The sequence below is a fragment of the Colias philodice genome, chromosome 21 (genome assembly GCF_061535455.1).
Source record: "Colias philodice isolate Cphi_HAF_F1 chromosome 21, ilColPhil1 Martin Lab GWU primary, whole genome shotgun sequence".
NCBI classification, from domain to species: Eukaryota; Metazoa; Arthropoda; class Insecta; order Lepidoptera; family Pieridae; genus Colias; species Colias philodice.
In genome coordinates, this window is record NC_143106.1 from 10,091,099 (window position 1) to 10,212,994 (window position 121,896).

The following is a 121,896-nucleotide window of genomic DNA, read 5'->3' on the forward strand; positions in this document are numbered from 1 at the left end:
AATAAAGAAGTTTTGAAATTTCTTCATTAATGGAGCCTGCAATTTTGCACTAATTAAGACTATTTTTTCATTAGATTCAGAACACAATTTATTATTTGAAAAACGACTATTTAATAACATTTTCTAGTTATTATAAAACAAATTTAAGTATGTTTTGTGTTGATTTAATTAAGTAATATTATTCGAAATATAATAATTAGTTTGGATAAAGCACTAAGATAACAAATAAGTCGTGCAGTCTGCAGAGTTGTATTTTATAGACTTTCTTAGATCACATTACACGTGGAGTTTATCAAAGAAATATAAATAAATTTCTACATAATCCGATCATAATAATTTAATTAGCATAGTCACGGTGAATATCGCAATGCTTTTTTTTAGTATATCAAACAAACTTGTATGTAATACTGGTTTTCTTTTCCTCTGCTCCTATACATTTCCTATCCCTTTTCCAACCCCCAAAGTTACTACAAACAAAAGCTTAGGTATACATATTAGTTACTAGCTTTCCGCCCGCGGCTTCGCCCGCATTTTCAAAGATAAACCCGCATAGTTCCCGTTCCCGTGGGATTTCCGGGATAAAACCTATCCTATGTGTTAATCCAAGTTACCCTCTATATGTGTGCTAAAATTCATTGTAATCGGTTCAATAGTTTTTGCGTAAAAGAGTAACAAACATCCATACAAACTTTCACATTTATAATATTAATAATTACCTATTCTCACCAGCTTAATAAAAAAATCTGTTTAAACATACTTAACATTAAAATAGAGTAACTCTGCAATTATAATATTTGCTTCATGTTTAAAAGAATCTTACAAATATTTAAAGTGAATGGACGTATGTTTATTTTTATCGGGTCGTGAAATTTTGGAAAAACCACCCACTTTGGGGTACCGCTTAAGAGGGCGTATAAAGCCAGATAATTCTACGATTAAGCCTCGCCCATTACGCGCCATGCCGCGCGCCCTCACAATACCCTCATACACCCGGCTCATCCAACGTACGTAAAGTTCATCGCACGCTAAATTATACACAATATTCTTCGCTCGTTCAACGCGTATTTTCGGTAGTTAGTAGGTATGTTGTCTAAAATAATTGTATAAAACAGTGAAGTTGAAATCATCACAAATTATGTAATATGTCTTTTTATTATTATTTGTTTATAATTATTAATGATAATCTATACATATTATAAAACAATAAAAAAACTGTCTGTATGTAATATATAAAAAAAAAACAATATTAGGGAAACAGTATAGAGCACGAATCCGTAAAAAAAGTCTGTCGAAATAGCGAGTATAGATACTATTTTTAAATAAACATACGCAGTCGACGACACACATTCCTCCAGAACTTTATTTTGATTAATTTGGTTATAGTCCATTGAATGAGTCCCTCCAAGGGGGGTCTAGAGTGCGTGAGTTAGTAACGTAAGATGTTTCTTCGGAAACATGTCAAGAGTCCCTAGGTAATAAACATACTAAAACCCCGGGCCACTAGGAGGAGCCCCGGAGTGGGGGGAGGGGGGAAATGGGTCCATTTTTTCATTTTTCGCTTAAATCTCAAAAACGGTACATGTTAGAGAAAAACTTTCAAGGAAAAATTGAAAGGCCATAAAATTATCTACAAGTTGTACCTGAATCATTTTTTCCTATATCCTACCGTTTCTGAGTTATACGCAGTAAAACATGATTTTGGCTCAAACAATTTCAACATCAATCGATCAAAAAATATTTCTTTCTTCCAAAAAACTCAAATGTGCAACTTGTGACCAGTACTGATAGATTGCTCTTAATTAGGTCTATAATTGGTAAAATAAACACATTCCTCCATGGAAGCCTTTAGGAGGAATCGATTGTCAAAATATTATATTAGGGCAGTTTGAGTTACTGAACTTGATCTTTTTATTTTTTTCTTCCAAAAAACTCAAAAGTGCAACTTGTGACCGGTACAGATAGATTGCTCATAATTAGGTCTATCATTGCTAAAAATACCAGATTCCACCACGGAGGCGTTTACGGGGAATTGAATTTTATCAGGGTAGTTACGATACATGAACTTTTTATTTTTTTTCTTCCAAAAAGCTCAAAAGTGCAACTTGTGACCGGTACAGATAGATTGCTCATAATTAGGTCTATCATTGATAAAAATACCAGATTCCACCATGGAGGCGTTTACGGGGAATTGAATTTTATTAGGGTAGTTAGTTAAAAAGTTCATGTATCGTAACTACCCTAATAAAATTCAATACCTCCTAAAGGCCTCCATGGTGGAATCTGGTATTTTTATCAATGATAGACCCAATTATGAGCAATCTATCTGTACCGGTCACAAGTTGCACTTATGAGTTTTTTGGAAGAAAAAAATAAAAAGATCAAGTTCAGTAACTCAAACTACCATAATATAATATTTTGACAATCGATTCCTCCTAAAGGCTTCCATGGAGGAATGTGTTTATTTTACCAATTATAGACCTAATTAAGAGCAATCTATCAGTACCGGTCACAAGTTGCACTTTTGAGTTTTTTGGAAGAAAGAAATATTTTTTGATCGATTGATGTGGAAATTGTTTGAGCCAAAATCATGTTTTACTGCGTATAACTCAGAAACGGTAGGATATAGGAAAAAATGATTCAGGTACAACTTGTAGATAATTTTATGGCCTTTCAACTTTTCCTTGAAAGTTTTTCTCTAACATGTACCGTTTTTGAGATTTAAGCGAAAAATGAAAAAATGGACCCATTTTCCCCCTCCCCCCACTCCGGGGCTCCTCCTAGTGGCCCGGGGTTTTAGTATGTTTATTACCTAGGGACTCTGGACATGTTTCCGAAGAAACATCTTACGTTACTAACTCACGCACTCTAGAACTTTTTATTCAATGGACTATTAGATTGTACGACATTTTTCGACTCAGCAATTATTCTAAAAATAAAAATAAAAATTATCCTTTATAAAATATTACAAAGTTCTTCGAAATTTACGTATTATTTTATCGAGAGCTGGTAACTTTAGCAGGTACCTTTCTGGAGTATTTTTTTCTGCGCGGCAATAGTCAGTAGACACAGGTTGAGAGTGAGGGTCCACATTTTCCAAATTTAAAATTGTTCTGTGAAATTAGACTGAATCATCAGACTGAAAAATTTTTGTAAAACGTCATTCTTATAAATGTGTAGCTGGGCTCTTATGGGTCTATATCAGATGTTCCAGATCTTTGATTTTTTTAATCAACAGAAAATTTCCATCAGACGCAACAATTTTTGTTGACGTCACTCCTATAAATGTTAGAGTGTGATCTCAGGGTCCCTCATCATACATTCTAGATCTTCGAATTTGTATATTTATATTGCCCAGATAATACCTACACAACAAAATAACTTTCATTCAAAGCCGTCCAATAGTTCCGGAGATTGGCGTGTACAAACAAACAGACACATAGAGTTTTTTTAGGATTTACGGGAACAAACCTATCCAATGTCCTTTCTCAGGTCTCAAGCTAAAAGTCTCTATCAAAGTTAGAGCTTAGAGAGCCAGACATACATACAGACAAACAGACAAAAATTCTATAAACTATGTACCTATATTTTTGGCTCCTATATCGATTGAAAATCACGCCCCAAGTATCCGTAAAAATATTCAATGTACAGTTTTGACTTTCGTACAATTTTTTTTTATACCTATGTGATTGTAATATTATTATCTAATACAGATTGTAAATATATATAATGTGTAGTTACTATTCACAACTTGTATTGGTTATTTACTGGAGCAAACATAGCAAACATAGCAAACATACAATATTATATATATATATATATATATATATATATATATATATATATATATATATATATATATATATATATATATATATATATATATATATATATATATATATATATATATATATATTATAGTATATATATAATAATATTATAAAACATTCCCGATTTGATTGATTGCATTTGCAAGGCGACCGTAGGAATTAGGTACCTACATAACTAAGTATAAAAAGTGTCTTTGTAAATTGTAGGTACCCACTATGAATGTAGGTATCTATAAATATCGTCGCATGAATACTCAATTCGCGGAAACGAATTTACAGAATTTACACAAATAATAATATCCAAACTCGCCTGGATAAACTTTCTCAAATGAATCTATAGTTTAGGTGGTCTGTTGCGGTTCTGCATCAGGTGTTTCAGTTTTCAAAATAAATTATTATTTTATATTTCCCGGATAATATAATAGTACCTACACAACAAAAAACTAATAACTAACTAAATAACAAACAGACAAACACAGACAGTTTTTTTTATTTACGGGATAAAACTCATCCTATGACCTTTCTCAGGTCTCAAGCTATATCTGCACCAAAATTAGAGCCCAGACATACATACAGACAGACATACAAAAATTCTAAAAACTATATTTATGTATAGATATGTACTACATATTACTATGTAATACAGATTATGAATATATTATATATACATATATACATATACATATGTATATTATAAAAAAATACCTATTCAATGTAAGTACAGTTTTGACTTTCGTACGAATTTGTTATACCTATGTATAGATGTTATGTATGATTATCTAATACAGATTGTAAATATAATATAATATATGTACTATTCACAACCGGTTTACATATTATTTATATTATTATTTACTGGAGCGAACATAGGATCTGCCTATAGTAATAATAATATTATAAATCTTTCTTGACTTGATTGATTGCACCGCGACTGTAAGAATAAGGTACCACTATGAATTTTATTTACCTATCTATAGTTGCTGCTGCTATCGCGTCAATACTCAGCCCGCGGAAATTATTTTACAGAAACTAAACTTTCTCAAATAGGTAAATCAAGACTTATCTTTTTATATTATAATTATTATTTATTAATATTATAACAATACTATTATAACCTTCGACATTTAGTTATCTTTTCAATTTGAATCTTCTTTAGTTCTCGTTTCTTAAGTCTTTTCATTTTGTTGTTTACCATTTTCAACAAATCAATATTCGGCGTAATTATAAAACACGGCGCAGCAATTTTAGCGTGGTCTACTCGTCTCAACGGAGCGATAGCGTCTGATGTATGAAATAGAATTATGTTTTTAGCTCCCGGAACGTGCGATGGAAGATGATTTCTTGCGTAATTAAAAATATAGTAAGCGCCAAAAGTGTTTTATCGTGATTAAACCAAAACTAAAAGTAATTACACAAAATGCTCTGACAAATATCTTGCAAATGTTTTAATATAATTGTTTATGAAAAAAAAATCATAATAAGTATTACCATGTCCAGTAAAAAACGTAAAAGTGTGAAATTTAGAGGTAACTTCGTGAATTTTTTCTATCGAGTCAATTTCAATATTTTATGTTTTTGATCTGACAATATAATCGAAAATATCATCAAGTTTTACATATATTTTATTTTTTATATTTGGTCTTGAATATTACACGTATCAACTAAAAGTTGATTGGTGATTTGACTTTATACGCGCCCTTAAGTAACACCGCGGTTTCTAGCTAAACTTTAATATTTATGGTATGTCAATTGAATTCGGTTTAAACAGTTCAAAAAGCGTTTAAACGGTGTGACAATGATCGGGTTATCAACAGATTGATAGTGTAACAATCGACCGCACCTTACCGGACCTTGGTCGTCAAGGTTACAATGAAACTTTCATTCAGCACTTCCTACATTTTTTCAAAATGAATTAATTATTTAGATAACATTATAAGGTCACGTGATTAGGGGTCAAGAACATATGGTTTGTGACACATACGGTCAAATATATGTGTAAGATAATTTATAGCAAGTACGAATATGAATTTAAATAATGTGTTGAAATTTTTGTTTTTATTTTTATAGTGCATCTATTACATATAGTTAATATTGATTTGTCTGTTTGTTTTGTCAAAGATATTCATATGAAAGTAAGCTGATGATATCCAGACATACCTATTAGTACGTAATAAATTCATATAAAACATTTGACTCGGAAGTAAGTCCCTGGAGCAATTAGTTTTAAATTATATTTTCGTTGTATATTCCCAAAGGGTTCCCAAATCGCCAATTAAAATAATTAAAAAGCATGAATGGTTTTTCAAAAGCTGATTAAATTACAACCTCATTATTGCGAGGCAGACATTTGCAAAATCATTCATTAATTACGCCATTTTGTTTTTCAAATATAGGATTATAAAAATGTGATTTTTATAAATGCCGATGCGTGGGTTTACCGGAAAACTTATTTAGGTTGAATTATTGCGAATTTATAGCCCGGAAAATAGCTCTACCATAGATAATGTAATGCTATACTAGTAAGTAAATAACAAGATTGTTTTCTGTATTTTATATTTTATATTATTATTGAAATTTTTAGAAGTCTTGTAATTCAGAGATGTCCACAAATAATTAGAGAAAAAAGGTTTAATTCATTAAAACCGAATTGATTGAATGACAAAACAAAAACTAATGAAAATTTTGCTTTTCGAACAAAAAATATATCAAAAGAAAAAACTATGTCGCTTTATTATAACAGGCAAATCTAAATAAACCATCATCATCACCAAATTTGTTATTATGTTGAAAGTGTGAGTTGAGCATGCTTCATGCATGAAAAGTGATGAGCATGAAAAGTGGGAGTCGAGCATGCTTCGGCACGAACTGGGCCACGCTCGCACCGGGGAGGTACCTACCACACCCTCACACCCCTCACAGAATATCGGCGCCATAGTGACAGTTTACTGTCGCGTTCCGTACGGTGAGTGAGGGGTCCGGAGGCCCACATCCCTTCCTATCCCCTACCCATCCTCTCCTCCCCTATCCTTAATCCCTCCCATCCTCGCCCCTTTCTCCCTAATTCCTTCCAAATCCCTTAATCCTTCTGGTAGGCAACAACCATAACCTCTGTTATGGTCTATGGGCGACGCAACCTGCTTACCACCAGGCAGTGCGTCCGCTCGTTTGCCTCCCTATAACATAACATAAAAAAAATATATATAAGATTTAGATTATAATATTACATATCTACTACGATTTTATGGCGCTACAAAGTGCACGTAGGCAGATTGCACATGTTTACAAACTTGTGATTCTTGATCATTTTCCCACGATTTTTTCCTTCACCAATAAGATGTGTTGTGTTATGTGTAAGTGTAAATCATGCACTGTAATCACATATTGTGATCATAAGCTGAACATTTTGTTTGAATGCGCTCCGGAACTACTCGACCGATTTCGAAAATTATTTCAATGCTCGATATATATACGTGATCTCTGAGTGAGTGAGAGCTATATAATATACTAGGTTTCCGCCCGCGGCTTCGCCCGCGCAGTCAAAGAAAAACCCGCATAGCGTTCCCGTGGGATTTCCGGGATTGCGTCATTTTCCCGGGATAAAAAGTAGCCTATGTCCTTTCTCGGGTATCAAAATATCTCCATACCAAATTTCATGAAAATTAGTTCAGTAGTTTAGGCGTGATTGAGTAACAGACAGACAGACAGAGTTACTTTCGCATAAATTATAATATTAGTATGGATGAATCACGTTCGAAGCCAAAGTACTACTAGTAGTAGCAAGGTAAGTAGTACTACAAATGCTATTTCAAATGTATATTTATAAAAAAACTAGCTGTACTCCGCGGTTTTACCCACAGTGCTCAGCTCGTGTTGGTCTTAGCGAAATGATATATAGCTAATAGCTTTCCTCGGTAAATGGGCTATCTAACACTAAAAGAATTTTTCAAATCGGACCAGTAGTTCTCGAGATTAGCGCGTTCAAACAAACAAACAAACTCTTCAGCTTTATAATATTAGTATACATAGATATCGATCCCATAGAGCGTGTTAAAATATCGTTGAACACGAGTTTATTCAATGTTTTGTGTTCACTTCACGCCTCAATAGCTCTCAACGGATATATTAAAACCTAAACACGACTTCAATAACTTCCAGAAACAGCTCGCGTGTGCTTTTTTCTGTTTGAGTGAACTTTTTCTGAAGCCCCTACTACGGTTGTCGATCTCACTAAATAGGTATCGAGTTTCGAGATTCGAGAAAATATGGTTGCGTTATTATGCAGTGTAAATAGCGGGTTATTTAAATTCTTTATTTGCATAAAACATGGTGTGGAGATGTTACAATTTTATACAGGAAGTCCATACATGTTATGCCATATAAATATTAGCATGCAAAATTTTGTATTTATGAATTCAAATTCAAAATATTTGCTGACTGTATGATCAGCAATGTTAAAATAACGTTGAATTTATTTAAATATTACATATTGTTATGCTTAAAAATTATCGTATCGAAGGCAAATGATAAAATTTGATTTATTTCAAAACGATAAGTAAACACGGATATGTTTTTGTTTATTTATCTCTACGATTATTTTCATCTAAGATTTTCACCAATGAACGCGGGCATGGCAAGGGCGCATCTAGTCATAGGTACTAATATTATAAATACGTAAGTTTGTATGTTTTTTATACCTTCAATAATCAATTGCTCATTGCTCATCACCGATTTCATGAAATTTGGCAAAGACAGAAAGAAGTTGGATTAAAACACAGGATAGTTTTTATCCCGAAAATCCCAGGGAAACGGGAACAATGAAAGGAACAAAGAAAGAAACCATTTATTCAAACACACACAACACACTTAAAAAATAGCATTGTAAATTATAAATCATAGGTAATAGAAAACATAAATTTAAGTGTGGTTGCATGCGCTAAAAAAGGAAGCCACTCAGGATAAAAGTGAAGTCCCGTATCCCCGTAGTGGGGTAAGGGGCAGATGCATACATCTGTTTCACTGATCGATTTTCTTTAGGGACAAGTTGGTGATCAGCCTTCTGTGTCCTGCCAGACCGAGACATTTTTTTTTTCGTCTCCACCGGGAATCGAACCCAGGACCCTCGGTTCTACGCTCACGCGTCAACCACTGTACCAAGGAGGCGGTCCTCAGGCACTCAGGATACCTGAGGCATAATACCTCAGCACTGATTTTCAGTGACCCCCTTACGACATCCAGATTGTCAGCTGCTTTACTGGATAATAATAATAAATAAGAACAAAGCAATAAATAAATATAATTCGTGGAGTACACAAATAAGATACCATAAAAATAACTACGCTAAAAATAACAATTCGGGTTTTCCTCCTCTCCTCCTCCTCGAGCGAAGCAGTGGGCGTAAAGCTAGTATTGTATAATTACTATTGGCTAATGACTGTGTTAATGGCATCAGTTTTTACAGCAATCGGAAGGCAATTAGCTTTATATATAAGTTTTTAGACTTAGGGCGTCTGTGCTAAGCTTCCGTTTCCTAATAACATGACCTAGAACAATGACAATATCACTTGTTACACAAATCATTGCTATTGCTTTGAGGAAACATGTCGTAAATGGATTTATTCAAAACGGACGTTGATATCGTGAAGGTACAATGGGAGCAAGGATGTTGGTAACAAAGAATATGTTTAAATAATTATAAGTTTTATGTGGTTGTTTCGCTATCCTAAAGTTTTTAAGGGCGTGACATCGACGAACTTATTATTAGGAACATTTATTATATAATTTTTAGGACTAGGTACTTAATTTAAGTAGTGTTATATTGCATGCTATTTATATTAAAAACATCCTACCTGTTTTATTTCTAACTGTTCTCCTTTACAGAATATTTCCTGAAAGAAATTGCTTATAATAAAGCCTCCTGCTTTGCAGGTTCTTGGCACGCTTAATGAACAAATAGGTACCTACCTATTCCACTAGTTTTGTAGCCATTTCGGTGACATTGAATTTTTCCTAATACCATAAAATTGTTGCTATCTAATTATCTATATTTACACTAACAATGAGAGGATAATGTGTTTTTGTCAAAAAGTAATCTACTGATTTAACTATTATTAATAAAAGTCCTTAACCTAGCATTTGGACTGTATTTTGATCTCGGGTCAACACGGGCGCAGTCGCTGTAAGTAGCTAGTATCTCTACAGAAGAGGGATGAAATAATGAGCATATGGATTGAAGATTGTATTCCATCACCAAGAATAAAAAAACAAATGCTTTTTAAGGTAACATACAAAATTGGCTAATGCAACTAATTTCGTCGCGCCAAATTCCAAAGATCTTAAAACATCACAACCACAAAATACATTGAAATCTACTCGTATATATAAGTAAAAACCCTACAATTCTCTACCTACAACCATAACACATTGAACTTAATAAAAAACACATAATTCATTTTAATTGGACGCTAATCGGCAAAAACTGTAACACACGTACGGGATAAAAATATCGACACGGCTATATACATCAAAATAGACGATAATTGGCGTTTACAAGGATAAGACATAACCAATGTAGAACCAATTAAAGTATTATATTATCTTAGGTATAACCAAGTATAGAGACAGCCTCTCGTAAATCTTTTAGCGGAAGTTCATACAATCCACAGACCGATAACAATTAAGCTATTAAGAGAGGTGATAATATTTGTTATTGGTTCTAATTACAGAATTCTCGAGACCTTCCATGTAATATAAACTACTGGGATACACGTGGCTTCACTCGAGTATATTTATTCTTCCTATTTGAAAGTTGAAGCTTTCATGTCTCAAAAGGGCCTGTATCTTTTCCATAGCATAATTTTCTATAATTCATTAAAATCAGCTTAACTGGTTTATGGGTAAAGAATAGCGTAATAGATCTACAGACAGACAGACAGAAGTTACGTTTCGTAGAGGTAAAGTATTTAGAAACCGGAATATAACACATTCCTATACTTAGTTAATAGTTCATTAGATTGCTATCTTTAAATAAATGTTCACCAATTATGCGAGTTACTTAGAAAAACATTGCAGAAATTAAATTATCAACGCCTATGATATGATAATCTTGTTTAACAACACTTTGGATAATTTCTGCGTGTTATTTTATCGAAACCATGAGACGATTGCAAATCTACAGGTTATGAGTTTGCTGAAACTAAACTATTAAATTATTTCTGTTAACACTTTTTTACCTGTGGAACACATCTTAATCTTAATACAATTATAAAGGCGAAAGATTGTATGGATGTTTGTTACTCTTTCACGTAAAAACTACTGAACCGATTACAATGAAATTTAGCACACATATAGAGGGTAACTTGGATTAACACATAGGATAGGTTTTATCCCGGAAATCCCACGGGAACGGGAACTATGCGGGTTTTCCTTTGAAAACGCGGGCGAAGCCGCGGGCGGAAATCTAGTTATACATATTTAATCTGTATTTCTTATCTAACATAATTATCCATTTTACTTAAAATAATTTAAACAATGCATATTACCTATTTTTATGTCAATAAAGTTTTTCATGTCAATAATCGAAACTAATTGGAAGTTTGTTACGTTTTAACTCTTAACTAATCCACGAATTTTAATAATTATTTTACCATTAAAAAGATTTTTGTTTAGCGAATGACATAATTATAGGTTATTTTTTGTTCCAGGTCAACCCGGGCGGTCCAGGATTAGCAGCTACATAATACATATCTGTGGTATTTGGTACGTACCACTTAAGTGCAAAATGGTGATTTTTGAGTATGAGCGTTTGAAAGTTTTCACGGTTGCTACCCTGTTGCTACAGATCGGAATAAACTCTTGAGTAAAACAAATTTATGATATTTAAATGTCTATTATGTTCAAGTTTTGAACACTTACAAAAAAAATAAAAAAAATGTTCTAGTTCAAGAGTAATTGTTACTTAACATGTTTGTACCAAAAGAAAAAAATGTGAAAATGATGTGAAAATGTCTAAAACGTGTGTACTTAAGTGGATTAGAGCATATTTATTTGTACTCTTAATTAGTATTTATTCCTATTTTTACCTTAATTGAAAGGATTTTTCATTTTTTTTTTCGACGGAGACATAAACAGACATTAAAAAACAAATATTATGGGGAAACGTCTTCCATACAAATAGATTTAAACCATATATAAAAACAAAAACGAATAGGAATGTGATTTGCCACAAATAAGTACTCATAAAAAAGCCAGGAAATATTGTGATTTTCGTGCAATATGCAATTCTCTGATACTCTCTCTACAAAGTAAAATCCTAAAAGTAGTGTGTCTGTGTGTGTGTGTGGTTCAGAAGTAACGGTAGTTCGCTTGCCTGCCGTGCTAGATGCTGCGGGATCGATCCCATCAACCGACATGTACCAATGTGTCTTTTTCGGATGCATAAGTAGATTCTCTAATAACCAGAGATACATCTTCTATAACAAGAAAACAACATCATTTCTAATTACGTCATGAAAACATCGTAATGGCAACCGGGATTTTGGTCTGAAATCACCAACCAGCAGTGAGCAAGCGTGGTGATTACTGCTCATGCCTTCTCCTTGTGAGAAGATTACCCTGCAAATAGTTACGAGCTGGATCAAGTCAAATAAAATTTGTTTGTAAAACGTACCACTACAACATTCATTCATAGTCGTCATCACTGTCACTGAAAGTCATAAGATTGTTTCTAGTCGGACCATGAGACAATGATTTGAAATAATCATCATAAATTGGATCACTTATTAGCAGGAGATCTAAGAGATCTTTGAATTTCAGAGCATCGATATGGATAGGCTCATTAGAGGCCAATGGCAAAGCCACTTCGGAGACTTCTCTCTTTTCTCAGTTCTCTTAAACCAGAAATACAGAAACTCTTCATTTTCACTCAAAGAGTATTTAAAATCTACGTGCTGTTTCTTTTTTGAATGAATCTTTCAATATCTGCTTAACAGGCAAGATATTATACCGTTTTTGACCTGGACAACACTGAATATAAAATAAGCTACTCTACTTCTTCTGCCATACCGTTAATAAAATGCCATAAGCATGATGCGATTTCATCCGCACCTCTTTGAGCTATTCCTTCATACATAACATAATGGAATGTTCGTTTAGTAGTAATTCTGCGGATTTTTAAATTAAAAGTCCAAAGTTTCTTTTATAAAAGGCTACAGATGCAGTTAAATTTGGAATCTGTAAACAAACAGCTTTTATCTTTTAGTTTCATAGTGAAATGTTGCCTTATGCTCCGATTTTTCTAAATCTATTCTAATCTGACACGAAAGAATGAATTTGAAGAGACAAAGAATCAAACCTTGTGCATGTAGGTATCGTTACTTGGCTTTTTAAACGTATACCAATCTTTAAATCGATTTAAAGATTGGTAAACGTTTCTGAACACACTAAGTCTAAGAGATCTTGCATCACATGCATGTTTCTTTATAGATAATAGGCTTCAGACCTAATGTCTGAAGATTTAAATTATGTTCCAAATAACGTTATATTTAAGTAAGGGGAAGACCTGTTAAGTTCACAAATAATTTTATTTGATTTGGTACAAATAAGTTAAGTGATGATAATAATTATTCAAGTTTGGTCTAATTATGTTAAGTGCTCTTACGTTGTAAATGGCCGTTCGTTGATTGAGTATTCGTTTTACAAGTCTATGTTAAGTTATATTAATATATTTGTATCAAATAAAAATATATTTTTTTGTACTTAAGGGGTTTTGATACAACCTATTTAAGGTATTTCTACTATCAGTAGGCTTATGTGACATAGACCAAACGAAAGAGGACGTTTTTATCAGTATAGATGGCTAGAAAACAAAAAATGGCCATTTTTGCACTTACGAGGTATATACCAAACACCACAGATATGTAATCTACAACGATAATTTGGAAGTTGGAAATAGTCAGCTTTAAATTTTTTAAAGGTTTATTATATACATGTAAAAAATCCTGTGTATTATAGACCGATATAGGTACTAGGTAGTAGGGTTCGATAAGTCTCGTTTCAGCGTGACACAGAAACCTCATATTATTTATCATTATGTTCTTGGCCCTTCACCCAAATTATTTTAAAATTTCACAAACATCATGAATTTAACATTTCTTATAAAAAATCATATATATGTATTTCCTCATTATAAGTTATAACTGCGCATTCAAATTGGGCGAAATTAAGAAATTTTCCGGCCACGGTAGGTACTTCATATCGTCGCGGAAAAGCCTTTTACAAATTTAAACCAACCTTTATATCACCCCCTTTTATTTTTAAGCTTTTCGAAAAATTCGTATATGGCTAAGGGCCGATTTTTCAATGCTTGGATAAAACTTATTCGTCGAATAATGTATAAAACTACCATTTTAAAAACGTATTCTAATTGCCCGTATTTGACAGTTTACGTGACATTTTAATATTATCGTGTAATACTTTATTGGACGGATAAGTTTTATCCAAGCATTGAAAAATCGGCCATTAATCTAAAATGCCTTGTGTGCCTATAGAGGCATAGAGGTTCAATTCCATCAAAATCGAATAGAAAGTATTAGAGCTTATAATTATTAAGTTTGAACACCACACAAACTCTCCAACATACCTTATTCTATCCAATTCGTTTATAAAAACGTTACAATACAAAGAGTTAAAACAATTAATAAACGTTTAACTCTAGTAACTATATAAAATAACCTCTGACAATACATTGTCATGCAAAACTACAGAGGTCTACCTTCAGTACCTGTCACACGACTTATGGAAGGTCGCGAATAAAAAATCTAACAATTGATTTATTACTATAAGTATTACTTTACTAAATTGCTATGTATGAAAAGGAAATATTAAATCCATACTATAATATTATAAATGCGAAAGTAACTCTGTCTGTCTGTCTGTTACTCAATCACGACTAAGCTACTGAACCAATTTTCATGAAATTTGGTATGGAGATATTTTGATACCCGAGAAAGGACATAGGCTACTTTTTATCCCGGGAAAATGACGCAATCCCGGAAATCCCACGGGAACGGGAACTATGCGGGTTTTTCTTTGACTGCGCGGGCGAAGCCGCGGGCGGAAACCTAGTATGATATAAGGACCTTTGACTTGAGTGCTATAGAATTAATCAATGAATTCAAACTATTTTAAAATCTCAATAAGGTAATTAGGATAATCATCCAAGTCTATTGTAGTTTGAAATTGGCGACGGTATGGTTGGACGGTACGGTTGGGATGTATTCAGAGAGAAAGTTTTCTAGGGATCGGTTCAGAAGTTTAACAGGTGAAATCTGTATTTATATATTTGAGAGCGTCTATTAATATTAAATTGTTTATATCTCAAAGCTTTCAGACAAAATTCAAAAGCTCAACATACAAAAATGACTTAAGCATTTTCCGCTACTCATACCAAACGAAACAAAAACCAAGTACCAATCCGTTGCAGTAAAAGCAATGAATAAGAAGACTGAATACACAAGAACCACGTTGAATATAATATTTGGTCTATCGCACTGCGGGGTCGCGCGCGTCATTAGGTAATAACTAATAAATTCCCAGCCGTGTGAATTACCCGGTTAACTGCCCTCTATGAGTTAATAAAACCAACAAACAGATATACGCACTTTTCTTTATACACATTTTGTTTTTAGTGAATAAGAAACACGAGTAGACAGAGTACAATAAGGTATTTAGGAGGAAGATAATCAATTTCATCAATTTCATCATCAGCCCAGTATGTCCCATCTGGTGATAAACTACCACGCTTCACCACTACCACGGTCAAGTCCAGGTTGGCAGAGGTCACATTTCAAACTTTTTGATTCTTCGACATGCCGCGCCGGTTACCTCACGATGTTTTCCTTCACCGTTCAAGAAGTGGTGATGTTATAAACAAAGGCGTACATTGATAAATCAATTTGTATCCTGCACTCCCGCCTGGTCTCGAACCCCTGACTTATCGATTTGTCCGAGGTCCTCACCACTGAGTTACCACTGCTTTTCTATTGCGAGCGTTTAGCTACTATTATGTATTCTGTGCTATTGCGAAAAATTCTATGATCACCAATAAATATTTATTAAAGCGCCTGCTACATTTATTAGAGCAAAATATATTATCCATGTCATGTCGCGCTAAAAACTGAACGTTTCAATAATCGTGTATTATAGTTTGAACTAATTATAATATGACAAGGAGGAAAGATTTTGTCGCTGCAACGATTTGATTTTTTGTTTGTTAGAAAATAATTCAGAAACAACTTGATAATTACAATTAAGTAACATTTAAAGACTATTTTAGCTCGGATGAAGCCGGGCCAATCTACAACAATAATTATTATTTATCATAAAAATGAATCGCAAAATGTGTTGGTAAGCGCATAACTCGAGAACGGCTGAACCGATTTCGATAATTCTTTTTTTTTATTATATTCCTTGAAGTACGAGGATGGTTTTTATGTAGAGAAAACGTAAACATATACCACGGGCGAAGCCGGGGCGGACCGCTAGTACTATTATAAAGGCGAAAGTTTGTAAGTATGGATGTATGGATGTTTGTTACTCTTTTACGTAAAAACTACTGAACCGATTACAATGAAATTTAGCACACATATAGAGGGTAACTTGGATTAACACATAGGATAGGTTTTATCCCGGAAATCCCACGGGAACGGGAACTATGCGGGTTTTCCTTTGAAAACGCGGGCGAAGCCGCGGGCGGAAATCTAGTTAGTATATAAGTAGATATACCTAATAAGTGCTACTACAAAAAGCATATAGTACATGTTTTTTTGTAGTTTCATATGGAATAAATGTTCCCGTAATATTTAACCCACTGGCCCACTTGGCTATATCATATACTCTCATACTCTGGTACTGAGAGAGTTTATTCTATTCTGGCAAACTAGGTAGGTCTTTGTTAAACAAACGTTGAAGAACATTTCCCACAAATCATTGCAAAAATTAAAAAAGCGTGTTTGCCGAACACACGTGTCAGAAGAATCACTTCAAAGATAAGAAAATCGTCGCCTTACTCTATGACGTGACGGTATTGCCATGACGCGATCTTAAAATTTTACTCTCAACGCACTTAAAGAAGTTTAACTTCAAAATGTAATCACTATAAATATACCTACATAAAATTTTGGTTTGCACTCTGGTTACGCCCATGTGTGTTCGTCTGCTTTTCTATCTGTATGATAACAGCGTATCACGACGAAACTTGAATTCATACATATTAAACTCAAGGTTCTATGTTCATAATATTCTTCCAATTTATTCACTTTAAAATAAAAGAGGCGCAAAATAAAATTTTTGTTTGAATTTTTTTTTTAATATACATATGTTAACGGAAATGTATGTAATCCGTCATTGTATAAAATTCCTAGGAATTGTATGTAATTGCTAAAATCGCACGGAAATGTGTGAAATAAATTATTTTATACACATTGCCTAGGAAATCTATACATTTCCTAAATAGCAATTGGAAATGTAAAACATCTCAGATATTGGAAGGTACGCGGGAAGAGGGGGGGGGGAGGGCCGAAAATTCGTAATCAGAAATTTTTGGTTTGGATAAGGGGGTGGGTTAGGTTAGGTTCGTGTTTTTTAAAACTACATAGAAATAGGAGTCCCACGAGTGGGGCTCCGTCGGCTCGCGACCGTCTTTTTGTAGAATTTTGGAAAAAGACGAATTTCGGTATATTACAAAATGCCGGCCGTTTGTAATACGGCGCATTATATAGGGTGTCCCAACAAGAACGCAAGATTTAAATTTGGCGCCATTCGAAGTGTCATTGTTTGACATATCAACAAGTGTTATTTTTTTTTAGTAGAAGGTATAAGGTTAGTGAAAATGGAACGCTAAACGAAGGATCAACGCATTCTCATAGTAAAATTTGTTTTACCAAAATAGTGAAAGTTTTGCGGATACAGTACGCAAATTGCGATCAAAGAAATTGCGATCAGTAAAAGAGATTAATGGAAAAATTTGCTGAAACTGGGTCTGTTAGTGATGTAAAGACAACAACGCGCCTTCGACCTGGTCGATCAACCGAAAATATCGCGCTGTATGTGATGATATCGCTCAAACTCCATCCATCTCAATTCAACACTAAGCTCCAAAAATTGGTGGTTCCGAATCCACTATGCAGCGAATTTTGACAAAAGATTTGCGTCTTGCATGCTGGAGGGGATGTGGTTTCAACAAGACTTCGCCACATGTCATACAGCCAGAGAAACAATACAATTGCTGCATCAGTCATTTCTCGGTCATGTTACTTCACGCTTTGGGGACCATAATTGGCCACCTAGATCATGCGATTTAGGGTTTTTTTTGAAATCGATGGTTTATGCGATTAAGCCGACGATGACTCAAGCCTTAAAAGACGAAATTGGACGCTGTATTAATGAAATACCACAGCATTTATGTAAAACGGTCATTGAAAATTTCATTAAAGATCGCGTATGTGCCAGCAAAGCCGCGGTGGCCATCTCCCTGATGTGTTGTTCCAAACAAAACCTCATCTTGTCTACTTTACGATATAATATAGTTTTCACAATTTTATTTTTAATATCTGCGTTTTATGTCAAATTTAAATCTTGCGTTCTTGTTGGGACAGCCTATACAATCCGACTGGGACGTGTACACGGGGACAGCGGGACGAGGGGACTGATGATTACTTACCAAATGAAATTTTGATTTGATTGAACATATTATTATTATTTTACGGTAAGACTGTTACCCGATACAGTGTTTTATTACAGAACTTTATACATTTCCTATTACGATATTGGAATTATATACAATTCCGAGGAAGATTATACATTTATAGGATATCTATGCAATAAATAGTTTATTAAACAATACATATTTTATACATTTCCTAAATGGTATCGGAATTGTACACATTTCCTAGGATTTGTATACAATTCCTTGATTTCATACATTTCCGGTAACATAATATTATATACTCCAATTTGAATTATAAATTCAAATTCGAATTATTAGTTCAGGATCCATCGCCCATTTTTGCAAGTGATTAGCTACTATCAAGTTAATTTTCCGTGAGTAGCTTTATTTTGATCAGACGCCCAATAATTTCCTCTTTCTTTGATTTGATGGTTCTCAAATATTTGATCCTGGACTATATATTCATTTGCAAGAAAATAGTCAGATACGTTTAAAGGTGTTATTAGATATCATAATATCATATATTCTATCCATTATTTGGGTGTGTAATTAATATTTAGAATCGAAACGAAAGACCTACATATAAAGTGAAAATATAAGAATTAAAAAATCGAAATATCGATGTAGTTCAATGAAAAATTTGACAGATGGACTCTACGAAAGATATGACAAAAATTCTGAAGTTTTCGTTTATTCATCCGTTACTAATATTTAAATAATAAATAGGTTCCTAGTTAAAGTAAAAAAGACGCTGTTAATTTAAAACTAATATAATTAATAAATATAGTCCTACTAATATTATAAATGCGAAAGTTTGTGAGGATGTGTGTGTGTGTGTGTTACGGTTATGGTTTTTAGTTAGTTCGTGTTTTATACTATAAAGATGGTTTGCGTTTGAAAATAAAAGTTTATTGTATTTTAGATTGATTCTATGAGGAACCGCTGCCTTTTACAATGATTTGATAATATGGCCAGAAAAAAATAAATTTTGAGATCGTTAATTAAAACCTTTTATGAAAATTGTTTAATTTAAAACTTTTGATATTTCCTTTCTCCGATTAATAACTCGGGCTAACAATTTCGTAGAATTTTAATTCAAAGTCTTTATTGTATTATCACTACATAGTACAAAACAAAGTCGCTTTCTCTGTCCCTATGTCACTTTGTACGCTTAAATCTTTGAAACTACGCAACGGATTTTGATGCGGGGTTTTTTAACAGATAGAGTGATTCAAGAGGAAGGTTTATATGTATAATAACATCCATTAAATAGTGGAGAAGTACTGTTATTTTTGAGGTTTCTAATGTGATGTCGTAAATAATTACATTTTTTCCGCTTACATTGCAAACGCAGGCTGAACCCTTGCTGAACCCTACGAGTTTTATCAAAATAATGTACTTAGTATTGTACACATTGAAAAGGTCTACAGAAAAGTCCGCGATGGTATATGTCTATCTCTTATGGATAACCCACAATAACTTTTTTTTGTCATTTACTTTTTACGACAAATAATGGTTAATTTCCGAAGCGATTTTAACCAATACAGCATTAATCCTTAACCAATTAAATACCTTGAATACATTGTTCATTTAATATAGATCTATATGGCCTTTACACCGTATGATTTAAGTGAATATTTTCGAAGATATTACAGATTTAAAAATTTTGTTGTTTTCGTTTGCGGCGGTACCGGCCGGCCGCCATTGCACCCGTGCGAAGCCGGGGCGGGTCGCTAGTAATGAAGATACTTACAAAGGACATTAAACATTACATATACTGCAAAAGTATATCGAGGGGTGTTCCCCAGGGATCAATATTGGGACCTCTATTATTTATCCTGTACAGTGCCGATGTAGTATCACGCATAAAACATTGCAATTACCAGATGTACGCTGACGATATGCAACTGTACATATCTTGCTATCCTAATGAGACACAAAATGCCATAAACCAAATTAATTCTGATTTAAATAGTGTATTTACATGGTCCGTAGGTAATTCTTTATTTTTAAATTTATCGAAAACCAAATTTATGCTTCTAGGAAGCCCTAAGATGGTAAAAGCGATTGAGCAATTTGATCCCAAAATAGTAGTTGATAATAATTTAATCGAGCGTGTACACGAGGCAAGGAATTTAGGCTTATTATTTGACGAGAATTTGAGATTCGAAAAACATATTAATAATACCATTTCTAATTCTTTTTATAGGTTAAAAATTTTTTATAAAATAAGAAAATATATAAATTTAAATTTACGTATCCGTCTATGTGATTCTCTTGTATTGTCGAAATTTAACTTTTCGGATACTGTATATGGCCCTAGACTGCTTAGCCGTACTAGAACAGCAATACAACGCGTCCAGAATGCCTGTGCACGATATTGCTGGAACGTTCCACCTAGAAGCCACATCAGTCCCTATCTTAAAGACGCCAATATTTTAAATATGGATGGACGTAGGAAATTGCATTTTGCTACTTTGGTATTTGGTTTAATGCACAAAAAAATACCATTATATCTATATAAAAAATTAGCTTGGTTAGGTCAACGAAGCGACCTAAAATACAAAACTAGATTTGCCAGCATAAAGCTATCAATACCCATGCACTACACTGCATCATTTAGAGGCGGTTTCACATACAGCGCCACTAAGTGCTGGAACAACCTTCCACCACCCCTGTCTGAAGTAAAAAGTATTACAAACTTTCGATTTAAATATAAAAAACATTTATTAAATACGCTGTACCAGCCTTAGTGCCGTTGGTGTGTCCCGCTGTATGTGTATGGGTATCCCTATTCTCTTCGTATATAATATCATACTTCTTAATGTAGTTATTTATTATTCTTAATTTATTATTTTTTTCTATACATATATTTTTATTACACATATATTTCTTATATTATATAAGTAGTAAGTACAAATATTTAATAAATATAATATATCACACTTATCACTATTTCATCGTATATAGTTATATATTATCTATTAATATTATCTTTTTTTAAAAAAAAAAAAAAAAAAAAAAAAAAAAAAAAAAAGCTGTAACTCCAACCGTCGCAACCGATAGGGGCTCCTGAAAATCAGTGCTGTTAGTGTTCCTATGGGGGCACTACAGCTTATAGCTGAGTAGTCCCTTTTGATGATGGACATTACCACACAGTTCTTTGTTGTTGTTTTTAGTTATATTTTTTTTTAAGTTTAGTTATAAGGTTTTTTATATTATTTTATTTGTTATGTCTGTAAGTTTTATTAGTTGTAGTTTGTAGCTGTTTTAAGTCTGTAAGTTTTATTAGTTTTTAAGTTTTATTGGTTTTTTGCTTTCTTTTTTAAATATGTTTGTTTTTTGTATCTGTGTGGTGTGTTTTGTTGTCAATAAATGTTTTTATTATTATTATTATTATGTTTTTTTAGGTCATAAATACCTCGCCCATTACTGGGGAATTAAACCAAGGTTGCGGGCTTTTGGCCAAACAACTATGGTTACCTTATAATTAGTCAATTGACAGGAACTTCCTAACAATCCTACAGGTGTTTAATATAACAGCTTTTTGTAGAAGTATAAAAGTGAGTGGGTGTAAATTTAAGATTTTAAGACTAGCGTGGAGTGTTTTCGGTATGACGCCTGTGCTAGAAATTATAATTGGAATTGTCTTGACTGTATTTACCTGCCACTGAGATTTAAGTTCTATAGTAAGGTCTGTATATTTTGTCAGTTTGCTAGTATGAGTGGTGTTAAGATTGTGCGTGTTGGGGATTGCTACATCTATTAAATATACGGTTTTATTTTTCTTGTCGTGAAGTGTGATATCTGGTCGATTGTGGTGAATGGTTTTGTCAGTAAGTATTGTTCTATCCCAGTAAATTTTGAAATCTGCGGTGTCTAAAATTATTTGTGGTGTATATTTGTAGTAGGGTACTTTTTCCGTTATTAGTTGGTATTTGTAGGCGAGTGTTTGGTGAATGATGGCTGCTACCTGGTCGTGCCTGTGTTTATAATCAGTTTGAGTGATTGATGAACATGCGCCAGTTATGTGTTGAATCGTTTCCGGTTGCTTGTGGCAGTGTCGACAGTGGTCACTTCTGGAGCTGCTATCGCGAATAATGTACTTCCTGTAATTTTTAGTGTCTATAATCTGATCCTGAATTGCTAACATAAAGCCTTCTGTTTCGGGAAACAGTTCACCCCTCTTTAACCAAGCGTTTGACGCTATCTTGTCTACTATTGGATTGGTCAAGTCCAGGCGGTGTCGGCCATGGAGAGATTTTTGGGTCCATAAGTCTATCTTTTGTTGTTTGGTAATTATGTTTATTTGTTTGTTGAAGTCGGAGAGTGTAAGTGGAGTGAATGTATCTACCTGACATATAACTTGGTGTAAACGTGATTGGTGTGAGCGATTATGAAAAAAGGCCCTAAGTAGTGTGATCTGTTTATTGTGGAGGTTTGTTATATCTATGATTCCTCTACCGCCCTCAATTTTAGGTAGGGTTAATCTTTGGATACAGGCTCTAGGGTGATGTTTTCTGTGTTTTGTCATTGTAGTATTTATTATTCTTTGTAGCGTAGCAAGTTCCGATTTTGTCCAGCGTATGATCCCAAACGAGTATGTTAAAACGGGGATAGCAAAAGTGTTGATGGCTTTAATAGTATTTTTAGCATTGAGGTGAGTGTGTAATATTTTATGTAGTCGTTGTCTGAAATTATCTTGAAGTAGTTTTTTAGTGTCCTTGTGGTGAATTTCTTGTGACTGGTAGTAGCCCAAATATTTGTACCCTTCAGCGGGGTCCACCGTTTCTATGGTATCATGATTCGCTAATTGGTACACATTATGTTCTATCACCCCTCTATTGATTGATTGGATTTTGCATTTATCGATTCCGAATTCCATGCATACATCTTTTGAAAATATCTGCGTAATATCGACAAGGGTATGAATTTCGTTTAGCGTGCCTGCAAAAAGTTTTATATCATCCATATACATGAGATGTGAAAGGGTTATGTTTTCTGTATTGTGTGTTATTTTGAATCCTATGTTATTTTTATTAAGCATGTGGGATAACGGGTTAAGGGCAAGGCAAAACCATAAGGGGCTTAAGGCATCTCCTTGGAAAATACCTCTTCTTATGGGGATGAAATCGGTTTCAGTAGTTTTATCAAAATTGCATATTTTTAATTTTGTATACCAGTTAAGCATAATGTTTTTTAGAAAATGAATAATTATCGGATTAATTTTGTAGTGTTTTAATATGTATAGTAGCCAAGAGTGTGGAATTGAATCAAAAGCCTTTTTATAATCTATATACATAGTGTAAATGCTACGTTTTTGTTTGAGTGCTAGCTTTGATACTACAGCGTCAATAGTAAGTTGTTCTTTGCATCCCTGACTGTTTTTTCGGCATCCTTTTTGTTCCTCTGATAAAATGTTATGTTCTTGTATATGTCTATGTATTGTTTCACTTAAAGCTGATGTGATGATCTTATATATATTTTGTAAACAGGTGATCGGGCGATATTTTGCAGGGTTCGATGTATCTGATGGATCTTTTGGTATCATGTATGTAATACCTTGTGTGATATATTGTGGCATGGTGTCGGGTGAGCTAATGAATGTATTAATGTGTTTGAGTAGTAATTCATGGGTGGATGTAAGTTTTTTATACCAAAAATTGTGTATGTTGTCGGTTCCAGTAGCTTTCCAGTTATGAGTTTTTGCTATTACATTTTTAAAAAGGTCTAAATGAATTTGTTCAAATTTCATTTCAGGTGTATCCTTTAATCTTTCCTTATCTTCTTCTATCCAGTGATTGTGTTGGTGTTCAATTTGATTAGACCAGATATTTGACCAAAATGCTTTAAGGGATTCAGGGGTAGGCACAGTTGCGCTATTTTCTTGTTGATTTTGATGTTGTGTGAGTTTCCTGTAAAAGAGTTTTTCACTATTGCAGAATTGTTTATTTTGTGTTTTTCTAAGAGTTGTTAGTTTATATCTTTTTAATCGGTTTGCTAAGGCGTTTAATTTTTGTTTCAGTGTGTCAAGGAAGTGTGCTATGTCAGTGTTTTGAGTTTCATGTTGAGTGTGTATTCTGTATTTTTGTTTTATCTTAGACAGATGCTTTTCTAAAGCTGGTGACCTAATACCTCTAGCATATTCAGTTAGCCTCCCAATATTTGCTCTAAGATCGCTTATCCTATCTTCTAATCGTCTTTGCCACCAAGGTGCTTGTGGTTTTATGGTATTTAGGCTGATGTCTCTAATTCGGGCCCCATTAAATTTAGCTGAAGTGTATGCCGCACAATAAATAGAGGTTTGTATTACATTGAAGCTAGTGTCAGGTGTAAATATGTTTGGGAGAGTTACGTTATTCAGATGGTTAATTATGGATGATAGCTTTTTAGATGATTTTAGTTTGGGTATATAAGGCCGGGTTGTTGGGTTCGAATCTTTAAATTTATTATAAGTTTCTGCATACATGTCCTCTAATTGTTGTGCGAGTTCCAGAGTTAAACTTGGCGGGTCGTCTGTTATTTGCATTGGATTTGTGATATCATCGTTTGTGGTGGTTTGTGTTGATTGCAAAGTTTGGTGTTCGTTGTGTATTTGTGATGGGTGAATTGTAGAAACTGAAATATTTTCATCTATATGTTGTGATTGTAAAGCTGAGGTATTTAATTCGTTTCTTACTTCTTCTCTAATTCTATTTAATCTATCATTGGACAAGAGGTGATTATTGACAATAGATCTGCGTTGGTCAGCTATTCTTTGTACTGAAAGGTGAGCTATTGAAGGGCATTTAGTAATTATATCCTGATGAAGTAAAGGTCTATAAGTAGTTAAATCGGTTTCAAGGTTTGTGAGTCGGTAGTAACTTCTCATTATGGTTTCGTTAAGATTATCTGACCATCTGATCCTACCCTGTTGGGTGTGATCTGTAGTCGCGTTCACTTCTGCGGGTGTAGGGTTTTGTAGTAGAATTCTAATTTCTTCCTTGATATTATTAATTTCTTGTTTTGTAAGGAAGTTGCGTTGAACAATAGCACGACGTTGATCTCCTATTCTTTGTTTTCCTACGTTCATTTCAGGGTATTCCGCAGTAAAACGTGCATGTAATGGTGTCAGGTACGTTCTTGTGTTTGATTCTAAGTTTGTGAGGATGAAATAGTGGCGCATGATGAAAATGTTCATTTCTTTGGTCCACGTTTTACGTGTGCGCCTTCCATCTGGGGCGGGTGCAGTAACTTTAGCTGAAGTAGCCTCCTGCACAACATCCCCAATGGATTGTAATGAAGATGAAGGTGATACATTGGATGAGCTTGATTCTTGATAATGGAGCAATGAGAGTGGTGATGATGGTATTGATGAAAACAATGACGAAGGTGAAGAACATGATATTGATTCTACAGATTGGGCTGTCGCGGTTGGACAAGAGACAATTGGCGATACGGTGCCCCCCCCAGAATACGAGGGGCAGCCCGAGCTCGTCGGCTCGGGGCGGGATTCTCCATCGCGGTTAGCTTTGGTACCCGCCTGGGGTAATACTCTATTTCTAAGGCGCATCGCATATTATCTAACGAGATAATTAATGTGGTATGGGTAAGAGAAGAATAGTGAATTATGACATTAGAAGGAACAAGTAAAGAGAGAAAGTAAATTAATAAAGTGAAAGAAAAGAGTATGGGAAGAGTGGTGAAATAACAGGAAGAAGGAAGGGAAAGGAGAAGTGAGAAAAGACCATATTTTTAGCATGTGACCGGGCTAAAAACATTGGTTGTACCTCTTTTAGTCTGACCTCTCCCCCTAGACCTTTCCAGCATGAGTAGCTCTACTGGCATAGCTCTAGTGCTCATTGAGGCACACAAGCCCCTCCACGACGGCAACGTAGAGATACGTCGGGGGGTTATTATTATTATTATTATATAAAAATATTGTTCTGCTGTTAAGAAAACGAATATTATGACTTCGAAGAATAGTCGACATGAAGGCAAAACTGGAATTTTAGATACTCATACATTATTAATGTAAATGATCTTTTGTAGAATAATTTTATTCACGTTATACATTAAAATATGGAAAATTTTAAGGCGAGAGTTGGTATAAAAACATAATACAGGTTGTTTCTTAAAAAATAACTTGTTTAGCATCTTTTACATTCAAACGATTTTACATAATCGCTCAAATAATTAATTAAAGAACGTAGAGGTTCAAATAACCTAGCTTTTAATGCTCTAAGACCTAGCTTATCTTACTAATATTATAATTAAATGCGAAAGTTTGTGAGGATGTGTGTGTGCGTGTATGTGTTTGTTACTCTTTCACGCAAATACTACTGAACCAATTACAATGAAATTTAGCACACATGTAGAGAGTAACTTGGATAAACACGTAGGTTTTATCCCGGAAATCCCACGGGATCGGGAACTATGCGGGTTTCTATTTGAAAACGCGGGGGAAGCCGCGGGCGGAAAGCTAGTATGTATTTTATATATTCCTAGCTTTCAGCGGCTTCGCCCGCTTGATCTAACACTTAACAAAAAATTTACTAAATCCTTCCTCGAGAACCACAACCAGAAATTCCCCATCAATATTTGTTGCGTAATTTTAGAGCTAAAGCATATTGATACACAGACATTTGTTTAGTACTATGCCCTATTTAGTGATGATCAACGAATAATATGCGAATGTCCAGAAATCTAGTTGCTACAAAAAACATAGGAACTAAGTATATTAAAAAAGCTTCTCTAAAAAATTTGTGCGGATCAGCTGATCCGTACAGTACAGCGTTTTCGCGCTTTTACATTCGAATACAGTCGAAGGGTGGTATGGTGGTGGTGGTCCAAAGGATTCAGAGATCAGCGCGCTCAAATAAACAAACTTTTAAGTTTTCTTAAGACCGTGCACGCGGTCCGTGCGCTGTTTGGCTCAAATATGTGATTTTTCAAACCAGATTATCCATCAACCACTTATCTTACAAACATGTGAATTATTAATAATTTTAGGAAATGTTATTGTCTATGTAGTTAGTTAAGAGTTTTTTTTCAATTAATAAAGTATTTGTGAATACCATCCAGATAACTGAGCCGACAATTACTTGATTTCACTTCTATAGTGTCAATTTCGAAGTTAAAATTATCTTGTCCCAAACAACAATAAAATAAATTAATAATACTTACTGGTTTTCGCTGCATACATTTATTCTGTATTAAAATATATTCATAAAATAGTTCTTGGAATATCATAAAAAACTAGATTTTTAAATATTATAATGTCATAGTAAAGTGTTTTTGTGTAAGCTTTCAAGCGTCTGCCAGATTTAATAGTCCACGGAACGTGTCTAACGTTCAAACGTTATAACGTTGTTCTCACGTTAAACGTGTCTTTGCTGAATTTACGATATTCGATTACTGCGAATAATATCACCCACTACATACACCCCCTTCTAAAATAAAAAAAAGAATGATTTGCATAATTGACAAAAATTAGCAAACATTAACATTTGGGAGTCACAGTCAACTCAAATTTATATACCTATTACTAGCGTCCCGACTCCCGCCCCGGCTTCGCACGGGTGCAATGCTGATAATAAATACACTACAGAAAAACTGTGAACGTTGTACATATATAAAAAAGCGGCCCGCTCCGGCTTAGCACGGGTATAAAATAATATATAGCCTATAGCCATATAGATCTATATTAAATGAACAATGTATTCAAGGTATTTAATTGGTTAAGGATTAATGCTGTATTGGCTAAAATCGCTTCGAAAATTAGCCATTATTTGTCGTAAAAAGTAAATGACAAAAAAAAGTTATTGTGGGTTATCCATAAGAGATAGACATATATACCATCGCGGACTTTTCTGTAGACCTTTTCAATGTGTACAATACTTAGTACAATATTTTGATAAAACTCGTAGGGTTCAGCCTGCGTTTGCAATCTAAGCGGAAAAAATGTAACTATTTACGACATCACATTAGAAACCTCAAAAATAACAGTACTTCTCCACTATTTAGTGGATGTTATTATACATATAAACCTTCCTCTTGAATCACTCTATCTATTAAAAAAAACCGCATCAAAATCCGTTGCGTAGTTTCAAAGATTTAAGCGTACAAAGGGACATAGGGACAGAGAAAGCGACTTTGTTTTATACTATGTAGTGATGGGTTGTATGGGCGGACAATATCCTTTAAAATGATATCAGACTTTAATATCTTATATAACTTTGCATGCGAACAAATTATGACATGATTTGTAAATAGTTCTGTAAGTTACGAACACTTTTTGATGATTCCCAAAAACAAGAATTTCGTATTAGGTCACTTTCATTCTCAGCGTGCGATATGACTAGACAGTGCATAAAGACGTAACCGAACGAAAGAACACCAGCAACCACCTGCAACCGAGACAGAAAGGTAAACGGGTGACCCTGAAAATTTTCCGGCGATATTTTCACTAAAGGTTTAAAATAGTCGCCGTTCCAAGGGGTGAGGAATTACATATACTGTTAGAGAAGATCGCCGACGCTGCAGTTTCAGCGTATTGTGGATATGACGACGGCTGACCTCAATTCGGCGACTCATGTTATTTTAATTTAATTAAAAATTCATTCTATATTCGATCGTCAAGTAGATTAGAATATTTTTTAGATATAATATTTTATTGTAATTTTTTATTAATTAAAGTAAGTATTAGAAAGTTTTTGGTTTTTTTCCAATCTGTGGCTGTCGCATACTTATTTCACCTCAAAGATATTTTGTTTTATCGTTGTATATGATTATCATTGTTTACATTGGCTTATTTTCGTGTTCTCTCTTAGGGTTTCCTGATACCAGATAACAATCTACTATATAAAAAAAGAAGGATTTTCCTTCCTGACGCTATAACTGCAGAACTCACGAACCGATTTCCACGGTTCTGCATTCGTTGGAAAGGTCTCGGGTTCCGTGAGGCTTAAAGAAAAGAAAAGGTGTCTCTGGTGGCGAAACGGAGTTCGCCCGGTTTGCTAGTTGTAAATAAAAATGTATATATTATGTCAATTTTCCTGTTTGATTAAAAATTCGCATCTATAAACTATTGATATTAGATACAACCTTGAACCTGACGAACTAGTCTTCTTCTTCTAGGTATATAAGTAGACGATATTATGGCCGCTTCGCATTCAGTCGTGAATTGCCTTCAAAATGGCCTATCTCATATTCGCGTTTTTAGTGATTACATTATCATTATGTTATTATTTAATTACAAGGAAGTACGATTATTGGAAAAAACGGAATGTGCCTCATCTCGAGCCAACCACGTTTTTCGGGAATTACAAAGACTACCTCCTATTTAAGACATGGTTGCCAAAAGTAATCGATGATATTTGTAAAAAATTCCCAAATGAGCCGTACGTTGGTGCCTATTTCGGCACGGAACCCGCCCTCATCGTCAAGGATCCTGAATACTTGAAGCTTATTATGACGAAGGACTTCTATTACTTCAACAGCAGAGAGGTCAGAGACTTCACCGACAGTGAAATTATTACACAGAATATATTTTTCGAAAGCGGGGACAAATGGAAGATCCTCAGACAAAACTACACGCCGCTGTTCTCTTCGGCTAAAATGAAGAAAATGTTCTATCTAATAGAAGAATGTGCAACAGTACTCGAAAAAATATTGGACGACGCACCAACTGTACCTAGCACCGAAGCAAGATATCTCATGGCCAGGTTCACCATAGACTGCATTGGATCTTGCGCTTTTGGGCTGAACACAGAATGCTTGACAGCCAACGACCCCAACAACCCCTTCCTTCATATTGGCAAAAAGATTTTCGAGATAAGCAACAACAGAGCTTGGAGAACCATTGGCCGTTCCCTGTGGCCGTCAGTGTTCTACAAGCTAGGTTTTACCGCTTTTCCCTCTGAAATCGGTGATTTCTTCTCAAAGCTGCTAGTGAACGTGTTCGAGCAGCGCAAGTACAAGGATTCGGGCAGACACGACTTCGTGGATCTGATGCTCAACTTGAAGCAAAACAAATATATAACCGGGGACAGTATTGCCAACGTAAAGGGCGATGACAAGAAAACTACCATGAAAGTTGATAACGCTCTCCTGTCTGCCCAGGCGACGGTGTTCTTCGCAGCGGGATACGAAACCTCTTCAGCCACCATGAGTTTCGCACTTTACGAATTAGCAAAGAACCCAGAGATTCAGGAGCGTGCCATTGCTGAAGTTGATGAATACTTTAAGAAAAATAACAAGTTATTCTATGAAAGTATTCATGAAACACCGTATATTCAGGCTACTATAAATGAAACTTTGCGCGTATACCCCATACTTGGTATGCTAACCAGGGAGGTGGTAGAAGACTACACGCTTCCCTCAGGACTCGTGTTGAAGAAAGATCTACGCGTCCACATCCCAGTGCACCACCTGCACAGAGATCCCAATAACTTCCCAGAGCCCGATACATTCCGCCCGGAGAGGTTCTTGGAGCCAGACACCATTAAGCCGTTCACTTATATGCCATTTGGAGAGGGACCTAGAATATGCTTGGGTAAGTGATATTGTACTATTTTTAAGTATTATAAAGAATCATAGATACATATTTGAAAAGGAATGATTCTCATAGATATTTTGTTTACTTTATGGTTGCAAGTTTATTGTTTTATTTATATTGTATACTAGCGGTCCGCCCCGGCTTCGCCCGTGGTACATATGAAAAATAGATGTTGGCCGATTCTCAGACTTACCCGACATGCACAGAAAATTTCATGAGAATCGGTCCACCCGTTTCGGAGGAGTATGCAGACTAACATTGTGACCCGAGAATTTTATATATAAGATTTCAAAATAATTGTTATTAAGAATAGATAGAAAATTACACTATGTTTGAGCTTCCATTAAAAGATAAACAGTAAAAGAACAAAATAAATAATAATAATATAATAGAAGAGAATACTCATTTCATTGAAGTATACTTAACTTAAAGTTTGCTTATTTGTTGTACCTAGATCTAATAAAATGTTCTTTGTTCCAGGTATGAGGTTCGCCAAGATGCAAATGACGGCTGGTCTTCTCACCGTTCTTAAGAAGTGCAGGGTGGAGTTGGCGGATGACATGCCAAAGACACTAGAATTCGACGCTCGTGCCCCCACCACGCAGACAGGTTCAGGCATTTATCTTAAATTCATCCCACGATCATACTAAGTAACTTACGACATAGTGAAAAAATGGTTTAAAAATAATCCAAAGTATCAATTCCTTGCAACCGGATTTAGTTTAATAATATTGGTCTCTTAAAAGCTATAAGTAGCATAAAAATCCTTTCCATTTAAGTATGGATTTTTAAAGTGAAACTTTTATTACATCGTCTCAAACTTTTTGGTCTGTGTAGCGCATGTCGCGTGACGGTCGAACCGTACGATAATTATCGTACAATACGATAATTTTGTGCCTAAGTTTCACTTTTACCGTGGTTTCATAAAACCACACAACATTTTTTTTTATTTACCTATGGCAAGTTTTATAACGTAGTCTTAAGGATATTATAAACATTTGTATAAGTCGTTGTAAGTTTTTTTTTTTTGTAGAAAGTCGTTTAGTATTACCAGAGCGCCGAGACGAACGTCAAAACGCCAAGGATAGAATAGAATACGCTATCGAAAGAAATTGACATAAGCGTACTGATATTGACGATATTTCGCTAAGGATTTGTTCACCCTGCCAACGACGAAGACGACCACAAACAAAATTTTCATCCAGTCGCAATTAAATAAAATTGTGCAAAACACAATTAAAAATGAAATATAAGAATTTCATTCAATTGTCATATTGGTGTTTGGAATTTTTTTTTTGAGTTCAATGGATAAACAAACAGGTCTTAGGAGTACCAGAATGACGGGAGATTTTAATATTGATTTTGAACAAATTTCGGCAAGATTGGAATTTTGGTCGTGGTCGTCTTCGTCGTTGGTAGTGTGACCGAACCATTACCAAAATGTCAGGAGCTTATGTCAATAAATAGCGTTAGCAGTTTCTATTCCATGGCGTTACGTACGTATATATCTGTGGTCATAATTTCATCGCAGGGGCTTAGTTTCCTAACTGTATGTACGTATATATCCGTCAGCTGTGGCGTTATGTACGTTTGTCTTGTTTGTCTTAAGGCCCTGAGGGCATAATAAAGTTGATAATGTAAAATTGTGGAAATGGCACCGTTCACCACTGTTGCTAGTGCCCACAGCACGAACCAACCTTCTTGCGAAAGCACCAGTACGAGCCATCCGCATAATAAATTAAGCGCACGAAAGAGCGGACTTATTTCATTTAATTATCCTATGAGTGAATTCTTGCGAATTCACTCATCAACAGATTAACTGCAATATCACCCGCAATTTTTCTATGTCTATGTTAAGTTATGTAGTTATGTAATTTTAAGTTAGTTAAGTTAATTTTGTAAAATAAAATTGTATCTGTGTCGCATTGGGCATTGTCCTGTAATGACATGTGATGTTTTTGAAGTGAAAACTTCTTTAGCGGCGTTGGGTATTAAATCTTAAACTCGCGTCAGGACACGTGGCCTGATCGAAAAAGCGTAAGACGGATACCATTCCAAAATATCAAACATGCTGAACGTTAATAATCAAGTTTTCACTTCTGCCGGCACTCCTGGAGTGCAACCCGTCTTTTTTTTTAATAAATAAATAAATATTTTAATGCTTTACCCCCCTTACCACCAATGCAAATGCTCTATCGTAGTCGTATACTAGGTAATAGATGTATTTTATATTTTAACTAAATAGTTAATAATATGTAATAATCACTACATAGTATAAAACAAAGTCGCTTTCCCTGTCCCTATGTCCCTATGTCCCTTTGTACGCTTAAATCTTTGAAACTACGCAACGGATTTTGATGCGGTTTTTTTAAATAGATAGATAGTGATTCAAGAGGAAGGTTTATATGTATAATAAGATCCATTAAGTAGTGGAGAAGTACTGTTATTTTTGAGGTTTCTAATGTGATGTCGTAAAAAATTACATTTATTCCGCTTACATTGCAAACGCAGGCTGAACCCTACGAGTTTTATCAAAATAATGTACTAAGTATTATACACATTGAAAAGGTCTACAGAAAAGTCCGCGATGGTATATGTCTAAGTATCTCTTATGGATAACCCACAATAACTTTTTTTTGTCATTTACTTTTTACGACAAATAATGGCTAATTTTCGAAGCGATTTTAACCAATACAGCATTAATCCTTAACCAATTAAATACCATGGATACATTGTTCATTTAATATAGATCTATATGGCCCTTTACACCGTATGATTTAAGTGAATATTTTCGAAGATATTACAGATTTAAAAATTGCAGGACATAGCGTTTGCGGCCGCCCGGCTATGTATTTTATACCCGTGCGATGCCGGATGCCGGAGCGGGCCGCTATATTTTTATACCTATACAACGTTCACAATTTTTCTGTAGTGTATTTAGTATCAGCATTGCACCCGTGCGAAGCCGGGGCGGGTCGCTAGTAAGTAATATACTAATGCAAACACAAGTTCACTCACTTTCAATAAATTGTGTAACGTTTTGTGGATAAATATAAAAATGCAGATATTAATTATAAATACATTCAAAGAAATTGAAGTGATTATGATGGTTCAATACTTCTAAAACACGTTTAGATAAATAAATTTTAATAATGTTCAATCAATTTAACACAACGAAACGTAATTTTCATTTATTATTACCAATTTTTACCGTTCTCTGTAACTTATACTGATGTGGGGACAATTTTACATCGATAAGTTACATAACTATTTTTTTTCCTTACTGTATTTTGCACGCCTCATAAGCGAAGCGTTGAGGTGGGTACTACTGTCACTTCGCGCAAAACATCTGATTTTTCAAACTTAAAATGTCTTTATGTATCATACATTGCACTTGTAAGATAATACATACACACACATATTAAGAAAAAACACTATTTTTAACGTTCATGATATTTTTGATGTCATTTTTGTTATTTAAACTAGTTAAAAAACAGTTTAAAAAAGTTCTGTCTTGGACGTCCGTGTGTCTGTATGTGCGGATCCTTTTTCTTGTTAACACGATAGCGACCGAAATACTTTACTAATCGAGTCTTTTTTTTTCTCTTACGCTTGAGTATGCTCAGGAATAGAACCCTTTCATTTTTCAGGGTCTGATTCGATGTGGTTTAATTGTTATTAAATAAACAAAAATAATAATTAATAAATATTTAAAAAAAAATTATGAGGCGTGCACTTTTGGATTTTCCAAATTATTTATATATGCACTCTAGCACTCGACACGACGTATGCACTCTATCCGACTCGGATGGGCAGCGTTCGGGAAGTTACATAACATCTGTTCATCCAAAATCCCTCAGTGCCTGAAGACAAAAGTCTTCGAGCAATGTGTGTTGCTAGTGATGACATACGGTACAGAAACGTGGTCTCTAACCCTGGGCCTTGTGCACAAGCTCAGCGTCGCTCAACGTGCTATGGAAAGGGCTATGCTCGGAGTTTCCCTACGAGATCGAATCAGAAATGAGGAGATCCGTAGGAGAACCGGTGTCACCGACATAGCTGGGCTGGGCACATAGCTCGCAGAATCGATGGCCGTTGGGGCAGAAAGGTTCTCGAATGGAGACCACGTACCTACTGGGCGACGAAGCGTGGGACGACCACCCACAAGATGGACAGACGACCTGGTCCGAGTGGCAGGGAGCCGCTGGATGCAGGCCGCCGGTGACCGGTCGTGGTGGAAAACCCTGAGGGAGGCCTTTCTCCAGCAGTGGACGTCCCACGGCTGAAACGACGACTCTAGCACTGTGACATATTAACATAAAACAAACTATTCTGTGACAATGGGCAGCGTTGGTCCAACAAACGATGGTCATTGTTTGCCGCCATATCGGCGGTCGGCGATTATGAAAACATCTACAATGACGGCCGATCATCTACCTTAGAGTCTCTCTACACTATCGCGATTACCTCTTCTCGCATAACTTATGAAGAGGTCCCATAAAGGTATTATAAAATAAAATGTCTATGTGATATAAAATTTAAAAAAATTACGGTTACTGTCACTGTTTCATCACAAGTGAATCTTGAATTTGTCATATTTTTTAAACCTATCAAATGTCGTTTCAATGACAAGCAGTGCCCACAATGTACGTTTATATTCCTACACAATATACAGAATATACATACAGTAAGGAAACTTCATACAAAACGTTCAAAATGGCACACGCACACAAGCAAGCGTGTTTACGAGAATCATAAGGGTATTCAGGGGGATCGATAGTATAGCGGGTGACACATCCACAGATTTTGAATGACAAAGATACCTTGTATAGAAAAGTGATGTCAATTACTTCACGTTAAATAAATATCGATTGTTTCAGTTTGTAGCCTAATTATATTTTTGGCTTCGGTATATATTGTCCCAAGTATTCTTTTAAAAAAATATTCAATCTACAGTGTTGACTTTCCTACGATTTTATTATATGTATTATAGATATTAAAATAACCATTACATAAATATGCATTTATTCGAAAAATAATTACAAATTATTTACTGAAAAATACTTTCGTCTACTACGACTAATTCGGAATTTATTGTTAAATTATATAGTGTAAAATATTCTCAATCTTACGAACAGTTTTTTTAAGTAACTGATTATGTTTAATTCCTTGTAAATTATTTCAGCCACTTTACAGTTTATGTGTTCACTTTTAAAGCAGCAACGAAAATGTTATCCATTTTTTCGACATATTGAACAAAATCTGGTGGTATAATTGGTATAGTTGAATTCAAGCAGCCGAATACTGCGCAATTAGTATCTACGTGGCATTTTTAAAATGATCGCCGAAATCAACTTATCTACAAGCACGTGTTCAAATTAAACTGAAATAATATATTTCACGAAAATGTTAAAACATAAATACATAAAAGATAGATAATATTATAATTATTTTTTTTTATCTATACGTGACGTCACCACTTTGTCAAGCACTATTAGCCTGTCAGACTATTTTCTTTTTCATCCTAAAACAAAAAGGTGGATATTCTATGCTCGTATAATAATAATTTTAATTTATTTCTGCTTATTTAACTTATTCAACGCACTTAAAGTTTCACTTCAAAATGTAATCACGTTCGTAGGTACTTGTGCAGATGAACGTGGTATCAAAACAAGCATTGTCATCATTATAAGCTATTTATTATATTATAATGTTAATAAGTGACTGATCACTGATATTCTCAAAGGCGAACAAAAATCTTTTGTTCCTTGGTGCCCATGCATCGAACGCAGTTGATAAAATTTATCGACAAAAGAAATCAATCAAAATAATCAACACTCAATCTGTTACAATATAGGAAAAGATTAGGAAAATTGAAATATCTAATTTTTTAACAGTTATTTAATAATGTAGATAAGTATTGAATGATATATCAAATTGAACGTTTCATATTATATATTAGTATAATTATAGAAGTCTATACTCTATACAAATATTGTATCTATTTTATGTTTTAGGCTTATTCGTCGAATAACGTATTAAACCACCATTTCAAAAATGTATTCTTTGCCCGTCTTTGACAGTTTACGAGTGACATTTTAATATTATCGTGTTCGTAGATCGTGTTACTTTATTGGGCGGATAAGTTTTAACCTTGGATTGAAAAATCGGCCCTTAAAAGTGTATTAATTAAAACTCATTAGCTTATTATTTTCCACACTAGATGTTCTCGATTCGGATTTTTGTAAATCCGTAGACACTAGGTACTCATCATACTGAAAATCTTGTGCTAAGAAGTTATTCCCCAGTCTTTGTTTATATTCATATAAGGGCCGATTTTTCAATGCTTGGATAAAACTTATCCGTCCAATAAAGTACTACACGATAATATTAAAATGTCAAGTAAACTGTCAAATACGGGCAATTATAGTTGGGTCGGCTAAGATCGGACGCATTTGCCGAAAATTTTATACGTACTGTATTTTTATTTTATTTCTCATGATTCGATGTCGTTTTTCTGTTGCGGTCAACTGTAAATTGATGACAAATAAATATTGTTTAACCCCTAATTTTTTGGTTTGCGTAGATGCTATCTATCTAAGCAAATTAAGAGCCTAAAAAGTAGACTTTTTTCGACTTACCATAGTGAAGAAAATAACAGTTCGGCCGAAGATCGGACTATGTAGTATCTTCACTTCTATGCGTTTAATAATAAAGTTCACATTAGGAAAACATCTGGACGTCCATACATTGAGCATCAATTATTGGGTCAGGAAATTCCTCAAAAAATTTGACAAAGAAGTTTTGCCTGGCCGGCCGCAGAGTGAAGAGAGGGGCAGAACAAAATGGCGGATCTAGTAGTGTTGGCAGAAGTAGAGAATATTGCCTAGTTTGCGAGTTATTCCATGCATCCGATCTTATGTCACATCCGATCTTAGGCGACCCAACTTATAATATAAGTTTTTAAAATGGTAGTTTTATACATTATTCGACGAATAAGTTAAACCAAGGATTGAAAAATCTGCCATAAATAAATTATAATTAACTAGAGGTCCGCCCCGGCTTCGCCCGTGGTACATATTTCGCAATAAAAGGTAGCCTATGTCCTTTATTGGGTATCAAAATATCTCCATACCAAATTTCATGCAAATTGGTTCAGTAGTTTAGGCGTGATTGAGTAACAGACAGAGTTACTTTCGCATTTATAATATTAGTATGGATTTAGTTGGGCTCTTGAAGTGGGAAGCTACTGACCACCTCCAACGAACGATCTTCGAATTTTAACGCATTGTTATCTAAGCAAAAAAGCGTCGTTTTTTTCAACCGACTTCTACGAAAAAGAGGAGGTTCTTAATTTGACTGTATTTTTTATTTTTTTACCTCAGAAATTAGAAACTTAGTTTTTTTTATATTTCCTTACTTTCTTATCGTAAGCTAGTCAGAACCTAGCCCTGACTTAATAGATGTATGACAAAAAAGTTTCATTCATCTTTTTTCCTTAACAATTACTTTTGACCCGCCCCTTAAAAGATCAAAATATCTTCAATAAACAGAACCTAAAGATAACCTTTTATGTCATATTTCTCATATTTGTCTGTATCTTGACCGCATATCACGTTATTACTATAGAATGTATTAAAATACAACTAAGCATGATTTGTGTAATATATTTCTAAACACATAATATTATAATTAAATTAAAAGATGCGTTTAATCTTTTATTTTATCGATATTCAGCATGAATACGTAGTGGTCATTTAAAAACTCGTTGTAGATACCTACTTACAACTATTTTACAAAAAAAATATGTACGTTCACTAGTGTACACACGTAAGAAGTGACACTTCTTTATGACCTTATTTTTAAAAAAAATAATTTACCTACTATATATGCAACTTTACAGAAATACGTCGAATCACGCGTGGTAGGGATAAGAAAAAGATGGCGCGTAACGGGAAAGGCAAGAGTGAATAGGGTCTATCTAGGCAGGCATGCCCTTTCATAGACTGCATCACTACTTACCATCAGGTAATGGTGCAGTCAAATGCCTGGCTATTTCTAATAAAAAAAAAAAATATGTCACGCGTAATGTAAAAATGTTACATTAAATTTTTTTCTTAACTAACTACCTCGATAAAGAAATTTCACTTCAAAAATCTAAAAAACATGCTTACATTAGATAAACTTCTAACAGGTGAGTACCTACATTTTGTTCACATATTTTTGTACGGCATTCTTTACCACCGATAGATCCATTAAAAATAATAAAAAAACGCACAGTGCCGTAAAAAAATTATGATCCACTAAGTTGGAATTTATTTTTATTTTCCTACAATTGCCGTTCAATACTGCTTTTAATCCATTATTCCCCAACGCCGTACACAAATCATGGAGACAAGGGGAATAAATATCTACCTGTACTTTCGAATTCTCATCTGCACTCAGGTGGACATGCAGCATACAAGTGACGGCATAGTGCTGAATCTTATTATTTTATGCTCTTATATCGTTCTAGATAGGTCTTCACCTGGTGGTTCAAATGACCCATAACTTTTTCAACATGGGCCTGTAGTGCAATCCACTTCTTTTAAGGACATTGATAAGGTTTTAAAATCGTCAACAAAAATTATTAATGCTTCAAATTGCATCGAAAGTATGACTTTGCTGTTCTGTCTTCGTTTCAAGCACCACTGAGCTGGTTATCGATATGTATATATACTGAGCAAATATATTCATTTACTTATTGAGTATTTTTGTTACTTGCAATCTTTAAATTTAACCTTCAAGGCGATTTATTTTAAGATAACAAGGTGGGGCAGTGGGCGGACTGCACTCTGGTTACGCCCATGTGTGTTCGTCTGCTTTTCTATCTGTATGATAACAGCGTATCACGACGAAACTTGAATTCATACATATTTAACTCAAGGTTCAAAAAATATTTAATTCAAATTCAAAATTTTATTTATTTATTTTGTGAAGTGAGAATATAAGAATGAAAAAATGGAAATTTCGACGTAGTTCAATGAAAAATTTTGAAACCTTCAATAGCTCTACATGAGCTCTACGAAAGATATGTTCGAAAATTCTGAAGTTTGCGTTTATCCATCCGAAACTAATATATAAATAATAAATAGGTACCTACCTACTTATACCTAGTTAATAGTAAAAAGTAAAAAAAGACGCTGTTAATCTATATCCATACTAATATTATAAATGCGAAAGTAACTCTGTCTGTCTGTCTGTTACTCAATCACGCCTTAACTACTGAACCAATTTGCGTGAAATTTGGTATAGAGATATTTTGATACCCGAGAAAGGACATAGGCTATCTTTTTATCCCGGGAAAATGACGCAATCCCGGAAATCCCACGGGAATGGGAACTATGCGGGTTTTTCTTTGACTGCGCGGGCGAAGCCGCGGGCGGAAACCTAGTATATATATAATAGACTACAAGCCCGCATAGGACAAAAATATGGGTCAAATGAACCACCAGGGGACATATCTAGAACGATAGCAGAGCAAAAAATAATAAGATTCATCACTATGCCGTCACTTGTAAGCTGTCCAACTGAGTGCAGATGAGAATTGAAAAGTACAGGTAGACTCGGTAAATTTTGGTCATATATTTTTGTACGGCATTCTTAACCATCGATAGATCCATTAAAAATAATAAGAAACCGCTCAGTGCCGTACAAAAATGTGGGTCCACCAAGTCGGAATTTTTATTTAATTTCCGAGAGTTACCGGGGGTAAATTTGGTCATTTGACCATGTACGGCATCTGTGTCATATTATTGCTATACTGCTTTTAATCCATTATTCCGCAACGCCGTACAAAAATCATGGGGACAAGGGGAAAAAATCGAGAGATGCAATCCCCTCTCTTTCCCCACTCCAGGGGGTCATTTGACTAAGTACGGCTTCGGTTCCAAAACATTATCTAGCACTCAAAAGTACTATTAAAAGCAATGCCGTCAAAAAATAATTGTTCTTTTAAATGTATACCAATAATCATCTTAATTTCATCGAATTCTTGATATAAAGAGCTGTAAGGTCATTTGACCCTGTACGGGAACTTTTTTTTTAACATGATATTGTAAAATTCAATTGTTGTATAGTATTGCCGTTCAAAAGAAACCGTTCTAAAAAAAGTTATAGAGAAATGCAAAACCAGAAATTTTGTTAAAGTTTAAACATCGTAGATTAATGAAATATAATAGTTTTCTACACTTTATCCGTTGTTTTAAATAGTATTTACATAGATAAATTAGGAAAAAACGATGCCGTACATTTTTGTGCAGACCACATCTTTTAGGCTGATGAAAGCGACGAAAGCTACAATTTTAAGAGTGCTTTATGGCCATTTGATACAGTACGGCATTAACATATTTTTACCCAACTACGGCAAAGCAAAAGGAGGGTTATGGTTGTTTACAGGTCATGTATGTATGTTCATCTATTCCCTCGTAACTTCTAAACTACTTATCAGAATTCGACAAATGACATATCATTAGAGGCGTCTGAATTGTTCACTGGATAACCAACGACCAGCTAGCTAAAGGCTATATGGGGTTTCACAAAATCTAATGTGGCGCCCTCTAGCGGACAAAACATACAGAGTAAAAAAATAAAGTTAAGATAAATATGCAGTGTTTGGTATCATTTGAAAGCGCTTTACTTGTACATTTTGAATATGTATATATTACTAGCATTTGCTTGTGACTTTACCTGTATTCATGGACTGATTGCATATAATTCACATCTTTTCGTTCATAGCTTTTTTATTAGTTCATCAATTTAACGGAGTCCATTCCACCTGACTCCGACTTTCCAAGGTGATAATTAACCACCTCGAGCTTCTTAATATTAATGTATATTTATATTTTATTATAAAAATATAAAGCAAATATTTCGTTATATGGATTTTTTTCTTTTTCAGATTTTTCCCCTTTGAACCAACGAAAATGTACGGCACATGAAAAAATATTATCTATGCATAAAATACTTTAAAAATAAATTTATTTCGTGTTGTGTCAAATGACCCCCTGGAGTGGGGAAAGAGAGGGGATTACAACTCTCGATTTTTTCCCCTTGTCCCCATGATTTTTGTACGGCGTTGCGGAATAATGGATTAAAAGCAGTATAGCAATAGTATGACACAGATGCCGTACATGGTCAAATGACCAAATTTACCCCCGGTAACTCTCGGAAATTAAATAAAAATTCCGACTTGGTGGACCACCATTTTTGTACGGCACTGAGCGGTTTCTTATTATTTTTAATGGATCTATCGATGGTTAAGAATGCCGTACAAAAATATATGACCAAAATTTACCGAGTCTACCTGTACTTTTCAATTCTCATCTGCACTCAGTTGGACAGCTTACAAGTGACGGCATAGTGATGAATCTTATTATTTTTTGCTCTGCTATCGTTCTAGATATGTCCCATGGTGGTTCATTTGACCCATATTTTTGTCCTATGCGGGCTTGTAGTCTATAAAGCTCAAAGGTGACTGATATAGTGATCTATCAACGCAAAGCCCAAACCACTGGACGTATCGGGCTGAAATTTGGCATGCAGGTAGATATTAGGACGTAGGCCTCCGCTAAGAAAGGATTTCCCGAAATTCTTGAGGGAACGGGGAAAAACGTTGATGCACGTACAAAGTCGTGGGCGGAAGCTAGTTTAAAATACAGTTAAAAATAAAAACTAACTTCTTATTGTCATCTGATAAGTGAACAAAGTTTGAATTGAATCTGCTTCTTTAAAGTTGGTCAAAATCGATACTAATTTTTTCGGTTACATACAAACACATAAGCATACAAACATACAAGTGAAGCTAATGGAAGCATATTACAATAGTCCTTGAATAAGTACCAATATTTTTCATATGCATGCAAGATATCTTTGCAGGTGGTAATCAACAATTACTTAACTATTAAATGGAAATTATTTCACCACAAAATATACTAATTAATAAAGGTTAAATTTGCATGTGATATTTATCCATACTAATATTATAAATGCGAAAGTAACTCTGTCTGTCTGTCTGTTACTCAATCACGCCTAAACTACTGAACCAATTTGCATGAAATTTAGTATAGAGATATTTTGATACCCGAGAAAGGACATAGGATAGGTTTTATCCCGGAAATTCCACGGGAACGGGAACTATGCGGGTTTTTCTTTGAATGCGCGGGCGATGCCGCGGGTGGAAAGCTAGTGATAAATAAATTATTATACCGCGTAATAAAGTTCAGTGAAAGCTGATAAAAAGATTATGAGTTTAGGTTACTTTTTCTTGTGATAAGAATAATATAAATAAAAAAATGCATAGATTTTTATATGTTTATCTAATCTAATACTATCTTCAGTTTTATTTTCTTTGTTTATATTCGCAAAACATAATGCACAACTTTTTGTAAATGCGTACATGCAAATATACAATCCTATCCTATCCTACTGGTCCTTCCTAATAGGTATATCTATATATATAAAACTCAAAGGTGACTGATATAGTGATCTATCAACGCACAGCCCAAACCACTGGACGTATCGGGCTGAAATTTGGCAAGCAGGTAGATGTCATAACGTAGGCGTCCCCTAAGAAAGGATTTTAGAAAACTCATCCCCTAAAGGGGTAAAATAGGGGATGAAAGTTTATCGTTTCCACGCAAGCGAAGCTGCGGGCAACAGCTAGTAATATTATAAATTATGCGAAAGTTTGTGAGGATGGATGTGTGTATGTTTGTTATTCTTTCACGCAAATGCGACTGAACCGATTACAATGAAATTTAGCATACATATATAGAGGGTAACTTGGATTAATACATACGATAGGTTTCATTCCGGAAATTCTACCAGAACGGGAACTTGATAACTTGGGTTTTTCTTTGAAAATATGGGCGAAGCCGCGGGTGAAAATCTAGTTATGAATATTTCCATAATTATTAAAAATCTGTTTTTCCGCATTACATATTATTATTACAACAAGCCTCTTCAATTGTATAATTATTATCTTAGATAATATAATATAATAAAAGATAAGTTATCAGTTTACATAATACATTCCGACAAGCTGCTTGCTAAAGACGGATTTTCCTGGATCCTTCCTCTTTTGGAGTCGCAAGTTGTGACTTATTTCTTCAATGCTTTTCTTACTTATTACTTAAACTACTTAGCTTTTTTCGAATACTTCTCTTAAAAATTAAAATTCATAACACTCATATTACTTGTTAGTCCGACTATTCCAATAGCCATAATTAAAAGCGTTTTTAAGCTATTGCATAGCTTCTATCGCGGGCCTTGAGCGCGGGGACCGAATCTGATACTGCTTTCCGAATCGGTGGTAAATGTTAAAAATATGTATTGACGTTTCAAAAGTGCTTCTCGAAGAAGTCTAATTGAATAAATAAATGTTTGAGTTTGAGTTTGAATGTATGCAAAGTTCATCTTCTTCACCAAAACCTATGAGTATTTTTTCATATGCATTTTGGCTTTCTGCGCTCCTGCTCATGTTGTCTATAGTGATATTTTTATTCGTCCAAAGCCGTTCGTACCATCTAATCATGGAATACAAATTAATATAACGGCCAATAATTCATTCCCTTGCTAATTATTTTAACTCAATAATGTGCCGAGTCATGCTGTTTTTTACATATGCGAAATATCAAAACATTCAAATAGTTATGTAACTTATTATAATCTCGATGTTTTTAAAATTCAATTCACAACATCATCATGACACAGCAGTTTTATAATCTTTTACGTTTATATTTACAGGTTAATATACACAGGTTTATATATTACTAGCTTTCCACCCGCAGCTTCGCCCGCGCAGTCAAAGAAAAACCCGCATAGTTCCCGTTCCCGTGGGATTTCCGGGATAAAACCTATCCTATTTCCCGGGATAAAAAGTAGTAGTAAAAAGTAGTGTCCTTTCTCGGGTATCAAAATATCTCTATACCAAATTTCATGCAAATTGGTTCAGTAGTTAAGGCGTGATTGAGTAACAGACAGACAGATAGAGTTACTTTCGCATTTATAATATTAGTATGGATGTATACTAATTATTCTTATTAAAGGATCGGTATATTATTACGTGTATTTGGGATTTCTATACTAATGTTAAAAAGAGGTAGAGTTTCGAACTTTTGTTAACGTTTATATATATGGGATCTTGGAAAGCACTGATCCGATTATGAAAATTCTTTCTGATAGAAAGCTAGGTATATTGGCAACAAAGGCTATATATATTTTTCTGGTTCAACTTGGTGAAGGGGAAGCAGTTATTAGTGTGTTTATTACCTGACATTTTATATTTTAAACTTTCTAACAATGGTGATCGCAAACTTAACAGGTTGTAGTAACGTAAACTTAAATTTCAACATACCTAGTATAAGGGCGTTTGTCCACTACAAGGAATTTTACGGTCCGGCATTCCGATTTTTTACGGTCCGGTATGGCACGCCATTAATCTATATACTAGCTTGTGCACTAGACGTAATTTTACTGTCCGACATTTTACTTTTCCCTATTCCGGATGGTTATTTGTGTCTACACTCTACGAGTCGCTGTAGGTATAATTGTTTTCGAATGCCCACTTGCTTGGATTTTACTGTTTTTACTGCATATGCCAATTGAAAGCAAGCTCTTGTTTTTATATTTTCTTTTAGTTGGCAATGAGATTTGAGAAGTCAGTATTGTTATTTTATATACATTGACCAAGCGACGTTATTGACCTATAATTATTATCTAAGTAAGTTTTGGTAAGTTAAAGTTCAAGTGGGAATAGCTTTAGCTCCTCGTCACCGATTAAAATAAATAAGTGAAACACGCATTTTAAATCTCTTACGGAACTTTACTTTTTATTATAACGAAATAATATAATATTTCACCTTCTATATTTTTTACTCGTTTCTTGTAAAATGCAAAAACAATCATTTATGATAGCATTATACCGCCAAACTTCCTTGAACTGTACCGCACTGATCCGAGTAAAGACGGACAGGTGCACAAGCAATTCATCGGTTTTTTCATGCCACACCGGACCGTAAAAAATCGGAATGCCGGACAGTAAAATTCCTTGTAGTGCACAAGCGCCCTAACAAAAAATATATTTTTTACCCTGTGCTCGAATAAGGGTAGTGCTCCGTGTTATATTCTTTTAAAGTTGTAAGATTCGTTGTAATTTGCAAGTATACCTATTTATATAAAAATGATATAAAATAATCGACGGATATAACATAGCAGCTGCTTAAGGTTGATGTTCCGACCGTCCCTCCATACATTTTTGATTACCTCTAAACACTTAACACAGACACTATTTCTTTAAAACTAATCATTTTATCACTTCTCTATAATGAAATGTGTGCGCGTTCGACCTTTTTAATCAATAATTTACAATATTTACTTAGAAAAACAACAGTAAAATACCGGAAAAATTTGACACTTCTACAGTAGTGTGCGTGACTTTTGCCAAGCGAAACACGACATAAAGCACGACATCTAGCGCATAGACTATATACTTATTACAGATCTAGCGCGTCAATGTCTAAACGAAAGGCGATGTTTAGACATTGACGCGCTAGATGTCGTGCATTCGCGTTCGTTATCTTATGCATAATGAGCATAATTCTAATAAATCAAAGTTCTGTGTAAAAATTGAGTAATTTCATTTCCAATCGTTCAAAGAAAATAACAATAAAATAAAATAAAACTAATGACCTTAGAAACTATGTTTTTTTTATTTATTACTCATTATTGTTCGTCCGTCGTAGGTCTGTAAACTGTATTGTACACTGAAGGTAAATGGTACTGTAGGTACTTTAGTTCGGCGTCGTCGCTCGTCGGCTTGATATAAAATTACATTCTTGATTTCATTGACACGCGCTATGATTTGCGCGCGGAATTTCTTGTGTTGTGAATTTATTTTTGTATGCTATGCATTTTAATTGATTCAAATTGCAATGTTTCTCTAGTATGCATTTGAGACTATATTGTAAATTGTAATAATTGATCGTGGGTATAGTAATTAATTATTCTAATAACGCAATTAGTAATATATGTATTTTCGGTGGGATTCAAAACAAAAAATTGGCCCGTGATTTTTATGAAATCTCACCACATTGCAAATCACATCAATCATAGTTCATACACATGTATGACGAAAGTGATTAGTATTGTGGCTAACATTGACTCATCAGTTCATCACTGAAACCAGTGATAAATCAGTACCTATATCATATTGTGTTTGAATATTTTTAAACAATGATATAAGTATACAATTATTATAAATCGGTAAACTATCAAAGTAACCACAAACTTGCAAACATTGGTAAAATGTCCAGTAGTTTATGAGCCTATTCATTACAATCAAACAAACAAACAAAGTTTTCCTCTTTATAATATTAGTGTAGACAAACACTATGAATACGATCACGAATGCAAATTCGGGGATTTTCTAATTATTGCTAAATAATAATTGAATTCGTTTTGAAATACTCTATAATTTTTAGTGTATAAATAGACATTTATAATGTGGTGCTCATTTTTTTTGTACTGCTAACGCTATTGTAGGTACCTATTTTCGTTGTTTTATTTCAAGTGAACACGGCCATACAATTTTGTCACGAGCCGCCTATGATTGTAGGTACTTTTGTTAGGCTCCTTCGTCGTCCGCGTCGGCTCGAAAGTTCTTGATTTCATTGTCACGCGCTATGATTTGCGCGCGGATTTTCTTGTGTTGTGAATTTATTTTTGTATTATTATTATTTTTTATTTATTTTTTTTATTTTATTGATTCAAATAAAATATTTCACTAGTATGCATTTGAGACTATATTGTATTATGTATAATTTATCGTAGGTATAGTTATTCTTATAACGCAGTTATATTTTCGGTGGGACAATTTGACCCGTGATTTTTCTGAAATATCACCACGTTGCAAATCACATCAATCATACACACGTATGACGAAAGTATAGTGGCTATAATTGACTCATCAGTTCATCACTGAAACCAGTGATAAATCAGTACATATATCATATTTTATTGTGTTTGAATATTTTTTAAACAACGATATATACAATATTATTATAAATCGGTAAACTACCAAAGTACTTCCGAATTTTCAGACAGACAAACAAGTAGTTTGAACACGCAGTTTTCTTATACTAGTAGCAAAAATCAAAACCATAATATTATGTTTCCCTACTATATTTTACTAAAAGTCGAGTGCGTCGAAATCGTAAATAATAATATGTTTTTCACCTTCCTGGTTATTTTCCCATAGTAAATAGTGTTTTAGGTTTGTTGTTGTAGGTAGGAATAATAATAATTATTCTTACATGTTGGTTATGAAATGTATATTGAAATAATTTACTTTTACAAATCATTAGTGATATAAGTTTTGAGTGAAAATGCTTGGATCAGCAGGTACTTCAAATACATGTTTTGATAAAAAAAACAATAGTGTAATAAAATAAAACTGCGTTTTATTGTAATCAATGTTGACAATTTTAAATTCCAAAATTATTGATCAATAAAATAGTTTACACCAACAAATATAACTTTTATTTTTATAACAATCGTTCATAATATAAACCGTAGCAGGTGGCGTTTTGAAGTTCTGTCTACTCATACAGAAAAATGGAAAACTTGTTTTTTTTGTAAACAATTTATTACTCATGTTGTTTGGCAACTCGAAGCGTGGTCGTCCGTCGTAGGTACTTTTGTTCGGCGTCGCGTCGTCGTCCGCGTCGGCTTGATATAAAACATTCTTGATTTCATTGACACGCGCTATGATTTGCGCGCGGAATTTCTTGTGTTGTGAATTTATTTTTGTATGCTATGCATTTTAATTGAATCAAATTGCAATATTTCTCTAGTATGCATTTGAGACTATATTGTAATAATTGATCGTGGGTAGGTATAGTAATTAATTATTCTAATAACGCAATTATATTTTCGGTGGGATTCAAAACAAAAAATTGGCCCGTGATTTTTATGAAATTTCACCACATTGCAAATTATATATTATACAATTACAATTACAATTATTATAAATCGGTAAACTATCAAAGTAATTACAAACTTGCAAAATATGCTTTTCCGAATTTTCAGACAGACACACAATTTTATTAGTTTGTTTTAGCAAAGTAGGTACCTATACCTATACGCTTACGTCGCGCGTCGCGTCGTCGAAAACGGTGCGCCCAGAAACAAACATACCTAATTCAGTTACAATCCTTTTTTTGTTCCGTAATTTATTGTATTTATTCTAATACGATTTTTTTTATTCGTCGGCCAGTTCTACTAGGTATAAAAAGATAAAATTGAAATATAATTATTGTAGCGACAGCCATATTATGTTACTATGTTTTCGTAAATATGTTTTTCACCTTCCTGGTTATTTTCACATAATCTTATCTTATATATAAAAATGAATCGCAAAATGTGTTGGTAAGCGCATAACTCGAGAACGGCTGAACCGATTTCGATCATTCTTTTTTTATTATATTCCTTGAAGTACGAGGATGGTTTTTATGTAGAGAAAACGTAAATATTATGTACCACGGGCGAAGCCGGGGCGGACCGCTAGTATATATATATAAATGAATCGCAAAATGTGTTGGTAAGCGCATAACTCGAGAACGGCTGAACCGATTTCGATAATTCTTTTTTTATTATATTCCTTGAAGTACGAGGATGGTTCTTATGTAGAGAAAACGTAAACATGTACCACGGGCGAAGCCGGGGCGGACCGCTAGTCTTATATATAAAAATGAATCGCAAAATGTGTTGGTAAGCGCATAACTCGAGAACGGCTGAACCGATTTCGATAATTCTTTTTTTATTATATCCCTTGAAGTACGAGGATGGTTCTTATAGCTAGAGAGCTAGTTAGTTTAGTTTTAGTGCAGTGGCAGTGTAAATGTTGTTGTTGAGGTTATGTAAATTTAACACTTTAGTTAACTACCAAGATATAAAGAAATGAGGATAGGACACAATAACTATTGGTTGAGGTATTTATAAACTCATAATATACTTTTAAAAAAATCACGTTTTAATAAATTTCTAGAATTAAATTAGAACAGCTGATTCAAAATAGCCTAAAAAATCTTAATAATAATAATTACGCTTCACAGCAAGAAGAAATGTACCATATGTACCCGCACAAAGTCGATATTGTGTTGCCTACCGTTCGACTCAATGGCTAGGGTTGTAACTACCTTTAATAATTATTACCAAACTAATAAACCGAGTGATGCGAAATAACCATAATTCTTTTAGAGTTTGATAAAATGATCAGGCAGGTATTTTCTTTAATCCTCTGAATTCTCGGTTACTAAATTGTATCGTTGAAATTATTCTTAATCGCGTAAATTTAATAAATAATCATATGGAAAACACTTTTCATTTGTTTTTTTACTTTCACGCCCAACTACTATACAATAATTACGTTGTTTCGGTATTTTGACGAGAAAACGCAGGAAACATCCGTTGTATCATTTTAGATAGATTGTATATTTTGTATCTGTAGAATTGAAATCAAAGCTATGTATATGTTGTCTCCATTCTTTTCTTATCGGATTGTTGATCCCAATGCGAATGCGTCACTTAAATTTTATAAAAGACAATTAAGAACATCAAAAATAAAGTGATACGTAAATATTTCACAGTGCAATATATTATGTAATTAATAATAATTATATATTTATGAAAAAATAATTACATCAGATTTAATAATAGCAATTGTTTTGAATGTACATAATATGAATAAATGATTACATCATAATAGTAATAATCACAATTGTTTTATTTCCCATTTGTTGCAACCCTAGCATATTTTCATGTAGCAGCAGAAGTACCTACACTGGCGGCGCGGCCGCGGCATCGTGCGACATCAAAGGCATTGCCTTACTAGGTAAGTTTATAATGACTCATTTCTTTTATTATATAATTTACGTTTTACTTTTACAGAATCCGATTCAATGGATTATGAAGACGAGTCACACAACGCCATACGATAGTGATGATGAATGAACATTTCAATAAATGCATGCGTGTTTTTTTATGTTGTTTTGTAATTATTGTTAATTGTTTCTTAAATAAAGAAATAAACTAAATATTTAAATGATGATTTGTTATTTGCAACACAACTTTATATTTGAGATTCTTTACAAATGTATATTTAGTTTTGTATCATCAAATTTATAAATTTTATTCCATAGTTTTCAAAATTAAATGTAAATGACCATAAAAACATTAATAAAGTAAATCATTGATGTAAGGTCAGGGAACGTAATACATATATACATCTGACCATGTAGAAGCTAAGTCTTGTTGACTGCTGAAGTCTGTAAAGTTTTGTTGTCTGCTGAAGTCTGTACGCAATGAAAATGTCTGCCGTTTCGAAAATAAGTTTTTAAGACCCTAATAAATAAAATATATGAATGGCAGATCTGGTCAAATACTTTCAAAATTGTATTTTTTTCAGCACTTTCATAAGTGTCTGCCAGAATGTTATCCGCGTGATAATGGTCTGCCATTGTTATTTTCCGATAGTAATAATAATCTATTTTCAAATATCAAAATGGCAGACGTGGTCAAATGGTTTCAAAGTTCGCCAAAAATTTCCACCTGTCTTACCTAAGCGCGCGCCCCGTCCACCACTCTGGGCTTAGTGACTCCTCATCTCATGTATAGTAGGTATAGGGGAATCAACACACAAAAATCCAGGTCTGGTCAAATACATACAGGTAGCTTTGCGCTAGCTCTCTAGCTATTACTTCTTATGGAGAGAAAACGTAAACATGTACCACGGGCGAAGCCGGGGCGGACCGCTAGTAAATAATAAAATAATAAATAGTGTATTAGATTTGTTATTGTATCTTGTATACCTACGAATAATTATTCTTACGTCTTGTTGGGAAATGTTCAAATACCTACCTATTGAAATAATTTACTGTTACAAATCATTAGTGTTATTAGTTTTGAGTGAATAGGCATGGATCAGAAATTCAGAATATAATATGCTACTAACTACTCAAATACATACATGTTTACACAACAAACACCACTGACCTCTATAACTATAAGTTATAGAGGTCAGTGACCGTCAGTGACAAACACTATGGATACCTACGCTCGCGAATGCAAATTCGGTGATTTACTAATTATTGATACCTAGTCATTGAATTCGTTTTGAAATAGCCTGTACTTTGTAATTTTTAGTGTTATAGACATTTATAAAATGTGGTGCTCATTTTTTTGTAATAAATCATCCCGAACGCTATTGTATTTTCGTTGTTTTATTTCAAGTGAACACCTATACAATTTTGTCACGAGCCGCCTCTGGCCTCTGGGTGAAATAAACAAGTCAAATGATTTTTGTTCTAATTGTATTTTGGTAGTAGTTTGTTTAGAATTTACATTACCATTGTTTAATTTTTATTTTGTATTTGCAGTAAAATAAAAAGATGAAAAACTTCATTAGGTATATTGTACGACACCTCACTCTGAATCGCGCTAGCGAAATTTTTTCGTTATAGAGCACATATACAACTTTCGGACAATCTTCATTGAGGCCGGCCGGCAAATCGAGTATGTCGAGAAACTTCACTTATTCGATGGAGGTATTCTACCTTCCTTCCTCCACAGTTGTGGGACCCTGACGTGCATTGAACACGCAGCTTTCTGATACTAGTAGCTAATATCAAAACCACAGATATGTCTGTGATCAAAACCATAATAATATTTTTACCTATTATTTTACTAAAAGTCGAGTGCATCGAAATCGTAAATATGTTTTTCACCTTCCTGGTTTTTTTTCCATAGTAAATAGTGTTTTTGATTTGTTGTTGTATGAATAATTATTCTTACTTGTTGGTTATGAAATGTATTTTGAAATAATTTACTTTTACAAATCATTAGTGATATTAGTTTTGAGTGAAAATGCTTGGATCAGCATAATATCATATTTGCTACTTCAAATACATGTTTTGATAAAAAAAAAACAATAGTGTAATGTAGGTAATAAAATAAAACTGCGTTTTATTGTAGGTAATCAATTTTGACATTATTTATTTCCCAAAATTACAATAAAATAGTTTACGCCAACAAATATAACTTTTATTTTTATAACAATCCTACTTCCTACTAATGCGAAAGTTCATACATGTTTCAAAAGAAAAACTTTTACTTTTACTATTATTTCAATTTATCCGGTTTAATTAAGACTTAATATTGATACATATGATCATTATAAATACAAATAGGAATTAACAATATAACGAATACGTGGCACAACTAAAATTTTACCGATACCACCCGTGGTCATTCTCCTTTGTGGGTCATTTGTAACAGGATGGCGGTTCTACAGCGAAACAAGAAAAATGATGGTCAGAACGCTGATACCGGATACCTTAAGATACTGTAATATAAAATATTACTAGATTAGATAAAATATTATAGGTAGTATCTTCACCGTGTGTGACGCGCTTTACATTCACGCCATCTAGAGTTAAATCTTTATCATTTTTGTATACGTCTGTGTGTGTAAACGACCCTGTATGCAATGACAGATGTTAAAACGCATAATTTTACCGAATTGGGTGGATTTTAAGGCAATGATATAACATATTTCAATAAAATATAATATTCAGTAACCGCCATGACTATTCCTAGGTTTGATGACTATTCCAATTACGCAAAAACTCAAATAAACTAGAAATGTAGAATTCAGCGCCATCTAGCGGGATATTGGCTGGGAACAGATCGTTGCAATCACCTTAAGGTAACGGCACCAGTCGTGGACAAGCATCCAGTAATGGACAAAATAAATATTAAATTTAAATATTAAGACCAAAATTAACTTTATATAATTTGGCAATACTTAAAAGTTTGGTTCATAAGCTATCAAAATACGACACTTCATCTTATTCGGCCAAAATGTTTTAAGATGGCAGAACGTTATGTTTAGTTGCTGCGAATCGCTTCGAAGAAATCCGTTTTTACTAAGAAAATCCTTAAGGAAGTGAGGACACAATTTTGGTTATAAGAATACTACTTTCAAAATAAACCAATAGAATATAAGTAGAGTGAACCATTTCTAAAGTTATCTTCTTCGCCTATTAGAAGTTTTCGGTCTGTTAGCTGTCAGTTGCCAGGGGAATAAATATGTTATTTATGTTTAAAATAATCACAACATATAATATTAACACAGGACATTACAACATGAGTAAAATAAAAGTGTTTTCTGGTCGTCTTATAGCTTAATAAATATACTGTTTCTTAGCTGACCGGTTGTCTTGGTTGGTAGTGACCCTGCCTTCCAAGCAATTGGTCGTGGATTCGATTCCCACCCAGGGAAAATATTTGTGTGATGAACATAGATGTTTGCTCTATTTAGTATAGGACCAGATTGTGCCGTGTGTGAAATTTGACCAGAAATATCACTACATAGTATAAAACAAAGTCGCTTTCCCTGTCCCTATGTCCTTATGTCCCTATGTCCCTTTGTACGCTTAAATCTTTGAATCTACGCAACGGATTTTGATGTGGTTTTTTTTAATAGATAGAGTGATTCAAGAGGAAGGTTTATATGTATAATAACATCCATTAAATAGTGGAGAAGTACTGTTATTTTTGAGGTTTCTAATGTGATGTCGTAAAAAATTACATTTTTTCCGCTTACATTGCAAACGCAGGCTGAATCCTACGAGTTTTATCAAAATAATGTACTAAGTATTATACACATTGAAAAGGTCTATAGAAAAGTCCGCGATGGTATATGTCTATCTCTTATAGATAACCCACAATAACTTTTTTTTGTCATTTACTTTTTACGACAAATAATGGCTAATTTTCGATGCGATTTTATCCAATACATCATTAATCCTTAACTAATAAAATACCTTGAATACATTGTTCATTTAATATAGATCTATATGGCCCTTTACACCGTATGATTTAAGTGAATATTTTGGAAGATATTACAGATTTAAAAATTGCGGGACGTAGCGTTTGCGGCGGTACCTACCGGCCGCCCGGCTACAACGTTCACAGGTTTTCTGTAGTGTATTTAGTATATCATAATTGCACCCGTGCGAAGCCGGGGCGGGTCGCTAGTTTATATATATAATAATATATAATATGTATATATCTATACTTTGGAATATTTCGTGTGTCTTATAACAATCACCTCAAAGATACCTATTTTGTTTTATCGTTGTATATAATATGTTGTATATGATTATCATTGTTTACATTGGCTTATTTTCGTGTTCTCTCTTAGGGTTTCCTGATACCAGATAACAATTGTAAATAAAAATTATATCAATTTTCCTGTTTGATTAAAAATTCGCATCTATGACCTATTGATATTAGATACAACCTTGAACCTGACGAACTAGTCAGTAATAACCATGTAATAACTGTTTATTAATTATTGGCATATTGTAAACAATCTCATATACATATAGATATACACTTCGGAGTGTTTTGTAAGTGAATGTTATCTATAATGACTTGAGAAAACTTCACCAACGTCAATCAAACTTAGTTCCCAACGCTCAATTAGGTACATATTCTTCTATATAAGTAGACGATATGACCGCTTCGCATTCAGTCGTGAATTGCCTTCAAAATGGTATATCTCATAATCGCGTTTTTAGTGATTACATTATCATTATGTTATTATTTATTTACAAGGAAGTACGATTATTGGAAAAAACGGAATGTGCCTCATCTCGAGCCTACCACGTTTTTCGGGAATTACAAAGACTACCTCCTTTTGAAAACATATTTGCCAAAAGTAATCGGTGATATTTGTAAAAAATTCCCAAATGAGCCGTACGTTGGTGCTTATTTCGGCACGGAACCCGCCCTCATCGTCAAGGACCCTGAATACCTGAAGCTTATTATGATGAAGGACTTCTATTACTTCAACAGCAGAGAGATCAGAGACTTCACCGACAATGAAATTATTACACAGAATATATTTTCCATAAGTGGGGACAGATGGAAGATCCTCAGACAAAACTTCACGCCGCTGTTCTCTTCGTCTAAAATGAAGAAAATGTTCTATCTAATAGAAGAATGTGCAACAGTACTCGAAAAAATATTGGACGACGCACCAACTGTACCTAGCACCGAAGCAAGATATCTCATGTCCAGGTTCACCATAGACTGCATTGGATCTTGCGTTTTTGGGCTGAACACAGAATGCTTGGCAGCCAACGATCCCAACAACCCCTTTCTTCATATTGGCAAAAAGATTTTCGAGATGAACAACATCAGAGCTTTGAGAACCATTGGCCGTGCCCTGTGGCCGTCAGTGTTCTACAAGCTAGGTTTTACCGCTTTTCCCTCTGAAATCGGGGTTTTCTTCTCAAAGCTGCTAGTGAACGTGTTCGAGCAGCGCAAGTACAAGGACTCGGGCAGACACGACTTCGTGGATCTGATGCTCAGCTTAAAGCAAAACAAATATATAACCGGGGACAGTATTGAGAACATAAAGGGCGTTGACAAGAAAACTACCATGAAAGTTGATAACGCTCTCCTGTCTGCCCAGGCGACGGTGTTCTTCGCAGCTGGATACGAAACCTCTTCAGCCACCATGAGTTTCGCACTTTACGAATTAGCAAAGAACCCAGCAATTCAGGAGCGTGCCATTGCTGAAGTTGACGAATACTTTAAGAAAAATGACAAGTTATCGTACGAGAGTGTTAATGAAACACCGTATCTTCAGGCTATTATGAATGAAACTTTGCGCCTATACCCCGTACTTGGTGTGCTAACCAGGGAGGTAGTAGAAGACTACACGCTTCCCTCAGGACTCGTGTTGAACAAGGATCTGCGCGTCCACATCCCAGTGTACCACCTGCACAGAGATCCCAATAACTTCCCAGAGCCCGATACATTCCGCCCGGAGAGGTTCTTGGAGCCAGACACCATTAAGCCGTTCACTTATATGCCATTTGGAGAGGGACCTAGAATATGCTTGGGTAAGTGCTATTGTACTATTTTTAAGTATTATAAAGAATCAAAGATACATATTTGAAAAGGAATGATTCTCATAGATATTTTGTTTACTTTATAGTTGCAAGTTTATTTTTTTTGAAGTGAAAACTTCTTTAGCGGCGTTGGGTATAAAATCTTAAACTCGCATCAGGACACGTGACCTGATCGAAAAAGCGTAAGACGGATGGATATCAAACATGCTCAACGTTAATAATCAAGTTTTCACTTCTGCCGGCACTCCCGGAGTGCAACCCGTTTTTTTTAGTTATTTATATTGTAAATTTCAAAATAATTGTTATTAAGAATAGATAGAAAATTACACTATGTTTGAGCTTCCATTAAAAGATAAACAGTAAACACTTAAACGTGTATAAAAGAATAAAATAAATAATAATAATATAATAGATAGAGAATACTCATTTCATTAAAGTATACTTAATATATCCTTTTGGTATATTTATCGCTTTAGTTTGCTTATTTGTTGTACCTAGATCTAATAAAATGTTCTTTTTTCAGGTATGAGGTTCGCCAAGATGCAAATGACGGCTGGTCTTCTCACCGTTTTTAAGAAGTGCAGGGTGGAGTTGGCAGATGATATGCCAAAGACACTAGAATTCGACGCTCGTGCCCCCACCACGCAGACAGGTTCAGGCATAAATCTTAAATTCATCCCACGATCACTCTAAGTAACTTACGACATAGTGAAAAAATGCTTTAAAATAATCCAAAGTAACGATAATTAGGCTTCAATTCCTTGCAACCGGACTTAGTTTAATAATATTGGTCTCAAAACCTAAGTAGCATAAAAATCCTTTCCATTTATGCATGGAAATTTTTTATTTACGTATGGCAAGTTTTATAACGTAGCCTTAAGGATAATAAACATTTGTATAAATCGTTGTAAGTTTTTGTATTTGTAGAAAGTCGTTTAGTATTATCAGGAAATAGCCACGAAGCGTTGAATTGTAAGACTTCGTTCGGTCAGACTTTATATTGTAAATATTGTAACTGCGAAAAACAAGATTTTTCCTAATTTCTGAGGGATAAAGTAGATAATGTAAAATTGAAACATGGCTAGTGATTGTTTTAATAAATGTGATTGATATTATAATCAAATCTGTTTATTTTAATGCTATTCCATTCACCTTACCAACAATGCAAATGCTCTTAGGTAATAGATGTATTTTATATTATAATTAAATCCATACTAATATTATAAATGCGAAAGTAACTCTGTCTGTCTGTCTGTTACTCAATCACGCCTGAACTACTGAACCAATTTGCATGAAATTTGGTATAGATATATTTTGATACCCGAGAAAGGACATAGGATAGGTTTTATCCCGGAAATCCTACGGGAACGGGTTTTTCTCTGAAAACGCGGGCGAAGCCGCGGGCGGAAAGCTAGTAGTTAATAATTATAACTTATAAGTAATATACCAATGCAAACACAAGTTCACTCACTTTCAATAAATTGTGTAACGTATTGTGGATAAATATAAAAATGTGTGCGTGTACTAGTGTACACACGTAAGAAGTGAAACTTCTTTTTGACCTTATTTTTCAAAAAATAATTTACTATATGCAACTTTACAGAAATACGTCGAATCACGCGTGGTAGGGATAAGAAAAAGATGGTGCGTAACGGAAAAATGTCACGCGTAACGAAAAAATACACTAAATTTTTTTCCAACCCCGATAAAGTTTCACACTTCAAAAATGCAGATATTAATTATAAATACATTCAAAGAAATTGAAGGTTATTAAAATTTTATTATGAGTTTTTATAGGTACATAATACATTATTATTTTGTGATAAATATAATTAAAAATATGTAGTAGATAAGTAGGGCTTTTTGTTATAATTAAGTCATCGAATTAAGTATCAAATTAACTATGTAAAATGCCAGATAAAATATAATCTGTAAATAAGATAAGGGCAACAATACAGTATTCAAAGTAAATATCGTACCTCGCCCTTTCCCAAGGACTGTTTTGATAAATATAAGATCGCTATAAAATACCCTAAAATTAAAGCAGTATGTAATAAATCACTTTTTTTTAATCTTGCGAGATAGAGTACAATCGAAGGTCATGTATGCCTTTGGTAAATAATATATGTATATAATAATATAAATTTCAGGACAAATTACACACACGGTACGATGATCCCATACTAAGCTTTCGCTTGTGTTATGGAAACTAGATGGCTGATAAACATACATATATAATTTTAAATAAATACTTATATAGATAATTAACTCCCAGACACAGAGCAAACATTTATGTTCATCACACAAAGCCCCGGGTGGGAATCGAACCCACGACCTCTGGCTTGGAAGGCAGGGCCACCAACCAAGCCAACCGGTCAGTCATAGGTATATTATATTAATTATAAATATATTCAAAGAAATTAAAGTAATTATGATGTTTCAATACTTCTAAAACACGTTTAGATAAATAAATAAATTTAATTGTTCATTCAATTTAACACAACGAAATCAATTTTTAGGTACCGTTCTCTGTAACTTATACTGATGTGGGGATAATTTTACATCGATAAGTTACATAACTATTTTTGAAGTGAAACTGCTTTATCGGGGTTAGAAAAAAATTTAGTGTAACATTTTTTCGTTACGCGTGACATTTTTTCGTTACGCGCCATCTTTTTCTAATCCCTACCACGCGTGATTCGACGTATTGCTGTAAAGTTGCATATTATAGTAAATTATTTTTTGAAAAATAAGGTCATAAAGAAGTTTCACTTCTTACATGTGTACACTAGGACACACACATATTTTTTTTTCTTACTGTATTTTTATATATTATGCACTCTACACAGTGACATCTTCTTATACAGGGTGTCCCAAAAAGTAGTGATGAACGGAAGCTGGGAGGTAGAGGACCTAGAGGGCTATCCGAATCACCCCCATGTATGTTATGCGATTTTTTGTATTTTCGGAGTTATGACGTTTTTTTCAATTTTTCACCTATCGCCGAGTACGATGATATTTTCACTCATGGTGACGTCAATTAATGCGCTAGATGCTTGATTTTATTTTGCTTGCTAAGCTGAAAGCCAATTCAGTATGGTAACATTTGCTATCGTTAGATCTTTGAATGGAATAAAAAAAAGAATTAAATGCCAAGAAAGATAAAATTACCCAGTATGTTCACCACTTCAAGGGCCCGTAAAAAAATAAAATCACATAAAAAAGGTTTTCCGTTTAGCTTTTAAAAACTTCCTCTATCTATCATGTAGCTACCATGAAAATTTCATTTTATTATTCAGAAGGCTTCAATCGAAAAATTGAAATCTAAATGTGGTAAGTGCAAAAATTGAATTAATATGATGATTAATAAAAACAAATTAAAACCAATAACATGGTGTTTAATTACCAGAAATTTTTAAAATGACCCCGCTGTTGCTCAGTGCAAGTGCGACATCACCGTAAAAAGTTATCTTTTAAATGACTGAATGCCCTTTTATCATTTTTAATGGTTTCTTTTGCTACTATGAATTTCCGGGTTATTTCGTCCAAATTGTGGCAGTCTCTCGTTTTTGTAGTTATCCCCACGGAAAAAAAATCAATAGGGTTTATGTCCGGGGACCGTGGAGGCCAGGCTAAAGGGCAAAGATACCCTGAAAGATGGATTGGTCGTTGCAGCCTGCGCATGCGCCGGTGACGCCTGCCTTAAAGCCTAGCCTAACGCTGCCCACCATACACTAAAGTGCAGTAACAGCAAAATCACGATTTCGAGTAAAACGCATTTAAAAATAAATAAAATAAAAATTCTTTATTGACAATAGAATACAACATTTTTAAATGCTGAAGTCTCTGACTCCCAAACTAGGTAAAAACCTGTATGTCAGGAGTCAGCGCCCTCTTCCAAAGAATATTCAAGAAATGCCAATAAGAAAATTAAAAAAGAAAAATGTATAACAAACAAAAAATAAAAGTAGAAATTGTTTTTTTCGGCATGCATGTGTGTGTTTTAGTGTTTAGGCCTTGAATGTGTGTGTGTATTTGTGTGTGTGTGACTGTGCGTGTGTGTGTGTGTGTGTATGTGTTTGTGTGTGTGTGTGTGTGTATATGTGTTTGTGTGTTTGTGTGTGTGTGTGTGTGTGTAATTTAAAGTTAAGAATTGATTTTAAAAAATCAACAGAATGATAAGCAAAAAAATTTGAATGCAGAAAGGTTGTAAAGGCATAGGTTCACACGTTAAAGCAATAAAAAAAAATATATCTTAATAACTGAATTTATTATGGCCATTTATTCTTTTTGGTGCCTATTACTGCATAGCCTTTTTTGTAAAAAATACCATTTTAAACTTAGTAAAATGCAGCAAAAAGCCCTATTACTGCGTTTGGATCAGTTATTTTGTCAAGAAACCCAACTAACATGCAGTAAGGTCAAAAAAATACTGCATTTTAGTTAGTTTTTTAAGAAAAAAGTGTTCAATTTACTAGTGCAGTAAGAAAAATAGCTAGTTCACAGTTGCAGTATTTAAAACATTAACTGCACTTTAGCTAGGAATAATCATATCTGTGTCATTATGCTATCCAAACTAATCTGCAGTAATGCTGTATTTTACTGCGTGTTAGTCAGTTTATAATGATAAAAGAATGTTAAGTATTCACAACTAAAATGCGACAAGCTTTGATTTTACTGCATTTTAGTTGGGAGTTCGTGACAATAAATTGTATTTTCTTAATTTGCAGTAAAAATAGCTTGTATGGCGGTAAATTTTACTGCGTATTAATTTTTTTTATAATTTTTTTCCAGAAATATAAAACTATCTAAAGAACTGTAAAATTATATTGCTTACTGCATTTTAGTTATGAAACCTTAAAATTTAATCTGCAGTATAATTTATACTGTATTTTAGTTGGGAAATCACGCCAAATTGTTAATTTTTTTCGTTTGCAGTAAGTGAAAACTGTTAAATAAAAACCATTCTTATAGTCTTAGAAATAAGTAAGTTAATTCAATAGAAAGCTTAAGAAACCCGCTTTCAGAATCACTAATAAAACGAAAAATCACAAAAGGGCTGTTACTGCTCTTTAGTCTCTGGTGGGCAGAACGGTCTCTCGACCTAAACCCTATTGATTTGTTTCAATGGGGATACTAAAAAGACCTCGCTACTTGAGATAATGCCACAATTTGGACGAAATAACCCGGAAATTCATAGTAGCAGAAGAAACCATTAAAAATGATAAAAGGGCATTCAGACATTTAAAAGACAACTTTCTATGGTGATGTCGCACTTACAATCAGCAACAGCGGGGTTATTTTAAAAATTTCTGGTAATTAAACACCTATTTATTGGTTTTAATGATCATCATGTTAATAAAATTTTTGCACTTACCACATTTAGATTTCAATTTTTCGATTGAAGCCTTCTGAATAATAAAATGAAATTTTTAGGGTAGCTACCTGATAGATAGAGCAAGTTTTTAAAAGACAAACGGAAAACTTTTTTTATGTGATTTTATTTTTTTACGGGCCCTTGAAGTGGTGAACATACTGAGTAATTTTATCTTTCTTGGCATTTAATTCTTTTTTTATTCCATTCGAAGATCTAACGATAGTAAATGTTACCATACTGAATTGGCCTATCTTTCAGCTTAGCACACAAAAAAAATCAATCATCTAGCGCAATAATTTACGTCACCATAAATAAAAATCTCATCCTACTCAGCGATAAATGAAAAATTGAAAAAAACGTCATAACTCCGAAAATACGAAAAATCGCATAACATACATGGGGGTGATTCGGATAGCCCTCTAGGTCCTCTACCTCCCAGCTTCCGTTCATCACTACTTTTTGGGACACCCTGTATATAAAAATGAATCGCAAAATGTGTTGGTAAGCGCATAACTCGAGAACGGCTGAACCGATTTCGAAAATTCTTTTTTTATTATATTCCTTGAAGTACGAGGATGGTTCTTATGTAGAGAAAACGTAAACATATACCACGGGCGAAGCCGGGGCGGACCGCTAGTATTAACATAAAACATAATATTATTCTGTGACAATCGGCAGCGTTGGCCCAACAAACGATGGTCATTGTTTGCCGCCATTACGGCGGTCGGCGATTATGAAAACATCTACAATGACGGCCAAACATACACATTTAGGCTCTCTACACTATCGTGATTACCTCTCCTCACTTGTGAAGAGGGCCTATTATAAAGGTAATAACAATAAAATGTCTATACAGTAATACCACAGACTAATAATAATATAGTTACTACGTATACAAGTTATACCAAAAAAAGAAAAAAAATTACGGTTACTGTCACTGTTCCATCACAAGTGAATCTTGAGTTTTTCATATTTTTTAAACCTATTAAATACACCAAAAGAATTTTTCAAATCGGACCAGTAGTTCCTGAGATTAGCGCGTTCAAACAAACATACAAACTCTTCAGCTTTATATGATACTAGCGACCCGCCCCGGCTTCGCACGGGTGCAATGCTGATACTAAATACACTACAGAAAAATTGTGAACGTTGTATAGGTATAAAAATATAGCGGCCCGCTCCGGCCTCCGGCATCGCACGGGTATAAAATACATAGCCGGGCGGCCGCAAACGCTACGTCCTGCAATTTTTAAATCTGTAATATCTTCGAAAATATTCACTTAAATCATACGGTGTAAAGGGCCATATAGATCTATATTAAATGAACAATGTATCCATGGTATTTAATTGGTTAAGGATTAATGCTGTATTGGTTAAAATCGCTTCGAAAATTAGCCATTTTTTGTCGTAAAAAGTAAATGACAAAAAAAAGTTATTGTGGGTTATCCATAAGAGATAGACATATACCATCGCGGACTTTTCTGTAGACCTTTTCAATGTGTATAATACTTAGTACATTATTTTGATAAAACTCGTAGGGTTCAGCCTGCGTTTGCAATGTAAGCGGAATAAATGTAATTTTTTACGACATCACATTAGAAACCTCAAAAATAACAGTACTTCTCCACTACTTAATGGATCTTATTATACATATAAACCTTCCTCTTGAATCACTCTATCTATTAAAAAAAACCGCATCAAAATCCGTTGCGTAGTTTCAAAGATTTAAGCGTACAAAGGGACATAGGGACATAGGGACATAGGGACAGGGAAAGCGACTTTGTTTTATACTATGTAGTGATATGATATAGTTTTGGTTTTTCGAATTAATTTATTTTGTGAAAGAGTTAGTTCTGTAAATTCACTTAGGGGATGTTGATAACATCGCAACAGATATTTTAACAATGTCTTTGCTAATAATAATAATAGTCCTACATCGGCCGCAGACTGCTCAGGGCTGTATCTCTATAGTGCAGTCATGGGCAAACAGTTAAGTTCTCGAAGGGCCTACAAGCCATAGAAGGGATAACAATTACATACTTTAAAACATCACACAATCCATAAAAACTTTTAAGCTTGCTCAAACTTTTAAGTAGTGCAATATTTAAAACCTGAAATATAAAAATCGTCTCTATCTTAATATTTAAACTGTCGTCTCTGCATTTCCAATCACTCACGATGTTGGGTGATTTTTCACGATGAACCTGAACGAGAAATTCGATCATGAAACACATGATTTGAGCCGTGCTATGTAGGTAGAAACTTGGCTATGAACGATTGCTTTTTCTGAAGAAAATGCTTTCTACTTGCTTTGTTAATTATTTATCTGTATCTAATCGACTCAAAAGCACTAAACAAAAACCTAGTTGAAAAGAAATATTTTTGTTATTGTTAAGCTATTGCATAGCTTCTATCGCGGGCCTTGAGCGCGGGGACCGAATCGAGAAATTTCGTAACGAAAAAACCTCACGCTCCCCACTCCGACGGGCTCGGAGGTGTGGCTTGAAGGCATGCTATGCAATAGCTTTACCGCGGCAGTCCCCGAGTGCCACACGTCTTTTTTTTATTAAGAGACTCCCGTAATCTTCTTAATTAATCTTGGTAACGAACGCCTGAAATAAAAGTTCATGTTTCCACCCATAATTATAACGTCTGTCAATATTTTATAGATGACGTTTTTAATGAAAGAAATGGTACATAATTTTTAACTTTATTTATTTAAAACTTCTACTAAGGTTCCCTATTCACTTACCTATACGATGCTATACCTCCTGCCCGATATAAAATTGAGATAAATCGTCATGCATAAACATTAAACAATTAACACATTAATAAACATGAATAAATCATTTTATTTTTTCTCCTTTACTAAGTGTATGTATTTTATTTTCATTGGTGTATTTTCCTACCTCTTTTTCTAGGTGTTGTTGTGTGTACAGAAATTTGTAGATATATATACCTTTGTGTAATATTTAAATTCCTAATGTATAAATTATATTATTATAAAAGAATATCTTCTTATATATAAAATTCTCGTGTCACAATGTTAGTCTGCATACTCCTCCGAAACGGGTGGACCGATTCTCATGAAATTTTCTGTGCATATCGGGTAAGTCTGAGAATCGGCCAACATCTATTTTTCATATGTACCTACCACGGGCGAAGCCGGGGCGGACCGCTAGTCTCATATATAAACATAGTATATTAAGTTACTTTTGATGTTCGCTTTACTGAAGCTTCACTACATAGTATAAAACAAAGTCGCTTTTTCCTTTTGTATGCTTAAATCTTTGAAACTACCCAACGGATTTTGATGCGGTTTTTTTTAATAGATAGAGTGATTCAAGATTTTATTGATTCACGGTTTTAGTAGATATCTACTTCTCTATATCTAATAAATTCTATATATAATTTATTAGGTATTAGACAAAGCGGGCGAAGCCGCGGGCGGTTAGCTAGTTCTGCATATTGTGCCCATTCGGAGGAGTTTCTGAGGACTTCAAACACTGAGTCACTGAACTCCGTTTCGCCACCAGAGACATCTTTTCTTTGATATAAACCTCACGGAACCCGAGACCTTTCCAACGAATGCAAAACCGTGGAAATCGGTTCGTGCGTTCTGGAGTTATAGCACAGTATTACAATATGTTATAGTGTCAGGAAGGAAAACCCGATTTATTTTTATATAGTAGACAAAATTATATAATATGATTTGCCCTTCTATTATATAATTTTGTCAATCGATCGATCGATTCCCGGTTGTCTGGAAGAAATATTAGCTAAGTACACTACGGCCAACGTAACTTGGCGGGCCTGAACTTCGCGCAGAAGGCTGCGCACGAACGTTTTTTAGGAACGAAATGGTGGCATGAGGCGGCGTGCGCGGGGCGGAGATCTAGGCTAGGGATTGACTCTATGTAAACACAATCATCCCTTTATTCGAACGAATATCGCAATCGATTTTTATCGATTTGAAATTTATTGATTTTTGTTTATATGAGATACTGAACGAAATAGCTTTACAAACTTATTGAATTTTGTCGTTAGTAAAAGAGATTTCGAGTTTAATAGCAAAAAAAACTAATAACATTTTATTTTCATGGTTGTAAGACATGATTTAGTTAAATATCATTTATTTATAAACGACCACTACAATAAGGACTGATTGAGAATATTTGAAACCTATTATAAAATTAAATATAAATATATTTCACAATTCAATTTCAATCGATTTGAAAAAAAAATCGATTAATCAATATCCTCAGACACGCATAGTGGACATCCCTTTTTGTTTACGTCGTATAACTTCGTGCATATTCGGCAATTCTCGGTACGCAATTATGTATCTCAGTCACACGTTAACATTGGTGTCGTGTTCGTGTCGCTATCTCTGTCTTGAGTACAGGCGGTTACAAAAGTTTTCGTTGAGTTGATCGTTATTATTTGTTATTATTATATTGTTGAGTGTTAAGTTTAAATTTGTTCGTGTTTAAGTTTGTTTTAGTGATAATTTGGAATATTCTACTTGGAATTTTGTATTATTCGGGAACAAAGATGCCACCAAAGCATAATATGGTTTTAAATCGCCAGGCGAGAAAATTACGAAAATGAAAATTACGATTTAACGCAGTATTTTAAAAAAGAAAAAGAAGAAGGCGTAAAAAATGTTGACAAAGTTTTTTTAAGAGTTGCTGAGTGAATCCTGAATTCATTAGGTTATTTTTATTGCTTTATGTCTCATAGCGTTTTGATATTTATTTTATTTGTACTTGGTCTCTGTATAAGGAAATTTTTATTCGAATTTCAGTTTAAAAGAAATAAATGCCTATAACACTTTTTTTTACGAGTGTACATGCGCAAAAGTTCGTAGAGGCTATGTTCAGGCCCGCCAAGTTACGTTGGTCGTATTGTACCTAAGCCGTTAATAAATATAGGTACCTATAAGAAAACTAAATCTCAGTGTAGTCTGCGTACAGTGAATTACATATAAATAAATGAATGATAATAAAATATATTTTTGGATTTTTATTACTGGAAAAAATTAATAGTAATTTCCAGTATATTTATTCCCGTCGACAATCCTTTTCTTATTTCTAACCCATAAAAAACTGATAAAGGTTTTGTAGAGGCATATGTAACTCACAACGCTTTTGTAGAGGCTCTACGACTACAAATTTTATACATATTTGTCGTAGAGCCTACAAATATTCATAGCTGGTTGTGATCGCTAACCCTCAGGCGGTCTAGTATCTACTAGCTCGAGGACCCGCTCAATCAAATAGGTATACACACTTCGTGATGCCTCACATATTGTTCTTTTAAAATTAAAACTGTTTTTCCTATTACATACATATTTTTTAATATTTCGAGTCTATTTTTTATAACAAGCTCTTCAAAAAAGATTTGCAAAGTGCGCAAAAATTATGGAATAATTCAGATAAAGTTCATACTACAACAGAGAGCTTCACATAGTAGATACCACGTAGGTTCCAACTCACAGATTGATGGCCAGTTATGTGCGTAGTATATCGGTACTATTTCGTGTTTGCCTAGAATAAAAAAATTCATTACCTATGTACATTTTTCCGTTTGATTAAAAATTCGCATCTATGACCTATTGATATCGATTCAACTGATTACCTCTAACCTAACGCTATATTTTAAAAATGTCATGAAATATTGTAAACAATCGCATATACATTTTGAAATGTTTTTGTAAGTGAATGTTATCTGTAATGACTTGAGAAAAATGAATAACGTTTTAATCAAATTGTGTGTTCCGAACGTTCAATTAGGCTCCAAGTTGTCCTATATAAGTAGATGGCATGGCCGCCTCGCATTCAGTCGGTAGCTGCCTTCAAAATGGCCTATCTTATAGTCGCGTCCTTCGTCACTATAATAATAACTTTATGTTACTATTTATTCACAAAAAAATACAATTATTGGAAAAAGCGCAATGTGCCCTATCTCGAGCCGACCACATTTTTTGGGAATTACAAAGATTATCTCCTTTTGAAAACATATTTGCCGCAAGTAATGAGTGATATTTGTAAAAAATTCCCGAAAGAACCGTACGTCGGGACTTACTATGGAACGGAACCCGCCCTCGTCGTCAAGGATCCCGATTACATCAAACTTATTATGTTGAAGGACTTCTACTACTTCAATAGCAGGGAAGTCGGAGAATTCACCGACAACGAAGTTATTACGCGGAACATATTTTTCATTGGCGGAGATAGATGGAAAATACTCAGACAAAATTTCACGCCGCTCTTTTCGTCAGCTAAAATGAAGAAAATGTTCTATCTGATAGAAGAATGTTCCACAACTCTCGAAAAATTATTGGACCAGGCTACATCAGTACCGAGCACTGAAGCCAGGTTAATGATGTCCAGGTACACGATAGACTGCATTGGATCTTGCGCTTTTGGGCTGAACACAAAATGCTTGACAGATTCCAGGAACCCCTTCCTTAGTATTGGCCAAAAGATTTTCGAGATGTCCAGCAGCAGAGCATGGAGAAATATTGGCCGCGCTCTGTGGCCGTCGGTGTTCTACAAGTTAGGTCTGACCGCGTTTCCCGCTGAAATCAGTGACTTCTTCTCAAAGCTACTAGTGGACGTGTTCGAGCAGCGCGACTACAAGGACTCGGGTAGACACGACTTTGTGGATCTCATGCTCAGCTTGAAGCAAAACAAATATATAACCGGGGACAGTATTGCCAATATAAAGGGCGGTGACAAGAAAACTACTGTGGAAGTTGATAACGCTCTCCTGTGTGCTCAAGCCACGGTGTTCTTCGCTGCGGGATATGAAACCTCTTCGGGCACCTTGAGTTATCTGCTTTACGAATTAGCGAAGTATCCAGAAGTTCAAGAGCGTGCTATTGCTGAAGTAGACGAGTACTATAAGAAAAATAACAAGTTATTCTACGAATGTATTCATGAAACGCCATTTCTTCAGGCGTGTATAAACGAAACGCTGCGCCTCTACCCTGTGCTCGGGATGTTAACCAGAGAAGTGGTAGAAGACTACACGCTTCCCTCAGGACTCGTGTTGAACAAAGATATGCGCGTCCACATCCCAGTGTACCACCTGCACAGAGATCCCAACAACTTCCCCGAACCGGACACATTCCGCCCGGAGAGGTTTTTGGACCCAGAGAAGGATAATATTAAACCATTCACCTATATGCCATTTGGAGAAGGACCAAGAATATGTTTGGGTAAGTGACACTGTACTATTTCGTGAGAAGATAAAATCAAATATATAAGTAGCACTTAATATAGCAATAACTATCCTATACTAATCCGTATTAATCATGGCGAATATTGATTGATAAGTAAATTGCAATGAATACATAGTTAAAAAACACATTCCTGTTTTTGTCATTTTATAGCAAATTTCAAAAAACTTATTTTAAATTTCACATAAAAATGACTAACATCTAAACTTCTAAAAAATCGATGCAATAAAATATGTTATATCTTTAACAAATGTTGTCTCAATTTGAACTAGGCTAATTTAGATTTTTTTAACTAGGCAATAGTTTAAGTTTTATCGGTATTATTTTAATTATATATCACTCTAGTAGGTATTTCTTTGTATTTGATTATACGCGAGTATTATACATTTTAAAATTAAAGACTAACGTGACGGAAATTGTGTGAAACATCGGGTCAATAAAATAATGAATAAGTCGTTTTTTAAATCCGTTCAAGTTTTTAATTTCAAAATATTATATCCTCTGTTACATATAACTAAGATACTTGTATTGATTATTGGTTGAAAAACTAATAGAATATTTTTTCAGGAATGAGGTTCGCCAAGATGCAAATGACGGCTGGTCTTCTCACCGTTCTGAAGAAGTGCAGGGTGGAGTTAGCCGACCATACGCCCAAAACCCTGGTATTCGACGCACGCCCCATCACCACACAAACAGCTACGGGCATTCATCTTAAATTTATTCCACGTCAATAAAAATATAATCCAAAATAATTAAGAGCCAATTTTGTGTAACCGAACATTTAAAATGTAAAATTGAAATTATTTTTAAAATGAAAAAAAAATATATTATGTTTAAAATGTGAAATTGAAATTAGAGGTATAAAATACCCTTTCCTAATTTTATTTAGAGCTAGTTTTTAACTTATCATAAGGGTAATGAAAAACACATGTACAAATTATTGTTTTAAGTTTTAATTTTCCCTTAACATTAAGTAGATATAATATTATATACAACCATTTTATTGTAACATGGTGCTTTGGTGTATGTCTGGTAATGTAAAATTAACACATAAGTTTTTGAAATAAATATAAATGCTATTATAATAAATCTGTATATTTTATTACTATACCTACCCCCTCATTTCCCCAATTTAATAATAATATGGATAGGAGATAAAATAAATTAGTAAAACCTTAATGTACAATTTACCGGTCGTTGATAAGTGTACAAAGTTTGAGTCAAATCTGTAAGTTTAAAGCGTATCAAAATCTCATCAAAAAGAGTCGGTTACATATAAACATACAAGTAAACAAAAATTACAGATGAAGCTAAGCAGTATTAAAATAGGCATGTTTAAAGGTGCCGTAGCTTAAATGCGACTTGCTCTTCTACTGAAGTGGCTCTACTATCGAAGATTTTCATAAAACGTCCCTATATGAGTGAATAAATAAAATCTTTAAATCACTCATAAATTACATTCGTTGTTTTTTAACTATTTTTCTTTTAATAAAAGATATATGGTATTGAAACTAATTATAGCGAGAAATTCATGTGAAATGCCAGGGAAAATGTAAATTTGGTGCACAGAAAGAGACCAGACTATGATTCTAAGCTTTTGCTCTCTGTTTAAAGTCGCGTTTAATTAACTTTTAAGGTATTGTGTGATAAAAGAAGTAACAAATATCCATTTTTCCATCCTCACAAACATTTAATATTAGTAGGATTTGAGTTGTTGTACGCTAGGTAGTATATATTATATTTGTTCAATAATTATTATTTATGTAGAAACCTTGGTAGAAACTATTAACCGCACGCAATTTAAACGTCATAAGTCATAATGTACCATGTAGTCCTAATACTAAAAATTTCCATAAATTTAATTTGTCTCTACAAAAAGTAAAACGTTTTGTCTCATCTTATAATCTGTCAAATTGTAAATTGTAGCCCCCATCGCAAATTGGTCAATTATTTGTTACGAGCTGAAAATTTGTAGAGTACTTAGAAAAGCGTATCATTAGGACGTAATCATAATAACATACGTAGTATTGTGACCGTCAGCTTCATCTCTCGGTAGGTTGAACTGTAGTGACCTTCCAAGTACGTACAATACGTTATTACAATTAAGAATTCTATGGTACAGGTACCATCATAAGTTATTGCATTTACATATTCGTGCGATTAGCGAGGTGAATTACGAGCACGCATGTGTAAATAGTGCACTCGATATTCACTTTATGAAATGCACACTTGCACAGTGAAGTGTGTGTGAGTTGTTTTTGACGCGCTTTATAAAAAGCTTTACGTATATTTTTTTATGTATATATGTCGTGGCCATATCGTAGATTTGCTCATTTCATGATATGATCAATCATTTCACGAAATGGTCGTATTTCATGAAATGGCCAACATAGTTTGATCAGATCGTTAAATCGTCAACGTTTCATGATTTGGCCATCCACATTTGGCTAGATCGTATAAAATATAAAGAGTCAATAAAATATTAAAATTCAGAATATTCTAAAAACTTGTTTTATGTCATTTAAGTTAGTGCCGTGGCAGCGGCCGGCGAATGCCAGAAGCGAATCGTTTTTGCAATAAAAAACAGTTAGGTTAGGTTAGGTTAGACTTTGATAAACAACGCACGAGCCGAGCGAGCAAAGCGAGCGTTGCCGCGGCAGCGGCCGGCGAGTGCCTAAGCGGATCGCTTTTTAAAAAACAAACAATTATAATACTATAGTAGAAAGAAAAAATGCGTCTTAAATTATTTTATTTAAGACGCATTTTTTTCTTCAATACATATAAGATATCCACATTTTCCATAGTACTCGAACCGTCGTAAATTCTTTGCTATGACTTTCTTCATATTGTTATTAAACGAATTATGAAGTTTTTAACTGCGAATAAATAAATTTTCGCCAGCGGCCGCCATCTTATCACATAAACACAGAGCTTGCAGCGCCTCTACCAATGATTAATGTAACTATTTTACGATATGATCAAATAATTTTGATCATTTCATGAAAAAACCGCGCGTTTAGTTGGCCATATCGTGAAACGATTTCTTATCATTGATATGCTCAAGCCACATCATGATGTGGCCAAACTAAATGGGCCATTTCACGAAATGCGACCATTTCGTGAAATGGCCAATCATATCATGAAATGAGCAAATTTACGATATGGCCACGACATATAGATAATCATCATCTTTCCTTCACCTTTCGACTCGATTTTGGCTACTTAAAACGGACAAATTTAATTCAAACTATGTATACAGGACACTTATCTAGGATCAGGGACAAAATATACAAGAGATTATTTTATAAAAGTATATTTTTAGTGATTTTTAATATATGCTTTATTTATTCTACTACTAACGAATGCGAGTTCACGCACGCACTTACGTGGTTTGTAACGACATTCGTTTACGAATGTTTCGTCTACTGATGACGCGAATGGCGAATACGAATGTGTAAATGCACCATCAAGTTACAATCATTGCAACTCATTATAAACGAACGCCATTAATTATTTTACGGCGACACACACATTAGGTACACTAGGTAAATATTATTCTATCATCTATGCGATTGAATAATGCTACTGTGTTTCATTAGAAGTAACAAATAATAGGGAAATATCAATTAAGTATATCAGAAATTTCACGAAATCCCTAGGGATAGGTCATAGGTACCACGAAATCACGGAAGATGAGAAATAGTCTTATCTATTACGTCAATTTCTTAAATGTTTAGTGTATATGACAAAAAATTTGGAAAATCCAAAAGTGCACGCCTCATAATTTTTTTTTTAATAATTATTTATTAATATTATTATTTTTGTTTATTTAATAACAATTAAACCACATCGAATCAGACCCTGAAAAATGAAAGGGTTCTATTCCTGAGCATACTCAAGCGTAAGAGAAAAATAGTTTGGAAAATCCAAAAGTGCACGCCTCATAATTTTTTTTAATAATTATTTATTAATTATTATTTTTGTTTATTTAATAACAATTAAACCACATCGAATCAGACCCTGAAAAATGAAAGGGTTCTATTCCTGAGCATACTCAAGCGTAAGAGAAAAAAAAAGACTCGATTAGTAAAGTATTTCGGTCGCTATCGTGTTAACAAGAAAATCCTCCGCACATACAGACACACGGACGTCCAAGACAGAACTTTTTTAAACTGTTTTTTAACTAGTTTAAATAACAAAAATGACATCAAAAATATCATGAATGTTAAAAATAGTGTTTTTTCTTAATATGTGTGTGTATGTATTATCTTACAAGTGCAATGTGCAACATAAAGACATTTTAAGTTTGAAAAATCAGATGTTTTGCGCGAAGTGACAGTAGTACCCACCTCAACGCTTCGCTTATGAGGCGTGCAAAAGCTACATTTAACTTTGTAACATGAAGAATGTAGATGGTTGGTCCCTGCGACATACGGTCTATACATTTATTATTGTGATGTGGGTTTGTAATTCTTCCCCTTAGCACAGAATAATGAGTGGTACCTATAGCAACAGTAATGATCAATAAGCTTGTATTTATAAGTTACTTCTTATTGCGGACTAGCTGGTACCTACCCGCGACTTTGTTCACTTTGCACGCCTACTCTATTTCTTTATAGATAAATCTTTTATATTCTATCTATTGTTATTTTGTCAAGATATTTGTAATGGATAAAATCAAAACCTACTTATCTGATTTAAGCAACCAATAAGTAATGACCTTATTTTTTGCAATATCCCAATATAACCCGAATAAAACTGGAGCTCTAACACGTAGCGTTAGAATTTTAACCTTTGTATATAAACTACCCCTATCGACATACAAATCATAAAAAATCAGTGTAAGTACTTAATAAACAAGAGCAAGTCAAATGTTTACATTCAATACATCCATACTAATATTATAAATGCGAAAGTAACTCTTTCTGTCTGTCTGTTACTCAATCACGCCTAAACTACTGAACCAATAGGCATGAAATTTGGTATGGAGATATTTTGATACCCGAGAAAGGACATAGGATAGGTTTTATCCCGGAAATCCTACGGGAACGGGTTTATCTTTGAAAACACGGGCGAAGCCGCGGGCGGAAAGCTAGTATCAAATAAATTCGATATACTTAGGTATAAAAATATAACCGCCCCATACCCCAGGAGGGGCCAAGGTTTGGCCCTGTCAAGCAGACTTTGTATAGTAATATTTATTGACACGTGTGAGTGCAATTTTAATGCCCCGCTGAGGGCCACGCATGCGCAGAAAGAGTAATGGGTCACCACACGTGCTGTTCTTCTGGGATTTATTAAATAAGTATTTTTTTAATAAAATAACTTTCGCTTGCGTAGTCAAGGAAAAACCATCCTTACTCAAGTTTCAAACTACATCTGTATTGTATCTATATATGTATTTCATGATTCATCCAATATCGATTCACTGGTTCAGATGTGAAGAAGAGACAGGCAGACAGATTTAAATTCACATTAATAAACATAATAAGTAAGTAAGTAATTTCTTTAATTTAAAGTAAACCATTGTGGTACAGAATATTTTAAATCTTAAAAGTTTGATTTACAGACATTTTTATTAACAAACTAGCGGTCCGCCCCGGCTTCGCCCGTGGTACATATTTACGTTTTCTCTACATAAAAACCATCCTCGTACTTCAAGGAATATAATAAAAAAAGAATTATCGAAATCGGTTCAGCCGTTCTCGAGTTATGCGCTTACCAACACATTTTGCGATTCATTTTTATATATAAGAAGAAGAATGAAACAGGTGGGCAATTTAATCTTTAATATTGTATTTAATTTATTACCGCTTTGGTATCATCAATCACCATTATCGCATGCATCAAAATACATGTATGATTACGTTCGTTATTTCACTAAGTATATAACAGATGTTTAAAATCGATATGATTCACATCATGATAAGTCATTTTATTTGTCTGTTATGGACTCTTAAACTACCGAACCGATTTTAATAAAATTTAGTTTTACCAATAAAAAGTCATCTATAAACATCGAGCATATATGTTGAGCAGATATGATGTCTGTAAGAGTCATGTGCTATATTTTTAAATAAATAAAATGAAAGCTGTCCACCACATAGCATGGTCACCCGAAGCTCCAGACGGCTCGAAGCTCAGTGTATCCCCAACCCTGCAGGGCTGCAAACGTATTGATAACATATCTGATATCACAGTGGAAACATATCTAGCTTTCAGTGCTTCTAATGTTAATAAACACAATCTTGTTACCGAAGGTACCTTCTTTGCATTTATACTTATAAAACTTTGTAAGTGACGTTTGCTTATATGACCTTTTGTCCAACCCTAATCTCACTGTGTAAGGACAGATGGATCTTAATCACAGAACATCCTATAATCGCTTTTTCCACTTATTTTCATCTTTTTGTTTATAAGTCAGTAAGTGAAATAGTTACGGCCAAAGACGGGATTGGGAACATAGTATGGGATACGTTTTTTGTGTGTGTGTGTGTGTGAAATGAATAATGGGATAATTGCAATAAATGCATATTCAATTAAACTAAGGGAATGTATAAAAAATAACTGAATTGAATATATTTCATAGTGTATCATTGAGTAAGTATTGATTTTGGACATTCAAGATGAAGAAGATGAAGAGAAATTTGTTATAAAATTAGTAATGAAATATGATGGTTCAAGTTACTCGTATTTACGTATCTCATTAGTCATATTATTTCATATTATATCTAATTAAATTAATTTATTTAATAGGTAGCAAATTATGCCTTATAATTTTTCGTAACTATCTTATTTCGTATTTTCTTCATTATCTATTTAGGTTTATTTTTTATAATTTTTTGTGTGTGATACATACTTACATCAAGGAAAAAGGAAATTGTATGGTTGATAAGTAATTATGATTGATTATAATATAAAGGCATTTAAATGATTAATAATAAAAGAATTACTTAAACAAATGATATTACCGTTTATCTCATTTTTGCTTGCAGTATCATATTGTTATACAATAATTCATCAAAAAAATAGATGATGAACATTAAAATTGTTATCAAAGATTAAAATTATCAGTTTTTACTTAGCAATAGCAGCTTTATGTATGGAATAAATATGGCAATAATCGATCAAGTCCAATAACAACTAAAAGTATATAAACAACTAAAAACCGCCCGCCCTTGCTTGAAGCAAAAATATTTATTGCTGTATCGTGGCTATAAACTTCTACTATACCAGACTTTTTGCGTGCTCATTCGTCCTATTGAAGAATAAATGTAAAACATATTTATATGCATTATACCTACCTTTTAATTTGCTATCGCAAATACTGGTTTCTTACATAGAGCCTCAAAGAATACATCTTACGCGAATATGTCTTTTAAGTTGAACTGGCAACTGTTCCTCTGCTAGGATATACCCTAATCCCTTAAGAAAATAAAAAAAGTTTACGCACTTCTCTCGGATTTAAAAAATCCGTCAAATCTAAGGAATTTGGTTACAAATTTGTGTAAAAGCGTTGATAGATAAGTACTTAAATATTATGTACCATAAACGAACGTAAATAAAAACAAAGATCAAAATCGAATATGATTCTTAAAGACAAGTTCTGTGAATTATCTCAAGTCAAAGCTAGAACTATGCAAGAAGCCGATCAAACGCCGGGAATCTATTGATTATTTGTTATCAAAACTAACTTTCTCCGAAACTACCAAGTTCAATGTCCTATCCCTCACTAATTACATTTCTAAATGCCTAGACGCCTTCGCTAGCTTATTACTGGGAGATTTAAACAGAAACATGGCAATGTTAATATTATATATACCTATAACTATTAATGGTGTCTACACCAACGGATTTATATTATCTATTTGGTGCCATGTTCTTTATAATTCTAATAACTTAATGAAAATTAAAATAATCATCAAGCAATTATTATTTTATTTTAATAATGTCGAAGGGCTAAAGAATAAGCGCGAGAAAGCTTTTTTCTCAAAGAATATAGAAATACTGTTTGACCGGTTGGCTTGGTTGGTAGTGGCTCTGCCTTCCAAGCCAGAGGTCGTGGGTTCGATTCCCACCCGGGGCAAATATTTGTGTGATGAATTGTAGGTATGTTTATCAGCCATCTGGCTTCCATAACACAAGCGAAAGCTTAGTATGGGATCAGATTGCGTCGTGTGTGAAAATTGTCTAAAAAAAAATACTCTACATTCGATTAAATCCGCGAAATGAAGAAGAATTTTAAAATACATATTCAAGTCGCTTTTATGCATAATATTTATTAAATACGCGTAAAAGTCGACTTAACCGCGAATAAAACCAAACGCAACTAGTAGGTATTGGAAAATACAAAATGACAATGCTTTATCACAAAGAGAAGCAACAGTTGGTTCCGCCCCTGAAATGTCAACACCATGGCCGCATGGCTAGGTCAATAGAGCAATTGTTATACCTGTTATATACTAGCTTTTACCCTTTATTTTGTACATAAAATATCTTCTTAGTAAGTAGCTACTAAGGATTTAATTTAACTTCAATTCAAGCATCAGAAAATCATGAATGTATAAACTTAACACTATCATTCCGCCCGCAGCTTCGGCCGCGTTGTTAAATTTCATAAAGTTAAGCCTCACTCGAGAGTTACTTACTCTATAAGGTACCTATTAAACAAACCGTGTCAAAATCCGTTGCGTAGTTTTAAAGATCTAAGCATACATATGGACAGACAGACAAACAGCGATCCGATTGTGCGAATGACATGACATAAAATTACAATTTATTGAAGTGAAACTTCTTTATCGGGGTTGGAAAAAAATTTAGTGTAACATTTTTTCGTTACGCGTGACATTTTTCCGTTACGCGCCATCTTTTTCTTATCCCTACCACGCGTGATTCGACGTATTTCTGTAAGGTTGCATATACCTAATAAATTATTTTTTGAAAAATAATTTTCACTTCTTATAGTCTGACGAGCTAAAAGCAAAAAATATTCCGTTGTTATATTTTGTTTTTATGGAAATATTATTATTGATAAGATTTTAAACTAAGATTAATGGATAACGTTAGTGTCTCTAGCATTAAATTCATGTAAGTACTTACTTACAGATTTCAGAGGATGCAATTGGCTATTATTGTATGTGTACACTATAGGTAGGCGTAGGTAGTCGGATATACTACGGCCTACGGATAATATAAACGACTATATATATAAACTTAACTTATTTGAACACGACCAATCATCAACGAACATATTGGTTATTGGTAGGATAATCAAAATAATATTTCGTATGCAATAATAATACTAAGAATATAACTGTTTTAAAATACTGTTGTATTTCAAAGCTGTTATAAATTGTTAGGCTGGCATATAAATAAAAGACAAAAAGCTTACAGAGAAAAACACGTCCAAAAGTGTATTTTGGACGTGTTTTTCTCTGATATATATTTATAAATTTAGCCAGGTCCTCAGCACGGACCTTGCGTCCGGCGGCGGGGAGGGCGTGGAGGCAGCCCCGTACAGGGCCAGGGCCCATTAGCAAGCTATGAGCGGGCGTAGGTAGTCGGATGGCCGCATGGGCAGCCTACCGGACCTGACGGAACGCACGCGGCACTGCCGGCCCGCCGCGCGCACCGTCTCCGACCCGCACAGGCACCGCACTGTTGTTCCGCAGGTTTGTGCAATAATATAATAGTGTATAATATATCAAAGATGATGAACAAAATAATAGACGAAAGATAGTAATAAACAGACTTTAATACATTTTCGCTCCGGTCTTTTGCATAGGATATAGGAATGACAAAAAAGTACGAACAAGCGAATATTTTCTAATAAATACAGCAGCTTTTTGATGTTGTGGATTTATCTGATCACAATGAACTAGTCAATGACTAATGATTATCAAAACATCTATTATGTATATATATTATGTAAAGATACAAAATATAATCTTTGACATTTTATTAATAGATACGATGATTATTATCTAAATAAATTGATTCTACGACAAATTATAATAATGACTAGTTGAAGTAGATAGCACTAAAAATACGCAGCTGTTGTTTTGTAATAACAACGTTATCTATCACTGCGTTTAAAACAATATTTTTTACAGATACCAGTGAGCACAATTTACAAGAAAGAGTGGCCATGGAGAAAGACCAAAACACAATTAAAAATGCCGGCTGTAAATGCGAACAGACGACGGGAGTCAGCCGCGTCCTCTCTCGGGGCCGCCTCCGTACGCCGCCTCATCACGCGACAACCACAGAAGATACCAAAGCTCATCATCACGCGGTTCACGCTTCTTTGTATAGCCAGCGGACTCTGCTCCACAGCTATACTTCCTTTCACAGCATACGCAGGGGCAGAAGCGGGAGCCATGCCCCTCGCAGTAATGCACACAGTCGCTGCTATAGCGGCTCCGTTCTCTCCATTAATTCTTCAAAAAACCGGCACAAGACACGTGATCACTCTGTCACATGTGCTAGTATGTGTTCTCTTAGTGGCACACACGATCGCCACACCGCTGTCAATTCTGCTGTTCCTATACGCAATTTGTGGCGTGATGTTGTCGCCTATGGAACTGGCTTTAGCAGCATCAGCTACGTCTTTTGCTCAAGCGGCAGGCGATGAGAGTAGACGAAAGATTGCATTGCGCAGAGCGTTGAGAGCTCTGCGAGCAACGCAGGATGTAGGGCTGGTCATTGGATCACTGATGTTGGGTGGAGCATTACTAATTTGGCCTGAAGATCTAATGCCGCTACTACAGTTACCTAACACAATGCAAAACTTTTCAACACCAGGGTGGCCGCCGTCTGAAGATGATTTGGTTGAAGAAGATATAGAGGTAATTAACAACAATTTAATCTAGCTATCTAATAATAAATCTCGAATCATTATCGTAATCATTTCCTTCCCTATTATCTGTTATTATATGTCTAGTATTTATATCTATTTATTTGTTATTATTTTGTCTATAGTTATCAATCTAACACAAAACTTAATTGAAAAATATCATCAGATAAGTGATAAAACAAATATTTCAGGAGCGAACATGTGGGGCATCTGGCTGTCCTGACGTGCAGTCCCTAGTTGGTACAGCACTAAGCGCGGAGGGCCGCAGAGTGGTGGTAGCGGTGTGGGCCGGGCTGGCGCTGGCGGCCGCGTTCCTGGCCCTGTACGGGGCTGCCTCCACGCCCTCCCCGCCGCCGGACGCAAGGTCCGTGCTGAGGGACCCAAGGTCGCTGCTCGGCGCGCCAATGGGCCTCTTCATTGGGTTGCAACAGGGTTTTATTTATACTTCTTATATTAAGGTGGGTATTGGAGAAGTTATACATAATTTTATTTCTTGGCATAGGTAAAAACTAAAACAGTGAAAATACATAGAATATTTTTGAGTGTAACTTTTAATCCTATCTGCCGAGACATATTACTTCTAACTCAATGCAACATGTAGTTAATAACATTTCTTAATATGTTATTAATTAATATGTTCTCAACAATATTTTGTGTGTATTATTACAGTGGTATGGTGTATGTGTCGGCGGGTGGAGTGAAGCATGGCGCGCGTTATGTGGTGCAGGAGCACTGCAAGCGCTTGCAGCGGCCACGCTCAGCATGGCAGCGGCTCGAGGACGGCGCGGGGCCCTTGCTGCGGGTGGTGCTGCAGCGCACGCATCGCTGCTGCTAGCGCTGCTGCGCTGGAGGGCGGCAAGGACAGACTTGGCTCTGCCCACGGTTGCTGCGGCCGCGTGGGGCGCATGTGCTGCCTTGTGGGATGTGTTGCAGGTATAATGTAAATTTTTACTAAGTAGGTAACTATACAATGGTATTGAAAATAATACGTCTTGATTATGGAGTGACTTACTGACCCGAAAGATTATGTCCTGCCTTCGCGCAAATGGTTAAACGTGTGAAGTTTTAATAGCCTAATTTTCTTATTGCACGACTCATGATGCGAAGCATCAGAGAGTGCTTTACGATCGAAAAATTTTTTTCGCCTCATTTTTGCAGCTATTCTTATTATTATAGCCTTGTTAGTTCACGGAATCAAGATATTGCACGCCTCATAAGCGAAGCGTTGAGGTGGGTACTACTGTCACTTCGCGCAAAACATCTGATTTTTCAAACTTAAAATGTCTTTATGTATCATACATTGCACTTGTAAGATAATACATACACACACATATTAAGAAAAAACACTATTTTTAACGTTCATGATATTTTTGATGTCATTTTTGTTATTTAAACTAGTTAAAAAACAGTTTAAAAAAGTTCTGTCTTGGACGTCCGTGTGTCTGTATGTGCGGATCCTTTTTCTTGTTAACACGATAGCGACCGAAATACTTTACTAATCGAGTCTTTTTTTTTTCTCTTACGCTTGAGTATGCTCAGGAATAGAACCCTTTCATTTTTCAGCGTCTGATTCGATGTGGTTTAATTGTTATTAAATAAACAAAAATAATAATTAATAAATATTTATTAAAAAAAAATTATGAGGCGTGCACTTTTGGATTTTCCAAATTATTTTGCATACTATTGTCGAGATAATTTAATGGAGATTAATCCCATACTTTTTAAAAATTGATTTAAGTACTTCAATAGAATTGGAAAAAAACACCGAAATAGGTCAAAAAATTTTCCTGACCGTCATGTGTGAAACCTGAAAACCTCTGAGCTGAAAACACTATAACTTGTGAAAAAATCCATCATTTGAGTTAATTTTTTTTTTAAATATTCTAATCGACGATTGTAGGTCACTGAATGCGAATGATTAATTAATTCAGTGTCGTTTAATTGCAATTAATAAAAAACGAAAACTACAATAAGTTTTTTTTTTTTATATTTCATAATTAAATGAGCATTATGAGTCGTGCACTTTTGGATTTTCCAAACTTTATTTTTATTTTAAACATTGACACAAATTATACTTAGTTACAGTATTTCAATTATTTCTTCTTAAGTAAGAAAGTTTTTTTATATAGTAACTAGCTTTTTTATAATTATTTAAAGTATATCGTGTTATAAAGCATTTTTTTTTTATTCCAGAGCGGCATATGCGTGGGAGGGCCCGGCTGGCGCGGCCCCTGGTCGTTCACGCTCACAGCGCGCCACGCCGGCCTGGCCCTGGCGTGCGGTGCGCGGCAGTTCCTCTGCGTGCGCACACAACTCGCCGTGCTCGCGCTGGCCCTGCTCACCGCGCTGATGTCACACGGGGCGCTAGAGCTGCGACTCAGACGGGACCTCCGGCATAGGTCCTGACGATATGCACATAGCAGCGATAGAGAGGACATCGCGTTCCATGTTATCGCTTGATACACTAAATACTGAACGGTTCAGTAATATTGAAGAGATTACATCGTATTTGTGAGAGATGGAACTTTATTGTAGTGAGATTATTTGATGGATAAACGGGCGGTTATTGTGGATAGTGCACCAAAAACTGTTATATCAAATAGATTAATTCAAGCTGAAGGCTATGTGTAATGTGATGTACATTGTACATATTAAATGTAAAATAATTTTTGAACTATTTCTCCGACTTCTTTTCGAGACTGACTGTGTGGATGTGTAGTAGATATCAGAAAGTGCAAGAAAAAATCAAATAGGAGTGAGCACTATTTTCCATAGAACAAGACCCAATCAACTTAGATCTGAAAGTAATTATTGTACGAGTGTATATTTTTTTAAAAACTTTACTGCTTCATTCTTCCACTTTCTAACATTCCACAGGCAGGACATTGAGATCTATATCATTATTGATTATAGCATTAGTTAAGGCGCGCGTCTATTTGTAATGAAAATGTTGTCAAGTGTATATGCGGCCTTTTATCTCTCTTCTACTCTATGCCCCGAACAGGGTGTACTTCTAAGCGCTGTGAATGTTTAATATTAGATATACACAATCTATGTACTTAATTAAGGTTAAATGTAGGTTTTGTAATACTTTATTCTAACACTTCTACTATCTCAATCATGTTTTTAATTCTATTCTTCAATAGATGTAATATATTGTAAGTTTTTACTGTGAAATTGTTGAAATTATGCATTGAAGTGGATGGTGTTTGTGACCCCTTTCTCAAATTCTGACCCCGTTATAAATATGTCAAATGTTTAGATTGGTACAGAGAATAAATATTGATTGTTGGTTGTTACTTAGATTGTTTTATTTGTTTTTTTTTCGCACATCTATACTAATATTATAAAGCTGAAAGTTTGTTTGTTTGAACGCGCTAATCTCAGGAACTACTGGTCCGATTTGAAAAATTATTTCGATGTAAGATAGTTCATTTATCGAGGAAGGCTAAGCATATATCATAACGCTAAGACCAACAGGAGCGGAGCTATGCGGGTGAAACCGCGAAGCGCGCAAATATACCTTATGCTACCTTGTATATTAAGAGGATAAGTTTAAAATTACTCTTTCCTCCTGTTTCAGCAGATGATACATTTTGTTTGTTTTACTTGGGAAAGGTTTCAAATAAAACAACAGAATCAACATTAACACAATTTTATTCTTACAATACAGCCCTATATTCCAACATTATTGAGTCTTTTGACATAAAGAAGGCACTACTCCTAATATAAAAATGTTAACAAAAAATTATCCGCATACAGGATGACAATCGGATTAAAATAATTTTAAACAGAGAACTGATTACAGATATAGAACAACGAAATTAGGCTTTATAATAATTATAATTAAGTACAATAGGTAACACAAATAAACAGTTCTTTAATCTTGCAATTCCATTTTCCTATCAGAAAAATAAAAGTTATCCTTAGGTTAGTAGTGCCCTCTAGTACAAATATCCGATATTAAAAAATCCATCCAAAATCTCTACCAGGGCGTAATTTAATATACAATAGACTAAGAATATATAAACGGCAATTTAGTTACACAATACAATTTTATTCGGAACGATTATTATGTAGTTTTTTATCGTGTTTCGTTATATTTCATTACATAGGTTAGGAATTAGGGTAGGTATTTAATCTTTAGATGTTGGACAACTTCTAGTATTGTAGGTATCTGTGGTGACAGCGTAGAAAATTTTGCGATAGTTTTAGGACACCTTCTTCATTCAGTCCTGTTTTCAAGTGTCTTTGTTTTGGAAAAGTAGATTGTAGTGTAAGGTTTTCTTTAATACATAACAAAACACGACAAAAACCTAACGCCTAGCGAACTTGCCAACTAATCTTGCCGCTAGATAAATCGATAATGAACATTATTGTCTGCCTACATAGTTACATCTATTCACCTTCAAACTCCTTAAAAAGACGTTATATATTTAAGAACAAGCATTTGTAAACATTACAATTAGGCCATGTTTAGTACATACTATAGCAAATAAGTAGCTCAACAGTTTGGGACTTCATACCCGATGAAATAGCGTGTATTCTATAAGAAAAACAAATATCGGCCAATAAAATGACCAGTCAGAATATGACAAAACGTTGCCATTCACGTCGAATTTCTTAATATACCTAAAAGAGACTTGCTGTAGTTAATAAAATGACTACAGCTTGTGTAAAGTAATTGACCAGGTGATAGCAACACTGCTGATTTCAAATTAACTGAGTTCGCAATACCATAATTTACAAGGTATTTTAAAATAAGTTATGCCTGCATAGATGCATAATATTTGATGTATATTTATCCAATAAGTTGTTTATTTAATGTGAAAACAGTCGCAAAACATAGACTAAAATTATTTTCGATCTTAAATTTACTGCTAAATAGCGTCATAGGGCGTATTCAGAAAGAAAGCTTGAAACTTATAAGCGCTTATCGGTGCTTGTCATGTTCATATATTTTCCTGCGCGGGTTACCAGCACTGACAGGAAAATATATGAACATGACAAGCGCCGATAAGCGCTTATAAGTTTCAAGCTTTCTTTCTGAATACGCCCATAGGCAAGCCAACAATCAACACGCGTCTATGCTTTATATAACACATCTAAATTTAAGCAGATAATAAATATAATGGCAATCTAGGAATTCACAAACAATATAATAGAATTGTTATTGAAAATCTTGCCATTTAATAAAAAGAAGAGTATGAAAAAAAGTAAATCAAACATAATAAAGAAAATTAGGTAAGCTTATGTGAGCAAGACAGCATTGGGTATAAATCTATGAATTATTACGAAATTCTGATTTGTTCATTCTTTAACTTGAATAATATCAATGAAAATCCAATATGTTTATAAAACTTAAATATGTAAATGGTGTGTCTTATTTTTGGACGAAATTTTCATGTTTTTCCAGATACAAGTTTCAAGGCCGGCAACACCTTCACAGACTCTTATGAAGGCTCATGGGCGGTGATTGCTCGTTACCGGGCGACCCGCCAGTTCGTTTGCCCACTTTTTAATAAAAAAAATACCAGTACAACATCATACGCCTGCCATACACATTATTGCCACACAACAAAAAGGAAAAAATAAAGAAAACAAAAAAATATACAACATTTGTCTTTATTAATTGTCTATTCGTAATATCTAAATTAGCATCACAATAATCAGCGCATTAAAATAAACAGCTTAAGCAAATTAAAACGATAAAATGGAAAAATAATTGAAACTAAAATTTATGGCTACGATTGTTAATTCGACTTGAGGTAAAATTAAATTAAATTTACAACATAATTACAAATATAATACAGACAGTAAAATACTTGCGTTATCGGCCTATTTAGGAACTTAATTCATTCGGTACCACGCTTCGAGACCACAGATAATTAAGGTGACAGAAAAAAATATAAAAACATAACGCACTTTTTTACCAAGTGCCTTATATAGATGGAATTAATTCACATAAAAGCGTAGTACCGACTCTTACTCTGTACCGCGATATCCGGGTTTCAAAAACATAATTGAGCATTTTCTAACCCACATAACAAAAAAATAGCACAAAAACACATACTAGCTTACAAGAATAAATTAAGACTTAGGACACAGAAATGCACTCATTAAGTCCCGTATAATCCGTTCAGTTGTACAAATCGCGCCATTTTTGACATTTGACATTCCGCCATGTTGCCACAGACTAAAAACCAACGCGGTGCGTTCCACTAGATGTTCACATAATCTTAATTTATTTTTGCCAATTTTATTGTGATGTTTAAGTAAATGTTAAGCGCAATTGTAGAATAAACATATATGTATAGTTATAAATAAAAATGTATTATACCAAGTAGTGGAACGCATAGTAAATTTAATAATCTCAACGGTAAGATACATTCGCGTTTTATAATCAGCATGAGATTTGGAATTTAGTTTTGTGTGAAAACATATTAGACAATAATTTATAAAACAAAAAACAAACGATTAAATAAACTTAAACATTAATAATTATAATGTCAACTAAAAAGACTTGACAAACATAATTGAGATATAATTCACACCGGTATATTTATATTTAAATTGATTATAATTTAAATAAATATATCACTTCAAAATAATACAAAGTAAATGCTAAAATACAAATAAATTATTCGAAAAGGAGAGAATAAATTAAATAATATGAAACAACAACGAAATTATCTAATAATCGAGAAAAATACATCATAATTATGGATATCGTATTGAATACATCGCCAATAGTGGAGAAAATAAAAACAAAGCGCCGCTGTTCAACAGCGACGAACATTAAATTAAATGTCAAATAAAAAATAAGATTTGGCTCGCGAAACAAAATCAGCGTATACGTATTCAGATTCGAGTGTTGCCAGTTAAAAAAAAACCTACAATCCGATCGAGCAACGGCGGCAATAATATGTACAATACGCGAAACCAACTACCGACGCAATCCAACGCCGTGTGTTTCCAACGCCTTTCACTCCGACGTTAAACCGAACTAAAATGTCATCACCGGCGGGTGCCGCGAGATGGCGCTGAAAACAAACCGAAGCGACGAAACTCCTACGCGGCTACGGCGTAGCGCCTACACGGGCGTGTAGCTGCCGGCGGGCTTGTAGAACGCCTGGCCGGTGAGCACGCGGCGCCCGATCTCCTTGAGCAGCAGCCCCTTCTCCTTCTTGATCTTGCTGAGGAAGCCGCGGTTCTCGTTGGCGCGCCGCGACAGGTACGGCAGCACCTCCAGCACCGGCCCGTACGGCACGTACTTGTACGCAGAGTACCCGGCTTGACCTGTGGGGGAGATTGTAACGGTTATAATAACTTTATTAATATTTAGGATGAAGATACATTCTATTGGATGTGTGGTAGGATAAACTAAAAAACGATTAGAGAAATAAAAAAAGTAAAATTATCCAATATTATTTTTTTTAAGTGGAGAATGTTCTTGCTTGTTATGTCGTCTTCAACAGAGAAACCGACTGCGGTTTGCCACTGAGCAGAGGAGCCATTTCACGCCCGCTTATACCACTTTTTCAAAATATTTTTTTTTATTCACGATCATATTATTATAAATACATACCGAGCGGGAAGGTGATGTGGTCGCACATGCCGAGCAGCTGGCCGAAGCACACGACCCGCTCGTCGGGCGCGATGCCGTGCTGCCGCATCAGCTCGATGGCGAACCGCACCGTGTCCTCGTTGTGCGACGCCACCATTATGCCCAGCTTCTGCTGACGCTCGCCCTGCACACAACAAATATTAAAATATAATTCAATGCTCTCAACATTCAATTCATTCATCTAGTCATTCACCAATCACCATTCATCATTCGTAATTCATCATACATCACTCATGATTGAACATTAGTTTTTAATAATTTGACATAAATCGTTCACCATTCATCGTTCAATAAATTTTATTTGCGACAGAAATGCTATAAAACGAAATATTTGATATTAATCTAATATCACATTGTCCCGTGTTGACAAAATGTAAAAAAAATACAATTTGTCAACAAACAATCGAGTTTATAGTCAGTTAAAAATCATCATATCAAATCTTTGAAAATATATAAAAATGAAAATCCGGCTCGAAGGACCACATGCTTTAACTGTATACTGTATAGCTATTAATTTAAATACATAGATAGTATATCTCACCTTGACTCTGCTAAGGATCTCCTTCAAGCAGCGGTGGAAGGAGTTAGTGGTCGCATCCACACTCTCGCACGTCGGGTCCTCGTAGCCCATCGCCGCAGCTCGCGCTCGCTCCTGCACAACCACATCATTTATGATACAACTTTAGTTCGCAATAACTGTTTACATAAAACATTACAACTTTTTTGTATGATCTATACTATACGTAATTATAGGTCAGAAAAGAAAAATTTTTTAAGTGAAACTTCTTTAGGCGCGGTAAGAGTAAAATTTCAAGGTCATGGAATAACAGATATCAATCTGTTAACACGTTCTGCTCTGCACACACGCTCTTTTTTAATACTTAATCAAATTTTTACTTTCTATTCTTCATTATGATTATGAAAACAAAAACAGTAGCCCATATCACTACCACAAACCTGCTGATTACGATTACACCTACACATAAGTCAAAATCCTCCCAGCAGTTTGGGCTATAGGGCGTCCCAAACATACATACACATACATATACTCGAAAAACATATTTCTTTTTCTTTCACAGACGGGTTTACACACAATTACACATTGTTTCCTCACCTGTTCGATATAAGCGCCCCGCACGAGCTTGGCGCCCCAGTAGAAGTCCTGCCGCTCGGCCTGCTCGAGGTCCGTCACTATTTCATTGTATGTGTTCTTTAAGTAGGTTTGGTAAGTGTTGAATACTACGAACCTTCCCTGTTAAAACATGAAAATGTAATTAATTTATTTTTGTTAATGGAAGAGGCAGAAAACTTAAATCAATAAAAAAGACGTGTGTCACTCGGGGACTGCCGCGGTAAAGCTATTGCATGCCTTCAAGCCACACCTCCGAGCCCGTCGGAGTGGGGAGCGTGAGGTTTTTTCTGAGGAATTTCTCGATTCGGTCCCCGCGCTCAAGGCCCGTGATAGAAGCTATGCAATAGCTTAAAATCTTCAAGGTAAATAAATACATAATATATAGATGATGATGATGATGAACAGGTACATACATAATACATATATAGATGAAAGTTTAAACTATGAAAACGGAGCTTCTAATTGCTTATTTTAATAAACATGTTTTGCTGAGCGACTGCTGCTTTTTCTGAATACACCCAAGAAACTGTTAAATTTATTTACCAACAGGTTTTTTAACTTCCTTCCTTCTAAACTTTTATCAATGCTGTTTTCTTTTTGGTTTAACCAAGTGTCCTAGAAACAACCATGTTTTGACCTACATCACGAACAAATTAACACATTGCCCTATCAAATACCCGCATAATCAAAAAATGTATGCGTGTACTAGAGTACACACATAAGTAGTGAAACTTCTTTATGACCTTAAAAATGTCACGAGTATGGCGTAACGCAAAAATGTCACGCGTACGGCGTAACGCAAAAATGTCACGCGTACGGCGTAACGCAAAAATGTTACACAAAATTTTTGTCCACCCCCGATAAAGAAGTTTCACTTCAATAAATGCCATACCTTATTATACCGCCTCATCATCTCCAAGCAGATCCTGGAGATGGCCGGCTGGAAGTACGTCTGTTCCGCGTCGATCATGATGCGCACATCAGCTTCCGCTGCAACCTGTTTGAATGAAAATTCTTTATTACAACAAAAATAATGTCTTACATGTCCTTTATTTTTATGGTTGCCTGGAAGAGATTGCTTTTAAGCAATGAGGCCGCCTATTGTACACTTTCCAATTTTATGTATTATTAATTTCTGTTATATGTACAATGAAGTGTCATAAATAAATAAATAAAGAATAAGCATATAAATACAAATTAATTTAAAATTAGCTTCAGGCGGCCTCACGGCAATCTCTACCAGTGAACCCTTAATGTAAAAGGACAAAATAATATTATTGATAAAAACAAAGGCAATTAAGAGCAAGAAAAAAAATATAACATATTCAATAATATAGAGTATTTTAATAAACCATACACACATACTTTGATATTCTTTCCTCGTACGCTCTTTAATTTGATAATTGATTTCATAAACGACTGACTGTTTGGTTGCTAGTGGCCCTGCCTTCCAAGCACAGTATTACCATTATTTCCTACAGTAGTGCGACGAATGTACTTGTGCAGAGAAACGGAGGGGAACTGGCGGGGGTCGGGCGACGCGGGCCGCGTAAAGCAAACACGCTTAGTTTGCTTTACCTAGCGTGAAAGGATGACGCAGTCGTATTTTTTGTGTAATAATTTTATTATACATAGGTACTTACATATTCTATTATGGCGCGCACAAACTGTTCGGTTTACGGATGTAAATCTACATTGAAATCCCAGAAGGAAACAATATTTCAGAAAGATTGTATTAATTGTATCTGTTGAATTAAAATCAAAGCTATGTATATGTTGTCCTCATTATTTTCTAATCAGATTGTACATCCCAATGCGAATGCATTACTTAGTTAAATGTTATAATATACAAATAAGAACATCCAAAAATAAAGTGTCCACGTAAATAATATTTAGCAGTGCAATATCTGTAATTATATATTTATGAACAAATAATTACATCAGATTTAATAATCGCAATTATTTTGAATGTACATATGAATAAAGATTTCATCATAATATTAATAATCACAATTGTTTTATTTCCCATTTGTTGCAACCCTAGCGTATTTTCGTGTGGCAGCGTAAGTACCTACGCTGGCGGCGGCATCGCGCGACATCAAAGGCGATTCCTTACTGTAGGAAATAATGGTAATACTGTGCTTCCAAGCCAGAGGTCGTGGGTTCGATTCCCACCCGGGGCTAATATTTGTGTGATGAACATAGATGTTTGCTCTGTGTCTGGGTGTTAATTATCTATATAAGTATTTATTTAAAATTATATATATGTATAGGAATATAATATATAATATATAATTATCGAAATCGGTCCACCCGTTCTCGAGTTATGCGCTTAGCAACACATTTTGCGATTCATTTTTATATTATAGATTTATTTATAACCAACCAGTTAGAACTTAGGACTATTTTATTGATATAACAAGAAACTAATGATAATAAACATACCTGTATAATATGATTGAGGCGGCGCAGCATATTGCGGAACATCTCCTCCTCCTTGGGCGAGATCTGCGAGATGAGCCGCCGCATCTGCCCCGTCTGCGGGTCGGGCACGCGGAACGAGTCCGACAGGTTCATGTCCTTGTCCAGGATGTTCGACCACGGGAACAGGTGGACTATTCTGGAGAGAGATATTAACGGTTTGAGAAATTGTATAGAATACTAGCGGTCCGCCCCGGCTTCGCCCGTGGTATACATATTTTGCAATAAAAGGTAGCCTATGTTCTTTCTCAGGGTCTAAAGATTGTCTGTGCCAAATTTCATCAAAATCGGTCCAGTAGTTTATGCGTGAAAATCATACATACATACATAATTACAAACCTTTCCTCTTTATAATATTAGTATAGATAATGTAAAGAATTTGGAATCGTGAAAATAAATGTTTGTGAAAATCGTGAAATTAAAGTGTTTTTTGACCGAGCTCATGGAAGGACATAAAAAATTATGAGAAATTGATCACTTTAAAAATATTACTTAGTTAATAATTTCAAACGTAAAAGTTTGTAAAATTTTTAACTTTTAATTTTTTGTGACAAACCGGCACTTTTTTAATTCTATAAAGGAATGAACCTCTAGATTATCCACACAACATTATATAAATACTGGTTTATTAATTAAGTTCTCCGAGCATTAAACTTGCCTATATGTGTAAAATAACATGTGAAAAATCTACCATAGCTGCTACAATATCCTTATGGATGATAACTGTGCAACTGGCATAGCCACCATAGCCTATATGATAATAATCCATACATAGAAAATATTCACACTGTCACCGTGCTTATGACTCTTTCGAAACATTTATTTCTACCCCTGTCTGGCAATACAATGTTTTTAAGGCCTATAATGGTATCTTATTTAAGTCTAGCGTAGTTTCTAGCACATTCTAGCGAGTGTCAAGTCTTACAAGAACGCAGTATCACTGACCGGTCCCAGGGGAACAGGTGCAGCACGCTGCAACACATTGCCACGTTATCTACACATTATAACCGCTATTACAATGGTAATAAGGTCCACTTTAATGTACAACTACGATTTTTTCTTATAAACTTTCCTTGTTTAAAAGTGTTTTGTGAGAACATATTATACAGAGAAATTGTATGAATTTATTCCTCTAATGCGTATTCAACTATTGTTAAAAATATGATCGCCTTTAATTTTTATACTAGCAAGTATTTCGCAGGAGATATCAACTTAATTACATTTGATCAGATCTTTTTGATCAGACATTATGTACACATAATAAATTGACTGTAGTGGGCTCTTGTGTTATGTAAATAGTGATTTCTATAATTATTGTAAAGTGTGAGTTATAGTGTAGCCAAGTGTATGCTAGTTTTATTTAATGTGTTTTTGTTTGGTTTCCGTGGGTTTACAGTGTCCCCTAACTTTACAGTGCACAATAACTTCACAATGTACCCTTACTTCAAATGTAACCTTTATTTACAATGTACCCTAACTTCAAATGTACCCTTACTTTACAATGTACCCTAACTTCAAATGTACCCTTACTTTACAATGTACCCTAACTTTAAAATGTCCCCTGACTTCACGACGCACCCTTGAATACCCCACACTCACCCCTCCTTATCCGAAGTGATCTTTTTCATGAAGTCCTGGACCTCAGGTTTGGACGAGTGCTCGCCCAGGTACCGCTGGAAGTCCTCGATCGTCTTGTGGTGTGTGAGCACGTTGCCCGTACCGCCTGCTATTTGTTGCATGTAGTTGCGTGCGCGCATTATCACCTCGGATAGTTGCAGCTAGAATGTGAGATATAATTTATTGAAGTGAATCTTCTTTATCGGGGTTGGAAAAAAATTTAGTGTAACATTTTTTCGTTACGCGTGACATTTTATGTTAGTGAACTTAGCAGATCATTTTTAGCAGATCAAAAAAAAAATGTGAGTTCTTATCGCGTGCAGTTGAGTTCTACAGTTCCTGATACTTTTTAGAAATAGTTCTGGCGTTTTTACCTTAAAAAACGACATTTGAAAAAATAATCTGCCAACTTCCCGTAGCAGATCATTTTTAGTAGATCAAAAAAAAAATGTGAGTTCTTATCGCGTGCAGTTGAGTTCTACAGTTCCTGATACTTTTTAGAAATACTCGCGTAAAATGAAACACTAGAAAATTTATTTATGTCATATTTCATCACGCCGTAGCACCATGCCGTAGCATCATGCCGTAGCATCACGCCGTAGTATCATGCCATAGCATCATGCCATAGCTTCATGCCGTAGCATCATGCCGTAGCATCATGCCGTAGCATCGCGCCGTAGCATTACGCCGTAGCATCACGCCGTAGCATCATGCCGTAGCATCACGCCGTAGCATCACGCCGTAGCATCATGCCGTAGCATCATGCCGTAGCATCACACCGTAGCATCACGCCGTAGCATCACGCCGTAACACATGCCGTAGCATTACGCCGTAGCATCACAGCGTAGCATCACGCCGTAGCATCACGTCGTAGCATCACGTCGTAGCATCACGTCGTAGCATTACGTCTTAGCATCACGTTAAGCCGGGTCCAGGTCGGGTTTTTTCAAATGTCGTTTGTTAAGGTGAAAACGCCAGAACTATTTCTAAAAAGTATCAGGAACTGTAGAACTCAACTGCACGCGATAAGAACTCACATTTTTTTTTGATCTGCTAAAAATGATCTGCTAAGTTCACTAACATTGACATTTTTCCGTTACGCGCCATCTTTTTCTTATCCCTACCACGCGTATTTCTGTAAAGTTGCATATAGTAAATTATTTTTTGAAAAATAAGGCCATAAAGAAGTTTCACTTCTTACGTATGTACACTTGTACACGCACACATTTTTTTTAATCACAAATCCCAACATATAAAACAACTTTGATTCCCGTGTCTGTCGCTATGTACACTTTGTTAAATATGACACATTTACTTTTGCGATTTTTGCAGGTGTGCAAAGTGTGGGTCGTAAAAATATATATTTATTGAAGCACAAAGAAGGTGGATTTAAAAACATAATAATAATTACAAAAATAAAAAAGCAGTACTCAAAGGCATGCCATGGCATGAATTGAAATTGTTTTTGGGAAAAACAACGCAGAAACAAAAATAGGGTGAATATCGTACACTCTTGGTGCAGACACGCTGATGCACGTAGTTGCGCATTCGCTTTATAACGACAGATAGTTACATAAGTATTTAATTAAATCAATGTATACTCACAAGTAATTGTGGTCTGCCGAGAGCGGTCAACTTTATCGCCATCAACCCTGTGCCCTTTGTGATTGCTGAAATAATATTATGTTTCATTGAGGATGGTAAAATTATAAAGTGCCATCTATATTAATTTTCGTTTCACTAAGTATTACATATACTTCTTTCAATCAATATATGGTAAAAGCTATAAGCGTAATATACATATGGTAGGTGCTAAAAGCTAAAGAGTTTCTTTGTATCAATACTCTAATCTCAGAAACTACTGAACCACTTTAAAAAATTCTTTCAACATTGTATATGGACATTATCCCTGAGTACTACATGTGCATGGACCTCAGGCGAAGCCGGGCGCTTGTCAAGTTTAATTAATGTGAAAGCGAAATATTATATACAAGTAGTTGTTTTTACAGCTGAATCGTTTTCGATAAATTTTTAGCAATGCTGGTGTGAGGACGTAATAACAAAAATATTTGTTTACAAAACAAAGGCATAGACCATTGTTTATTTCATATTTGTTTATACAACAACTGCTCACATCGCATCACTCGCTAATTTGAAAAGAGAGTGAAAGTGATTTATTTTGATTTCTGTCTCTTTTCTTTCCTTCCTAGCAACGCACAATAAACAACTAGACTCACAATCATGTTCAAAATTGTCTGAAACAAAACTCTTCCTACAAGTTCATAAGGCAGAGTTTTTTAAATAGCGATACAATCCACTTTGAACATGTAGTAATGTTGAACACGAAATAATGTCTTAATTTCAATGAATGTTTTACCCAACAGTGCTCGAACCTTTCTATCAACCTTTAAATAGGTGCTTTTAAGTGTAGTTGTTTATAATACATCACTGGTATTTTTAAAACCCTAAAAACGCCTGCACTAAATGCCCCATCAAATTCAGATTACACTTAACACATAATATAGGTGTCATTTTTACAATATTATATGGCTAGTACATAATTCTACCCCTAATATTTATATACTCACCAGCCACAGCATCAATGCTCTTCAAGAAGGCCTCCATGTTCTTCTCGCAGGCGGCCTCGTTGAGGTAGAAGTAAGTACGGGCGCTGGTCACCTTGTAGCGCCGGTCAGCGAAGCGCTGCTCCACGTGGTATTGGCGCAGTTGGCCCTCTTCCGCAAGGTCCCCGCATACTGACACTGAGGCGCTGGTAATAGTAGTAAATAGTTTAGAGATGGAAGGATATCATTTTTTGGGGGAAATCTACTATAGGTGAGAGATAGACAGGACATATTGCTTGAAATTCATACTGCGCCTGTAGTCCATTGAAACTCTGTTAGGAAATAGTTTAGAGATGGTAGGATATCATTTTTGGGGAAATCTACTATAGGTGAGAAATAGACAGTGTCACTTTAACAAATTAATAACAGCACCGATTTGGATGAAATCTACACTAATATTATAAAGAGGAAAACTTTGTTTGTTTGTTTGTTTGATTGTAATGAATAGGCTCATAAACTACTGGACCGATTTTAAAAATTCACCATTCGAAAGCTACATTATCCACGAGTAACACAGGCTAGGTTTTATCCCGGAAATCCCACAGCACACACAAGCCGCAGGCGGAAAGCTAGTTTGTAATAAAATATATGTAGTTAAGAAACCAGGATAAGTGGGATTAGACGGACGGGCGAGCACACACGTGTGTGTGTCCGACTGTGTAGTCGGACGGACGAACACACACGCGCAAGGATACACATTATAGGAAATTGCAAACCGTCGCGTAGATTAATTTACTAAAATGTATGAAATAAGTACCTACGTACAAATTTTTTAACAACGTCATAATTTTTTACTACAATATTATTAATACACGTATACTCTATAGAGTTATAGACGAACAGAGTGGGTGGTATTTGTGAAGGTGTGTAAATACTTTTACATCATCAGAACGTCTCTCATCTGTCGTCTCAGATCGCAGCTCAAACACATTTTTAAATATTCCATTCTTATGAGTTACTATCCAACACAAATAGTGTTAATTATAATTGTTTTCGTTTCATTTTTATAATTCTTGTAAGAATATGTTTTAAAGGAACTTTGAACTTCGACACTAATTGCATCTTAACTTACTCAATCGAACTTTGAAATGTTTCAAGCCTTGATAATATGACTAATGTATACCATCCCGAAACACTTTCCAGCCTGCTTTTACGAATAACATAGTTCGTACCTTGCACTACAGAATGAAATCAACATAATCAATTCAAACATTTTACTTTCCTAAAAAAAAAACCAAGATGACAACTTTATAAGACCGTTTATCGCACATAACATGACCAGAAGTAAGTCTTTTACGTGTACAATTACCAATTTTACGAGCAAGTCAAAATCACGCGGTCTCGGACACGCCCCCATATTATTTTTAAAGCAATTGGCTCAAAGTCCGTAAAATTTTTACGTAACAAACGATGAAATGAAATGATTTTCAGCCAAGGACTCGTGTCGTGTTCTTTTGTTTGCAGTTACCAAGCGCTTCTCAATAGTAGATTTATGTCACGTTCGTGATTTAGTGGAGATAATTTTTAAATTATTGTTTATAAATCTTTATTTTACTAGAAAAAGGGCATCCCCGTTACTTTGTGCCTTTTCACTAGACATTGGCAACATCCAGTTTCCATTTGCAGAAGTTTTATTTAGCCTCCTTTCAGTTATGTACCCAGACTAACCTATTTTACTATACTATTGCCTCGCAACCAGAAAATTTCTTAGCAACCATTAGGTAAAATAGAACACGGTATGAACGCTTTATGTAAGCTCTAGCGTTACTTCGACCCCAATACCAATTATATAGAAGCTGTACATAAACGACCTACTCGTTTATAATCAATCAATCTATTTAGGGACTTTTCCTAATTTATTATTATTTAATGCACCTCCTTTAATAGTGCTTCAAAAAATCAATTTTCCACCTCACAAAGATTATATTATGCACCAAGGCTGTGGGCGGAATAAGACTCTACCATGACTAATCAAATATGACGATATACAACCGTCACATAAATCATCCTCAAAATATACATCAGATGGTAGATAACGAAAGTTTTGGCATCCCACAGAACCACGTGGTTGGTGTTATTATTATTATTTCACTGTTGTGTAATAAGTAAAAACTGAACGCACATACCGCGGGAGCGAAGCCAATATGTGACCAAATTCTGGCCTCGAGAGTGTCGGAAATGATTTTGCTTTTATCTCAAGTCACGGTGAGTAACTGTTTGCTTATGGGAGTTTTATCAAAAATCCGTGTTTACGTCTATATATTTGCTTTGCTGTTTTTAATTAGACTCGAGGCTTTCCTACCGCATAAACCAGGAGCTGTCGTATCCATTTTTCACGAATTATGTACCTAGTATTTTTCCGAGAAAAATGTTATAGTTATTATCCCCCCAACCAATGCATGTAATTTTTAGCTTTATCCCTCATTTATTGAATATCAAAACAAAGACCCTCTTTACACGATCTACACTACACTACATCCCCCTACCCTTCACCTCTAAGGTCCAAAACTACATTCAAATCAAAATCGATTACTGGTTACCCAAGTTCCATTTCAATTTCAAGTATTACCCAAAAAAAACGCATACCAATATCAAGTTACAGAGTAGTCTAATACCAGAGCTAACTAATTTTCCGACACGAAGTACGAACAAAAAAAAGCAAAACATAAAAACCCGGCTATAAGCAGTTCTTGGATACTTCTAGCCTCCTTCATGATCATTTCAGCCAAGCGCAAGCTTGAACTGCCGCTGAAAAATTAAAAAAAATATATAGTTGACAATTCTACAAAATGTCTGTCTGCTTCAGTGAATAATGAATATCAACTGTAATATTTTGGCTTGTTTCGGTATATATTAGCAACATCATAACTGTTACATTTGGCCGAGTTTCCGTAAATATTTGCCACAATATGTAGGTAGTAATCTGTACCCAATAAGTTATCATCGATTTATCGACCTAGAAGCATTGAGTTACAAATCTGAAGAAAATTATAATATAAATCGTATTTGCTAAGACGTACCTAGTAACAACGGATCTACCTTTTTAATAACGTACTTGCTGATGATATTTGAGCTATACCTTTAATAGATTAAGATACTTAATGTAAGAAGTAAAACTAATCGGTTTATGGCCTTTTGAATTGTTCTTTTCCCACTCATTCAAATGCCCCCGTTTGGTAAGAATGTTGAGGACTTTCAAAATAAACGAGAAGTCCTACTTTCGGTACTTACTCTGGCACTACATTTTCACATTACTGAAAATGTATGAAATATCCCATAAACCCCACCTAATTCATAAACAAACATGTCAAATATTGTAATATCGTTAACGAGCTGAAAATAGTTTTCGTAATTTCTAATTGATTGCACACGTGACACTCAAGGTTGGCTGAAGCCTTTTTACGTAAAATCACGACTTCATTATAATACACAGGCCTTCGAAACAATGGGAAAAATCATTCCAACTATACACCGGCCGTCCCGCTCGCACGTGCGACGTAACGATATAGCTGTCCTTGTCGTCGCTCGTGTCAAATGTGTATTAGCGTCATTTACGAAGCCTCTGTGATTTTTTTGATGTAAAAACGAATTATGTCCCATTTGGATGAGCTTGATAAATGATGTAGTACAGGAGGTTGCATCAAAAAATAGTTTTTCAATACTTATTTAAAAGCGAGTGAAATTTCAGGAAGTCTAAAATAAAAATTATAAATTTGTAACATTTAGGATTTAATTTTGGTAATTTTGATTGATAATAATGGAATGAATGAAAATTATATCGTATCTAAGTAATATCATTTATAAGTGGTACGAAGTTATCTCGGGATCTAATGGAATTTGAAAAATTCTGAAATTAAAAAAAATCTTCGCTAAGACCAACAGGAGCGGAGCACTGCGGGTAAAACCCCGGGGCACAGCCAGTATTAAATATTTCAAAACACCAAGTAAAATTATGTAAAATTACCTGACTTCGCGCTTCTCAGCCTCCTCCTGCGAGAGGTCCTCCTCCACGGAGTAATCCAGGATTGATTTGACGCCAAATGAGCGCAATCTGTGGAATACATACGAAATTTTATATGAAAAAAGACCATACTTATACATATATCATCTATATACAATATAAAAGAAAGTCGTGTTAGTTATATAACTCAAGAACGGCTGAACCGATTTATTTGAAAATTGGCAGAGAGGTAGTTTAGAGCCAGAAGAAGGGCATAGGATACTAAATATGTACCACGGGCGAAGCCGGGGCGTACTACTAGTGATGAATAAAATTAACTATTACAATGTTCAGTGTTTATTCAAAATTTTCTTTTTCCTATATTTAAAAAGACAAGCTTTCTGCGGTAGCAATTACGCGTTTCCGTATTTTTTTGTAGAAACACAATGAAGAACATGATATTAATTATTAAAGCATACCCTTGACTCATATCTTTATATTATAAATTTTTTATAGAAATACTTACGATATAATTTCAACATTACTATGAATTAAAAAAAATGAGGATATGCGTCATTTTGAGGAAGAAGTACAGCAAATGTTACAATTATTCACTGTAATTAACTTTCATACGTCAATAGTGTATTTGTCAAGTCATTCTTATTAATAAACTGAATCGCTACACACTTCTAAAATCTCATCAAAACCGCTCCAGTGGTTTTCGCGTGACGCCAGAAAGAACATTTTTGTTATAATGAGGGTAACTAACAAATACCTCAACTGATTTATAAAATTGCTTTAGAAAACTACATCTTTACAACAAACATGTTTTTTTATCCCGTTTGTGATGGTTTTAGATTCAACCCTTGTTGACAATAAATACAATACAGTGGATAATCGCATGTTGTACGTATGTCTGTATGTTTATAAATATGTTAAATACGAAGATATCTGCTAAGCTCATTAAACTAACCAGATATACACACGTCAACAAAGTCTAGGGAGATTAGGTTTTGCATCAAATATGTAAAAATCTTTGAAATTTTGTAAGTTAGTAAAGCCATCACGCTTTTATTCAAATTTGATTCAAGCCAGGAAAAATATAATAAACGTTATTAATATGCAAAAAGAAAAATTTCCGAGTAATTTCTTAAAACTTTTTGAAGTGAAACTTCTTTATCGGGGTTGGACAAAAATATTTTTGCGTTACGCCGTACGCGTGACATTTTTGCGTTTCGCCATACTCGTGACATTTTTAAGGTCATAAAGAAGTTTCACTTCTTACGTGTGTACTCTAGCCACGCATACATTTTATTTTTACATGACATGTGACATTTGACACACAAAAGGTCATTACCGTTCCTATTTTAGTTGTATCGCATTTTATTTTACTAAACACATAATGATGCGACTCACCTCTCAATGGTAGGCCTGATCTTGTTCTGGTCCTCGCCAGCCACGAACTGCCCGTAGAAGGTCGCCTTCATGATGGCTTCGAACATCCGCTGCCCGACCAGCTGGCGCAGCCTCTTCATCAACTGTATACAAATTAGAGTTTATCAATACTAAATAGAGTTAATAGTAAAAAAGTATTAAGTACCTAATATTATAAACTGGATGGATTGTTGGACTGAACTAACCCATTGAGCCCCGAACGGCCCGATCGGTCCACGACACAATAGATTTTCTATTGTGTCTGTGGTTCCGGGGCCTGAGTTATCACAAAGTACTCAAAGTATTAAAAAGAAACTCATACATCATGGTAAGACCTCAGACAATGAGAACGGGCCTTGAGCGCGGGGACCGAATCCAGAAATTCCGTAACGAAAAAACCTCACGCTCCCCAAAGGGACGGGCGCGGGGGTGTGGCTTGAAGGCATAGCATGCAATAGCTTTACCGCGGCAGTCCCCGAGTGCCAGTTGCCACACGAGTCTTTTTTGTATCAGAGAACCTCCTCCTTTATTAAAGTCAATGTTATACTTTGGCGTGTATTATTTATTTAGAAAAGACAGTTGTCCAAAGGATTTAAACTTTTGGAATTCGAATCTTCCACAAAAAAAAATAATTCTAAAATCTTTCAGCAAGCATGGTGAGGCGGAATTACTAAAAAAAAACTTATGCTAAATAAAATAACATAATTTGCAAAATGATAAATTTAGCTTCCGTGATAATTAACTGATTGTTATCAAAAAGTTAGAAATCTACTACTGTATGTGTATAGTAATTATTTTTAACTAGAATTATCTGGACATAAAACATTTACGTATTTAAGTATATTAAACTTTATATTTTTACTTTATTTACTTAGATATAGGTATATTAAAATTACGGTTGTATTTCTAAGTTATATTTTAAATGTTAGGTAATTATCAAAAGTTACTACTTACTACTTAGTTAAAAAAACCTAATATGAAGGTACATAATTATTCAATGCTTTATTAAATATTTTATGATGTTGAAAAACAAGCTTCAGTCTGCCGCTTCAATCGTACAAATTTTAAAGTAATACAATGCTACATAGTACCTAGATAGTTTTTAATGAGGGTACCTACGCTTGTTTTCAAATTAGACTTACTTCAGAGAAGAATAACAATTACTTACGCCACAGACATGTATCAAGATAGACTAAGCGAGTGTATGTACTTCCCGTGTCCAAACTAAGTTTGTGAAACTTAGTTGACGCTGGCCTACACTCAGTCCGCGCTCGCAGTTCGCCAAGGAAAGACGTGAAGCTGAATAAAGTAAAATGCCGAATTGCGCCGTTATAAACTGTAGAAACTCCACAGCTGTGAGTGGCCGAGTTAGCAGAGATGTTTCCTTCCACCGGTAAGTAATTTTCTAATCAGAATATGCACTATTTATTTTAAAATCAAATAAAGAATATCTGTGGAAAACGATCGTGACAAACACGGATACCAAATCATACGAAATGATTCGGAATACATTGCGGCTTTTACTTGGCACGGTAAAGATCGCGTTGTATGATAACAAGCAATGAATAGCGTCTTCTCATTTTTCTGTTCTCATTTTTCTGTCCAATTTTGTGGTTAGTGATGTTCATTTGATGCAACAGTTCTCGATTCTAATCGATTTTATAATCGAACAGAAAAATGATAATTTGAAGGAGCAATTTTTCAGAAAAAAAAGGCATAGATTTTTTTTGTCATTTAATACGACTTGACCTAGAACTTTTAAGTATTTTAATACAAAGGTACTAAAAATAAATATTATGACATGGACGCCATTAGTTAAAGTGTCATCTTGGGAGTTTTTTAAGAAAACTCCTTATTGTTTAGACTATGTTTGTTTTTTCAGTTTTCCAAGTAACCCGAACATAAAAGAAAAATGGATCGATGCAACGGGACATAAAGATTGATTGATTGACAGTTTCATTACTTTCTTTCGATGGCCTCTCTAGTACGTAGTACATGGTAACTCAATGGGCATATGTAAGAAAAAGCTAAAACACATTAGTTTACTTGTTAGAAGATTAAAAGGTTTATAACTTTATTTTATCATTCCTCTGTCTATGGTAATTATCATTTTTCTGTCTTGAATCGATTTAGTAATCGATTACGATTCATTTATTTGACTACCTCTTAGAAATAGATCTAGTTTGATCTGATTTCTTTCGATTTACTTCGATGGGATAGGACGATACTAGAATCGCCGCGCGAGTGGCGTCCTAATCGATTTAGCGTAAAATGAAATTACCATCACTAAAAAGCGCTCGTGACGTCATAACGCTTCAAGGTCAGTACAAAAAATATGACACGCTTGGTTTTCATACAGATCGCGGTACTTGCGTAGTCTATCTATGTCTGTGACTTACGCCATTTAATCATCTAGGATATATCTATCTCTTTCTGCGCTAAATTTCATCAAAATTCTATGAGCCACTTTATGTAAAAGAGTAAAAAAGATCACAACAAACTTTGTATATAATTTGCATTGTCATCATTCTGACTGCTAACAGCTTTTAAAATACAATATGAAATATTCCATGTCCATCATTTATTGGGCTTCGCCCGCGTGGTGTTTTGATAAAAGGTAGCCTACGTTCTTTCTCAGGGTCTAAAGATTGTCTATGCCAAATTTCATCAAAATCGGTTGAGAGGTTTAAGCGGGAAAGCGTAACAGACAGACAGAGTTACTTTCGCAGTTATAATATTAGTAGGGATGATAAATTACTAAAAAAACGAGAATTTTCTCAAAAAAAGTTTATAGGATATTTAAAATTCTAGATCTTGCTAAAGATGGTAATTAATTGTTTGTAGTGACATTGAAAATTCGAGGTTACGTCAAAGACGACTGCCAGGGTTGCCAATTACGCCGTTTTAAAGTTAATAATGACCATTATTTTTTAATTATGCTCACCTAAACATTATGAATTGAATTTTAATATGAATTATATTTTAAATTTAATTATAGAAAATAATATTACGTATGGCCAAAAACTTATAAAAGCCTACCCGAAAGAATCCTTATCACAGACGATACGATTAAAACCATACATACAATTACTAATAAAAAAATCATCAATATCTATGCTTTCGATAATATGCAAATGCCATTGTCCTCATCAATATGACAACTTAGTAACAAGAACCTTAATACTCGCTGTTGACAACCCTATCCCAGTCTGAAGCATGTCTGTCGAGTTAGCGACCGTTTACATCAGCTATGTTCAGTTTTTTCGCAATCTCGTGATTTTTACAATAAAAAACTAGTTACGGACCGCATCAAACCACTTGAGTGGATTTATTTCGTAGTGCTAATAGGTTTTTTCCACTTGGGATTATCGAGATCATATTTACTGTGGAAATTAACGTTTTTATTTAGAGCAAACTTATGTTTACATAAGTGACTTTTCTATTTACACATGTGATGACGATTCTGACGATTTACAGCAAGAGAAGTTAAATAATTAAATCACGCCTGAGTTCTGCCGAAAGGTTTTGGTAATGTAAATGCCCATTCAATCTTTTTTGGAAGGAAAGGAAGTTGATAGTATACCTATTTATGGTTCCGTATACAAATTAATAGGAACGAATCGAATATTCAATGTAACCTAACCATAAATACAAACCACCCAGGTAGAATTAGTACTTAATACTGTAGGTTTCAAGAAATGAAGCAAATATCCTTCGTTGTTTAATTTGAATTTGCAAAAACAAACTGAATTGTAATTTTATGACGTGCATATTGAAACCAATTTAATTTATTTTAATGGCGATTAAAACTATATTGTCCATTACTTTGCTTTTTCAGTCCTAAATGTGATAACATGGTTAAATAACTTACTAAACTAGGACGTTTGCGTTATATTAAAATCGTCCGAAGTTGATTATCTTGAGATAATCAACCATTCAAAAAGCACCAAGCAATTTATTGTAACACTAGCTGCAGATCAGATCTGGTTTCAGTCATGATAGCCCAGCTAAAAGTGTTTAGCTAATCAAGACTCCAATCTATCTCTCATCTTTGTACAATATTGCACGCCTCATAAGCGAAGCGTTGAGGTGGGTACTACTGTCACTTCGCGCAAAACATCTGATTTTTCAAACTTAAAATGTCTTTATGTATCATACATTGCACTTGTAAGATAATACATACACACACATATTAAGAAAAAACACTATTTTTAACGTTCATGATATTTTTGATGTCATTTTTGTTATTTAAACTAGTTAAAAAACAGTTTAAAAAAGTTCTGTCTTGGACGTCCGTGTGTCTGTATGTGCGGATCCTTTTTCTTGTTAACACGATAGCGACCGAAATACTTTACTAATCGAGTCTTTTTTTTTCTCTTACGCTTGAGTATGCTCAGGAATAGAACCCTTTCATTTTTTAGGGTCTGATTCGATGTGGTTTAATTGTTATTAAATAAACAAAAATAATAATTAATAAATATTTATTAAAAAAAAATTATGAGGCGTGCACTTTTGGATTTTCCAAATTATTTTTTTATACATGCGGTCGTCTATATTTTCGTGAAAAAGATACAAACATACAACCACCTTTATAAAATTAATTAAGTATAGTAAGAAGTATACATTACAAAGATAGTTAGTCTTAACTACAATCCTCCTAATTGTAGTGTACAAGCAATTACAATTACGTGAATTACATTAGCAAGGGCAGCTACCACTAATTGGTGATAAATTTAATCGTTATCACACTAGCTTACTAAAGTCCTATCACTACATAGCTATATTATAAAACAAAGTCGCTTTCTCTGTCCCTATTTCCCTATGTCCCTTTGTATGCTTAAATCTTTAAAACTACGCAACGGATTTTGATGCGGTTTTTTTTAATAGATAAAAGTGATTCAAGAGGAAGGTTTTAGTATATATCATTTATTAGATTTAAGACAAAGCGGACGAAGCCGCGGGCGGTAAGCTAGTTACTTGTATTATGTAATTAGATTCGATTAAACATTCATCCGTCTTTATAAATTACTGTTTAAATATTTATAATATTTAAGTGATGATATACCGATGCAGATGATATGGCCAATTCTTATCAAAAACGAAAGTTATTTTTATCATATACATATACTTCTTAATATAATTTACAAGCCTTTTTGATTTGATCCAATCTCCGTATCAACCTATATCTTCTTATATATATAAAATTCTCGTGTCACAATGTTAGTCTGCATACTCCTCCGAAACGGGTGGACCGATTCTCATGAAATTTTCTGTGCATATCGGGTAAGTCTGAGAATCGGCCAACATCTATTTTTCATATGTACCACGGGCGAAGCCGGGGCGGACCGCTAGTAATATATATATATTCGGTACCAAAATAATCGCTCCGTCACAATCTGTTAAAAGAATTTAGATAACTCTTACTTTTTCCAAAAGAAAATTCTCCTGAATGGAATTTTCTCTCGCTATCGTCTGCTATCAGGAGATGTCTGCATTTCCTTATCTAAGATAAGCCCCGGAATAGTTTCGGAAACAGATTTTTTGATAAAATCTATAGATGATTTTATTTCGGTAATGTTGTGGCAGGTTTTTTATCCTCGTGATTCAATTATTTATTTACTTACTATTTTCGTATGATCTTTGCGTAATTAAGATAAAATATGGAGTATGTCATCGACTGAGAAACATGATCATTATGTACATATTTAAATTTTAAAGGTGTATCTCAATGAAACAATGTATTAGCACAGTATTACAATATTATTTCCTACAGTAAGGAATCGCCTTTATTGTCGCGCGATGCCGCCGCCAGCGTAGGTACTTACGCTGCCACACGAAAATACGCTAGGGTTGCAACAAATGGGAAATAAAACAATTGTGATTATTAATATTATGATGAAATCATTTATTCATATGTACATTCAAAATAATTGCGATTATTAAATCTGATGTAATGTTCATAAATATATAATTATAGATATTGCACTGCTAAATATTATTTACGTGGACACTTTATTTTTGGATGTTCTTAATTGTATATCATAATTTATAACATTTAACTAAGTAATGCATTCGCATTGGGATGTACAATCTGATTAGAAAATAATGAGGACAACATATATATAGCTTTGATTTTAATTCAACAGATACAATTAGGTAATACAATCTTTCTGAAATATTGTTTCCTTCTGGGATTTCAATGTAGATTTACATCCGTAAACGGAACAGTTTGTGCACGCCATAATAGAATATGTAAGTACCTATGTATAATAAAATTATTACACAAAAAATACGACTGCGTCATCCTTTCGCGCTAGGTAAAGCAAACTAAGCGTGTTTGCTTTACGCGGCCCGCGTCGCCCGACCCCCGCAAGTTCCCCTCCGTTTCTCTGCACAAGTACATTCGTCGCACTACTGTAGGAAATATGGTAATACTGTGGTATTAGTTTGGTTATATTTTTAATTCCAGTCACACTAGAAAATAACTTAACATATATATTCCAGTGTGACCAAATTTGGAAGAAATTTATCAATCGATAGATCATAACGAGAATAAACATCAATACTTCAGAGAAATAAAATAAAAAAAATAATAAAATTCTTTATTGACATAATTATACAGGTCAAAATAATGAATCCAATTTTGTTGAAGAAATGTTATCAAATTTTGCTTAGATCTCATAAAATCAATATTGAAATGAAATATACCTAATTTATCTATTCTTTCCTATCGAAGTCTAGACGCGATATTTGCTTTGGCCTCAGACCTAGGGCAATCTATAGATTAGTAAGCTGGTTAATTATATCGATTCTCAAAGCGACCAAACCGTCACCAAGAAATTCAATAACCAATATAGATAAGAGTATAATAAAACCAATACGATAAAATCAGATAGATTGAGATCAATGATCGATATTTTCTATTAAAATTAAATATTTAAAACAAAAGCCCTGTTTTAAAAAATACATCGTTCGGTATATAATATTCATGGTTTTAAAATATATTTATGCATACATAGGTAAGATATAGGTACACCTTTAATATAAGTCGATTACATATTCCGTATTTATCTAAATTACTAAAAGAACATACCATAAATTTTCAAATGAAGAGCAGTAGGTACCTACTGAATTTTCTACATCGAAAGAAGTTTTTCCAAATGGAAGTTATCAAATCCCATTCATCATACAGTAAACAAATTGTTTCAAAATGTGTTTTGAAACAATTTGTTTACTAACAATTTGTTTACAATTGTTCCTGTACCTGTGGGTACAGGAACATAAATCTAAACGAACTAATCTAATCACGACGTCAAAACCTCTGAAGGGCACGCCTCCCGGTTACATAAGAGCATCATAGTGACGCGGGTTGGCCCACGGTCGGCCAGGCATTGGCACAGCGTGGGCCAGCATGACGCATACGTAGGTAATATGAAAGCAAAAGTAATTTCTTATTCGTATAGTTAATTATAATTACGTATCGATACGCTGCATGTGTAATTATTGTTATCTATTACAAAAACACATTGTAAGTATTCAATGGGGGGTAATTTTATCTACACACTGCGTGTAACTTGTTATATAGCATTATTTACATATAGATAGCATAGGAAAAATAATTGATTGAGTTAATTATACGAGTAAATTCAATTTAAAATGTAATTAAAAATGTCCCGACTTTCCACCGACCTAAAAAATATACTGGCACGCGTGCGGCAATTAATAGAGTCTAATCACTAATCACATACGCCAGAAATGTCTAATGTAAGGCAAGTTTAATAGTTAATACTAATGTGAAGTTAAGGAAAAATACTGATACAATATAGTACCAGTTAAGTAGGGACAAGAAAACAAGGAAACTGGCTTAATTTAAATAAATAAAAATCTCATCGAAAACGGTCAATCCGTTTCGTACGATTCCACAGACTCACACATATTCTATCCAATAACAAAGCAATAAACTAAGATAAAATATTCAGAGCAAAATTTTTCAAGGCATTCGATCGCCTTCATGATAAAAACTAAAATCGGGTAACATAAATATCATTACAGTATTTTATGTGTACCTATAGTCTAGATTTATATGTAGTACAAAGTCAGATTTACAATCCTCCCACATTCCCATACAGTCAGATTTATTAAATCTATACTACTAAAACTGATCGAGCTTCTACGTTCTTACTGTAACGATTCGCATCTACCCTCTTTTTTGTTTTCTTATTTCAATGCACGATCATGATGAGACATTCATATTCGCGAAAATGTCAATTTATGAATCAACTTGATAATACATCATTTCATATTTGGGACGTAAAACAGTTTCTATAGAAAGATACAGATCTAGTGTATGTTTACATCGATTTTTCATCGCAGACTACTTGTTTTCTTTGTCATTTCATGCTATGAGAGGACACTTGTAATAAATTTTTTTATATTAAGTTTCAATTTAAAAGATTTATTTCGTCGCAAATTAAAATAGGTCGTATAAAACAAATTAATAAACTACAGTTATATTTAACCAGGCGTTAACCGCCGGCCACTCCGGTTTCTGCTAACAAAAACTAAATCGAACTAGATCAAGGGGTCACTAAACCGCTATGGGGAACAAAAAACTTTGCAAAGAGCATTTATATAATAAACTAGCGGTCCGCCCCGGCTTCGCCCGTGGTACATATTTACGTTTTCTCTACATAAAAACCATCCTCGTACTTCAAGGAATATAATAAAAAAAGAATTATCGAAATCGGTTCAGCCGTTCTCGAGTTATGCGCTTACCAACACATTTTGCGATTCATTTTTATATATAAGAATATATTCTATACTCGTACAAGGTGTTGCTGTGGCACCTAGCTATATCAAAACGCTTTTTCAAGGCATGATCTATCTATTTCACAAATTTCAGCTGAATCGGTTTATTAATTTTCGTCTTTTTATACATTGTTTTAAACATGTAATCAATTTAATGGACACCTACTTTAGAAATTTGGCCAAGGGATAAGGACCGAATATTACGGAAAATACTCGTTAAGGCTGTGTACGCGGTCCGTGCGCTGTTTGGCTCAAATATGTGATTTTTCAAACCAGATTGTCCATCAACCACTTATCTTACAAACATATGAATTACTAATAATTTTAGGAAATTTTATTGTCTATGTAGTTAGTTAAGAGTTTTTTTCAATTAATACAGTATTTCTGAATACCATCAAGATAACTGATCCGATGATTACTTGATTTCACTTTTAGTGTCAATTTCGAAGCTAAAAATATCTGAAATTGCTGACAGATCTAACACACAATTATTTTTAACTAACTGCAAAAATCCTTATTAAAATAGTTAGTTAAAAGATTTTTTTATTTTGGACTCCTAACTTACGAAATTAAAATCCGAACAATGTGAATTTTTTTAGAAATTATAGTCGACAAAATTATTATTTTCACCAAGATATTTGACTTTATTGAATATAATTTATACATATTGCAATAAAAGAATGTCTTACTTATAAGATAAAATTTAAAAAATCAACTAAGGTACCTCTATTATTTTTCTACAATTTTTTTTAAAGTACTATAAAACACTGCGCGCGACCCGATTAAAATCAGTCGGCAGCGAGCCTTTCCAGAGAGAGGACATGTTGCTCGGCGCTCTCCTGCGGACCTATGCTGTTCATAGTAAAAGGATAGCGCAAGCCGCGATCTATCGTAATAGATCGCGGAGTTTTTGACTTGCGTTAAATAGAATATGCGCTCTTAAAGAAAAACCGCTTACAAGGCATATAATGTGACCTTATCAAAATTGAAATCAACTGAAAAATCCAGTTTTAGGCAGCCCAGTTCAAACGCATACGAAGATTATTTTTATCTCTTCTAATTTGGGTACAATAAAAATCTTGTAAATGTATTATTTGGTATTTGCCTTTGATGCGTTAGACTTTTTTTTACAATTTGTTTAGATACTAGCTCTCCGCTCACGCTTCGCTCGCGTGCATGTCATGCTTATCTCACGTTCTCTGATAGGTATCGCAAAATTGATTGAACATTTTGGTTGAATGAACGAAAAATGTGCGAATTAATATCATATACAGGGTGTAATCGTTAAGTGTGCACAGGCGATTTTTCCGTAAGTATTACAGATAACAAAAAACTTTAAACTGATATCGAAAGTACCTACTTAACCTAATGAGTAAAATGGCCGTAATAAATTTTTAATAATAAATCGAGAAATATCAAAAAAATTATCTTTAAACCCTCCCATACATTAAGTATGAAATATGAATATCCCGTGCAACCTTAATATAACGTACCTCAATATAACGATTTCCTCGATTTAACAAATTTTTCGTAATCCCCTTGAATTGTCCATAAGATTCAATACAAAATATCCCTTTACATTACGAACATTTTTTGCGAACAACCTCTTTATAACGAATTTTTAACTATCAAGAAAAGTATAAATACCTCTAATTAACGAATTTCGTCAACCCAAAACCTTTATATAAAGTTCCAACCAATGTAATGATTCTTAATCTCATAGTATGTGATTCATGTCGCGACAGGTTTCGACATGCTTTTGCTCGTAAAACGATCATTTTTTGTTTAATTTAAATTGGAAAGTAATGTAAACACTGCTGCTCGTCACTATTGTTAAAAATTCATGTTGAAATGGATCAGAAACGTAAAAGACCTCTTTATAACGAATTTTAGACCAACCTAACCTCAACATAACGAACCTCAGTTCAACGAATTACTTGATATAACGAATATTTATTTGTTCCCTTCAGATTTGTTATATCGAGGTTGCAACTTGCACTGTATAATGAAGGCATTAGAAACCACTACAAATCACCATAAACAAATATGAAAAATTAAGTGTCTAGCCAACGCGTTCATCTCTAGACAAATAAGATTACAATTATAATGACAATAGCAGTTAATTCATGAATAAAACCTTGCTTCACAATCACCAAGGTTTTAAAATTTAAATAAACATAATTAAATGAAAGCGACAATAGATTAACATAAAAAGTTAATTTTAAAATGTCCGTAAAGTTAAATTTAAAAATAAATTATTCAAGGATGTAAAACGAATGAATAAGTCTTTTAAATTTTAATGAAACAATGGAAAAAGCTATAAAAACAAATATTTAATGAAAAAGTATTTTATCGTAATAGTTTAACTTAGTTTTCCTTTATGGCAATATATAGAAGAAGAAAGAAAGAAGAAAGAAGAAACATTTATTTCTAGATAAAGGTACACACACAAGAAGAAAACACAAAATAGAAGAAGAAAGAAAGTACGATTCATAATAAAATTAGACATAAATTAGACGCCATGTTTGTTGAGAATCTGGTACTGTGTGTGCACTGCATTTCCAGAAAAGGGTCTTGACTCAGCTTTCTGCCATAATCGCATCAATATATACTATCTATCAAGTCGTCATACGCTCAAAACCGCAGATATTCACGTCATAAATATTAAGTGCATCATAAAATGACCGGGATATTTGCAGAATATTTATTTTATTAAGGAAAGGTTGTATGTGATTAATAATAATGGAATAACATTAACAATTAAAGTGTAATGATGATTTGCACAAGCTACTTACCCGCATGCGTGATGCGGCAATGTAAAAGGGGCTTTAATTTGCTCCCTCCAAATCCATACTAATATTACAAGTCAATAACTGCGTTAAAAACAACCGACTTCAAACTTGCACTTGCAACATTTACAAATACAGACAAAAATGCTCATAAAATAAAAACTACTGGGCCTATCCGAATAAAATTTTTATGGGACCAATTCGACACCATCCCGCATCGAACAAAAAAAGAATCACGTAAATCGGTTCAGAAACCACGGAGTAATCGGTGTACATACATAAAAAAAAAAAAAAAAAAAAAAACATACCGGCCGAATTGATAACCTCCTCCTTTTTTTGAAGTCGGTTAATAAATGCGAAAGTAACTCTGTCTGTCTGTCTGTTACTTAATCACGCCTAAACTACTGAACCAATTGGCATGAAATTTGGTATGGAGATATTTTGATACCCGAGAAAGGACATAGGCTACCTTTTATTGCGAAATATGTACCACGGGCGAAGCCGGGGCGGACCTCTAGTAGCTACATAATTCGCAATCTACTTATCCTAATTTGGCAAATGATATTATATTCACTATCTGTCTTACCACAAAAAACTTTAGACAGGGTTTAACTTTAAGCGCGGGTTCTCTTTTCTGGTTTTGTCGTATTTCACATAGACAATTATTATAGTGACAGATCCATGGTTTAAAGTTAGACTGTGTTTAAATTGTTTTGTGGTAATACCATAAATGTTTCTTCATACCCAACCTTCGTGCTGATTAATTTGAACAAGGTATCATTCAGATGGCAGAATTTCTTATAGAATCTAATTTGCATTGTCAGCTGGTTTAGACTTGGTTCAAGTTAATGTCTGCTTTGTAATAAACATTTTGTTTACGTCTTGTCGCGTATTATCAGGGATTGACGTACAAATAATATTTCATTATCCTGTATTTCTAATAGATTCGTAAGTATCCGGAAGGAAAACGCAGTTTCTTATTGGATATTTCATAATAACTGACTAGCATCCCGTCTGCACCTTTGCTCACAATATTTGCCCCATTTTATCCTCCTAGTGGCTTTCGCAATGCATAATATTATTATATATTTTGTCCCTAGCCAAGATAGTATAGCCTATGATCTGTAATCCTAACTTATACATATTACTAGCTCTCCGCCCCGGCTTCGCCCGTGGTACCTACATGTTTAAACTATCTCTCAAGTTGGATCGAACTGCACATGGTGTGCGAATTTTATTATAATCGATTAAGTGGTTTAGGAGTCCATTGAGGACAAACATTGTGACACGAGATTTATATATATTAAGACTAGCGACCCGCCCCGGCTTCGCACGGGTGCAATGCTGATACTAAATACACTACTGTAGAATAACTTTTAACGTTGTATATAAAAACATAGCGGCCCGGCTGGCCGGTACCGCCGCAAACGGTACGCCCCGCAATTTTTAAATCTGTAATATCTTCGAAAATATTCACTTAAATCATACGGTGTAAAGGGCCATATAGATCTATATTAAATGAACAATGTATTCAAGGTATTTAATTGGTTAAGGATTAATGCTGTATTGGTTAAAATCGCTTCGAAAATTAGCCATTATTTGTCGTAAAAAGTAAATGACAAAAAAAAGTTATTGTGGGTTATCCATAAGAGATAGACATATGCCATCGCGGACTTTTCTGTAGACCTTTTCAATGTGTACAATACTTAGTACATTATTTTGATAAAACTCGTAGGGTTCAGCCTACGTTTGCAATGTAAGCGGATAAAATGTAATTATTTACGACATCACATTAGAAACCTCAAAAATAACAGTACTTCTCCACTATTTAATGGATGTTATTATACATATAAACCTTCCTCTTGAATTACTCTATCTATTAAAAAAAACCGCATCAAAATCCGTTGCGTAGTTTCAAAGATTTAAGCGTACAAAGGGACATAGGGACATAGGGAAATAGGGACAGAGAATGCGACTTTGTTTTATACTATGTATTATTAAGATAAATGCGAAAGTTTGTTTGTTCTTCTGTTCATTGTCAAACTAAAATCTAGCAGCTATAACTATGCCTAAGAGACTTTTTCTTTTACGAAATCTAGCCCAAATTCTATGCGAAATATTACTCTTATCCGCAGTACATTACGTGATCCGTACAAAGGGAAACCCCATCAAGGGTACTCAACCCTCGATGGATAGCTGGCAAACCGCCACGGCCAAGTGATTGAGTTGACATCTCATACATATCTCACATATAACCGAATCAATAATGTTCGTTTTATAAATAAATTTAATGCGACGTGAGTGTAGTGGTGCGTGCACACAGAGCGTTGAATTGATAATTGTGTCACCGAGGCAGGTAAGACACATGTCCTGTTCAAAATAAAGCACGTTTATTATTTTGTGACAAATAGCATCAGAAAAGATTCGTTTTCTTTCTGGATGTAGCGATTGCTTCAAAGAAAAGACGACTTGAAATATTTTTTAGCTCTTCTTTCTTATAAGTATTTGCTGCCATACAATGTACCTAAGTTATAAAGAATAATACTCATTGTCTTTAAAATAGTGTTTAATTAAAATTTTAACACGACATCATCATTTACGAATCTTTCAGGAATTACGAATCGAACATAAGGGGGCAAATGTCGATCAACCCAAGTTTACTAAAGCATCCTTGTTACCATGTGGCGTGCACGTAAACCCATATTATATCGATATAACCAGTTTTACGACGATTTCTGTCTGTTTCTTTTATTATTTACTGTCTGTTATCGCCTGTTTGCTTAATTAGATCAAATTTACGCCAAAAACATAAGGTTATTCTTTAAAAATAAAATTTCCTGAAAGATTCTTCAAAACATAGCTATGCGTTATCTAATAATCTAAAAATATCTTGATGAAGAGAGAGAGATTGATCGTATGTTTGTTTGTTTACGGTTAAACTCGTTCTGAAACATTTCACACAGCTATAGCGATTTTAAAAATTAATTTACTTTTGGCAAGCTAGATAATAAATCAACGAGTATAATATATTCAGAAGATTTGATATTTTCGTAAAGATAAAAGAATTACAAGATACGGAACTTTTGGTACTTGGTAGCTTGAAAAGAAGGGGGTAGTTGTAAAATCTATATATAATAAATAATAATCACAATATGTGCTCACTACGATTACGATGCGATGTTTGTAAACTTTTACATAAGTCCGTGGTGTTAAAAAATCGAGATCATAAATCAACTCGCATTCGATTAAAACTGTACTTAGCATAAAATCATCAAGTAGGTACCCATTGTAACAAATCGAAGCACTAGGTCATTTACCTATGACCTGCTTTGTGCTAGCCGGCTAGCGCTCGTCATGTCTCGGCCTACATTTACAAAAAAAGATGCCAAAATTAACTTGTCACATTGATTTTGTCCCAGAATTTGTTACAAAGTGAATTTTACGTAGAAAAAAAGAAAACTGAATTTTACGTAGCCGTGTTGAATTACATTTTATGTCTCATTTCCTTGTTTACTATCGTAATATAAGTAATTTGTTTAAAAGAGTCTTTATTAAGCTTTTTTTATGAATATTAGGATTGATCTCAGTTAGTACAAAAGGCATAATTAATTGCCGATTTGTTTTCTTTCTCCAACTAAATTTTACATAAAATATAAACATGTATATATAATGGATTCATTTCAGTTCACTTCATATATCTCAGGCCCCGGAACCAGAGACACAATAGAAAATCTATGGTGTCGTGGACCGATCGGGCCGCTTGGGGCTCAATGGGTTAAGGCTGTGTACGCGGTCCGTGCGCTGTTTGGCTCAAATATGTGATTTTTCAAACCAGATTGTCCATCAACCACTTATCTTACAAACATATGAATTACTAATAATTTTAGGAAATTTTATTGTCTATGTAGTTAGTTAAGAGTTTTTTTCAATTAATACAGTATTTCTGAATACCATCAAGATAACTGATCCGATGATTACTTGATTTCACTTTTAGTGTCAATTTCGAAGCTAAAAATATCTGAAATTGCTGACAGATCTAACACACAATTATTTTTAACTAACTGCAAAAATCCTTATTAAAATAGTTAGTTAAAAGATTTTTTTATTTTGGACTCCTAACTTACGAAATTAAAATCCGAACAATGTGAATTTTTTTAGAAATTATAGTCGACAAAATTATTATTTTCACCAAGATATTTGACTTTATTGAATATAATTTATACATATTGCAATAAAAGAATGTCTTACTTATAAGATAAAATTTAAAAAATCAACTAAGGTACCTCTATTATTTTTCTACAATTTTTTTTAAAGTACTATAAAACACTGCGCGCGACCCGATTAAAATCAGTCGGCAGCGAGCCTTTCCAGAGAGAGGACATGTTGCTCGGCGCTCTCCTGCGGACCTATGCTGTTCATAGTAAAAGGATAGCGCAAGCCGCGATCTATCGTAATAGATCGCGGAGTTTTTGACTTGCGTTAAATAGAATATGCGCTCTTAACCATAGGGTTAACTAAATTCGTATACTACGAATTTATTATACGCGAGACCTGAAAGACATATTCACAAACATTTATAATATAATATATTGGACTAGGTTAATAAGTTTCGGTTTTATAATAATAATTTGATTAATTCCCTGTTGGCCTACCTATAGTTATACAACTTTGGGATACTAATGATCCCGCAGCTGCAGTTATGAGAAATTGAAAGATAAGAAAAATTTATGCCCGCGCTAAATGCGAAAATAAATTGCGTTGTTAAAAATAACTAGGCAATTGATTATTGAAAATATCATTTTCAGGATAACATTTATAAAATGAATGATTACGTAAAAACATCGAATATTGTTTGAAGTTACTAGACCGTACATAATAAGAAATAAATGCTTTCTTTCTTTCTTAAATCTTCATACAAATGCTACATTTTCTTAAAAATAAACAATTGTACGGAATTTTTTATCCTTGAGAACAAATCTAGCTCGCGCTTATTTCTTCCAATATCTTCGCGATGGATTTAGGCATAGTTACTTATGCGAGGTCGTTTACGACGTGAGTCGCTTAAAATCAGGTGATGTGTCCTCTAAAATTTTTCGTTTTAAACAATGAAAGCTATTAGTAGGTAGTAGGTACCTACTCAATATTGTACCTATGTAACAAAAACCCCTACGTTTTTTAACCGACTTCAAAAAAAGGAGGAGGTTATCAATTCGGCCGGTATGTTTTTTTTTTTTTTTTTTTTTTATGTATGTACACCGATTACTCCGTGGTTTCTGAACCGATTTAGGTACGTGATTCTTTTTTTGTTCGATGCGGGATGGTGTCGAATTGGTCCCATAAAAATTTTATTCGGATAGGCCTAGTAGTTTTTATTTTATGAGCATTTTTGTCTGTATTTGTAAATGTTGCAAGTGCAAGTTTGAAGTCGGTTGTTTTTAACGCAGTTATTGACTTGTTATATTATTATTTTTGCAAACTTCTCTATCTATCTACGACCGACAATTTTTAGCTATTCTATTATCAAAACGGAAAGCATGAATGAGTTTTTTTTTCGTTCACAAACCAACAAGCAGCTGTTCTCATAACGTAAGCTTCAATATTTTTTTTATAAACGAATTCAAGAGCAGGTGAATGACACCATTATTTACGTAATTTTTATACTTAACATAAGAGTTCTAATATCATTTTTTTTTTCACGGAGTCCTTTCTTTCGATAATTTTTTTGTCAGTTATGTGGGTAGGTGAGCATACATGATAACAGAAACTTTAAATTAAATAAAAATTGATACAAAACATAATACCTATGTATTCCGATCATTAAAGTAGTCCAAAAGTTCTATGTTTCGGACAAAAAAGTGATCAATTTATATCACCACGTGATCAATTTATATCTGCAAAAAAATGTAGGTTCACCACCTACATAAGTAACGCTCAGTAGGTAGGTATCGTATCGATAGCTGATAGAAAATACCCAATAATTATATTTTATTAGCAGAATAAGAAGTAAACATCGAGATTCACCATATGGCAGAATTTCCGGTCGATAAATGTTATTTAATAACATGCATGTAATTATTTCATATGCACATGTTATTTTTCAATATGTATTAAATTCCTAACTGACTACACCTGCCCACAGCCCAAGTATAATAAGATCAATACGTAGATTAAAATTTTAAAGTCCCTCTTTCTCTATTACAATAGTTCTCACGGAAGTAGAAACCAGTCTAGACCTCAGCCGACCTAAGTTGCGTTAGGTCGACCGCGGACTTCCTCGCCCGCCGCCGGGTGGCCGGTCTACATAACCGTCTAGCCAGCGGACCGAAAACGCATGCGCCATGAAACTTTTCACCACGAATCCATTCCCCATTCATGGAAAACAATCAAATCCCACAGCGTTATCGCAATTTTCAAACCCAATAAGGAATTCGCCACACGCAACTACCGAACGCATAATCTACGATTTCCTTCAATTTTAAATTGTTCAAATTACTAAGGGTACTGTGACGTAACAGCCTGGCCCATGCGATCTAGAATAATACAGCGACGGGACCAAAAAAACCGGTTGAATGTGCAGTGTATTCGCGAAATACAAAAACACGCATGAAGACTTAACTTCGCTCGCCATCACTCACTACCAGCGAATCAAATTCAAGGACCGTGTCTCAGTTAATTTTAGCCACGTTCCGAACGTAAAAGACGCCGGCACATTGTTACAGTTACATAAGACATCAGCTGTTCATCGATTTACTCACCATGTCGTTGTTCTCGACGATCCAGTTGATCGAGCATATTTGGTAGACGAGGTACGCCCGCACTAGTTCGCTGGTCTTCTTGCTCTTGAAAGCGTCTTTCGGGCTGTTGAACGACAGGTCCAGCTCGTCCCGACTCGAGGATGGCGTGGAGAGTACGCGAATCCCGCGAGGAGCGTTCACTGCCAGCCGGCGTAGCAGAGCCATGTTTAAAAGCTCCGCGCACTGGTTCACTGAGTAACACACGTCCGCCTCGCTTGGCTGACAACTGACAACTGAAATTTGAAAACTCGATGACAGTGACGTCTAGGCGGAGGCGCTCGATATCGCGGCCGAGTGCGCGCGCAAACGTTCCAATTATAAAACCCACTGGAGGTGTGTCATTGTTGAAAGGCTCATTGCAGATTATTGAATGCTGAGCCGGTTTTCTGTGCAACTTCCCGTTTCGAGCGCATCCAAAAACTTATTGCACCGATTTGCGATCAATAAAGGCAGAGTTTATGTAACTGATAAATAATCGACGGTAATATATTATTTTCCATTTCCATGAATATATACATTTTTCAAAAATGTTTTATTACTTTTATAATAACAATTAAATGGAGATGCATACGTACACAATGTATCATTCATGATTCATCGTATGAGCCCCAACGTGTTACAATCATCAACAAATATAATATTTTCTAAATCTAGATCTAGGCAATCTTTCGTGCATATGCAAATCCATCAGCGTATTGAAGTGTAGGTACATATAGCTCAAACTAACTAAAAGCGTATTTCAATTTTCATATAAATTGTAATTGTAGGTATCATGATTTATAGATTTTTTGTCAATCACATTGTGCCTAAAAAGTTATAGTTATACATAATAAACATAGGTACTTACTCCTTAAAAAAGAGTTACACGCACATCAAAAGCAATGTTCAAAAGTGATGTTTGATATTTATTTAATTATTGATAATGATCTATGTAAATAATACTACGAATATTTTATCAGTATTTGCTTAATACGATAAGACTATTTACCGAGCACTTACCAGAATATTACTCATTGTGTAATTTCTTGATTCAATTAAAAGGGCTTTCCCAAAGATACCTGATACACCTATACGCCCTATACGGTGGAAAATAAGGGATCTTGTCTTATAAAACAATTAGGTACGTATTATTTATTTATCAATAATTAAAAACATTACTTAATAAATTTTATGTACATCGAGATTTTGTTGTTTGTTTTGTTTGTTTTGATTTAAACCGTACCCAAAAAAATCAAAGTAGCAATTAGTGTGTAACGAACCTACCCCACCTACCCACATTCTATGCTTATAATAAAAAAAATCTTGGGAGCTGTTAGAAATATCCATTCAAACTATGAGTAAATTTTAAGTAAAAACCGCCACTCAAAAGGAGTGTATAAATTAAATGCATTTTATTTAAGTTACTGGTCCTGAAAGATGATTCATAAAATGATGCTGAAAAAAAACTCACACAGTCATTATTTATTTTGATACTTAATCTGTTTTTATCATCGAAAATAGTCAGATTCTTTTCTGAAAATCGTATGCTTGTTCGATCTCTTGATAAAAGTGTGATTATATTGGACAGCAAATTTTTGATAAGGACCTATCATAGGGACCTATTTATGGCTTTTCTTGAAAGTTAACAACGTCGTGTATTTTTTTTTTCAGGTATAGGCGGTAATTTGCATCTCACAGGTTTTTAATCCTATCGGTGAATCGTGATGCGTCCTTATCCTAAACCGACAAAAAATTACGGGTCTCTTTTTATGAAATATTAGCTGTAATTTTTACTGTGTGTAATGTACACACGCATAGGTCAAAACGAGCTATAAGTTTTTGTCTTAGGTTTTTGTTATACATATTAAAATGAACTTTTCAACAAGTATTTATACACCTATCGGATTTTAGATAAATTTGTGCATGATTGTTAACAGACAGCAAACGTAGCAACCATAATATTATGAACTAATACAATGTTATCGATCATCACTGACGCATTATTTTTGTGCAATTCCCGAGCATTTCCCGCGATAAAATTACTTGTTACCCTTACCTCAAGTGTCATTTTTACACAGCGGAAAA

General features: G+C 34.3%; 5 protein-coding genes across 5 annotated transcripts; 4 read left to right on the top strand and 1 right to left on the bottom strand.

Moving 5' to 3' along the window:
- The first annotated feature begins 29,713 nt into the window (after nucleotides 1–29,713).
- LOC149479151 (cytochrome P450 6B2-like) lies at nucleotides 29,714–33,246 on the top strand. Its single transcript, XM_089708844.1, has 2 exons — nucleotides 29,714–31,084; nucleotides 31,568–33,246. Exons 1-2 carry the CDS (start codon nucleotides 29,725–29,727, stop codon nucleotides 31,735–31,737), a joined length of 1,530 nt encoding a protein of 509 aa, XP_089564970.1. The 5' UTR covers nucleotides 29,714–29,724; the 3' UTR covers nucleotides 31,738–33,246.
- Nucleotides 33,247–55,708: 22,462 nt separating this feature from the next.
- Nucleotides 55,709–58,231, top strand: LOC149479152 (cytochrome P450 6B2-like). Its single transcript, XM_089708845.1, has 2 exons — nucleotides 55,709–57,099; nucleotides 57,632–58,231. Exons 1-2 carry the CDS (start codon nucleotides 55,740–55,742, stop codon nucleotides 57,799–57,801), a joined length of 1,530 nt encoding a protein of 509 aa, XP_089564971.1. The 5' UTR covers nucleotides 55,709–55,739; the 3' UTR covers nucleotides 57,802–58,231.
- Nucleotides 58,232–68,347: 10,116 nt separating this feature from the next.
- On the top strand, nucleotides 68,348–70,582 carry LOC149479153 (cytochrome P450 6B2-like). The gene is made up of 2 exons (XM_089709127.1): nucleotides 68,348–69,710; nucleotides 70,299–70,582. The coding sequence occupies exons 1-2, from the start codon at nucleotides 68,348–68,350 to the stop codon at nucleotides 70,463–70,465; spliced, it is 1,530 nt and encodes a 509-aa protein (XP_089565253.1). The 3' UTR covers nucleotides 70,466–70,582.
- Nucleotides 70,583–79,262: 8,680 nt separating this feature from the next.
- LOC149479154 (uncharacterized) lies at nucleotides 79,263–83,885 on the top strand. The gene is made up of 5 exons (XM_089708510.1): nucleotides 79,263–79,402; nucleotides 79,844–80,578; nucleotides 80,778–81,044; nucleotides 81,256–81,519; nucleotides 82,780–83,885. The coding sequence occupies exons 1-5, from the start codon at nucleotides 79,304–79,306 to the stop codon at nucleotides 82,990–82,992; spliced, it is 1,578 nt and encodes a 525-aa protein (XP_089564636.1). The 5' UTR covers nucleotides 79,263–79,303; the 3' UTR covers nucleotides 82,993–83,885.
- Nucleotides 83,886–86,195: 2,310 nt separating this feature from the next.
- Nucleotides 86,196–120,105, bottom strand: slgA (proline dehydrogenase slgA). The gene is made up of 12 exons (XM_089708837.1): nucleotides 119,794–120,105; nucleotides 101,424–101,545; nucleotides 100,032–100,118; nucleotides 96,032–96,213; nucleotides 95,049–95,113; nucleotides 93,426–93,604; nucleotides 91,791–91,965; nucleotides 90,238–90,342; nucleotides 89,328–89,465; nucleotides 88,755–88,865; nucleotides 88,175–88,337; nucleotides 86,196–87,885 (listed from the first exon to the last, which is right to left on the bottom strand). Exons 1-12 carry the CDS (start codon nucleotides 119,995–119,997, stop codon nucleotides 87,680–87,682), a joined length of 1,737 nt encoding a protein of 578 aa, XP_089564963.1. The 5' UTR covers nucleotides 119,998–120,105; the 3' UTR covers nucleotides 86,196–87,679.
- Nucleotides 120,106–121,896: the final 1,791 nt, after the last annotated feature.

Bases quoted from the DNA above. Each gene is read 5' to 3' on its own strand.
- LOC149479154 (XM_089708510.1), top strand. From the start codon at position 79,304: ATGGGCAGCCTACCGGACCTGACGGAACGCACGCGGCACTGCCGGCCC. The intron at 81,045-81,255 runs GTGGGTATTGGA...GTATTATTACAG, and splicing joins TTTATACTTCTTATATTAAG to TGGTATGGTGTATGTGTCGG. The intron at 81,520-82,779 runs GTATAATGTAAA...TTTTTATTCCAG, and splicing joins CCTTGTGGGATGTGTTGCAG to AGCGGCATATGCGTGGGAGG.
- LOC149479153 (XM_089709127.1), top strand. From the start codon at position 68,348: ATGGCCTATCTTATAGTCGCGTCCTTCGTCACTATAATAATAACTTTA. The intron at 69,711-70,298 runs GTAAGTGACACT...ATATTTTTTCAG, and splicing joins AGGACCAAGAATATGTTTGG to GAATGAGGTTCGCCAAGATG.
- slgA (XM_089708837.1), bottom strand. From the start codon at position 119,997: ATGGCTCTGCTACGCCGGCTGGCAGTGAACGCTCCTCGCGGGATTCGC. The intron at 100,119-101,423 runs GTGAGTCGCATC...TGTATTCCACAG, and splicing joins ATCAGGCCTACCATTGAGAG to ATTGCGCTCATTTGGCGTCA. The intron at 96,214-100,031 runs GTAATTTTACAT...TACTATTACCAG, and splicing joins GCTGAGAAGCGCGAAGTCAG to CGCCTCAGTGTCAGTATGCG.
- LOC149479152 (XM_089708845.1), top strand. From the start codon at position 55,740: ATGGTATATCTCATAATCGCGTTTTTAGTGATTACATTATCATTATGT. The intron at 57,100-57,631 runs GTAAGTGCTATT...TTCTTTTTTCAG, and splicing joins GGGACCTAGAATATGCTTGG to GTATGAGGTTCGCCAAGATG.
- LOC149479151 (XM_089708844.1), top strand. From the start codon at position 29,725: ATGGCCTATCTCATATTCGCGTTTTTAGTGATTACATTATCATTATGT. The intron at 31,085-31,567 runs GTAAGTGATATT...TCTTTGTTCCAG, and splicing joins GGGACCTAGAATATGCTTGG to GTATGAGGTTCGCCAAGATG.